Source organism: Rousettus aegyptiacus, unplaced genomic scaffold (genome assembly GCF_014176215.1).
Source record: "Rousettus aegyptiacus isolate mRouAeg1 unplaced genomic scaffold, mRouAeg1.p scaffold_m13_p_12, whole genome shotgun sequence".
NCBI classification, from domain to species: Eukaryota; Metazoa; Chordata; class Mammalia; order Chiroptera; family Pteropodidae; genus Rousettus; species Rousettus aegyptiacus.
The window spans coordinates 24,725,766-24,852,460 of record NW_023416287.1 but is presented as its reverse complement, the minus strand read 5'-3'; the positions used below and the strand labels follow the sequence as shown (position 1 = coordinate 24,852,460).

The 126,695-nt window shown below is 40.0% G+C and overlaps 2 protein-coding genes and 2 pseudogenes across 10 annotated transcripts; 2 read left to right on the top strand and 2 right to left on the bottom strand.

The window, feature by feature from the left end:
- Positions 1–11,132: 11,132 nt before the first annotated feature.
- On the bottom strand, positions 11,133–23,018 carry CHGB (chromogranin B). Its single transcript, XM_016161922.2, has 5 exons — positions 22,794–23,018; positions 18,566–18,612; positions 17,978–18,071; positions 12,376–14,111; positions 11,133–11,525 (listed from the first exon to the last, which is right to left on the bottom strand). Exons 1-5 carry the CDS (start codon positions 22,840–22,842, stop codon positions 11,442–11,444), a joined length of 2,010 nt encoding a protein of 669 aa, XP_016017408.2. The 5' UTR covers positions 22,843–23,018; the 3' UTR covers positions 11,133–11,441.
- Positions 23,019–34,412: 11,394 nt separating this feature from the next.
- On the top strand, positions 34,413–34,531 carry LOC118610361 (annotated as a pseudogene).
- An 8,632-nt stretch (positions 34,532–43,163) lies between these two features.
- SHLD1 (shieldin complex subunit 1) lies at positions 43,164–110,106 on the bottom strand. Of its 9 annotated transcripts, none has more exons than XM_016163997.2 (4): positions 109,640–109,895; positions 103,420–103,498; positions 102,552–102,733; positions 43,164–44,360 (listed from the first exon to the last, which is right to left on the bottom strand). In XM_016163997.2, exons 2-4 carry the CDS (start codon positions 103,488–103,490, stop codon positions 43,924–43,926), a joined length of 690 nt encoding a protein of 229 aa, XP_016019483.2. In that variant the 5' UTR covers positions 103,491–103,498; positions 109,640–109,895; the 3' UTR covers positions 43,164–43,923. The 9 variants fall into 9 exon arrangements, 8 of the variants coding, with proteins under 8 accessions (XP_016019483.2, XP_015974617.2, XP_016021822.2 ...); XR_004953646.1 differs by lacking the exon at positions 109,640–109,895 and adding an exon at positions 47,084–47,193 and having other exon boundaries at positions 44,250–44,360; positions 103,420–106,237; XM_016119131.2 differs by lacking the exons at positions 103,420–103,498; positions 109,640–109,895 and adding an exon at positions 109,982–110,106.
- On the top strand, positions 102,005–102,123 carry LOC118610215 (annotated as a pseudogene).
- Positions 110,107–126,695: the final 16,589 nt, after the last annotated feature.

The window sequence follows — 126,695 nt, the reverse complement described above, 5'->3', positions numbered from 1 at the left end:
TTATAACGATGTTTATGCCCTTTGACCAACATCTGCCCCACTCCTTCCACACACACACACTCTACCCAACCCCAGGCCCTGGCAACCAACATTCTACTCTGGATTTTTTAGGTTCTACATGTGACATCGTACAGTATTTGTCTTTCTCTGGCTTATTTCACTTGGCATAATGCCTTCAGTATCCATCCTTGTCAAAAATGGCAGGATTTCTTGTGGCCGAATAATCCACTGTATATATGGAATATTATATATCTATTATATTTATTGAATATTATATATGTCTATCCATTCATCAATCAATGGACATTTTAGTTGTTTCTGTATTTTGGCTATTTTGAATAATACTGCAATGAACATGGAAGTGCAGATATCTTTGAGACACCGACTTTATTTCCTTCAGATGTATATCCGCATACAAAAGCTCTACATGTTTACACTTCTCCTTACCTTTTGTGTTTTTATTGTCACAATTTACATCTTTTTTATATTGCATATCCATTAGTAAATTATTGTAGTCACAGTTATTTTTAATACTTTTGCCTTAACCTTTATACTAGAATTATAGATGATTTACCCACCATCATTATAATAGTAGAGTATTCTGAATTTATATATTTATCATTATCAGATAGTTTTATGATTTCATGTTACTAATTAGTTGATTAGTAGTTTTCATTTCAGCTTGAAGAACAGCCTTTAACATTTGTAAGGCTGGTCTACTGGTGACGACCTTCTTCGGTTTTAGTTTGTATGGAAAACTCTTTATCTCTCCTTCAATTCTGAAGAACAACTTGCCAAATAGAGTATTATGCTTGGTTGGCAGCTTTTTTTTTTTTCAACACTTTGACTATATCATTCCACTTCTTTCTGGCCTGCAATGTTTCTGCTAACCTTCCCCCCCTCCCCGCCCCTCGCCCCGCTTGCCCCCACCCCGCTCCCTGCCCTTGGAATCTTATGGAGGTTCCCTTGTAGGGACCAAGTTGCTTTTTTTCTGGCTGCTTTTAAGAGTCTCTCGTCGTTGACTCTTGACAATTTAGTTATAATGTGTCTTGGTATAGGTTCACCTTATTCGGTACTCTCTGGATTTCTTGGATATGGATATTTGCTTTTTCTCCAGGACAGGAAAGTTTTCAACCACTTTTTCTTTGAATAAGCTTTCTGCCCCATCTTCTCCCTTCTTCTGGGACCCCTATAATGTGTATATTGGTCCATTTGATGGTGTTTCTTAAGTCCCTTCACTCTTTATTCTTTTTTCTTTTTGCCTCTCAGATTGGATGACCTCCAGTGCCCGTCTTTGAGTTTGTTGATCCTTTTTTCTGTTTAATCTAGCCTGTTGAACTTTTTCAATTCAGTTATTATATTATTTCACTCTACGATTTTCATTTGATGCTTTAGATTTTATATTTGTTAAAATTCTCACTTTGGCTGTGTTTGTTTTGTTTTGGGGTTTTTTTGTTTTTGTTTTTGTTTTGTCCTTTTGTGTCTGTTTTTGCCCTTTTGTTGTGGTTATTACAGCATTCTGTTGCAGATCTCAGCACATGTGCCTCTTTAGGGCATTATTTGTCTTTCTAAAATATACTTTTAATAAATTTTTTCTAAATCTCACTGACTTGTGATTCTTTCCTGCATCAAAGAGGAAGAACCAAGGACTTCTTTGCTTACTTTTTAACTGCCATTAGCCTGAGAAAGGAAATTTTACGTACAATCAAGCTAAAACTTAAGTGTCAACAGTAAACTAATACAAAATTAGACTTGTACTTTTTTCTCTCTGCTGAATAAGACAATGTTTCTGAAAACTTCAGATTGCTACTGATACTATGAAAAAGTTTTCTAAGTAGAAAAAAAATTCTATACTTCATCAAAATAATCTGTGTTTTAAATCAACAGCTGGATACTTTTGTCTCGAATTAAATCAATGTCTACGAGCCTCCACAAGTTCCTCCAACAATGAACCAGAAGCTATGAAGTATTCCTGTAACCAGAAAATGGATAAATCTATAAACTGAATTCCCCAAACACTTGGGGTCCCTCTCTTTCTCTTGGTCTTTCTCAGGGACTTTACACTGTCCCCATCTTTCTATTGTCTCTGTCGCTCTGAGTCTCTCTTAGACTCACTTGTACCTTTGATTCTTTCTTATACTTTACCAAGAATCCCATTCTCTCAATGCAAGGCTTTGAGTTCTCCCCCTATGCTGAGAATTTGCCCTGTCTTACCTTACTATTACTCTATAGCCACTCTGCTCCCTCCCTAATTAGTCTCACCATCTACCATTTTAATCACCTCTTCTACACCAGAGATCCACACTACAGACCTTATCAAACCAAGCATTAGAGGCCAGGCTCATGAGAAGGAAAGGATAGAAGTTAGGATTGCCTAAATACTAGCAGCCTTTCGAGGCCAATTATAGCCCAGCTGTGGGTACCCAGCTCCCAACAGCTAGAACTCATCAACCTCTCACCAAACTGGACACTGGGCCAAAAAGTGTCCCAACAAGGACAAGCCTCCCAAATCTGCTTGCTCCGAGTGTCGGCAGTTGGGTCACTGGGATTCCCTCTGCCCCAAGTTGAAAGACCCCTGGGTCAGAGCCAACCACGGGCTTCCAAATAGTTGCACTGGACTGAAGAGGCCCCCTCCAGTTGGCAGAATATCTATATTTGTCTACACACTGGACTGGAGCCAAGGGAATCAATGGTCACAGCAGGTAAGACAATTACTTTCCAAAAGCAGGGGCCACCTGCTTTTGTCCTTCCTTCTTTGGACCCTTCTCTTGAACCTGCACCTTTCTGGGAGTCCCCAGTAAGCCAATTTCTCTATTTTACTCCATCTTTATATTACCTATTGGATAAGTATCCATTTACCCATATACCACAAGTCACTAATCCATATATTCTCCTGGAAAACATACCTCCTGAGACTGTTTTACTACGTTGGACTTAAATGATGCATTCTTTTCCATCCCTCTGAGTCCACAGTCACAATTTCTATTTGCCTTCAAATGAGAATGAGTCCATTAGCAACTGACTTGGACAGTACTTCCTCAGGGATTCCTGGATAGCCCCCACCTTTTTGGTCAAGCATTAGCTCATGATTTACAAGATTTACAACTTGAGGGGGGGCCCAATTTACAATAAATACATAATCTCCTTCTTTGTTTTCCTACCACACTGACTCTATGACCCAAGACTCTTATGTCAGGTCACTCGACCACTTTATTAATCAAGGTGTACAGAGTAATTCTCCAGTCTCTCAGTTAAGGCCAATTTGGAAAGAACCTTACCCTGTACCCCAGAATTTCCAGTTAGATTTATCACTCACAAGTACCTGAGGTTTCTCTTCAAGAAGGGGAAAAAAACCAGGATGAGTTTATTTTGACTTTCTCATTTTTGTGCATTGTTACCATGGCTATTCTGATTCCACCTACTCCTTATCAATTAACCAAACGAAATGTCTCACTCAAGTTTTCTCAGCCCTGCTGGCTCTGCCTATCCACTCAGAGCTGGGAGTGGGTTACTTCAACCCCTCACTATTTGTAGGCCACCACTTCAAAACCACCGTGTTCATTTATTTCTTCCAGGGTCTAGGCAATTCATCTACGAATGGTTCTTCAAGGAAACTGTCACTCACTCCAGTCAATGGATCCTGTACCACACTGCAGTCCCCTAGACAAGCATCAACAGCTGTTGCCCTCTGTTGACAGAGAGCAAGTATAAGGGACCCAATCCTCCACCTTCGTCTCTTCTCAGCCTAAAGTAGCCAGAGTGTTCATTGCCCCCAAAGCCCAAAGATTCAGATCTCTAATACTTGAGGGGGGAATGTTAGGTAGCTAGTCAGACATGAGCGACAGGGGGAACAAAGGAGTAGGGGCTCAACCTAGAGACCACCCAAAGAACACCCCAATGGTAATAGAATTCTGGGTATGCACATGCGCACTAGGTAAAGTGTTATATAGCAGCAAAGTGTCAATCAAAATGACTCACTTGCCAATCACCTGAGAATGCCTTTGGAACCACCCATCATTGCCCAGATATAATGCAGACATTTCCACTTCTGGGCCTCTTTTTGTGGCCTTTTTGTGGCCCTTTCATGTTGGTTATTGTGGTTACAGGGCTAGGACCATGTGCCTCCTTGAAGCATGTTTGTTTTTCTCTATGTGCCTCTTTGGGGCATTCTTTGTCTTTCTAAAATATACTTTAAATAAATCTTTTCTAAATTTCAAAAAAAAATTCTCACTCTGTTCATGTGCTGCTCTCCTGACATTGCTGAGTACTTTTATGACCATTATTTTGAACTCTCTATCAGGTAGATCATTCATCTCTGTTTTAGTAAGATCTATTCCCGGAGATTTATCTTGTTCTTTTGTTTGGGACATATTCCTTTGTTTCTTCACTTTCCTTCACTCTCTATGTTGGTGCCTAAGAATTTGATATAACAGCCACCTCTCCCAGTCTGAACAGATTGGTCTCATGTAGGAGATGAACTTCGTCAATCAGCACAGTCTGAGCTCCTGGTTGTCTCTCAAACCTCTGTGATTGTCCAAGCTGCCATCTTTGTTCTTAGTGGCTCCCAGTTATTGAGGGTGTGCCAAGACCAGTAAACATCCCAAAGGCGAGAATTGATGTCAGCACCTAGAAGGAGCCTGATTATAAGTCAGATCCTCAGGCAGCAGCTGGGAAAGTATGCAGTTCAGCCTCTTCCAGGGAGAAACTGGAAAATGGGCATTTTTGCCTGCTCCCTCTACCTGAGCTTCGGGGAGAGATCTGTGGTGGTGGGTGCTTATCCACTGTTAAGAACTGCTTCTTTGTTTGCTATAGTCCTGTGAGTCTAATAGACCCAAACCTCATTGGGTTTCAGAGGTAAGTGTTTGGGAACCCATTCCTCAAGTGGGAAGTCTTAAAAGTTGGGTTGCTATATGTGTGATCCAAGCCCTTTGCTCCTCAGGGAGAAGCTGGGAGTTGGGGGTTCCCTCTCAACTGTATGGCAATGTGTTTAGGGAGTGGCGTTTATGCCAAGCTATATCTCAGCTTTTCCTACCCACTTTGATAATGGGCACTTTCCCATTCATCTGATGTGTAGGTGTCACTTAGTTTCCAAATTCCTCCCGGAAAGAGTTGTTCCGTGTGTAGCTGTTCACTTGGTGCATCCGTGGGAGGAGGGATGTTCTATGTCACCATCTTGGTTCCCTCTCTTGTATGAAGCAAATCTTAATGCGCAATCATTCATTCTTGGTTGTACATGGAAAAGCCAAGGAATAAATTCGTTTTTAATATGTACAAATTTTTGAAAAAGATTAGGGCGTTTGCATTTTGTTTTAAAGCATTGGTTGTAAATATTGCAAGAGCAACACTGAATACTGAAAAGTATTCCCTGAAAATCTGATCATTAAGATTGATGTTGCTTTCCTGATTTTGGTATGTATTTCAGTGCAGTGCTAGAAAGGACCCAAATATATTTAATGTCTTTACTTGAAATATAATGTTGCCTCTAGGTTAGTATTAATTTTTGCAAAATAGATTAATAGATTTTTTAATGGACTTACCTATGTAGCATAGATCAGATGGCAGGAACTGTAAGTTCCTGAATAGCTACTTAAAGAGCAACTGATAAGCTGCTAATTACCCCAATTAATATTTATTAGGGACCTACTGTTCTTTGACCTTTTGTGAGAAAGGAAATTTGAAGCATAGGAAGTTAATATCGTATTACTCCCTCCACCTTTTTTTGCCTTTTTACAGTTCCATTAAAATTTGGGCTTTTGGTATTTATCTGAGATATTAAAACTGGAAAGATTTGACATTTCAATTTTACATTGACTGAAAGGTAGCAGGGCAATAAACAAATTTCATTTCAAAATGTGAGTGGGCTCAATCTGTTTTAGGGTTATCATTCTAAACCAACAAACCTTAAAAAGTAGAGAAATTAATCAGAGAGTAGAGGAGAGTGGAAGTTCCCTTGCCTTTTATGCAAACAAGTAAGTGGATAAAGTGGTCTCTCATAATTCTTTTCTGTCACCTGTGAGTGACACGAAGTAGCTAAAGCCGGATGGTGACAGACTCAAGGAAGAGAGTAGGCAAAAATAAAGAATATGGTTGATTTCTATGAGGGGTCAACAAACTGCAGCCCACAGGCCCAGTCTGGCACACTTCCAGTTTTTTGTATGGTCTGTGAACTAAAAATGTTTTTGTTTTTTTTTTTAAATGGTTGGCCAGAGGTGTGTGTGGTGGGAGAGAAACAAAAGAAGAATAGTTTTGTGATGTGTAAATTACATGGCATTCAAATTACAATGCCCATAAATGAAGTCTTATTGCAACACAGCCATGCTAATTGTTTATGTATTGTCCATGACTGGCTGCTTTCAATCTATAGCAGAATTGAATAGTTGTGACAGAGACCATATGATATGACCATGAGGTGGCAGTAGCACACATGTTTTTTTGTATACGGGGGTGACACTGACAGGTTCAGAAGGGGAGAGAGGATGTCTCTCACAGCACGAATCCGTTCAGAAGCTATACCATGGGGGTTGCTACTCAGAGGTGGAGGAGGGCAAGGGAACTCCCACGGAGAGGGGAAGCAGAGAGGTGCCCTTTGTGTCTGGGTGATGTCGCTCAGCAGTGTGGCAGGGAGTTGCTGGGTCTGAGAGCTCTGAGGGGCATAACTCTTATTATTTCTAAGGCCTGAAGTCTTGTAACCTCAGGACTCTATCTTGTCAATGGCTAGCAGATGCTGGGTGTAGTTTGGAGGAGGTATGTGAAGCAGATGGGTACTAAATGTCTAAACATTTGCTATTTGGGAAAAGTTTAAAATAAATGAATTTGTAAAATTTATGTGTGGCACTGGCAGACTTTTGAGCTAACAGTTCTCATCCTACAGTGAAGAAATAACCAACTTAGGGGCCAATGCACAGAGGCTATCTTTGGATCATATATATCAGCAGTCCCCAACCTTTTGGGTACCAGGGACTGGTGCTCCTATGAGAACCTAATGCCTAATGATCTGAGGCAGAGCTGAGGCGGTGATGCTAGCGCTGGGGAGCAGCTGCAAATACAGATAAAGCTTCACTTGCTCGCCTGCCACTCACCTCCTCCTCCTGGTTCCTAACAGGCCATTGACAGGTGTCGGTCTATGACTCGGGGATTGGGGACCCCTGGTTTATATAACATGAGGTGATCTTACCTAGTTTTTAGGCTTTAAATCTCATCTCTACGATGATGACTCTCACATTAAGTCTTTAGCACAGACCTTTCCTTAAGCTCCAGGCCAATAAACACAAGTCAACACTTCTACTTGGTGTCTAGTCAAATCTTGAACTTAACTTATCCCAACCTTAGCTCCCTCTATCTCCCCTCCCAAAGCAGTCCCTCCTGCAGTCTTCTCTACCTCTGTTCTTCCTAGTTGCTCAGACATAAAACCTTGGTATCATCCTTAATACCTCTCTTTCCCTCATGCCACCCCAAATCCATCAGCATGACCTGTCACATCTCTCTAAAATAGATCCAGCACAACCTGTCACATCTCTCTAAAATAGTTTGCCAACTTCTTTCCTCTCCCAGCGCCACCATGCTGGTCCAAGTCATCACGATGACCTGCCAAGATTATTGCAGTGGCCTCCTTACTGGCTTCTGCATTTTTGCCCTCACTTCCTCACTTCCCCTACAGCCTTCTGTCATTCCTGCCGCCAGTGATATTGCCACATAACGCAAATCATGTCAGTCCTTTGCTGAGAACTGTCCAGTTGCAAGGGCAAAAGTCCTTATCCAGGACCTAAAAAGACCTTTGCAATCTGGACCCTGCCACCTCTCTCACCTCATCCTCTATGACTGTTCCCCATGCTGGCCTCCTTGTTCTTTTTCAAACGTGCCAGGCACATTCCTGCCTCGGGGCCTTCGCGCTATACGTTAAATGGTATGTCGTGTATTTTCATATTGTAGTGATAGAACAGAACCCTTTCTCCCCTTCTGTTCTATCGCTTGATAGAATATGAGAGACCGTAACAATTAAAACACTCAAATAAGAAAAAAAAATCTCTAAATAACTACAGGTGGCAACATTTGCAGAAGGTTTTGGGAAGAGAGGGGCAGAATCCCTTGTTTCTCATTGTATTAAGTACCTAGGACTGCTGCAACAAGGTGCCACAAACTAAGTAGCTTAAAACAACAAAAATTTATTCTCTCACAGTTCTAGAGACCAGAAGTCCCAAGTCAAAGTGCCAGCTGATGAATTCTCTTTCTGACAGCTCTGGGGGAGAATCTTTCTTTGCCTCTTCCAGCTTCTTGGCCAGTGGCAGCAAAACTCTGATCTCTGCCACCGTCTTCACATGGCTGTCTTTCCTCTGTGTCTATGTCTTCGCACGGCCTGCTCCTCTGTGAATCCAAATTTCTCTTTTCTTATAAGGACACCGGTCGTGTTGGATACGGGCTATCCCTAGTGACCTCATCATGACTTGGCACCTATAGAGACTCTTTCCTAACGAGGTCACTTTCACAGGTGCCAGGGGTCAGAACTTCAATATATCATTTGGGGGCACACATTTCAACCAGTTAACACTCATGATAAACTCTTCAGGACTACTTGGCGTTTTTACCATCAACACATTATTTTAATTAAAAGAGGAAAAAATGGCAGCCCCAGGTAATCCTTGAATTCTTAAAGAAATGATGGCATTCTCAGAGATCCTAACTGCACTCTGTTGGGCACCACTGTTCAATGGGATTCTCTTGGATGTCTCCTGCATCCTTGATCGGTCATCCATGCCTGCACAATCCCCCACCTAAAGTGTCTGCAAACTAAGATAAAATGATGTGCTAGAGCACATGGGCATCAACAAGGCAGTGGGCCAGGAGGAAGCCCTATGAACCATCTCCAGGCTTGGGCACCATTCAGTGCTGTGCTGTGCTCTATCTGCCAGCACCTCCTCCTCATGAACAGTGCTCACTCTTGCTTTCTCTCTCTCTCTCTCTCTCTCTCTCTCTCTCTCTCTCTCTCTCTCTCTGTGATTTGCCAGGCTGGCATTTGGTGCATCTCAGTGTCTTGCCTTCTCTCATCCAGTGAATAAACCGCTTTTCATCTTGGGCACCTTGAATTCTCTTTATTTAGGAAATGATTTTGTTTTTTACTGGACTGCAATAGAGAAAAAGGAGAGAAATATTGCATTGTGTATATGGCAGTGTGTTGAGCATTTCATAGTATTTAGTATCAAAATGTAGTAACAAAAGGGGTTACAACTGTGCTATATTACAACTGTAATTGTATTATTTGCCATAATACAAGCTTGGCTTTAATGGTTTCTCAGGATCGGATCCCCCAGAAGCAAAACCCAAGATAAGAAATTGAGGACAAGCAATTTATTTGGGAGATGATTCTAGGAAACACCAGTAAATTCACTAGTAGGAAGTGGGAAAGAGTGGTAAAGACAGCCTATAACGGGTTTATTACCAAGCTCAATCCCTTGAGGACTTCTGGGAACCATAGACTGTGACTCAGAGTTATGCCACCTGAGGGGCATGGGAGCTTGCCTGCCTTGTTACAGGTTGAATTTCACCCCCAGAAAAAGATATGTTGAAGTCCTAACCTCTAGTAAATCAAAAATGTGACTCTTATCTGGAAATAGGGTCATGTAGGCTAGTTAGTTAAGATAAGGCCATACTAGAGTAGAGTGGGTCCTTAATCCAATATAACTGGCATCCTTATAAAAGGAACATCATGTGAACAGACTCATAGGAGAAGGATGGCCATGTGAGGATGGAGGCAGAGATTGGAGTTATGCTACCACAAGCCAAGGAATGCCTGGGGTCACCAAAAGCTGGAAGAGGCAGAGAGAGATCTTCCTCTACAGGCGTTAGAGGAAACATAGCCTTGCCAATACCTTAATTTTGGACTTTTGGCTTCCAGAACTGTGAGAGAGCAAATTACTGTTGTTTTAAAACCCCCCAGTTTGTGGTACTTTGTTATGGCAGCCCCAGGAAACTAGTTCAATATTTATATACCAACTCCATCCACCATGAGGACTACCCCAGCGGCCATTATACCCCAGCACTTTTCACTTGCCTTTGCAAACATCCCAGCATGATCTTATGGGCAGGGGGAAAAAAGGCCCCAGACAGAGAGATAACAAGCAGCCTTCAGGAAGTATGTGCCTAGATTTAGAACAACTTGCTGTCAAATTCATAGCACTAATTGGCTTGCTCCCCATATGATAAAGCTGAAACTCTCCTGGAAAAGTAGGTCACATAACGTTAATCTGAAAAGAATCTGGTTAAATTAGCATAGGCAATCCTCAACTTTGTCAAGAGGAGGAGAATCAGGCCTTCCTAGATGAATAAAAGCCATATGTGATCCCCAGACTTATTTTTCCCACTTCTCAGAGCACGGCTCTGTACCTGAACTGTTAAAACAGTAGAAATCGATCAAATAGAAGCCACTATTGGTGAAGAATAAAAAGACAGGTAAAAGGAGGGAAAAGGGGAAATTATCCAACTGTCTTACTTTAAGAAGCTACAGGCATAATAATGACAAGCAGCCAACATTTCCTGCACCATTGCCACATGCCAGGCATATATTCTGAGTCTTTTAAATAAATTCATATACCCATTACAACCCGATGAGACAGATAGCCTTATTTTACTGATGAACCCAAGGTTCAGAGAAGGACAGTAGCTTGTCCAAAGTCACACAGCTACTTAATATGATAACAGAGTCAGAGCCCTGTCTTCTTACAGAGTAGAAATCAGTCGGGCCCTGAGGGTCCATCTGTCTGGACCAGGCCAGATATTGTGATTCCCAATCCAGAGTTCTTCCCATTATCCAAGCTTTCTCCTCAGCCCTGAAAATTGACCCTTGGCTAGCTATTCCTAGGGCTCTCTAGATAATAGGATTTTAAAAGTAATGTCTTATGCTCATTTTTGGAAACAGGTTATCCAAGCCTATTTAATCTCTCTCTAGCCTGAGGAAGCAGCTGTCTTTTCCTGATCTCTTTCTCTTTACATTCTTCAAGGTTTTTTTCTTTTTTCTTTTTTTCTTTTTCTATTTTGCATCCAAGACCATTAAATCCTAGTGCTGTCTATTAAAATTTAAAGAATGGATTTGAAAATCAATCTCCTCTTTATTAGCCCAAAAGACACTGAGAACATGAAGCTTTTGGCCTCAAGTGAATCTTTTATTATTTAAGTGGAGACAGACATATATTTTCAAGGATGGTAGCACAGTCATTGTCACAAGCATGATAATATGTCAATTTCACAAGAAAGAATATGCTACAAGTCATGCTATTCTCATTATCAATAGCATTCTGGCAAAAATTAAAGACATTTCCAATTGTGTCAAGCACTTAATGAATAGTAAATTCTACTTTCTGCCTTTGGGTAAATAAATGGTGTCTTTCAGTGAAGTGGTAGAAAATAGTGTGAGGACTGCTTCTTAAAATGGCCCTCTGCTCCAAGGACCATCAGCCCCTTCGGTTACCGCTGAACTTCTCAGCTATTTTCTGTAGTTCCAAATCCATCGCAGCTAGGTTTTCAAGCTCTTTTTCCTAGAAAACACGGAAAAATGGAAGCATAAGGTCCCAGATCAATTTATTTTGTTGTAGTTTAGGGCAGTATGAAAAGAAAAAAGAATTTTCGATGTGTTAGAGGCTATACAAGGCTCTCGACACTAGCGGTTCTCCCAGTGTAGTCCCCGGATCAGCAGCACCAGCAGTGTTGCTGGGGCATTTATCAGAAATGCAGATCCTCGGGCTCCACCTGGGACTAACTGAATCACGAACTCTGAAGGCAGGAATCCCTCATGGTGTTGATGCACATTCAAGTTTGAGAAGCAGTGACCTACATAATCAATATCAGGGCAAAGCATTGTTTAGACAGGTACAGTTCTGATAATGTTACCTCTCCCAGATGCAAATTTCTGATTTGTTACAGCTGTAAGCTGACAAAGATAGATCAAAGCCACGAATTTCTGTATCATCTGTTCTTTTCTACCCTGAGAAATTATGATGTAAAGTCAAATAACCCAGAGAAGACACTAGAGGAGTGGTTTGTTGTCAACCTTTGAACATTGAAACCACCTGGGAACTTTAAAACAAATTCTGGTACCCAATACTAGATAGGCAGAATCTCTTGGGGTGGGTCTCGGACACCAGGTATTTTTCTGGTGATCGCACTGTGCGGCCAAGGCTGAGAAGCACTGCAACAGGAGGAGGTGGGCAGGGATATGGACAATGGCTAGATGTCGGGTGGAAATCAAACCCAGAAGTTGTCTCCACTGTTATGAGGGGTACATTATCATGGTGATAATTCCCACCAATTTCTCCCCATTAATATCCGATAGTCTCGAACATATTAACATTAACCATCTTAAGTTTATACTAAAGCCCCACAGCATACCTCTTCCTCTGTCAGAACTCTCGGGCCAGCCCTGTCCTTTGCATTTTCTGCTGCGTGGCGTGGGCTCATCTGATCCTCAGAGTCATAGAAGTCCGGAAATTCGGCTGACTTCTTCCTGTAGTGAAGGAGCTGGTCCAGTTCGGCCACTCTATCATACTGCCTTTTCAGATCCAGTTTGGGGGCGAGGTTCCTCTTCTCATATCCCCAATTCACATCCTCCTCAAAGGGCTTTTTCTCCCACCAGTCATAGTTGTATTCCGGGAAGAAATTCTTCTCATTCAAGGTCAGGCCATTTTCCTCTTCACCCTCAAGAAAATTGTCATTCGGGTTGTCTTTTCTCTCAAAATAGCTGCTCTTCCACAGGGAAGGGTCATAGTATTGGTTGAGCAGTTCCCCTAGTCTCTTCCTCTTTTCACTGGTGTGATACAGAGCATATTGTTTGCCTTGAAGCCTAGCTTCTTCCCTGTTCTCGTCAGAGTCTTGCAGATCCTCCTGCTGCTGCCACTTCCCTTGGTCTCCTTCCTCACCCTTTTCCTCGCCATAATTGAGGTAATTTTTGTCCTGCTCTTTCCACTCGCCTTGTGGATGCCTCATTGCCTTGTCCATGTGGTTTTCTTGAAGACGGTAGTGTCCTTCACCCAAGAATTGTTTCTCTTCTTTGTCTGGAGTGGAATAGGCACCAGGCTCCCTGGCCCTGGCTCTGTGGTGGTACCCCCATGCAGGGCCCTTCTCTTCCTCGCCTCCTTCACTATATCCATGTGCCACGTTGTCAAGCTCTGAGTTGGGGCGATTTCTCTTGTCCTCCTTTTCCTGGCTCTCATCACTAGGAGGCCTTGGAGCCCTGTACTCCTCACTTCCTCTGCCCCCATATCGTTCCCCCTCCAGATTCTCTGGAGTGTGGACCCCTGGGTAACTCCTCACTTCTCCATATTCATGTTCTTCCTCTGAAGCCCTATGGTAGGTTGGATGACGGTTCCTCTTGTCACCTAAGCTGGCCATGCCCACATTTGACTCCTCAGATTCCTCATGGGGGTGTCCCTTTTCCTCAGAGGGAGGATTCCCTTCTTGAGAGGACCTATCGGGCCTACTCTGCCCATGACGATGTCTTGGCCTTGAGCGTCGCTTGTCCACATTGAGGCTGGCATCTTCCTCACTTTCCTCAGATTCTTCCTGGCTCCTGGGTTGGCTTTTAGACTCTTGGAGGAGTTTCTCCTGGTTCCTTGTCTCTTCTCCACTCTCCTGACTATTCCTCTCCCGGCTATGTGTCTTCTCCTCAGGGAGCCTGGAAGAGTGTGTGTAGTATCTGGACACTATCTCCTTATTTTTCTTAGTTGCGACCTGGTTTCCTTCATTGAGAAAGGCATTTCTTGTCTCTCCTGGCTCTTCTAGGTGTTTTTCTTCACTGCCACCTTCCCCACGCTCTCTTCCCTGATTTTTATCTCCTTCCTCTTCCTCCCTGTCCTCTTCTTCACTCTTCTCAGAATGATGGGTCTTAGCAACTTTGGAGACTTGACTGTCAGAGAGAGAGAGGCTCCGTTGGGGCTCGCCTGCTCCCTCCTGGCTGTGCCCACCTCCCTCTGTGTTGGCCACTTGGGCATCCTCTCCTGGGACTCCTGCGTCCTCCCTATCAGAGGGCCTGTGGGCTTCTGAGGCATCAGCTGAGTCTCTTAATAATCTTACTTCAAATCTTGTGTTTTCATTTTCACTTTTCTCTTCATCTTTAACCTCTTTTGCACCTATAATGAAAATTTAAAATGAATAAGTGTAATTTCAGAATTGCTTATGGTTCAAGAAGCACCAGCCTCAGTGATCACTATAAATACTAAGCACCCTGAAAATCACTTGGATAATATTATAAGTTAATAAAAGATATACTCAGATTCCTTCTGAAAGCAAATGGTATGACAGCTCTTCGGCTGTGTTTCAATCAAATAATAAACTCTCTATATTTTTATTTTTTCATAACACTCAACTAGCATCTCTCATTGGTACTCTCAATGATCAAATTGAAATTCAAGCATAGATTTATGAAATATTAGAATTTAGAACCAGTGGAAACCTTAGAACTTGTCTAGTTTGACCTCATCTTTCTACACTACACAGCAGTGTAGAAAGACCATTGCTTCCTTCACTCAAGTCCCATCTGCCCAACACGTTCTCAAATGTCAAGGATGAAGATTAGTATACTGAGTTATCTTTGTATTTCATGACTCAACAATGGATGGTATAACTGATATTTTAATTGAATGCTGTTCTTGCTCAACTTTTCCAAATGTCAACAGCTTCTTTACTAAATCCTCCTTAACTCAAGGACGTTGCATGAAAGGAGATACACAATTAACACACTCTGAGTTGTTATCTGGGAAGTTTGTATTTCAATTTATGTCACTGAGTTCAAACAGAATGCCTGAGGCCAAAGCCATTCAGGGCTTTGGGTCGATGCCTGCACTGTCCATTGTAAGAGCCACCAGCCCTTGTGGCTACTGAGCACTTGAAACGTGCTTGGTCCAAATTGAGACATGCTGTACATTATAAGATACCCACCAGATTTGATCTGAAAAAAAAAGTAAAATATCTCAATTTTTCATGTTGATTGTATGAAAAATGATTATTTTTAAATGTATTGGATAATATATATCATAAATACATCAGATATATACAAATTATATATTGAATAAAATATATTAGATAAAATTAAATAAATTATTAAAATTAATTTCACCTGAATTTTTAATCTTTTTAATGTAGCTACTAGAAAGTTTGAAACTATATTTATGGTTCATATTATATTTTTATGAAACAGTTCCAATGAGTTATTTTGCACTGACATTTGCAAAGTAGAAAAAAATTGGTCCGTTTTACAAAAAAAAGTCCAAGAAGTAGTGGAAATCTATACCTCTCTGCTTAAAGCCCAACCTAGCATGATAACATTCTCACGTTTTATGAAATAATTGAAATGACCTTGACCTTTAACACTCAGGCTCCTGAGGGCTGGCCCCTCACCAGGTGGCGCTACTTTCAGTATTGAGGCTGGTGGGACAGGCCAGGAAGGCACAGGTAAACAGGGAGGCTTTAGCCAGATACTGACATCATGCTGAGAGTCAGCTGAAATAGCACCATTCTGAGATCTCAGCTTCCCAGGGTAGAGGCTGTGCGGCCCCTTTCCTACTGCCTGCTGGTCAGGAACAGAGGTATTTTTATTCTTTCCTAGTTAAATGTGTGCTGCCTGTAGCAGCTTGTGCCTGAGGCTTAGCACTTCCTCCTAAATTTAGCTTTAAGCCCCCGCAGGTGAGATCAGAGGAGGGCTGTGATTAGCAGCACACATTGTCAATCTGTAAAACCAAGGTGTAAAGCTCATTCTTATTTTCAAGTCAAAAGGGGAAAATGCACCTTCCATCCCTATTATGTTGCAAGGATGACTAGGTCGACCTGGTGAGAGATCCTTGTACCTGTTTAGAAACTGGACTACACATTCCCTAAGGTCTCTTCAACCCCTAAACCAATGATTCTTTTCTACCCCCCCAAATATTCATTTGCTCAGTAAGTGTATGCTGGCTCCAGAGATGTGCCAGAGAGAATGGGGATGGGGATGGGATAGGTGTGTGGGGGGAGCCCGCTTGAAGGAATTCATCCATCTAGTTGGCTGGAAGCTCCACCAGTCTTTGGATCAGCTTAAGACATATTAGCAGGAGAGAGAAAACTAGAATAAGACAACAGTCAATAAGATAAGAGGTGAGTTCTGTTTAGCCTAAATAACATTTTTAGTAAATTTGAAATCAGAGGCTTTACTAAATACTAGCAGATATGCTTTTTTTTAAAAAAAAAAAAAAATCCCAATTTTAACTTCTTTTGAAAAAAATCCCAGGATCAGAGTCTATATTTCTCCAAATAATGTTGGAGCTGAGAAATATCTGCTCCCCCTTAGAAAGGGGCCTATATCCTCCAGATTGGGAGTCTTTTCTTGTCTTGCCTTACTTTTTTGTGTTATCTATTTGTCTGACCCTGGCTGGAGTTTGAGTCTGCAACCACCAAGGAGCTCTTAAATCCTCGGGATCTCAGCATTTTGTGGCTTTCTGGATGTAGTGTCTCCAGGGTCTTTGACACAGAACATTTGTTTTTCACCTGTTCCCTGGAGCTCTCTCAACAGACATCAAATGATCCCAGGGCACAATCAATGATTAGAAGAGGCTGGAATCCTGTGACCACAGCCTAAGGGCTAAGAATCTGATCTTGGCAGACAAGCAGAATTTTATATTTAACAGCTCTTGATAAGCAGTCATGGTTCTTCAGTTACCTAGTATGACAGACCCCAAACTTTTGCATACATGTGGTAAACAAAAACAAAACAAAACAAAAAGAGAAGAGAGATAGCAAGATGGATTTGGCCAAAGGAGCAGCCTTTAGTTCCTGCCTAGAGACCAACTCTGCTCTCACTCATTCCCTGTAATGGCTGGAAGAGAAAGTTGGGGAGAAATTCAGTAAGAGGTAGGTATATAGAATAGAAATAGTAGAGAAACTTCCTTCCATTTTCCATGGGGTTCCTATAGCCTCAGGCCACCATACCTACTATGGTTACCCCAAAGCCCCTGAGTCCCTCCACTCTACTCTTTTGGTCAATTTCTAATGCTTGTTTTTACCATTTTATGCATGAGAGCTCATGTGCAGCTATAGCACAAGAGAGTATTATCTTGCAATGAGAGATTTTGAAGGTGAAAAGAAAAAAAGGCCACTTCCCATCCTGACTAAAAATTTAAAAGCAGAGAAAAGTGTTAAATGAAACAGTACTTTTTGGAATTGTTTGAATCAATTTGAGTTCATGCATAAAAGAGACTGCATAGTTTTGTAAAAATTGATCTCTGAATATCATTTTCCAATGGATACCAATGGTATGACTGTTCAAGTTTTGTTTTTCTTAGAAGCTAATTTGTGTAGAGAAAACATTGCAGTCTAGATTCAGAAGGCCATTGCTCTGACTCATTGGATGCTCTGCTTCTACCCTCACCCCTTTTCCTTCTCAGGCCCGGAACTCCAGGTACCGTTTGGTGGTACCTTCCATGCCAATAAGCTCTATGTTAAAATGGCTTAACCAATCTGTCATGTTGGCCAGAAGTTTCTGAGTCACCTTTCCAAGCTTCTAACTTCTTACTGTCAGATGAGTAGAAGCCAAAGAGAAGAATAATTTTTAAATCTTTTTGTATCCTTTCATCTTTCAACACTCATTCCCAGAACACTTAATTCACCACCACCCCTATCCAATACAAACAAGCACTCCCCACATCTTCCTCCACCCAAATGAAAGCCCATTATAAAAATCCCACTGTGGAATCAAGGAATTTAAGAACTGATAGACATCTCAAAGACTATCATTGAGTTCAACTCCCTCATTTTACTTGAGGAAATAAGCCCAGAGAGAGTGTCCCCATGGTCACATAGCTATTAAGTGGCAGAGTAGGAACTAGCCATTACTTCTATCTTCCAGACACTGATCTAGTCTGTACTCCCGCCCCTGATTCATGTGGAGGTAAAGTGGAAGGTGAAGTAGAAGGAGCAGGAGAAAGGACCAATCAAGGGACAAATATCTCCTGCAGTGCAGGAAACTTACTCTTCTTCAGGACTTGTCGACACTCTGGGGTAATGGGTGGAGTGATGGACTTCGACAGGGCATTTGAGAGGACTTCGATGATGCAGCGAGTCACCTGGGGGAAAGCCAAATGTAGGTTGGCAAACGTGGGTGTCACTGGGATGACAGACTACTCAACCAAGAACTGCTGTCCAGAGAGGATTGGCTATGTGACCTGTACTGATGCAGGATTCTTGGGGCAGGAATGTAGATTTACAGGACCATAATGAAATCTCCCAGGCCTCTCCATAGAGTAATGCAAGAATGCACTGGGTCACCCTGAGAAGAGAAATAACACCTATTTCTGAACAATTGGAAGGAAAATGATGTGATGACACAATTGTTCCCAGAGGCACTAAACACCATGAATGGGGGTGAGAGCCAGGGCTGGAGGCGCATCTCTTGCCCCTGTTACCTCAGGGATGAGAACCTGGCTTTGTAAGACTATGCTGTATTTTTGTTGTTGTTGTTGTTGTTGTTGTTGTTGTTTTTGTTTGTTTGGTTGGTTGGTTTGGCATAATAAGGAGTGGGAAAATGTAGAGTCTAGTTATAAGTCTAGATTCAACTTACCATTTCTTCATTGTGCTTCCTGTTATCCACTGGCATAGAACTGACAGCTTTGAATGAGAAAAAGAATAGGAAATGAGTTAATTTTGGAAACTGTCTAAACTCAAACTCACAAAATCATCCCCTACTCTCACCACCCACATCACTTGGAAAGAGGGCCAGAGTCAGAGCTGAGCAGAGTAGAGATAGTTGGGGATGATTGCCCCAGGAGCCATGACTGCCCCAGCTCTGCAAATGCCCACCCCTCTGCACACACACAGCTGTTTTCCCTAGCACTGTCTTAAACATGATTTGGAAATGAATGCTATCTGATATCCAGTATAAATCAAGTCCAGACGGATAAAGGGAGATTTTGGGATACTAGTAATGTTCTGCTTCTTAATATGGGTGCTGATCACACAGGTATGCTCAATGTGTGAAAAATTATACTTATGATTTTTGCAAGTTTTCTATATTTTATACTTTGACGAAAAGCTTAAAATAAGCCTAGTTTAAATGAAACTTTCTCAACCCTTCTGCCCATCCAAAATGGTAAAGATCTGTGATTCCCTCTGACTATTCCTGTGCTCAAGAAAATGTCCTCCCTCACACTCACTTCCTTTACCCAAACATAGTTGTAACTATCTTACATAGTTAATTACCTTGTTTTTACCCCTAAGCCTTTTCCTGAACAAGCTTGCTTATGCATCTGTATCAGTCAATGCTGTATAATCCCCCATGTTGTCTGCAGCCATAAAAGAATATGGGAGGTATCTAATTCTGTTAGTAGGTCATCAAGTCCATAATATCATATGCAAATAGGTATTTAACAACTATTTATGGTTCAAAAACCATTTATGAGTACAGTTTAAAAGATAAATTTTAATTTATTTAAGTCAAATTTCATGAGATACCACTCATTTTAAACCAGCAATGGAAGTGCATTTGTTGTCTTAGGAAATGCTCCAGGTGATTTTAATTTTCCAGTGCCTTCTTTTATTCTTTCCAAGCTGCTTTGATCCTTTTATATTTCACTTTGACTTTGTTCTGTCTAAACCTTTTCCACTGGAGAAGCGCAAAGCATTTATGTACATATAGGTCCATCTCCACAGTTTTCCTGGCACTTTCTGGAGGAGAAACTGCTATTATGGCTGAAGAAGCTCAATGCAGAAAATTCTTCTAGGTTCTTGAAACAAGAGAAAATCTAGCTGGAGCAGGAGCAAAACTCTCGCACATTAGAGAAGGAAGTTACTCAAATGTGGTTTATTTATATCCAGCAACCTGACCTTTCCTCCCAAAATGTTTGCTCCCCAAGCCTCTTTAACTTACCCGCCTCCAATCAATTACATATCATAGGACTCAATCTAGAAATAAAATGCCTATTCCATTTACTCATGTTTCTGAATTTTCCTTTTCAAAGCATAGCCTGGGATCGGTTTCAACAGTTTCAAGAGGCCCAAAGTTACTCGGAGCATTAAAATCATTTTTAAAATGTTTAAGAAGTGTCTTACAAGGTATGAAGACCCCCATGTTCTTCCTGAAATGTAGTTCAGACAAGATCCAGATGGCTCACCTTTGGCACCCAGGGTCCAATATGCTGGGCCATTATTTTATCCCCCAAATGGCTGTTATTTGGGAACATTCCTACTTTGGTACTTATTGAAATCTATAAAATACTCTGGAAAGAAATAAATGAGAGAATTCCTCTAATAAACTAAAAGTTGCATTTCTAAAATCCAGCTTTACAAACCTTCTTTGGTATTACAGTTTCTTGCTAATCCCTTTCTCCTCCACCTCACGAGTGTGAAATATTTGTTTTTATTAACTACCAATCATGCCAAAGTATTAACAGTCATCAGATTTGGGCGGAGAGAAATATTTTTTCTTTTTTAGCTCATGTTTATTATTACAGAGCAGTCCTATTTCTCTGATTGAGGCTCTTCAGAAATCTTTTTGATGGAAAGGAGCTAGGACTCCCTTTCGAAAGTGTATTATGCATCTTGATGAGACATCTAAGTGCTATTGTATTTCTTTCAATAGAATCTGTGACAACATAATAATAACCAAGACATGTTGATTCCCCTACAGCAGCTTACCTTATTTTTGTATAAAGTAAGATTCAGGGGGCACAAAAGAAAACCCAATGATTATTAAGTAGTCAAATGATAGCAAATTTTTCAAATAATATTTTATGATAAAACTGAGAATAACATCAAAAGTATTAATATCTCATACAACTATTAAGGTTTGATCCCAGATTAAAAATATAGTAATAAAATAAGAAGTTAAGCAAGCCCCTCTGAATACAGAAATCATCTGGCCTGGTATAATATGGCTATCATGTAGCTACTTCACTCATATTAATTTTTAGAGTGCACAGAAGCTACTGTAGAAAGGTGTGGATCTCCCTCCAGAAGCTCTTAAGGGTAGAAAATGAAACATATGGTTTCCTGAGGTTCCCCCAGCAACTGTGATTTTGCTAAATAATAAACTCTGCTTGAAGGTTATCATGTCTCATTTCTGGGTGTTGGGTGAAGTAGAAATGGAAAAGGACTGCTAATGAATATGAGATTTCTTTCTGGAGTGATAAATATGTTCTAAACATTACAAATAATGAATATACTAAAAATCACCAAATTACGCATGTGAAAAGGGTGGGTTTTATGGTGTGTGAATTATAGCTCAATAACAAAAATTAAGAGTATAATGTCTAAGCTAAAAGCTCAGTATAAAATATGAACTGTTCTTAAAATATTCTCTTACATAAGAGAGCTATGAGTATTTTATCACTATAGTTAAATAACCTTCACAAATGTCACTGTTTTGTGGTCCATAGCACAGTTTAGCCTCTCAAGCAATTCCTTTATGAAGATATTTTTGACCAGAAAGACTCTAAATTACTCATTTGGGTTTCTTTAATTAGTAGGCAATATGTAAGTATGACAAGCATTTAAGAAAATTCTGAATGTATGTAGCTTGCTATAAAGTAAATTACCACTGGCTTTTCTTTTCTTTTGTCTCTCTACATTTTGGACCCAATTGCTGTCAATGAAAGCTTTATTTTATGGATGGCAATCCGCAATTCTAGTTGGGAATTTCAATTTCAGATTTAAAAAATGTTTCTATGAAGTCATTAAAACAGCCAGAGAAAATCTCCAGTTTAATCTTGTGGTAGCACATTTACTTCTCAGTGTTCTCAAACTCATAGTGACTGTACTTCAACACACACACACACACACACACACACACACACACACACACACACAGTTTTTCAAATCTCCAGAGATCATTTCTTTGAGATTCAGAGTAGTTTAAAAGATTAATCCCACATTCTTCCACACATAAAGAGACATTGTCAAATATCTACTACTTAAAATTCTGTCCTATCATTTGTCAATTGTACCTCAATAAAAAAGGCAAAAAAAATTCATTCCTCCTAAAGTGACTAAAACATTTTTTTTTTTTACTAATCCAAGGATATTTTTGTAGTTATTTTATACTCTATTATTTTTCTGGAATACAAAACTCAAAATTTCTACTACGATTTTCATTCATAACTTAAAAATGCATTAATCTGAGTGTGAAATTACCTCTCTCTAGAGACGGAAATACAAAATACAGAAAAATATTACATTAATCCTGTACACACATATACATGAACACATATATACATATGTTATATATGAACATATTAAGAAAAAATATATGATATCATATACATATAAGACTTACTTTTAACTCATCGTGTTTATATAATAATAATAATAATAATAACAAAGAGAAATATGCAGGTGGCAATTAACATATTCTATGCACTCCTATCTCTCCTTCCTTGTCTGGCTTTAAAAAGCCAAGAAAAATACTTAAATGTAGATACAGAATAAGACTGTAACAGCGTTTCTCTAGATGAATAAAGAGAGAATGACAATTTAGAAGTGAGCACAAAATGTGGGGTTTCCTTGAAGGCACGGGCACATTTTTTCCCTATCCACAGGAAAACTCAGATATTAAAAGACAGACTCTTCTGGTTGGGCTAAGAAGCCCTCTGGTTTTTTCTAAGTCAGACGGTGGGGCGGGGAGTTGACGGGAAACACTCAGGGAAGAGAAGACATTAAGAATCTCATGCAAAAGGGAGAAACCTTCTACCTAACCCGCCCTCTCTCCCAGTATCCACCAGCCAAGATGCCTGGACGTGGGGAAGACTGAGGCTGGCTCTGTCCGCGGTGCTGAACGGCCCACCGCACCCACTCACCGGCCACCATCGTGGCTCCTAGGAGGCCGATAAGCACGGCCGGCTGCATGGCCCCGCTCTCCCGAATCTGCTCGGAGAAGAGAACGGTGGCTGAACCAGTGCAGCGAGATGCGGACGAAAGGCGAGATGAAGATGCTCCGGAAAAGCAGCCGTGCGTCTTGATGCCCGCGGTGTGGCGCGGTTGGCGCAGGCCCCCGCTCTTTTAAAGGGCAAGTCCGGGACGCAGGGCCGGGAGGGGCGGGCACCCTACAGGCGGCGCCCCCTCGCTCAGCCTTGACGTCACGAGGCGGCCCCGGGGGTGGCGGCGCAAGTAGGCAGCAGTTTGCGCCAGTCCAGTCGCCTGGGTGCTCCGGGTCTGGAGCCGAGGGTGGGGATTGAGGCGGTCGAAAGATTGGAAGGGTGAGGGGAGGCAGTGCCATTCTGTGAACTGGGGAGAGGCGGGAGGTCTGCTTAGATTACCCAAGTTTGCTCTTCATCTCCCCGACACATATCTCCAAGTCTAAAAACGTGTATTGGAGGCTCTGTATGGTGTGCAGTTCTGTCGAGAATGTGTACATCCATGACTAAGTCTGTTTTGTGTATCCACTACCCGGCGGAAGATAAGACTCCTGCTAAATAGAGAAGACTAGATAGTGGGGAGAATGGAAAAGGTAGTGATGGCTTTAAAAACAAAAGGTGCAGCTGGAGAATATGGAATCTGCTGTTTTTGAAACTTTTGGTCTTAAATCTACCTACCCATGATTCATCTATTTCTAATATCTATCTGTCTATATGCCTGCCTACCTACCTACCTACCTTCTATTTATAACTCCCTCCCAACAATAACATTTACACATGGTAAATATTTAAAAATTAGATGCTAAAAATCAGAACATCCCAAGTTCCCCAATTCCCCTCTGCAGAGTCAACAAGATTCAACTACTTTCCATCGTAGGCTTAATTTATTTTGCAACACATATAGCCGGATCTTATTTTGAATGGCTGCACAGTATTACATTGATTGTATACACTAGAATTTGTTTAACCAGTCCCCTTTTGTCAGGCATTTATTTAGATTGTTATCCTGTGGCATCTTACTACTCTTTTACTACAGAGCCATAGTCTCAGAGGTGGGGAGTGGAATAACCTGCTTGTAGAAACTACTACATCCCACAAGCCCTGAGCATCCCCCTTATGGACATGGGCTATAGGCTAGTGGTTACCAGAGGACTAGAGATTAGTGGTTACTAGGGGTAGAGGTGAAGCAGGGAGGTAGATGAGGTAAAGGGAGTCAAATATAGGGTTTAGGGGAAGGGTAAAGTGAGTAAAGGGGTCAAACACATGGTAACTGAAGGAAACTGGACTTTGGGTGGTAAACACACAATAGAATATACAGATGTCAAATGATAATGAACACCTGAAAATTATATAATTGTATTAATCAATATGACCCTAATAAACTTAACTAATTTTTTTAAAAAATTTTTTAAAAATTGAAATAGGAAAGTATTCGTTATTATGTGTGAGAGGAAGGTGAAAATATCTTCCAAGATATTTTCGACATAGGTTCTCTCAGTCTAATGAGAAATCAGGAAAGCGGCAGGCAAATGCCCCAAACCAAAGAGAAATAATTTAAAATCTTCTTTGAGGCTTTGAGGAATAGAGTGAGTTTTTATTTAGATTTGGATTTGTGATTGCTGATAATATTCTGAATATAATCTTCTCTCAAGTAGTACAAAATAATGTTATCATCGGAAAAGACAAAAAGCCATAGGAAAGATCATGTCTCAGGAGTGCTCTCAAAGAATAAAGGAAGAAAGCATTCTTCCTTTTGGAATGAGGGTTTTGATTAAACCATAGTTTTGTACATGGCTCCCGAAATAGGTTATTCATCACGGTCCAGCCAGGAAAATGAAACCACTAGAAGGAATTTAACACAGGAAATAATACACAGGGGTTAGTGAAGCTGAAAGAGCAAATAGAGGAAGATGAGGAAACCCAGAGATTAGTAACTGCAGGCAGCTGCTATGGCCCTGGGAAATGGGAGGATAAAGCAGGTATGTGTCCTTACTGGAGCCCAGGAACATGGGCCACTTAGTAGGAGTGGGAACCTCTGCAGGCTGGAAAGTGGGGTTTGGGGTCATACAAAAAGGGCTGTCTGGTGGGAGCTGAAATCACAGAAGAGAAACAGCCACCGCTAGAGACATATCCCCTCCTCCCAAGAAGAGAAAGAGAGGAAATGATACCCTGGCTTTTCCTTTCTTTCAGTGCTAGTGCCTCTTAGTGGCTGAACATACCTGGGAATGACTTCTAGGGAAGCCTGGGGAACACAGTTTGTGAAGGTCAGTCCCTCCAGTGATACAGAAAAGGGGAAGGAATCAGAAAGCAAACAGACAAACAAATAGCATATAGGTACTGGTAGTGAATTCAGATTTTCTCTCAAAATTCGTTAATTCATTTCACTTGCATATATAAATTCTTACTATGTGTCAAGCACTTTGGTAGATGCATAGTCTTTTAGCTATAGCAAATTACAGAGTCAATCCCAACATTAATGACAAAAAGAAACACACTCTACCTACTTTGGCAGAGTTCACTAGCCAGTCAGGAAGTAAAAGTGGGAGAGATGTAGGGAAGACTCGTCTACAGAGTAGAGTGAGAGAGCATAGCATGCCAGAAAAATGGCACTACCATAGAAACTACTGCCCTGAAAATGTACATCTACAGAATTGTCTGTGTTTGTGGCCAACAGGGCAGACACTTGCCTTTTGTGACTTCAAGGTCTTTTCCTAATAAAGAGCACCACATCAACAAGTAGTTTTCCTTAAGTAGTTTGGACCTGGAATACGTCTAGTACCTGGTTTCTGATGTCAGGTCAGATTTCTACTACACTTTGACATAATTAAGAAATCACAAACCAAATCTTCATCTTTAGAGAAAATAGAAACTACTTTTTCTAATCCACTAAGTTGTAAGTAATATAACTCCACATAACTTGCATGTAGATACATATTAATAAAAATTAACGTTTTCTCAAAAGAAGTTGAGAGATAGAGCTACAACCATTTAGGTGTGACAAAGCAGGCAATATTCCTCTTCAATTCAGAGTTTGTGTAAAATTGATGTATTAGATAAACAGATTCACTTATTTGTTTATGTACTGAAAAGAAAGCAAGAAACAATTATTGAAAACTAGGTAGGTAACTTTGGTTAGGTCTGATGAGTTGATAAGACCACCAGGCTCCTGACAAAGCATATTCTAGTTAGCAACATACCACATAGTAAGGATCCAGAATGGATACATAGTGCTATCCTATCTGCTGGTTTTCTGCCTAACTTTCCCATATCCCTCATCCTTACCACTTCAGAGCACACTGGATTGATTTCCAAACACCAAGACCTACATTTACTTGCCAGATGGCTTTCTCTGGTTACCAGAGTCAAGAGTGCTATGCAAATGGCAAGCTGGAAGTGCTGAGGAAGTAAGGCCCCCAGGAGCAGCTCTTGCCCAAAAACTGACAAAAGTTGATGTGTAAACACCCCAGATTCCCAGATCCCTCTGAGGTGGGTGCTCTAGGCTCTGAGAGTTTCCCAGTGGCTCTCACTCACAACATCTGTGTAAGGTAAAGTAGAAATGCAAACGGGACTGATTAGGGAGTTCATAGGGAGCTCTGTACTGTTTCATAATGCTTCTTCCTAACTTTGCCAAGTGAGGGGCCCTAGAGAACAGCTCATAAAAAAGTAGAGTCATCTGCAGGAAGGAAGACTGATATCTCATTTCCTGGCTAGGTGCTTACTGAGCTGCTGAAACCCAAAGACTCCTTAAAATGCTACTAGAGGAGAGTGGGAAAGAGACCATAAGGCAATTTAATTTGTATCCTCAAGAGTTTGAGAATTAAGTAAAGAAAGTGGAGGTCGGAAAGAGGTCAGCTGGAGCAGCCTACAATGGCAAGTTGGGCAGAGAGGACAGTGGCTGGTATGTTTGCATGTTCTGAGTCTTTCCCTGGGCCAAGTGGACTCTATGGAATGTTACTGGTCTCAAGTCAGCCCAAAAGGTCCCTGCTTGATGGAGCAAGGAGACCCCTTGGCTGTATAGGTGATGTTAGCTGAGAGTCATCGAGAGAAGTGAGACAGAGACTAACAACTTTGTCAGAGATCAATGGAATGAGAAGTTTGCCATAGAAGACTCTGAAGAATTGACAAAGGTCACCTGCGAAAGGGTAAACTAGCATCTAGAGGGATTTCACAACAGAAGACATAAAGTATCAAAGAGAGAACTAGAGAGGACACTAAATATGGTGATTTCTGATTCATCTTTTATCTTCTCTGATCCTTAACCTTATTTCAAACTAGAAGGAACTGGGGGTGGGAGTAAGGGATGGTGGGGAGGGGAAGGTAGGTGGGAATGAATGAAACAAGGAAATAAAAGAACGAGCCACTCTTTCTGTCTTCTCCACAGCTGGTTCAAGGTCATGCAGCAGCTGGAAGCTGGAGGAGCTTTGAATTGAGTGAAAAAAAAGTTTGAACTGTTGTAATGGTCCAGAGTTAATGAAAAGCTGTTGTTTCTGCCTGAGATACTGTTTAAAGATCAGGGAAATGTGAAAGCACATGCTTGAAGGCAGTTGTGAGAGAAGATTGAAGCTGTTTCCTGAGTGTAACTTCCAAGTTTAGCATGTTTGAAATGATACGTGTAACATGGGATTGAAAAATGCATATGCACTGTTCACACGTGAGTGCTGTAACATAAGAGGGAATGCTCCAATGGAAACAGAAATCATGAGGAAGCCTCAAAAGGTAAAAGCAGGTGGGTTCAGAGTGAAGGAGAAGAACCATATCTCCTAAGATAGGACTAATGAAAAATATTGGGGGAGCTTTGGGCTTCCTCCAAGCCCAGAAGCAGGAGGGAACCTGGGGGTAACCTGAGGAGTTTGAGTGGCTATCTGGTGGAGGCACATGAGTGGCATGACCCTTACCTCCTCCGGCACTTGTGCCAAGCAGTGGGTGGCAGAGATGTCAGGAACCGCATCTTCTTCTGTTAGGTTCTTTCTGCCTCTTAGAAACTCCTCTCCATCTCTGATGCCTTGATGCCCATGGCCTTTTTCTCCTCTTCCCCTGAAAACAAAAACAAAAACAAAAACATCCTCTCGGTGCCACTCATCATAGAAATTTTTGAAATTTGGTCTCATTCTAAAATATGTATTTCTGTTGAATCGTACACTTGAAACTTATTGGATTTTGTTCATCTATGTCACCACAATACATTTAAAAATTTACAACTTTAATAAATAAATAAAATACATATTTCAATTTGTGGAATTTCCAGCACCAAGCCGGAAATGATGGTCATGACCTTGAAATCACAGCCCACTCAGGCCAACATGGCTGAAACTGGAAACCAGAAACAATTTTGAAGCCTCCTGTGTTCTGCCTGCTGAATTCCCCTGGCTTTTCTGTGCTCATCCCCAAGAGTCATAAAATTTAAGTTGGGTCTGCCTCTGTGATTCTGAGAGATCTGGCAGACTTAATAAACACTCTTTGCTCTGAGAGGAGGCATTCTTCTGATGCCAAATTTTTAATTATTTATATGAACATTAGAGCATATCAACTTCTAGGCAAGCCTCTTCTCAACAAAAATGTGTTCTGTAGATGAAAACTCCAGGAAAACTCCATGTAGGCTAATTTCAGTTTCACATTTATTAATATTTTATTTCCCAATAATTCATAATGGTCCACAAGGAGCCATTATTGTTAAGTAAATATGCAGAATGTGAAACCTCCCAAGATGTAATTGCTGCCCATATTTTTGATGTGGGTAACAAAGATAGGTATGAATAGCAGGAAAGGGGTCCATAGAGGGGTATGTAAGACTCAGAGCAACTCAGAAGCTAAGCAGGGTCAAGCCTGGTTAGTACTTGGATGGGAGACCACCTGGGAAGACCAGGTGCTGTAGGCATAAAAAATAAAATAAAAATTAATAGATTGTAAGCTGACAAGTTCTTTGTAATCTGTGAGGTCAACCAAGTGTTGCCTCACCTAAAAAATAGATTAAAAAAAAAAAAAGACTCAGAGCAAGCATTGCAATGCCAAGTCAGTTGAGGCCCCTAGTCCTCTCCTTTTAAAAATCACTTTTCCATTTTTCTTGGTCCCTTCAGATGAAAGGGAGACACAAAGAAAACTGAGAAGTAAAGAGAAAGTCCCTTGGGGACCATGCTCTGTCTCCTCGTCATTCTGCTCTAGAGCAAGCATCCAAATGACCCACTTCCATTAATCTGATTAATGCCCACCATACCAGATCCAAAAGTGAAGAGGTAATTTGCACAAAATGTGCTATTACAAAATGCTAATGAATGCTGGGAAACTCCAAGCCAGTATTACCCCTGGAGTCATTTTAAAACAACTCGTTTCTAAAGACATCCAAGAGGATGGAGTTCCTGAATGAAATTTCAGACACAGCACAGAGATTCCCCCAGGGACCCACTGCAGTTAAGAACCTTCTTAGGATACCACAGCTCATAAACTGTGGGTCCTGGACCACTCAGTGGACCAAATCTACTCTTGCTCCACATGGAAACAATAGCTCCCATAATAACATCCTTGGTCGGGGTGGGGGGCTGCTGAAGTTGACATTTCTATGAGTACTGCAAAGTGGATGGTGGTCAGAGACCTTCCAGAACTCCTAGGAGGAGGATGCAGGTCTTATTATTATTATTTTTTAAATTTCTGTACCCTAACAGTACTTGACCCAAACTGGGTAGGTTAAGGAAGTGTTGATCTGGAGCTGTCACTTAACTGTCTCTGTTGTTCTCATCTGTCCACAACTCACACACTTTACCCTATGCCTATAGGCTCACACTTGCTTGAGTCTTAGGACCTCCCTGAGCCTCTGTTAGGAAAGATGCACAGAGTTCATCATCGGACCACATTTCTAGGTGGTCTGGCCCAATCTGGAGTCTGACTTCTTATAACAAGTCTTGTTTCTTCAACTGTGACCTGTCCTCAGCCATCTCTACTATAGCCCAAGATCATGTGATATATGATTAAAGGTTTGGGACCTCATCCCAGTAAGTGGTGTCCCCCCTCACACTTTGAGGTGCTCAGGCACAAACCTTGGAGTCATCCTTACATCTCTATCCTCTCACATCCAATAGTTAATCTTTTAGAAAATCCTAAGACTCAAACTTTACTCAGGCCATGTCACTCCTCTGTTCCAAATGTTCCAATGGCTCCCATGTTACACACAAAGCCAGAATCCTTACATTGGTCACCAGCTCTTTATGATTTGGCTGCTCTCTCACTTATGTCACTCCTCATCCACTCTGCTCCAGCCACACTGGCCACTGTGCTGTTCTTAAAACATGCCAAGCATCCTTCTGCCTCGGGTCCTTTGCACTTATTGTGTCTTCAAACAGAGCCAGAGTTCTACATACTCACTCTCCCTCCTTCAGGGCTTTGATTCAGTGCTATTGTAATTGACATACAGTATTATATCAGTTTCTGGATTACAATGTAGTGATTCAACATTTATATACCTTAGAAAGAAAATTATCATCACAATAAGTCTAGTAACTGTACATAATTATGTCACTGTACATAATTATTATGATATATTGACTCTGTTCCCTGTGCTGTACATTATGCTTTTCAATGAGGTCTTCTCAGACCTTCTCCCTTCCCATTTGCCAGAATTTTCCATCCTTTCTTTGGCTTTGTTGTTCACCAAAGCACTTATCATCACTAGTAAAACAATGTATGTGTTTTACTTATTTGTATGCTGCTTACCTCTCCCAGTAGAGTGCGAGTTCCATGAGGGCAGGAGTTTGTGCCTGTTTCATTCTGTACTCTCTTCCTGGCACATAGAATAGGGCCTTGCACTTAGAGGCTGCTCAGTGCATATCGTTGAATGAACGAATGATGCACAACCAGATATGGGAACTATTATTAGGCAGGGCGCTCCACCAGCAGGAGGGTGGGTGGCCTACTTTTGGGGACATTAAAACAATGATATTGGGTGGTTCTGGGAAGAGTATACTGTGAACATGGTGCTGTGGAAGACAAAACAAGATATGGGCCCTGACTCTTTCCCTCAATTCAATTTGACAACTGAGGACTTGATGGGTCTGAATTGTGTGAGGTTTCATGATTGAAGGACAGTTAGGAAACGCACCATAACTGCTCTCAAAGAGCATATTGGTAATTGAGAGGCACAAATAAATAATTATAACACAGGATTCTGAGTGCTTTCTTAGAGGAAGTAGGGCTTACATAGAATTCCAAAGGTTTGCAGGAGGGCCCTCAAGGCTTCCCTGGGGCTGATTTTGAGCTCGCTCTTAAGTGAACATATATCAGAGAAGCTTATTATTTCATAGGATCATGAATAACATTAAAAACAAAATAGCAGTTACGAGGCAGCATGCCAGTAATGCTAGAGCAGGCTTGTACCAGTTCGTAAGAGCTGATCATTAAATTTTCAGGAATTTCAAGAGTTGGTTGACATCATATTGATAGCCTGAACTCTGTTCTGGTGGGAGTACTTACAGCACAGAAACCAGCTACAGGTATCCCCCGCTTTTTGAAAGTTTATGTTAGGCCACTTTACTTTTATGAAAGACCTCCTTTAGTACCTGTTTTCGATAACCAAAAGAAATGTGAAGAGGATTTTCGCTTTTATGAAAAAAGACACAAAGCAGGGCTTGGCGTTTTGCAGAGAGCTGTAACAGAAGCAGGGTATCCTGAGCAGTGAGAGTGGCCCCAGGAAGCTCCTTCCCCAGGAACCACACTCAGCATCTCAGCATCAAACTCCATATCTTTGACCTGTATCTGTGAGCATCTGTGCTTTATCTCCATTTATTCTGTGCATCTGTTAGCAAGATGTGTCCTAAGGTATCAGAGAAGCCCAACAGAGCATGTAAGGGTATTATGCTTAGCATAAAACTGATCGTAATTGAATGTATTTGGTATGATTTAGTAGCTTATTTTTTGAATCTGGGAACACTCAAAATTCTTTCCATATAAATTAATAGAGATGGCTTCTTTGCCTTAGGCCATTTAGATATACAAAAGGGTTCATAGGAACGCTCTACTTTAGGATAGTAGTGGAAACGTGTGTGTGTGTGTGTGTGTGTGTGTGTGTGTGTGTGTGTGTGTGTGTTTACACAGACTAACCCCACTAAAACATCAATACAGAGATCCCAAACTGGCCAAACCTGGCCCTCAGGTGGGTTATCTTTGCCTTGTACTGCTTGGTTGTTTTAAACATTTGAATTTAAATGCCTTTAGCTGAGGCTTGCCAGCTCCTGTTTGGCCACACTCAGTCTCCACCAGCTTTATCATCTTAACATCTAGCCCAATTCCCATCGTTTATCCCTATGTGGTCCTTGGAAGCTTTTGCTGCAGTGATCTTTGGAATGAATACCTTGGACTGTTTTCCTCATACTTTCAGGAATGCATCAATTGCCTTGAATATGCTTCTAATCCCCATGGGAGACATGTTGGTTCTTTACAACTCTCCAGCCTAAAGTCAACTCTGAGAGGACTGGAGTTTTGCCAGTGGGGCCTGTGCTTCATGGAAGCTCAAATGAAGTAGGGAAAAGGGCAGGTTTAGTGGGACCAGGTAGAAAAGACTTCGGGCAGTCAGAGGGCAGGGCCTGGGGGAGGCAGTATGGGTTGAGCTGCTGCTAAGCAGTATTCCATGAGGAAATTCCTCTAGTGTTTCTTGGGCAATTTGTATACTTCCAAAATCTTGCATTTCGAGAAAAATCAATGGAGAAATTGGGGAGACAGGGAAAAGTGTTATTCCCCAGTGAGACACTACTGCTTTAAAGGGAATCATTGAGGGATCCACTGAAAATAGGATCAAGAAATCCTAATACTGGAGTTGGGTTAGATTTAGATAGGTTATTCAAAAACTACTGAATAATGTTCCTGGGCATTTTACAATGTTTGGGTATTTGCTATAGGCTTCAGTTCTTTTTTTTTTTTTTAATTTTTTAATTTAGTTTCAAGTATACAGTACATTTGTTAGACATCTATATAGTTCATAGAACGATCCCCCCAAAAGCACCCTCCCTCCCCTGACCCTCCACCTAGCCAACATATTAATGCTAACTGCATTCCCTATGCCATGCCCCCCATCCCTGTGACCATCCATCAGCTACTAATTTGTACTTGTTTAGCTCTTCACCCAATTCTCCCAGCCCCCAAAATCCCCTCCTCTCTGTCTGACACCAAATCGTCCACTATATTTGTGAGTCTGTTTTTGATTAGTTTTGTTCTTTTTATTCCTTAGATTCCTCATATAAGTGAAATCATATAGTGTTTATATTTCTCTGTCTGACTTAAATACCTTCGAGGTCCATCAAAGCAATATCTTTTTCTATCCCTTTCCTTTTAGTCTGTGGGTCTCTTTTAATCTGAAGTGAGCCTCTTGTAGGCAGCATTTGTAGGGGTCTTGTTTTCTTATCCTTTCAGCTATATTCTATCTTTTGGTTGGAGCACTTAATTCTTTTCCATTTAAGGTACTTATTGATGGGAATGTGGTTGTTACTATTCTTTATTCCTGTTTTTGATACATATTTTTTCTTCTTAAAGAAGTCCCTCCAACATTTCCTGTAATACTGGCTTGGTGGTAAAAAATTCCTTTAGCTTATTTTTATTTGGGAAGCTCTTTCTCTGTCCTTCAACTCTAAATGATAGCTTTGCTGGATAAAGTATTCTTGGTTGTAAATCCTGGGTCTTCAACCTGTTGAATCTTTTTTGCTAAGCCCCTCTGTCCTGCATAGTTTCTTTTGAGAAATCAGCTGTCAATTTTATGGGTTTTCTCTTATGTGTAATTATCTGTTTTTCTCTTGCTGCTTTTAATATTCTTTCTTTGTATTTAACCTTTGGCATTTTAATTATGATGTGTCTTGGTGTGGGCTTCTTTGGATCCCTGATTTTTGGAATTGTCTAAGCTTCTTGGGGTTTTATGTCCATTTCTTTCATCAGGTTAGGGAAGTTTTCCATCATCATTTCTTTAAACAGCTCTTCGACATCTTGATTTTCTTCAGTTACGCCAATCAGATGAATATTCAGAGCCTTAATAGCGTCCCATATCCTCCTTAAATTATTTTTATAGTTTTGGCATCCTTTTTCTTGCCATTCTGATTGAGTGTCCTGATTGGCTTTCCTGTGCTCTGGATAGGGCATTTGATCCTCTTCTTATTCACTTTGTTTATTCCTTTGTTTATTCCATTTAAGATTCTTCTCATTTCAGATAACATGTTCTCCGTTTCAGACTGATTTCCTTTTATAATCTCCATCTCCGTTTTTATCTCTTTGTTGGAGTTCTCTACATTTTTCAAAAGTTCATCGAGCTTCTTTATAACCAGTGTTTTGAACTCTGCATCTGTTAGATTACTTGACTCCATTGTATCTGGATCTCTGTTCTGTTCACTCATATGGTTTCTGCTTCTTTGTCTTCCCCTTTTGGCTGCCGTACTGTGTCTGTTTCTATGTACTAAGCTAAGCTCCTAAGTCTCCTGGTCATATTAGTGTGGATTTATGAAGTAGGTGTCCAGTGGCACAGCCCTGAGAGAGGTTCAGCTGCAGGCCAAACTTAGCACAAGCCTCTACCCCTCTGAGACCACCTGTTAAGATTCAACAAGCAACAGCCATACTACCCTGAACAAGCCCAATCCCATCTGATCTCGGAAGCTAAGCAGGGTCGGGCCTGGTTAGTACTTGGGTAGGAGACAACCTAGGAAGACCAGGTGCTATAGGCATAAAAAATAAAAAAAATAAGGGATTGTAAACTGACAAGGTCTTTGCAATCTGTGAGGTCAACCAAGTGTTGCCTTGCCTAAAAATAAATATATAATAAGATTCAGCAAGCAATCCACAGATGCTGTGCTTTTACTTGCTTCAAAAGGCCACACAGAAACCGAGGCCTGCTGCCTTCAGTGTGAGTCTAGGCTCTGCTCAGCAAGGAGCACCTGACTCCCTGAGGATATACCAGAATGTGGCTTGAGGCGGGGCGGTGAGTTGGGGGAGGCAGGGTTTCAGGGAATCCTCTGGGCAGAGTGACCTCTGTTATCTAGTTTGATGATGTCACGTCCTGGCTATGGCAGTGTTGTGTCCATGCACTGGGATGGGGGAGGGCTCAACAGAGAACAATGTATACCGCCGGCACTTCTGTACAGAGCGAATCTCACCTCAGCCCTCACTCTGACAATGCCGCCCTGTAAGTCCCTGGTGCCTCCTACATGCAGCCGAATGGGCACTGGTGCTCAGAATGAGCATGTCTATAACCATGAAAATCCACTCTCGGATGCAGCCCCTTTAAGAGGCTTCTGCCGCTACTGCAGCCTCCATCTCACTGAGCCTTTTTGAGACTGGGGAGCTCCGCGTCCTCGCCCCATCCTACCTTCTGCCATTGCAGGGTATTTTCTTGGACTTCTCCCTAGCTGTATGGCTTGTTCCTCTAGATCATGGGAGATTGTTCTTTGTTGCTACTCCTTGTTTTCATCACAATTTTGATTTGGTCACCAGAGAGATGAACAGAGCCTCTATGATTTATGCCATTTTTTTCCTCTCTGCTAGGCTTCGCTTCTTTATAAATACTACTAAGCTGTGTATTTTTTATTTATTAAAATGTTTTAATAAATCCAGACTAATGAGTAAATAACTTCTGATGTTTTACTTCCAAGTCCTAAAGATTCATCTTTTTTTTTTTTTTTTTTTTTTTTTTTTGAGAATTTAGAGACATTACAATGAGTCAGAATATAAAAAGGTGAGTGAGAGTCTGTTTTGAAACTTTGCCTATGGCTCATCTTGTTCCTGGAGGAAAAATAATGGTCTCCAAAAGGCGCAGGTTTCTACAGGGAAACAAAAGTTATTTAGTAACTGTCATAGGCTAAAGAAATGACAGAGATTTGCTCTTGTTTTTTCTTATCTCCCATGTTCTCAATTTTATCTAGAAACATCACTGTCCTTTGTCTTGGCTGACAAGCCAGCTAGTAAGCCTAAGGAAGCTTAAACAAATGTGGCAACCTGAGCTGCAATTTTTTTGCGTGTGGATTCAGAGGTCTTTTAACTATTGTGGGTCCCAAAGAAACTAGGCCAAAATAGCAGCATCTGTGGTTACCCATGTTCCGACTACATGTTTTCCAGCCCAGACCAGTTCCAAAGGAACAAGATGTGATCAAACCATATCAAGTTCTCAAAGTGCAGTGATTGCTCTTTTGAGAAATTGTTCTTTATCACCATATTAGAAATAATTATGTCTGCACTAGATGCCCTCTGGTTCTGGGAGGCTGGCAAGCAAAGGTAGGGCGTGAACGAAATTCATCAGGCATGTGTTTAACTTCTCACTTCAATCCATGTCCTTTGAAGTCAGGACAAAGCCAGTAAAGAACTCACACTTCTTAAACTTTAATGAGTGGTATCAATGGTCAACCAATGTTCTATTCATATTCATATTTCTGTATGTGGCCAGAAGAAGGGAGAATTAAAATTAAATTTTAGTTTTAGATTAAATGGACCACTCATTCGGATGTAACAAACTTGTTACAGCTCTGTGACACTGTGATTTATAATAAATACATTTTTGGTCTTTGCCCCTGTTTTTTGGCACAGAGCTCCTAAAACCCTTGGAATTCCTAGGTAAGAGTGATACAGGTGTCTTGATATTCACAACAAACCCCTTTCAATCACACCTGAGTTTATGTTAGGGAAGTGACTATTAGAAAGCAGATAAGGGTGGGGGCTGGTTGTCAAGGGAACCAGTCCATGTGATTGGAAAGTTGGAACTTTCAGTTCCACTCCACTGACATCCCAGGAGGTGAGAGGGGCTGGAAGTTGAATTGATCACCAACCACCAATGATTTAATCAATCATGCTGAAGCCTCCATAAAAAAAATAAATAAATAAAAGGAAGGGGTTTGGAGAGCTTCTTTTTTGGTGAATAAGAATGTTTCCACATGTCACTATGCTGGGTCCCAAGCTCTATGAAGACAGAAGCTCCTTTGTTTGGGACCTCGCCTATATATCTCTTCATCTGGCTGTTGAGTCATATCCTTTAATATCCTTTGTAATAAGCCAGTAATCTAGTGAGTAAACTAGTTTCCTGAGTTCTGTGAGCTGCTCTAGCAAATTAATCAAACCCACGATGGGGGTTGTGGAAACATTTGATTTATAGCCAGTCGGTCTGAAGCACAGGTTAACAACCTGGACTTGTGATTGGCTTCTGAAGTAGAGGGCAGTCTTGTGGGACTGAGCTCTCAGTCTGTGGAATCTGATGCTATCTCCAGGTGAATAGTGTCAGAATTGAGTTGAATTATAGGATATACCCTGATGTCCAAGAATTGCTTGGACACACACACACTGAAGTTGGGTGATCAGAGTTGTGATGGCCGGAGGAGAGAGAACTAAAATTAAACTTTTAGTTTAGGTTAAATGGACCATTCATTCTGATGTTACAAACATGCTCTATGATGCCATTAGATATAAAGTCGGATGTAAATGTCAAGGATGTGGATCACGTAGATGTAGATAATGATGTAGATGATGGAGATGTTGAAGTAGATGATGTGGTTGATGTAGATGTTGCTGCCAGTACATAGATGTACACTCACAAGTATATGATGTAAATCTAAATATAGTTGTAGGTAGAGTATATGTCAATATAGATGCAGATGTGCATGGTATAGCTGTAAACATGGATATAGATGATGTAGATTAGGATTTCTCAATCTTACAGTATTGATATTTGGGGTTGGATAATTCTTTGTTGTTAGGGGCTGTCCCGTACATTGTCCTAGATACCAGGGGCACTCTCTCCTCTACCCCCAAGTTGTGACAATCAAAAATGTTTCTGGATATTGCTAATGTTCCTAGGGTGGAAAGTTGGCCTGGTTGAGAACCACTGATGTAGATGATGTAGATACTGATGTAGGCAGAAGTGTAGGCATAAGTGATACAGATAATGAACAGGAAAAGGTAGCTGCGTTAGCAATCCCCAACCTTTTTGGCATCAGAGACCAGTGCTCCAATGAGAATCTAATGCCTGATGATCTGAGGTGGAGCTGAGGCAGTGACACTAGCGCTGGGGAGTGGCCACAACTACAGATGAAGCTTCGCTTACTTGCCCACCACTCACCTCTTGCTGTGCAGCCTGGTTCCTAACATGCCATGGAAAAGGTGCCGGTCCAAGGCCTAGGGCTTAGGAATCCCTTCTGTAGATGATATGAGTGTAAACACAGGTGTAGGTAAAACAAATCTGAATATAAATGTAGATGATAATGTAAGAGTAGATATAAATGATAGAGCTTTAAACATAGATGTAGATGACATATTTGATATAGATAATGTAGATGATATGGATAATGTACATGAATTTATAATCTGGGCAGGAAATGTAGGTGTTAATGATACAGATGATAGAGATTAGGTAAAGGTGATGAAATAGATATCTAGATAGATCAATATGGAAATAATTTTCCCAACTTTAATTTCTTTGAAGGTACGGACCAAGCCTATATATTCATATCTCCTAGAGCAATTTGGAAGTATTCATTATGATCTGTTGATTGTTTAATTAGTTATACCACTTAAGAGTCACTAAAGTTACTTTTCATACTTCGAGTATGTTTCAATAAAAAAAAAAAGACTGTCTTCAGGAAATCTGAAACTCCAAATTATAAATAAATGCATATGGGTAGATATTTAATACACTTTAAACATATCCCACACATATTTTCCCAATGTTTTATTATAAAAAACTTCAAACATGCAGAAAACATGATAAAAATGTGTAAATAAGACCTGTAAACCTACCACTTAGATTTTACCATTAGCATTTACTGTACTTGCTTATTTCTTGTCTATCCATCTATCCACCATCTAGCTATTCATCACTCAATCTTTTGTTGATGTATTTCAAGCAAATCCTACACATATTTTTTATTCATTTCCTGGGTGTCATTGTACTTGCATGGTGACTTGCATGTGGCATGGCACGAGCTGTGTGCTGGCATTGGTCTAGAACAGGTTAGAAATCAAAAAAGTTTCCTTCATCACTGATAGCTTAAGAAGCAATGATTTAGCACACAAAAAGGAAGGAGGAGGATGATAAAGAAGAATGGCAGAAAGTCAATGGCTATTGCAGTTGGATGATGGGAACATAGCACAATTCTCTCTACTTTTGTAAAGTTTGAAAATCTGCATCTTTTGGTGTATTAAAAAAGTTTTTTTTAAACTCAGCCTGTAAATGAAGATATTTTAAACATATACATTTTCAATTCATATATTTATATCTAAACATACAGTATACATATATATAAATACACACATATATATATATAATATATATGCATTTCAAATAAAATAACATAGAAATGACACACGGGATAACTAGTCCACATAGGGAGCATATTTAATGGTTCAAGTAAACTTTACACAAGTTTTAGGTAAACAAAGTAATTTGCTGGAGCTTGGCGAGTTTTTATTATATAATAAATTCTGATTATGTAATAAACTCCTTGAGGCCAAGGATCCTGTGAGATACCACTTTGTGTCTCCACAGCACTTAATCGAGGGTACTGCAGAGTAAATGGTGCTTAATAAACATTGGCTGATAGGCTAAACTCAGGAAATGAATTGTGATGAAGAGTAGTTTAATTCTCTATGCAATAATGCCACACAGCTCAATCAATCTGAAAATCACTTTCCTGAATCCACCCTCACAGAGATTTGCACAGAATGTTTGCGCCTGAGGGGGAACTTGGAGCTTTGTTAATGTCCTCATTTAGCAGACGGAAATGAGGCCCGGAGGAGTTATATGAGCCTCACTGAACATCCCAACTGTTAATAGCAGTGTCGTTGCCTCTGACGCCTACAACTGGACTCTTCCTTTTGCCATGATGTTTCTCAGAAGGTACAAACCCACCTCCCACCCCGACCCTGGCTCCTGGTTTAAAATTATATGGTTTCAGTTGTAGGAAAGAGAAAGAAGTTGTCAAGCTGGATCCACCAGGAGGCCAAATAGGAAATGTGAATGCAGAACAAGTTTGTGTCATAATCAGTATTTACTTAGCGCTGTTCTGTGCCTAGCTTGGGTAAAATAAACTCTCCGGCCTTTGGGAGCTTTCTGTCTGCTGAGGGAAGGAAGATGTAGACATGTTAGCAGTTAGAGAATGGTACTGTAGTGTAGGATTAAAGCATAAATGAGTAGTTGGGTAGAGCCGTAGGAGCTGGAGAAGGGATAGGATGTTGTGGAGGCCATGGAGGTAGGCCAAGGTTCAAGGACTGAGAAAAAGGCAAAACACCCAGGTTGAAATAACATGGACCTAAGTTTGTGCTTCACCCTATCGATATTAAGAAGCTTGGGAGGTTTCTGTGGGGGACAGCATGGGATCCAGTACTGACTGGATTTAGGAAGACCAATATGGTAGCGATGGTATCTGGAAGAGGCTGGCAGCAGGGAGAATCTTGAGGGCCTTCAGGAGATGAAAGCTTGGAGCAGGTGATGGCAGTGGGAGTTTGTTGAGGAGTCTAGCTTTTTCACTATTCTCCTCCAGTCTGGGGAGCAAATTACTCTAAGAGCATTTGCTAAAACTCCACCTTTTTTCCCTGCATTTGAAATGCTACCTTCATCATATACTTAATTTCCACATGCATTCATATCTATTTATGGTCTGAATTCTTTTTCTTTGATTTGTCTACTTCCGTTTTATTGCTGCTTTAATTACTGTGGAATTAAAATGTTTTCATATTTGATAAGGCTAGACCCTGCCCTTAAATTTGCTGGCTATTCATGTATGTTTTGCTTTTTAAAAGAATGTGCCCTATGGCTACGAGGTAAAGAGAGGCAAAGGTAGATGTGGGTTAACCTGATGCAAGTTTCTCTCAGTATTCCAGGGGAGAGAGGGTGGGAAACTACAAGGTAGAACCGATGACCTATCCCATTGTATTCCAAATTTCAGTCCTTTCCCAGTATACCACTTTCATAATTTTTGACATATCTATGTGACCCACCTGTGCTACTAGTAATTTAATGATTTCGCTTATTCAATTTGCTTTTAATTTTTAACATTTATATTAGGCTTATCCTATGTAATATCTGTAAAAACACAGATTAGACATAGTATTTACATTTTTCTAACACGTTAAACTAAATTGAAAACAATGAGAATAAATATTATTTGTCCTTGCAGCACCTAAAATTACTTTGTGTACTACCAGCAGTTTGAGAAACAATGGTCTGAGCAAACCCTTCTTTTCAGTTCTCCATATGAAAATCTCCACTCAGAAGGGGGCTGCCTTGGCTGGCTGGTCATATTTGTTGCTTGAGCTGGATGATGATTGCACAGGTGGATTCAGTTTCAGGTTGTGAAAATCATCGCAATGTTCACTTACAATCCAATAAAGCGTTTTAAAAGTAAGCTTTAAAGTTTTAAAGGTATCACTGTACCATCATATGCTAATTACTGGTAATAAGATCTATTACATGTGCCCTCACATAGGTCACGCAAAAAAAAAAAATAAACTCATGAAGTAAATAATATTTACACAAACTTAAAACACTCGGAGCAGTTTTCTTTGAAGTTTTGATGTTCCTGCAAGCAAATCCATCCTCCCAAGACCCGCAAAAGGGCAACAAGGGATATCATAAGTCAGTCAGAACATTCATAGGATGATAATTTGTCAGTGAAGAGATCTGTAGGGCAGATTAGACAATAATGCCAAAGGCTGGAACCTCAATATCCTTACCTCTTAGTCTTTATTAAAGGTAAACAGAATGCCACCCTGACCCCACGAAGATCAAATTAAGATGTGAGATTGCAGAGAATCAAATATCATGTACTGACCTGTCACAAGCACTTAGTCAGATACAAGCAAGCACACACCGCACTCTTTTTTTTACCCTCAGGTGATTCTGGCTTTTTGACTTCTAAATTCTCTGTTTTCAGAGTCTAGCCTCTGGCTTAGTGCCCACAGCACTGATATTAATCAAGGCTACAAAATCACTAATACTAAAATCTCACTTCCAAATAGAAGCTGCTGCTTTCTGGCATGGAGATTCATTTAGCTTGTATCTTTTCCTTTAAAAACAGTATAAAATAATCCAGTTTCCTTCCGTTGGTAGCCATGGAAACTAATCTCCAATATTTCGGTGATGGAATAATACTAAGAACTACGGAGTTTTTCAAGGACATTTATTAATTTGCTTCACGTTAAAAAAAAAAAAATAAAGCTACAGACCTTAAAATTCAACCTGTAGATTTTCAATTATAAGTCTATATTTCACAACTATTTGGGGGCCAATTGAATAGGAGAAGCCCATGGAGAAAGATTGCTTCTCAGATGAAAATCTGGAGGCTTGTTTTCTCGAGTACCTCTCAGAGGCCTATTCATTTACTATTTCCTACCATTTAGGTCTTGTCTCTCCTTCTAGTGGTGCCTCTGCCTTTCAATGTGGAACTCTTTCTTATGTCTGATCTTCCCAGAACTGGAAGCCTTCATATGCAATTCTTGACCTTTAAAAGGCTCAAGAATCTCCATCCGGGAGTCCCCAAAGACCTGCTTGAGAGGGCGCACTCACTCTTAAAGTACATATTTAAGCTGATCTATTTGCATAACCCAATTTCCAATTTCTGGAAAACTTAGGGTGTCTTCTGCCAACTAAATTTCACCTAAAGTTTCTTCAAATCTAACTGTACAGTGTTGCCAGCTTCTCTTGCTGTCTGTCTGCCTCCCAACAAGTGATATAACCCTTTCGATCAATGTAATTTGGAGAACTGTTGAGGTAGGGATTAGTGTGAGGTTTCCACTGACAGTTTCAGGTTGCTTGGTGCCAGTGATGTCATTCTACCAACAGAGTCACAAATAGGGGTTCAGGACACAGCTGCAGAACAGAGCATACGCTAGTGCAAGTTTGCACTGCCAATTTAAAGCCGCAGGAAATGTAGTCAATAATATTGTAATAACTATGTATGGTGTCAGATGGGTACTAGTATTATTGGGGTGATCACCTTGTGAGTTATACAGATGTCTAATCGCTATGTTGTATACTTGAAACTGATGTAATATCGCATGTTAACTATAACTGAAAAATAAATTTTTAAAAAAAGATACAGATATTTTTGGCGAAATCAGGACAGGACAGGTGTGAGAGGCCAACTGTTCAGAGGGTGACAAAAGGTGCTGGCTGCAGGCAGACAGAAGGCAAGAATAAGGAGCGTAAGGAGTCCGCTTGAGCAAAGGATTCTCTTTTCTCTTCTGACACAAACCAACGGGGCCACATGGCATCCATCTAGCTTATCACAACTGAGCTTATGCATACTTTGGCGGATGGAGCATATTTGTTTTTTCCTCACCTTTCACATTTGCTATCTGGTGGAAACAGGAGACTTTCTCTTTTTTTTAATTTGTAAATTTTAGTTATTATTTTAGATGCTCCAAATGTTCCTTCCACATTCATTCAGAGGCAAGGATATCATTAAGATGTGATGCACTTTTTGGAATCATATTTAAATTTTTGTATTATTCTGGGACATATGTTTTTCGATTACATAGCACAGTTTTACAACGTGATATATTTCTTGGTTTAGCATAGAGCTTTGTTCCCTAAAAAAACTCATCTGATGGAAGTCTGTTCTCTTAGGTTGGGTTCTCCTAGAAGTGGATTCTGGGTCAAGGATTCAGGCACAAGGGATTTATTAAGGAAAGCCTCCTAGGGGACACCGGCAAGGAAATGGGAGGAGGCCAGGGAAAGGGAGGGAGGGAGCAAGTGTGACTTCATGTGAAGTCCCAGCCTCGGTGAGATCTGGAGAGGAGCTTTGGAGTATAAACTATGCCTGAGAGCAAGTCTTTCCTTGAGGTAAGGAAGTTGGGCTTTTGGGCTCCTGAATCAGTCAGCCACTGGCCTCAGGGCAAAGGAAACGGTAGTGGGGTGGGAGGGAGTATGGCCATGGGGACTATAAAATTCCCAGACACCGATAGCTCTCTATATGGGCTGAACCCTCTCCAGTACTTGGTCACAGATGCAGAGCTCTTAGCTGGGGGCTGGACACACAGAACTGGCAAAAGAGACCTGAGGGGATCTGAGGGGGGCGGCACAAACAGCATTGGTCACAGGCCTACCCCCATACGGCCTGCTGTCACCATCAGGCACCAGTTATTGGTCTTTCATCACGTTCTGCTGCAAGAGGAAATTAATAATATCTTTGGAAAGTCCTGGAGTCGGTGTGTCATTATCCAAAAAAACACTTCTTTCTAGTGGGTAGAAGCGGGCATCCCTGGAATGCCTCTGTAAGACTGAGCAGCCATCCCGGTTGAAGATGACCCGGGCCATTTGAAAACTACGAAGGACGTACTTTTGGCTCTCCTGGCCCTTTAGTTCATCGATTTTCTGAGACAGGCACTGGCAGACAGATGCTGAGAGTAGATTTCCTGAGGCTGGCTGTGGATGGCCAAACGTTTCATAGAATTTATCCAGGGATTTCCGAAGTTCGTCATCCTCTGTCTCAGTCTCTGGTTGGCCTTTCACAGAAGGGCCAAGCCAGAAATTCTCGGAGTTCCAGGAATCATGTGCAGTATTTAGGTTACTGGTGTCTGCAAGACAAAACACATCCCGATACTCAGACACACATTAAAAAATACCAGAAAGCCAGCCAAGAGCAGAAGATGTTTCTTTTCAGTTCAACACACTTACAGCTCCTAGGTAATGGGCAATTGACAGAATCGAGTGATTTCAGAATTTGTTACTACCATCCTGGGGTTATGCCATTTGTTTGCTCTTAACAAGAACATTTTATTTGCCTGTTCCCGGGGTTCTTAACCTGGGGTCCTTGTATAGAAGTTTCAGGGTGGCTGTGAACTTGGATGGGAAAGAAAATTCATATATTTATTTTCACTAACCTCTACCTGAAATTAAGCATTTCCTTTCATGATGAATATAGGCAATAAACCCATTAGCAGCAGTACTCTTGATTTTTCACCAATAGATCACAGCTGTTTTCATATCTCATTATATTTTGTTGAAGATATTTTGAAATATTATCTATACCTATCATTATGCTATGGACTGAATTGTGTTCCTCTGAAATTCATATGTTGAAGCTCTAACCTCTAATGTGACTAAATTTGGAGATGGGACTTTTAGGGGGTTAAGGTTAAATAAGGTCATAAAGGTGGGGCCCTAACTGATAGGATTGGTGGCCTTAAAGAAGAGGAAGATCTCTCTCTCTCTGCACACACACCAAGGAAAGACCATGTGAGGACACAGAGAGAAGCCAGCTATCTGCAAGACAGGAAGAGACCTCACCAGAACCTGACCATGCTGACAGTCTGAACTTCCTGCCTCCACAACTATGAGAACATAAATTTCTGTTATTTAAGCCACCCAGTTTATGGTATTTCGTTACGGCAGCCCAAAGGGACTACGACACCCTACTTTTAAATCACCATAGTTATTAGTCCTGACACTGGACCTTATTATTTAAACATTAACTCAAAAAACACATGTTCATTACAATATCACACATTTGTTCTTAAAGTATTTTAATAGGTAGATTTCAATTTTTTCCCTTGCTATTAAAGCTTTATTCTGACAAAGGGTTAATGGGCTTCACCAGACGTCAAAGGGATCTGCTGCACAAACATGATAAAGACTCCTAATGCGGAGAGTTCTGGGCATTTATACAGTTCAGACATTTCTTTTCCTACCCTCTACAATAATCCCACAGACTCTTTATCTCTACATTGAAACCACAACATTTGTGTTTTTTAAAGAAGAAGTAACAAGTAAGCTAAGTGATTTAATTGTAGACGATAAGAAACCAGAATTGGAGCCAAATCCTAGTTTTGGATCTAACTTTCTGTACTTTCTGGGCACTGTAATTCTCAATACGGAAATCTCTAAGATCCTTTGAAATAAAGAACTTTCCTATCATGTGTTTTAGACAAGATTTTACACAAATAACTAATTCGTAACTTGCTGAATTCCTTATATAGCCACCAGTTTTATGATTTAAACATTTATACTTTAAATCAAAATAGTATATTTTCCTTTTTTCACTCTAATATCAACTTTAATAAATTACTAGTTTTAATTCCACATACCCACTCCCCACCTCCACTGACTCAATTAGTAGTTACAGTAAAAATATATGCACTTGCTAATGATGAAGAAAGTTGCTTGATGCAATGGCTGGAGTTTTAGAGAAGGAGCTGAAATTTGGCTTTTTGGCTCTAGTTTTGCTACCAGCTAGATGTCACCTCGAACAAACCATATCGCCTTTCTGAGCGTCAGCTTTCTCATCTGTAAAACAAAAGTTCTACTAAACAATCTGTCTTCTAGAATTTCTATGGCAACATAGAAAACAGCAAAGTATATAATCCAAAGCATTAGAGCATCTCAAAAGAATGCGGATACATACTCTGTGAGATACATGCAGACCCACAGAAGGACAAGCATTCATTAATCCAATACACAATTAGCCCAATAACCAAGCCTGGTGATAGGAAAGCACAAGATGTGCCTGGAACATCTAAAATGTTCCAAGAATGATAGGGGCATGTCCAGCAGGAAAGTGGGCAGGCACAGAGGCCAGTTCCCAAGGGATCCTAGTGGTCAAATCCGGAACAACTTGAGCATCAAAATAAATCATGAGAATAACAAATGACCTAGGTGAGCACCGCCAGTAATAGGACAACACCAAATCGTGTGCCACCTGACTGGATGCAATGGGAAGACCCAGCATCGCTTCTTTGGTAGTCCTGCCAAAGGTGCATCACCTGAACCCAACTATGAGGAAGTGTCAGACAAAATCAAATTGAGGGACATTTTACAAAAGGACTGGCCTGTAGTCTTCAGAAGTGCCAAGGTCATGAAAACAAAGGAAAGACTGAGCAACTGCTCTATACTGAAGGAGACTAAAGAGACATGACAACTAAAGGCAACACATGATTTTCAACAGGATCTTTTTGTTATAAAGACCATTTTGGGGACCACCTGAACAGAGGCTGAGGATTAGATGGTTATAATGTTATAACTGTTAATATCCTGATCTTGACCAGTGCATTGGTGTTGTGTAATAGAATATCCTTGTTTGTGGGAAAATCAGGGGCGGTGGGCATCAGGTTGGCACTTATTTTCAAATAATTAATGGAGAAAAAGGTGTCTATATTGTACTTGCAAGGTTTCTATGAGTTTGAGATTGTTTCAAGAAGAAAATTAAACATTTGGAGAAAGAATTGTTAAAATTTCCTTTGGTGGCCTGCTTTAATATTAAAACAAACAAACAAACCTTAGCCCAGGGTTTGGCAAATATTACCTTTCTAACAAATCATACTGTTCTTAGAGAGCTGAGAGGGGAAGATGAAGGGTCTTCCAATGGCAAGATGAGTGTCTCTTTGCACCTTCTTCACCACAGATGATCTGGAACTAGGGTCATAAGGCAGGAAGATAGGGGCTTAGAAAAGTCAATGAGAAGAGTAAAAGAGAGACGGGAGATGCTTGGCAGTAACACTGGGAAAGCTGCAGAGTTGTTGAAACTACCCACCCAAGACAGCCATTTATGCAGAACACTCCAAGTAGCATAGCATGTACTTATTATGTAACTAGTCAATAACTTCGATCTGCAGCATTTTTAATTTTCATCTGAATTTCATTTTTATACTTAATTTTAATTTTTGAAATTCAGTGTCCTAAATGCAGTGTCCAAAAGAACCTAAAAAAATAATGTCTCCACTATTTCGCATGCAAATGTCAAGCAGACTGCAACTGTCTTCAAAGTCACCCTCCTTCCTTTTTCTAGAAGCGCAGTAACAATATGGATTGAGTCATTCGCTCCGTCAGTTCTTTTGAACATTGCCTTCAGTTCATTTCAGTCTTTGAATTCCTTTTAAAATTTGCTTTTCTACTAACTACAAAGCCATCTCTCTAATCATGTGGCTGGTGTGGCCTTTTGGACATCACTATTTCTTCACCAACAAATAAAGCTAATTGCTTCTTTTTTTTTTTTTTTTTTTTTTTTTTTGCCCTGATGCACTTACATGTGGGCAGCAAAATGGATCTTTGACGACTCATTCCATTCCTGCTCAGTGGTACATTTTCACAGCTATGTTCAAACACCACCTTATTCTATCTGTTTCTATAGCCTGCACTTGTAGGGCTCAGCTGAGTACAATAATGTCTACTCTAGGAAGAGACTGGGGATGTTTTCATGTCAGTGATTGGAAAGTGTTACTTGCATTTAGTGAGCAGGGTCAAGGATGTAAATATCCTACAATGTACAGGATAGTCCCATATAACAAAGAATCATCCTGCTCCTAAATGCCAGTAGTGCCTCTTCCTCCCTCGAGAACTCCTCCGGCTGGAAGGATGGATTCTGGAAGGAGTGGGAAGTGAATGCAGAATCCCACTGCATTGTCATACATTGTCATATATTGCCTTGAGCTCCCCTTTGCTACTGATCCCTGCACAATGCCATTCTTTATGGCACCCATATGTACTCTGCATTCCTCATTTCTCAGACATTGAGATGTTTTCTGGTTTTTTGTTTTGCTTTGTTTTGTTTTCTCAGCAAGGGCCCCAGTCCCAATCACAAATCTGGCACTATAGAAATTGGGTGGAAATTCCCTTTCCATTTCAATATGCTTTGTATCATTAATAAAATTTCTTTAGGAATTAACAATAAGAAAAGAAGGACAGGCCTTCCTATGGCAATGCATTTGCATGTATTACTTCAAGGTCACCTATCTATCAGAACATCCCTTTGTTAAATTTTCTTTTGACCAGAGAGAAAACATATAGATGTCTGAGATTCTTATAAACCTAAAAATATATTTTTTTTTCTTTAGGAGGTATAGATGATAATTTGAGTTCAGTAATCTGAGATAACCAAGTAGCACTTTGCCTTTGAGATTAATGGCTGGGTTCTGTGAGAGATGCTATTAGCCTTTAGAAACCCAGGTGTTTAATAGGGGTTTCTTCCAGAGAATCTTCATGGCACTTCTGTGGTTGATAAATGCGCAGCAGGACTCTATCTCTGTGAAGTATTTTGGCTTCAACTATAACAAGTTTTCTCTAAATGGATTTGATATTTAGAATTCTGTCTCCTTCATGCATCAGCAACAATCACTGCCCACTCTGCCTTATTTGTCCTGAGTTTCTTTTACTAGCAACTAATTGGGAGGATCTGGGGTATCAGAGCTGCACAGAGCTGAAAGAAATCTAAGACTTAATAAAAATAATATAATTATCAGGATTTAAGGAAGGAAGGAATATGTGGGTTCTACAGTCGTCTTCTATGTTGCTCAGAGGGGAAGCTGCCCCTTTATCTGGGCACTGCAAGGCACACTCCTATGCGTGGCCCTGCTGTCTTGGTTTGTCTGTTGGAGGCTGCCTGGGTTACATGTGGCTCTAAAAAGTTGTAGGCATGAGAAGAACGAGGTGAATAGGGTTGGGGTCACATCCTGGTCCACGTCCTGGTCACTTATTAGCACACTTTGGATGCACTCACTCATCTCTTCAGAGACCGCACATGTTCTCTGCGTGGGCAACACTACCATGAGGGGCAACGGCCCATGGATCTGGGGGCCCTGTTCTACTTTGCATCTTTCTGCTCCAGATCTTACTTTCTTTTCCTTCTTATCCTCTGCTATTCTTCTCACTTCTGTCACCCTACTCCATACTCTGGGGAGAAAAAGGAGTGAATAGGATCATTGGATGATTAGATTAAGCCCTACGTCCAGCCCTATAGACTGTGTGAAAGTCTGACTGATGCTAATGCCTCTGCATCACTGCCTTGAAAAATCCATCTTCTTCTGATCCTTGAATGCGTCAAGAAAGCTCCTTCCTCAGAACCTTTGCATTTGCTGTTCCTCTGAGTAGAACATGATTTTCCACATATCTGCATGGTTGGTTCCCTCCCCTCCTTCAGGTCTCTGCTCAGATAATACCTTTCAGTGAGCCCTTCTGTACTTACCAATATGGGTTAGGTTATGTTACATAAGCAAGCCCCAAACCTCAGGGGGCATAAAACAACAAAGGATTATTTCCTATTACTTCTGGCTCTGCGTTACATTACAAGTAGATCTCTTCCATCCTTGTCCTTACCCTGATTCCCAGGCCAGTGAGGCAGCCACTATCTCAACATTGCTTAGCGACTGCAGCAGAGGGAAAAGAGCATGGCGAAGCAGGCAGTGACTGGGAAAGCACTGTCAATGCTGTTCACATATCATTAGTCAATGTTAAATCATAGAGCCAAGCCTACTTTCAAAAGAATGAGGATGCAAAATTCACCTGTAGGACGAGGCAGAGAGTATTGGTGAACGATAATTTAGTCTACCATACCTTCCTTGAGCACAGTGTTTTAAATTGCATTTCTCTCACTCCCCGAGGCCCTGGCTGTCCCTTGCCAGCCTTATATTTCTGTATAAACCTAAGAGCCTCTAGTAATATATATGATTTGTTTGTTTATTATCTATCTCTTCCTACTCAAGGATTTTTGTCTTTCTTGTTACCTATTGTATCCCCAGGGCCTACAACAGTGCCTAGCACATAGTAGATAAATTTTTAAAATTTTGATGTTTTGTTTTATTTGATGAGCTTCAGTTTCAAAGGCATAATAAGTCTTTAATATACAAAGACCTCCTTATTGTATGTTTAATAAATCCAGAACCCCATGCATTCAATCCATTTATGGAATGAATAATTAAGTAAGTGAAATCAAGGCTAATAAGCTTTTGAATGAGACATGTAAAAACAAAAGTAGCCAAGTACCTATCTACTCCTAACACCCAAAACTGACAACGTTTAAGGACAGATAAAAAAAACTTTAAGATAGCAATAAAAAGGAAGGAACTTCACACAATATAAAGAAAGTTGATTTGAGCAACATATACATCTAGATCTGTACTGTCCAATATGGGAGCCACATGTAGCTACTGAGCACTTGAAATGTGGTTAGTCTGAATGGATATAATAGGCATAAAATCACACCAGATTGCAAAGACCTCGTATGAAAAAATAATATATACTTCACTAATATTTTTTAAATATTGACTAGAGGTTGAAATTATAATATGTTAGATATGTTGGATATATAAGATTAAATAAAATATATTGTTAAAATTAAGTTTTTTATGTCTTTAAATGTAGCTACTAGACAATTTAAAATGACCCATGTGACTCACATTACAATTCTATTGGACAGCAACTGGTGTGCGCAGTCTTTACATTTGTGATTTAAGAAAGATTTGGCTCTACAGTTATCTTCCTGAAGGCTTATGTGGAAGCTCCTGGAGGTCAGATGGCATTCCTAAGGCAGCCAGGATGAAGCTTTGCTGTACTGTGGTGTCCTACACTGGTTAGAGAAGCAAGAGATGTCCGAATCTGGTTGGTCAGTGCTCTGTTGTCCCACTTCTGTCATATACCCCTGGGGACCAGTCCTACAAGGAAATGAGGACTAGCCTTCTACAGTGGCCCAGTCATCTCTACCTTCAGATGAAATCAATAATTATGAACTATCTACCCCAGGCACAGCGCTCAGTCTAGTGATAGATGGCCATGGTCCAGGAAGCAAAAGCCAAGTAAAGCTGGGATGATGAGTGATGCCAGAACTGGGAAGATGAGTCATTTCCAGATAGTTGAAGCAAAGGGAAAAAGCTATACCAGTAGGGGAAGGCACGGAGGCAGGAATGCCTTTGAGGGTACTGTGGGGAGGTCCAAGGGCAGAGAATTCTTTCAAGAGAAGACAGGCCAGGCTAGGCTGTGTAGGACTTGAGTTTCTCATGGAGAAGCCAGACAAACCCTTCTGATAACCTCCAGCTTCGGACATTCCTTACTGTAAATGTGCGCTGTTACTAGGGTGACCAGTACTAGCTAGGGTGACTGGAAGGTTTGCCCAGGAAACCCTAGTTTATGCCTGTCGTGTCAATTAATAGCACCCTCTTTCACAATTAAAAGAGCCCCGGATCACAGGATTCATTATGTGTATACATATATTATGATATGTTACACGTACAACCTGATGTTGGAGGAGTGGGGCAGATATACCTGGGTCAACAGTGAGGATTTCCTACCATACATCCCTCTGTCCTGGGGGCCTGAGTTTTGATGTCCAAAACAATCTTCATTCTGTAGTTTAAATAATAAGGTGTCTACAGTCTTGTTTGTTTTGTTTTGTTTGTTGAAACTTCCATAGATTTGCTCCATACTCCCAGACGATCCTCTTTTCCTGTCCCCTCTTTTACATATAAAGGTACTTCTCCTACCCCTTGCAGTCCAAGAATCTTCTGCAGTGCAAGTAAAGGGCCTTAATTCACTCTATCCTGACAGCAATTTGCTTTGATTCCACCCCCGCAGCCAGCCAGCCTGCCCGCCCCTGTGTAATCACACCAGCATTGGAGTTCTAAGGCACCTTGCTTCCTATCTTATTAATACCATAAAATTAATGAACAACAATAAAAGAATCAATAAGCTTAAGCCTCCTTTTGCCTGATAGCAGCCCAACTGGTTTATACATTTTAGAATTTGCAACTGTTCCTTTAAGGAACAAAGTCCACATATTTACAAAGGGGGTTGGGCTAGGGTGTGGATATCAAGATATTTAATCCAATTAACACTTCGAAGAAAAGATGGACGATCTGGGTCAGGTACTTTTGAAACCACAGTCTCTTCTGTACTTGTTTACATCTGAAGCTAAAACTGATGAATCACCCCAAGGGGAGGTGGCATATGCTATCACTTTCATCCTAATAACAAACAGGTGTAATGGGCAGAGGACAGGGTCCTCTAAAAGGCAACTGCTGAGAAATACAATGAATGCTGAGAAAAAACCAAAGACATGTATGATCAGTAAATAGCCCTAAAATTAGTTGCCTCGGGCAATTATATAAGGCCAATCTCTACTATCTTATCAATCTCTAAGCTATCTTACTTGGCATTTCATATTTTTCTTAAGGAATTAAAATTTTCTGAAATTTAAATATCCATGTTCATATTACTCCAAATCAATGATTAACCTATTATTATATTTGCTCCAAGTCTTTTCTTGCTAAAAAATTAAACATTTCAATTAAAGTTGACCACTTCTACATAGAAATTTATTCCTTCCAGTCTATTTTTATACCTTCTCTATTCATGTACCCATAAGCCATAGTGTTGCTTTGTGTGTGGTGGTCATGTTAATTTTAATTTCAATATTCAAACTCTTGTTTTTTTTCACTCGACTTTATGATTTTTTCCTTTAAGCCATTGCTGGTATATATGAATCTGCTTCATAGTATTCTAATATAGAAACATACTGCATTGTTTTTCATTCATTCTCTTGCAGGTAGGTCATATCTAATTTTTCACTATCACAAACAGAGCCTCTGTGAGCCCTCTGGTACATGTCTCTTTGCGCACTTGTGCAAGACTTTTCTCTGGAAATACATCCAGAAGTAAAATTGCTGAGTTGAAGGGAACGTGCATTTTCAATTTCACTAGATCCTGACAAATTCCTCTCCAAAGTGGTTGTAGCATTTATATTCCCTCCAATGTCTGGGTTTTCCTGTTTCTCCACAGCTTTGCCAAACCCTGATAATGTCAGAATAGCTTCTTATCTGGTTTCTCATTTCCCTGATTACTTGTATGGATGAGCTGTTTTCATACACTTATCAGCCATTTGGGTTTCTTGTGAACTGTGAATTGTCTATTCATGTTCTTTACCATTTTTCTACTGGGTTTCATCTCTTTTCCTTCTCCTTTTGAATGGCATACAAAATAAATTACAAAGAAAACAATATCTTTTCTAACTTTTCTTCACTTCATCTTAGTCTGAAGGGGATTTAAAAGAATGTGAGAGTGAAAAAAAGACTTCATGAGAAGCCTCAAGGTTTGTTTTGTTTTAATGGCAAATGTTCTCAAGCAAAAGAACTCTCAGTGTCAGCTTATCACTTCCAAAAGGTGATACTGTATTCCTTCTCCATTTAGTAAAAACATCATGTACCAAGCCAGGTGCAAGGGTGGGGAAAACCCCCTGGCCTCATCCAGATAAGAAAATTGAAAAAAAAAAAAAATCAAATCACCAGAATCACCTGATAAAGGGGTCAGCAGCTAAGAACCGGAAAAGGCTAATCTGCTCATTAATTTTCTTAATTAAAATGATCTTCGTCTGGCTATCATTTCCCATAATTAGAACCAGTGATAGCTTTGCATGTTGGCAATGATGAGCTAGACAGGGCCTCCCTAGACAATTCAGATAATGAAAGTTTAAGAAACACAGGCTTGAATCCTAAAAATGCATTAAGAATTGTTAAAATTCTTTTCTAATGCGAGATTGAGGCTTAGCCTGGGGCTTGATTTAAAACAGCTTGGTTTTGCATTTTGTTAAGTAGCAACCAGTTAAAGAATCAGAACCTGACCCTTTTACAGCTGGGAAAGCCACAGGGAATTACCTGCTTCCGCTCTCTCACTTTCTGGACCAGAACTTTACAGCTAGAACTGGAACGATAACTCGGATTCTCCTGAACCCATCAAGCCCTGAGAGGGGACAATAAGGTGAGGCTGTCAAACACGGGAACCCTTCAGCAGTCCCCTTCAGAGGCCATTTGGAATTGGGAGCTTTGCTGTGACACTTGAAGCAATCGTTTAAAATGTTTTTCCTCTCAAATGGTTTTTTACATTTCATTTTACATGGTAGGTCTCAGCAGATTTGTTTCATATCCTGGCCTAGATAGTAAGGAACACTTGAGAGCAGAAAGAAAAAGCACATTATTCGGGATCTAGGTTGCTATGGCAACGTTGCTATTTTTGAATACAACTGTTTACTTCAGCAGAGTTAAGTTAAATGTGAGCAGCTAATAAAGATGATGCTTGAAACTTTAACCTTAACCTTCGCTATAAGAAAAAAGTAAGCACTTAAAAATGCTGCTTGAAGTGTTGCTGGAGACATAGGTAGCAGGGAGATCATCTCCTTTGCTGGAAAAACAGAAACCTCATCCTTTTTCCTTGAAGAGAAATGGGGGCCTACTCACAATCTGGTCACATCCACAAGTCAGTATTTCTTAATTTTAAGATTTAAAGAGAAATGGAACAGAATTTCTTTCAAAACAGAGCTTGTTCCAGTGTTGACATCGGCGGTAAGACTTTCTTTTCTGAAACTGTGATAGACAAGGAAACTCTGACGTTTTTCTATACACAGTAGAATTTTTGTTAGATGCTTATTCGTATAAACAGATTTCACTCCACATCAAATCGACGTTAAACACATCTATGAAGTAACAGATTGAATTGTAAACCAATACACCAGAATGTAAACATATAGCTCAGTGCTCCCTTTTCAGAATAATCACATGGGGGCCAACCTCTTATTTTAAAAAGTTGCCATTGTTGAGAATATGTCTAAGCCCTTTAGGAAGTGTTGTCACTCCCTCTGGAAGCATCTTCTGGATGTCCTCACTGGTGGCAAATCTCCATCCTCAGAGGGAAGAATTACCTTTTTGGAAACTGTCAAGACGTATTTGGAGTAAAATCTGATAAATAATGTAGGTGATCAAGCAGGGTAACATGACATGGGATAAAAAGCAAAGTTTGGATATAACTGTCTAACCACTATGCTGTACACCTGAAACTAATATTGAATATCATCTGCGATTATAAAATTAAAAAATTATATATGTATACAATTAAAGTTTAATCCAAAAGGAAATTGCTATTCTTGTTTCACAAGCTGGTGCTGAAAGCAGTTCTCACAAGTTCTAAAGCCGGTTCTGTGCAATGGCAGGAAGCATGGTTTCGATGTGTGCATATTTTCAAATTTGTTACCTTGACGGACAGAACTAACATGGATTTAAGTTCTGGTCTTTGTTAAATAGCTCACAGCCATAGATCAGAAAGCTGAACATGTCTGTCCTAACAAATGAGCCGAATGCAAGCATGGAATTTGCCTTTTGAAGTCTTGAGTTTGAATCCTAGCTTGGCCACCTACTGGTTTTGTGACCTTAAGCAAGTTACTTAGAATCTCCATGTCCTCACCTGTAAGTGGATAATAACAGCTCTACTTCATAGGATTTATGTTAGAATTAAACAGTTTATTAGCATAAAGCCTAGCACATTGTAAGTGCTCCATAAATCAAAGCTACTTTATAATTATTATCACAAGAGTAGTATCAGCAGCAAAGTTATTTCACATAAGTATTAAAGTATTTGTCATTTAATATCTGGGATTTTAAAAAGTGAATTGTAAATGCTCCTACATGTCTACTATACAGTGATAGATGCATGTCATAAGGAAAGTTGAGATGAACAAGCATTCATTCCCGACTACAAGGAACATCACCTTTACCAATAGCTACTGCCCCCATCCTGGCATCAGAGTTGATAGGATGAATCATAGTGAGCTTTACCCACCTCACAGCAGTATGGCTGTGACTACAGAGAGGTCCCAAGTGCACGCTCTGCAAAGCAAACATGATCCCAGTGTGGGTGGAAACAGCAGGTGCCTCGGTGTGTGGGTGTGTCAAACACAGAAGCCCAGGCTGATGGAGCCCTCCAGCTGTCCCCCAACACATCTCCCCAAGGGAGACCAGCACCAGAGTGTAGGTGGGACTGAAATGACTCAGTCTCCATGGAGCCTGATAGCAGCGGTGGTTTTCGGAAGTTGATGGAAATTATAAATCAAGAAAAGAGCTTCAGAGAAAAGTTAAGGTGAACCAATACACTGACAAAGAAGAAACAGGTTGCATTAAACAAAACATTGGGAAATTAGGCGGAAAAGATCTAGGGTTCACAAAATGACTCCTGGGTAAGTCAGAATTATGGTGTTGAGTTAAATTTTAAAAAGGAAAGATGAGACCAGGAAATGAGAACAGTTATAGGAGATAATTTTCAATCTCCTTCCCTCTCCCTCTCTTCCCCCATTTACAGTTGAATCTGAAGAAAAACGAAGCTTTGCACCTTATCTTCTATAGCAAAAAAACTTGGGAGAACATGGAAAACTCAGAGAAATTGGAAAAAAAATCTACAAATGAAATTTAAAATAGCATAATATGAAGAAAAAGCCTATAACTAGCAGAGAAGTGAAAGCCGGGGCTGACTGAATGACAGAAAATATGGGACATGAGGGTTTTAGGATGCATTTGTGTTGAAAATATTTCTAAAATGGATTCTTAAGGGCAAGAAGTAGGTATAAATATGGAATTGAATTTCTACCTTTACAAAGATACCTCTAATAGGACTGCAGATATAGTTATATTGTTTTAACAAGAGAAAATGATGGAAAAGAGATTATGAAAATCTTCCTTGTTACCAAACACCTAAAAATTCTGGGTAAAATATTCTTTAAAATTCCTAGAGACTAAAAGCAAAATGAGAGTAGAAATTCCAAGAGATACATGAATTCCGAGCTGCCGTCTAGACCTAGCCCATCAGCTTCAATGGCCACACAGGGTTCAGGACACAAAGCCTAGGGTCATGGCAGGATGAAATTGAAAAGAGATCACTGCATAAAGCTGAGATCCCTAAAGTTATACCCTCAGAGTAAAGATGAACTGGAAAGAAAAATGCCTTCCAAAGAGTCACAGTGGGAAAACGTGTTTGTCTTGGCTTTGGTTCTGCATGAAGAGAGAAAAAAATCTCTGTAGAGATTTAACCATGAGCCAAACCTCGCATATGTTCGTGGCCTGAGTTCAGACTATTTTTGTGGCCTAAAAACCTCTGAGCCATGTATTTATTATAATACGGGTCCAGACTGATCTGCCTTCCTATGTTTAGAGAAACCAAATGTAAATCCTATTTAGAAAAAGTGTACCCTCGATCCAAACATAATAAAAAATAAACACTACACATAAAGTTCCATTGAGCATGAACTCACAATAAAAACAATATTCACAAAATGCACACTGAAGAAAGATACCTTTATTGAAAGGGAGTAAACAAAAAGAGCTATCACCAGAATGAGACTCACAGAAACATTAAATATTGGAGTCAAAGGACACAGAATATAAAACAAATGTGCTTAATATGTTAAAAAATAAAATAGGAAATAGAAATTTTAAGTATGAATAAGAGACTTGGAAAAATGAACAGGTAAATTAGAAAAAGAAACAAAAATTACTGGAAAAAAATTATAGTAATAGATGGATAAAACAGAAGATTAGACACCACTGGAAAGAGAATTAGAAAACAGAAATCAGATTTAAAGATGTACTCAGAATTTAGCACGGAGATACAAAGAGATGAAGAAAAACAAAACAAAAAAATTAAGAGATGTAAGTCAAAGTGAGATCATCTAATATGCATCTAACTGGACTTTCACAAAGAGCTAACAGAAAGGGAAAAGACAATGCACGATGAGTTAATGAGTAAGAATTTCCTAGAACTGAGGAAAGCATGAATTCTCAAATTTAGCAATCACAGTGTTTTAGAAGCAGGATAAATAAAAATTACTCTATAGCTATCACAAGATAAAACTGCAGACTATCAAAGCAAAAATAAAAATCCTAAAACCACCCAAAAGGAAAATACAGATTAACTATAAATAATGATTAAGTTGACTGTTGATGTCTTAATAGCAGCAATGAAAGCAAAAAGGAGGTTAAATAGTCTCTTTAAATTTCTAAGAGAAGAAAGCTACCAACATAGGGCCACTTAGCCGATGGTGAGGAAATTAAGACAGAAGTCTCTTAACTGGCCATATCAACAAAATAATAAATGTCATAGCCAAATTGCTCTCATACTTAAAACTCATTCTCTAAGAGTGCTTAAAATGAACAATATTTATATCACCTACATTGATTTATGGAGATTTTGCCTGAGGGCAGAGGAATAAGCTACATAAAATTTTTATGTTTTCTATCCCTCTGAGGACATGAGTCTGTTTGATTTATTAACATGGTCCAACTATCCTTGAAACAGTATTCCAATGCTAGACTTTGATCCTAAATCACCTGTGATCATCTTAAAAGTATAGTTCCTGTCCATCCTGCATTTTGCTTCTGAAAGTTTCATTCCATAATAAGCAATTATAGAAAATCATTCTACATCAAAGTTGTTCTAGTTGGTTTTATAAAAAATGCAGATGCTTTTAACTTTTTACAGATGCCATTTTCTTTCTCTGTCATCAACCATTTCTATATACTTTTCAAATAATTTCAAACTTTATCATCTTAATTCAGCTCATGCCTGCTGCTCCAGCAGCCTCAACATTGCGGTACTAATTGTGCAACCAATGGTCCACAGACCAAGATATCCACTCAAAACTCTCTTTTGGAAAAAAGAATATAATTATTTTTACTCTTATAATATTCAGTCTCTTTGAAGAGAGCACACAAAAGCTGTATAGCTTAGTTTTAAGAAGTTAACTACTTAGTTTTAAGCAGTTAAACTCTCTTTTAAGCAAATAAACTATGCTCATCGTAGGAAGAAAAACAGAGTGAAAGATATGACTCGCAAAGTTATTACTGGGAATATTTACTACCTTATTGACATTTTGGAACTTTTTGTTACCTAAGATCTTCCTTAAATTCATTTCATTTCACATATAAATGAAACAGCTTTCTTGCATAAACCTAGAAAAAATATAAATTTTTAGGGGACTATGAAAGAGGAGAAGGAGGAGGAGGAGGAGGAGAAGGAGGAGGAGGAGGAGGAGGAGGAGGAGGAGGCTTCCCGATCAAGAAGCTGCCTGCTGAATCAGGAAGCTATCACAAGAGTTGCTAGTTCCAGAACCATATTATCTCTGCTGTTATCCGCACCCACTAAAATTGAATGTACCATGCCCCAAATCTCTTCCCAAATAATCTAGGTCAGAATTCAAAGGTTTATGGGAGCACATTTGATTAGCAGATCTAACTTACATCCTGAACACTAGCTGCAAGGGATTCTAGAAATGGAAACTTCCACCCTCTAAAACAAGAAATCATGGTAGGAGGGAGTTAGAATAGGCATTGAGTGGGCTAAATGACAGACTAACAGATAATAAAACTGAGGAACGGAGATTAAGAAACTTGGTCAAAGACACACCGCTAGCACATGGCAGAGCCAGGATTCAAACTCAGGAAGTATGTCCTAAAGACTCTACGGCATGTTAGAGAACAATAACACAATGCACAGGCAAACTTGTGGTATGGGGTCTGCAGTCCTGACATACAAATTTTTATGCTCACAAAGGCTACCTCCAATTTACTGTACTTATTAATTCTGACATCACCTCTAGAATTTCAAGTCTCATATTTTCTTATCTTTGAAATTAAAAAAGATATCATTAATTTACTTGATCATTTAATTTTTAGTCAGAAAGTATTCTCAAGTGTTTTGGGTGGTGAAGGATCAAAAAGATTCAATCACTAGATAGTCACTGAAGACATCCATACCTAGGCTTTGATAACTACCTCCAGCTCCAGCTCCTCTCATTCTTCCCGTGGTACGAATTACAAGAATATTTAAAAGTATCCTGAGGTTATTTTAAGACTTTCTTATGAACGTCTTCCTGATCCCACTTTCATCAAAGAGTTTGGGAAACTATGTTGGATGCAATAGAATAATGGCTATTTCACTTCCGCTTGAAAAACTAAAACTTGTATGTATTCTCTGTTATATGAAATGTTATTTCCACATATTCTTAGCATAGCTTGGTTCATCAGTCAGTCTCTCTCTCTCTATCTCTTTCTCCCATCTCTCCAGTCATCCATCTTTCTATGAGAATGACCTACATAGCAGAATAAAAACATTAACTGTATCTAAAAGAATTATATCAATAAACACAGATTAAGGTTGACTTGAGTGAAAAGGGTCAGTTCCAAATCATAGGATGGAAAGATTGACATTTCCCTACAAAGAGAGTGTGTCAGCTATTTTAAAAAGACTATAATTTTAAACAAAGATCTTTCTGGGGGCAGGGAAAAGAGAAAATGCTTCATTTGACATGACAAATTATGAATTGCAAATCTGCCAGTTTGGGAGGGGTAAATATTTGCTGAAGATTAAGTACATGGCAAAGGTACATCATTAAATCTAAAGTAATTAAAAAGCTCAATTTGGTGTCACGAGTATCTGCTCCATTTTGAATGAGCACACAGTGTCAACAACCACAAGCCATAGTTCAATCTGTCTCCATGGTGTAGAAGGAAATGATAAATGTCTTCAGCATGACTTCCGACAAAGTGAGTCTGACTTAATTACTCCATGTGCAAGTGAAAATGAATTTGGTTAAACAAATGAGCCTCCCAGCCAAGGACATCAGTCACATGCTGGACTAAATTTCGTATTAATTTAATGTACATCAGACTGTATCAGTGACATGTGCAAAGAAGTGACATGTGCTTAAAACATATTTTAATTCCTAACTACTTTTCGTTTATCAAAGTAATGTATGCTCTTAGCTTTTAAAAGTCAGATGAAACCAGAAATCTTACAATGAACAATGGTCCCCTGCCTCCTCCATCGTCCTTCCCATTCCTGAGTCTACATTTCAACTTGCTGTTCCTTCTGGTTTTTAAAATCCTCGATGTCTAATTAACATAATCACATATGATAATTTATCGGTTTTGACATTATATGTTGATATCTTTAGACCTCAGGCACACACACTCAAGCTTATTTCTACCCACTCTCTAAACACAGGTTATGTCAATTTTTTATTAAATTAATATTTAGTGTTTATATTATTGTAACTATATAAGTTTGGTCACTGCTAAACATACTGACAACATGTTTCCTTTATTATGTGATATCATTGTTTTTATGGTTAATAGTTATTTCTGTTTGCTTTGCTTTGTAACTCTCTTTAACTGTACCCACACCCTCCAGGAGTATCTCAATAAAATGACAGAATAATCTCTCAATTCACAGCCCTCCTGGTCATTGCCCTCTGAGAGCCCTTCCCCCTCTGCTCCAGTCAGCCTGGCTACTCTTCATGCCTGCTCTTGACCCAGGTCTCCCCTCTGTCGCTCTCCTAAATGTCTTGTATTAATTCTATGGTGATTTCCTCTGCCTCATCTTCTGTTTTAGATTTCTTCTGCTCCATCATTGTCTCTGCTGCTTTCAAGTTCTTTAGTTTTTATTAGTCTTGGTCTCTACATTTTGTGATGTAGAATTTCCACAAATATCTGATGATTGTTGGCTGTGAGTTCATAATTTAAGGGTGAGGCATTAAAGAGCCAATTGTAAACTCTTGCCATGGGTAGGACTTATACAGTGGTTGACTTCACATAGGGTGACTGATAATCATTCAGGTTTTCCAGAGATGGCTCCTCTCATCTTTGAAATGGCCACAGCTCAATGGATGAGGATGCTATCTTAGGCAGAAAGGTCGAGAAAGTCCTCTTTGAGGAGCTGGTATTTAACTGGAGCTTTAAATGCAACGATAGAGAAAGCAATGCAAGCATCTGGGGCAGGTGGGTTCCAGACAGAGGAAAATGGCAAATGCAGAGTCCTTGAATGCCTGACAATGGAGCCAAGATCCAGTGGCCACTGAACCGTGAAGGTATCTTGAGACCAAAAAATGATGCAGGTAACTCCATAGATTAAACCAAATTTATTGTAGGATAAATTACTTACAAGGTATAAGACTTGAACAGACAGGCACTTCAGTAGTCTGAGTCTACGCAGCTAATTGCTCCCACTGGATAGGTGTTACAGTAAATGTTTTATAGCATAGCTAAAGAACTAAGTGATTGACATGACAAAGAATGTAGTAATATCCAAGAACCATACCTCCTGGTGGTCTTATGATGCGTAATTGCTTACAATTGACACTAACACCTAGTTTGATATTTATCTTGGTTGCTGTATCATTCTGGCCAGTTACTGACAGGAATCTCTATGGTTACATGGTGTAAGCTTACACATCACAGCTAATCATTAACTACAAGGCTTTGATATGCTTGCTGGGAATAGTTATGTTAGTCAGAGTTCCCAGCATGAAAACTTAAATAGAAAAGAAATCAATAAGGTACGAAATTGGAATCAGTCTCATTTACATCTACATCTATACACAGAGATGTGTACAGATTTAGTGAGAGTGAAGACCAGCCAGGAGGCCATTATGACTAGAGCGGAGTAAGCAAGGAGGAGACAGAAGGGACAATGTGTATTTATTTTTTGTGGAAACAATTTTCACATAGATCTTGTCAGAAACATTAAAAAGCCTAATAGTTAAATATTTAGACATATTTTATAAAAAGGAATCTAAATCATTTCTGTGGTATTTAATATCAGACAAAAATAAATCACTATGACTCGCCTTTGTTAATCAGGCGGGCTAACAGGTATGTGAAATTATCTCTGTTCAACCTTGTGAAGAGTCTGAAAAATAAAAAATCTACACCTCATAAACACATTAGAGACTCTCTGAGTAAGATAGAGAGCTATACGTACATCTGAGATAAATGAAAAGGAAGCAGTTCATTTTGTTGAGAAAAATCAAAAGCTTAAAGAAAAAGCCAGTTGCCAAGGCAACAAGAAAAAAAATTATACAGAAAATAGAGTTCCATCCCCAGCACTATCACAATCATAAGCTGAGCATATTCTGGCCCTGCTTTAGAAGTTGTCATTTCTGAAGATGGGGCAAGAATTGAGAATCCACAGCACAGGGTCTTTGTCAAAGCTGGGCAGTGGGGCAATTCGCTAAGAAAAAAACCCTTTAGAAGAGTGAAAGTAAACCCTTTGCTTCACAGGCTAATGCATAAGAACCATTTTCTTTACTTGATATTATTCTGCAACTTATTCTGTATGACAGTTTTACCGAGAACTTACAGTTATGAGCTGGATACCAAGTGGTTACTGAGAGATTAGCAGGTCAAATGACTTGCTGGAGGGTTTCCAAACCCTTCTCCTTGAATTTCTGTGATTTCAAAGAGTGACTCAGAACTGACTTTAAACACCATCTGTGCTCCTACACCAGCCACCTGCAAAAAGCCGGGTCATTCGTACACTGCCAAACATGTTCCGGCCTCTCTTCTTGTTGGCTTCCTCCAAGTGGAGACTCCACTGCCCCTTGGAGACCCTGTGCCCATGCCTCTCTCTGTGAATCTCCTCAGTTTGCCAGGTAGAGATGGCTGTCCCCTACCCCAGTCCTGCAGCACTCCCACTCAGACGTATATAGTATTTAGCAGCATTTCTATCCTACTTAAAGCTTGTGGCTGTTTTCTTATCCAGCTGTAACTTCCTTAAGGCAGGGACCCTGTTCTATCTATAGTGGGACACAGTGCTTGGTACAGTGCTGAGGTAACTGGTTTTACTGAATGAATTAATGTACTGCTCTAGCTTTTAATGCTGAAGGACAGTCCCAAGTAACCATCAACACAACTATGGGAAGAATCTGAAAGCTGGTGGTGGGCTGAGAGAGGCGACTGCGTCTGGTCCTAGCTCAGGCCCTAGATGGCTGTGAGATGACTAAACTCCCTCATTTTCCAGAGTGTGTCTGCAGAATACCACCCGTTTCCTGCAGATGGTAGCAGGTATTCCCTGAAAAAGGGAACCGATTTTCCAGTAAGTTCAAGATGGTGGGTTAAAAACATTAACCAAGTCTTTTTACCATTGACCTTTGCACTGTAGTATCTCACCCACAGAATTGGAGGAGGATAGGATGAAGTAATTCAGGCGAAGTGCTACTTAATGCCTGAGAAATGCTAATGGCTGTTTTCGTTATAGTTAATCTTCTCATCCATCTATACTCTGTGAGTTTTTTTCATAACGACTATAGGTTACTTTATTTTTTAAAGAAACAAAGCTATTTTACTAAAAGATTTAGTCATATTAGAATGCAACCCAATTGGATGAGTTTGCAATATTTTTTCATATATTATTATAGAAAAAAATCCCTTTTCTAGTTCTTCCTCTGCATAAGTTAAACACTATTAATTTCTCTATTAAAAAAAATTTAACTTCGGAAAATTATATTTGAAGAAAAGGACTCACAGGATAAAAGAACCAATCACCCAGAGGGCAGAAAAGCTCCACCATAAACCTTCTCTTTGGCAGGCAGCTCAGTTTCTGGCCTCTGGGAGAATGCTCAGACATCATTGGTGGTTCCCCATCTGCTTTCACCAAAATTGAGCATTGCCTTCCTGACAATGATAATGGAAACATCACATCCATAAACTCACTCTTAAGCAGATATCTGCATTCCAAGGGTTACAACGTTGAACAGAATAAAATGTAAATGCGCATTAAGTTTTGTCTCCTCAATGCCAAGGACAGCATTAGATGAATGGGGTTCCAGGAGAGAGGGTTATAGGGCCACTTTACATAACTGAACATAGGCCAAGTGTTATACAAAATGGAAATGATGAAGATGTAGATCCAAACTGTATCTCTTTTCTCTTTTCTGGATATCTATTCTCTATGTGTGTCTCTCTCCCTGTCTCTGCCTCTCTCTGTCTCTGTCTGTCTGTCTGCCTCTCTCTCTCTTTCTCTCTCTCTCTCACTCTCTGTCATTCTCTCTCTCTCTCTCTCTCTCTCTCTCTCTCTCTCTCTCTCTCTCTCTCACACACACACACACACACACACACACACACACACACACACACACACACCACAGCAGGGTACTCACTTTAGATGGGCTCTGTTCAAGACAAACAATCATTTATAGCAAAATGGTTAAACAGAGGCCTAGAGATTATGCAAATGTCACAGGGCTCCCAACCGGAGTAGAGCTGAACAGTGTACCCATTAAGGTATTTTAAAGGTCAAGAGAAAGTCTGTGTTACAAGGATGATTTTTCTTCTTACCAGTGAATAATCTCATTTAAATAAATATTTAAATACTTCAGGAGTCTAAAGAAAAACTAGGAACACAGTTCAAAGTAGTCCGGAGGGGGAAAAAAACTGAAAAACGTCAAGGAGAAAAGCAGAGGAATCTACTTTAGGACTATTTCAGGAGGAAAAGAAGAGTACAAACACCATATAGTGTGTGCATCAGGGAGCACAACAGACCAGGTCATGACGAGGAAAACAGACATAAGAGCCACACCACTCTGGTGTAGGGAAAGTGATTATCGTATGGTTCCAGAAACATAAAGAAAACCATATCCTTGGACAACTGCCCAGAAATCTCTGCCTGGAGAGGCAAATCTTCTGTTAAAATTCTCAGGCACGGAACTAGGATTAATGGGATTTTAAGGTTTAAAAGATAGTAACATCTAAGAGATCAAAAAAGATCACATCTTGCTTTCAGGATGAGGTTGAGGACAACAATATTACTAAACGGAATGGTTTTATCCTCGAAGAACTCTTGATTTTATCCTAGAAGAACTCTTAAGTCTTTTTTTAGTAATTTGGAGTATACACCAGCCAAGTTAATTTAAAACTTTTAAGCAATTTTTAAGCAGTGGACCAGAGAAACTTGAGTTAAATATCTCGCCATACTATTCTATAACAAGGCACGAAAGCCTAGCTCTTAATCTAAGTTATACCTTCGCATATGGAGAGTACAGAAAACCAAGGCAGTAATATGTTTTCTACTCTACCCAAGAATCCTTTAAAAACATGGAGAAGTTTCTCTCCTACACTCATTTCTATTATTCTTAAGACATGATACAAACAAGGGAGCAGAGAAAAGAGGACAGGAAGCATGAAAGCAATAGCGTTATAGAAAAAGCAGAAGAAAATATAGCAAAATAGTAAAAGAGTTTCTCTCTGAGAGGAAAAACTATGGGTGTTTATCTTTCACTTCTTGTGCCTTTTCTTAACCTTCTACAATAAACACGTAAACAAGAAAATTGCTAGAGTGAGGTGGTGGGGTGGGGAGAGATACCAAAGAAATTAGAGAAATCAAACAGAGACAACTCAAAAGAAATAACGCAAGTACTGCCAGTTAAAAGCAAAAGCTTGCTCTGCCTCAGGCAGAGCGTATGTTCATTTCCTGTTTCTTTAAGGGTAGGAGTCATTTGTCAAATATTTATTAAATGTCCAACAAATGCCTAATCGTGGATGGAGAAATCAAAGGTGGTGCTGTTGGCCTTGATAAACTTGCAATCAAGAAAGAATCAAAAGAAATAAAACTTCTAGAGCACTATTAACTGCTAAACCATGTTCTTGTGACAGTGGCTGAAATCAGAGCTTAGAGAGAACAGAGGTCAGAGGTGCCATGGAGGGTTCACTGAACTGGGAAACCAGAGCTGGCACTTAAGGGAAATGGGGATTTGAATGAGCTTCCTTGGTTTTTCACAAAAAGATGATAGCTAAGTTGATGGATCTCAGTGGTTTCTTTCAATAGATAATACGGTCTGCTTAAAAATGCACTACTTGTGTGCCCTTTAACCTTTGGTCAAAGTGTCACTGTAAATTTCTGCCTTTTCTAATGAATCCTGCTTGAAAATATGCCAATGTCCAGTTTTTAAATTGATATTTTAAAAACTTTTATTAAATTAGAATATACATGTATGAAAGTGCCTAAATCATAGCTCTATTAATTTTCATAAACTGAACATACTCAGTATAACCAGCATCCAGATCAAGAAACAGAACAGCACCAGAACCACGGAGACTACCATTCCAAGGGATATGATCATTTTGAATTCTAACACCTAGATTGCTTTGTCATTTTTGTGCTGAATACAAATGGAATTATACAGTAGGTACTCTTCTATATCTGACTTCTTTCACTCGACCTTATGAGACTCATCCATTTTGTTGTGTAGGGCAGCAACATGTTGTTCATCTTCAATGATGTATAGAATTCTGCAGTATGAACACACAATCATTTGTCTATTCTACTGATGATGGGCATTTAGGTTGTTTCTAGTTATGGCTGTTATAATTGGTGCTGCCATGACTATTTCATTGCATGTCTTTCCATGAAAATATGGGTGCATTTCTCTTAGGTATGGACCTGAGAGTGGAACTGCTGGGTTGCAGGGTATACAAATGTTCAGCTTTTAGAGATACTGCAAATAGTATAATAGCTTATCTGAGAAAGAAGAGCCCAACTTTGGTCTTGCACGTTCCTAGCTGTAATGATGGTGTCCTATATCACACCCGGCCCAAATCTGTTGTGTTACCCAAGTTTTAGAGCCCCAAGCCATTCTATTCTTATCTACTTTAAAATATTATCTTTATAGATATTGCCTATACTTGTTTTTTTTTCTAAAGAAGAGGTCATTAACCAGAAAGACAGAAGAAATTATACTGTAGTTAAAGGCAAATTATATTATAAAGGACAAGATGTCTAGTAAAACACACTTATCATTATAATTATCTTCAAAATAAATCAAATTATCCATATAAACCCAACCACTCACTGGTAAATTAACAAAAAATATGACAGTGTTGAGCTTTGAACTGCTTCTATTGCAAAACCCCCAAACTTAAACTTCAGTTAACAGGCAGAAAAGAGGCAATTAGTTTGCAACAGATGTGTCAATAAAAACCTGTCATAACATGGGACCAGAGTTAATATTCTCTGAATCTATGAAGTCCATCTGTCCAATTTTTTCAAGTTTTTACTTTAGACAATCCTACTTAGTCTCTCCAAACTAATTGCTTTTTGTTGTTTGGGGGGTTTCGTTGTTGTTGGGTTTTATTTTTGTTTGTTTGTCTGTTTGTTTGTTTAGTCAGGATCTCTTTCTAATCTCTTCAGTATAGAAGCATCATAGGAGCCCTGTTATCACAAACCCAAGTTTAATTTCCTTTCCAGACATTTTTTTCCAGGATATTAAAACTCAGAAAAATGGCAGATGAAAAGATGACTGAGCAATGGTAGGGCTTGAATAAATTAAGGCTTCCAGGCTGTGTTGCTACTTCCTGTTTCCAAAAAGTAAAATCTCTTTTGAGGATATTAAACATCATTTGTGACCTTTAAAAAGAACTCTCTGAAGTCATTCATTCATAATAAAATCTAGTTAGACTATCACAATAGTGAATAATATAAAATGATGCCCATTTTCCTTTATAAGAACTGATACTACCTATTATACATTATCGAAATTATAGAATAGGTTTGAAATGGGCCAAATAACAATCAGATTTTGCTTGGCACCATCAGATAAAGAAACTACAAATAAACACAGGTGGCAAAAGAGAAATGAGAAATAGAAAAATTTCAGAAAAATAATTACCCAAATATTATATTCCCTATGGAAATAGAAAAGGGAATTTGTTCTTGGTACATGACCTGGTCTCCCATAAGTGGAAAGGGGTCCTGTTATGATGAGAGAGAAGGGTCATAAAGAAATGGCCTCTTTAAGCAGTAAGGAATGACTTGCGGGTCATGGCAAGGAACTTCATGGGCCCTTTTCTGGCACCGAGGATCCCCACTCTACTGGCCTCCTGAGGTTATGACATATCATGTAGTATTGTGATCAATGTATTTATTCATTCAACAAATATTTCTGAAGAATCTGTTATGTACTACACACTGTTCTAAGGTCTGGAGACTGTGATGAACATCACAGATATGGTTTCTCTTTTCACGGAGCTAAACTTTAGAAGAGAAGGTAAAACAAGGGATAAATAACTATGCAGATAAATTCTAATAAGTGACAACATAGGGTGCCCCTAGAGAATACGACAGCAAGTAAATCTGGATGGGGGACAGTGTCAGGAGTGGATTTGGTTATATACAATATGCAATATAGTGAACCAGTGTTAAATCTGCAGAATCCATTATTTGTAGCTAATACCATCTTTAGCCAGGTAAGTGATATTTATTGCATCTTTCCATTAATCATTTCAATACAACTAATTTTTTTGAGTACTCATTTTTATTTCACCCACTAGGAGGTGCCACAAAAAAATGCAGAGATGAGTATGGCATGGTCGGTCCTCAAAGAGTGGATGGTCTGGTCTTCAGAGAAGTAGTCCCACAAGTAACCCTCTAGACCACAACATGAAATGCAGCTTAATGAAGTACATATAGAGTCAGCTGTAATGGAATCTAACTGGAGGCAAGAAAGACTGCAGAGAACAAGGGTATTTGGGCTGGATCATATGAATATCAGCATTTCTCTGGGCCGAGAAGGAAGGAAGGGAACTCCTTGGTAAAGAAATAGCCATGAACAGTTGAAAAGAGGTACAAAAATCATGGGGTCTTTGATGAGCAGCTTGAAGACTGGCCAGCCAAGTGGCAGGGAGGAGACCAGAGCAGTGGGTATGGGAGCAGAGACAGAGGGGGCCTGTGTGTGGAGAGATGGGCGTGGATCCCAGTGCAAGGGGACACAACTCAAGGCTTCAGTGGGGACTGCAGACAAGTACCAAGGGGCACTGTGCAGTTATTTTCCACCTATTCTCTGGTCTAGATCCACCTGGCTTGACCCTGCTCTGCCCTGTAAGGCTGACTACATGGACTGCAAAGGTGGGCACCCTGGCCCTCTGTCTTGGAGTTGGTGACCATGGGGAAGCACGGCAGGAGATGCAAGGAGGGAGAAAGGTGGGGTTGTACGATTTACTTCCCTGGCTCCCTTCCTGGGTGGTTGCCGTGAGCTGGCTGCATCCCTCCACAAGCTGGTAGCTCCCATCAGGCAGCCCACTCGACACAGCTCCTGAGAGCAGACACTCTCAGGGTTGCTAAGCCCAGGTACTGTGCTTCCTCTTGTGGTTTCCTCACAGCTGCTCACATCTTTGTACATAATCTCTTTATTAAGCTTTCCTCAAATTACCTGGTTGGACTGTGTTATTCTTCTCCAACAGGACCTGAATTAATTCAGTCATGCGGCAAGGACATTGGGGGCCTGATGAAGGCATTAGAGGCAAATGCAGAGAGGGAGATGCCCATGGGAGAGGACTGGGGGTGGGGGGTGCGTGGAACGTCATGATGAGGGTGAAGAGCGTAGGGTGATGGGGGAGGTGGAGTGACAGACTCGCTAAAGACCACAGCACTTATGTGAAACCTACCATGTGCCAGGCATTATTCCACAGGCTTTAGCATAACTCATTTAACTCTTACACCTTCCTTATGAGGCACCCCATTTAACAGATGATGAAACTTAGGCACAGAGAGATCAAGTGACTTCTTCAAGGTCCCCAGCTAGTAAGCGATGAAGCTCAGATTCAAATCCAGGGAAGTCTAGTCCCAGAGTCATGTTCTCAGCCTCTGTGCTAGACTGACCCCTCTGGATGGGGCAAACAAGGGGACTCTAGCATTCAAGATCTTGTAGGTGCCAAGGCACTGAAGATGACAATTCTTGGGAAAGCTGTTAGTGTAGATTGCTAAAGTAAGGCTGCTTGAAGAAAATCTTGTTACTTCATACAAACTCTGCCTCATAACAATGCAGAATTTTGTGCAGGTATGGTAGAAATCCTCAAACAAAAAAAAAAAAAAAAGAAAGAAAGAAAAAGAAAAAAAGATCGTGTCCAAATAAATTATAGTCGGTTCTGCTATAAAACTGTAATTATATTCCCAAGAAACCTCATATCACCAAATATATATATATATGTATACATATGTATATTGTATATATATATGTAAATAGTTATTTAAATATGGGAAAAGGAGGATTGTGGTTACAAATAGTTGATAAACCCTGATAATGTTTCCTGTGGAAGCTTAGAGAGTAAAGAATTTAATTATAATTTGTTACCATCTAAATGTAATAAATTACTTGATCACAGACCAACAAAGGATAACCAAAAGCAAAATCTGAACAGCACAAAAATATAACCTGCAGCCAAGTCCTTATTTACCGATGGTAAAAAAAAAAAAAAAAAAAAAAAAAAGCCCTTGATGCCAGCTGGACCCATAGCAATCACTGTCTTCTGCCAGGCCCAGGGCTCCCTCCGATGGTACTTACGTTGCAACCCCCAGTGATACAGAAAATGCCAACTGTGCTTCCCATATAGTCAGATGCATAATAGCATTTGTTTAAGGTCTCTTACAGCAGATAAGATCATGAAAACAACAGTGCTCTGAAAATGAGGAGTACTAGAGATGTGGAAAAACAGCGTGGCACACCTCCTTTTAGTTATTTTAAATGGCATCTCACCATTTTAACTCAGGCTGTCTTCCTCTGACCAGCAAAGTCCAACTAACACATTCCTATTAATATCAGAAATAACTTCCACAGCAATCACTTTCTTTCCTTAAGGACAAAGAGAGGAAGGTAAAATCCTCCCTAGTCAGACTTATGTATTTTTCATTTGCACTGTGGGCTGCCGAGCGTGCCAGCCCAGCTGAGGATATAATGAGGAATCCAATAATGAGCTTTTAGACACGTCGGCCGGGGGCTTGCAGCCACGTGGTGGGTGTTCTGTAAGAGCTACTGACAGTATCGACTGGCCTCTGCCTTATTCTGTTCATGTTCTCATGCTGGGTCCCATGCACAGTTAAAGATGAGAATACAGGAAGTGGTCCATTTCTACAGTCCTTCAAAGGCAGGTTGCCATGATTATATGTACACTCTGCTTTCCTATGCAAGAGGAGGTGGCTGGCCTATGACGCGGGTTAATCAGTGATATTCTACACATTAATGTTAACAGGAGACAAAAAAAGCTGACACTATTGTGAATTCTTTCAGGTTCAAACTGCTAATTTGTTTTAAAGGAGTACACCCTCTCTCTGGGTACAGTGGAAGGAGAGGGCCCATAATGTATTTTGGAAGGGATGTGGTTAGCTAGGTATATTGTCAATCTTTAAAACTTCAGATTTTCCTGGTGCCTCGACATCTTCACAAACAGCCTGTGAGCAACTGCCAGGTGACCAGGTTTACCAGTGTCATAAAGCTAGTCCCTGCTACAATTTCTCTCCTTGCCCTCCCTTATGACCAAGTGACATTTGAACACACCAAAAGAAAAAAAATCCCCTCGCAACTTGGGCAAGTGCTTGTGGCTGCTGTCTCCTGGCTCCCACTTGCTTGGTTGAGTCTGCTCTCAGGTGTTCCTCCCATGTGACCCCTTGTATGGTCTGCCGTTCCTCCCTCCTGAAAAGTCCTTTCATTTCACATGCCTCCCCGAGTGTAATTTCTGCAGTTGTGCTGGAATCATCCTTAAATCCTCCACAAGAGGAACTTACTCTCCATTTATAACAGCCTAAGCTATCCAGTAGTTTCCAAAAGGAAACTAAGGCCTCTGATGACCACGAAGGCCAAGGTATGTATATGGATCACAATATGTTAATTGACCCACAACTTTAGATTTGAAAAATGCAATGCGAACATTAGGATTTCAAAAGGCAATCTAAATTTTAGGATCTTCAAATAAAACTGGGAAGACTCAAACTTCAATCTACATTGAAAATTAGAAAGTTTATCATAAAATTGCTCCATATGTACATTTTTCCCTTAAAAATGCAAACTCATGACATCTAATGAACCAGCCACATGAACCAGCATTTTAGTTGCAAGTTCTAAAGCAAAGTATCTGTGTATTCTGCTTGGTTAACAAATGTATATTTGTACCCCTTTCCTGCAACAGAATTCAAGTTCTTATTTATTTAAAAAAAAAAAAAATCATGTTATAGGAGAAAACTCCCTTCCTGGATAGAAATATAGAATAGCAACATTTATGGATATCACTAATAAAGAACTCAATTGTTTACATTACAAAAAAGCAACCTTCATCTTCTAAAGTCAAGGTTAGGAGCTGGCTGCCTACCTACAGGAAGCATGGTTTCTGGTCTGTTTCTCTAGGCTCTGACTATACAAAAAGCAGCACTGCCCCTGTGGGCAGGGCCTATGTTATTCAAAATCACCTTTGGTTCTTGAAATTCTTCAGTTAAGGTTGACATGGAGGAAACAGTACATTACATCATGCTCCCTTCTACTTCAGTAGTAACTCTGAAAGAGTTCCCCTTTTCTCCATGCTACCTGTCCCCCAAATCTGATTTCTCCTTCCATGAGCTCACATCTAGGTGGCATTTGCCAGCCACCTTGGTTGCCAAGTGTGGCCATATGACCAAGTCCATAACAACAGCAGTGGTCGAGTGCATGGAGTGGGTGGATGGAGGGGTGGGTGGGACGAGAGGCAAAAAGTTGCAGTCAGCTGGAGAGAAACTGGGAAGGGAAGAATGGAGAGAGTGGGCATTGACAAATTAGACTCATCTTTCAAAGTCCTTTGCTATAAAAAAAAGGAACAGAAAAATGGAGCAACAGCCGAAGAGCAAACCAGGGTCAAGGGAGGATTTCTTTTCTTTTTCTTAAGATGGGAGATTATTACAGCATGTTTTATGTTACTAAAATGTGCCAGTCAAGAGGGGAAAATCAATAATTCAGGAGAGAAGAGGTAATCGAAGGCATGATATCTGTGACTAGGAGAGAGGAGTTGGGTGTTGCATCCAAGTGACGGGATCGGCGTTAAGTAGAAGCACAGACAATTCACCCACTGTGACAGGTGAGGGCACCCAGGGGCCAGGCAGGAGTGTTCAGATGTTCTCAGTAAAATAAGAAGCAAGAAACAAGGTTATGAGCTCATAGGGTGATCCTTAGAAGAGGCAGAAACAGCAAGGCTTCCTATAGACCCAGACATCAACCAGCCTCAGGCTGGACCCGTGGAGGCACCAAAGACCCCTGGAGCCCAGCTCCCTGCCTGAGAAGAGCCAGTCAAGCCCATTTATTTTATTTCTTTCTCTCTCTCTCTCTCTCTCTCTCTTTTTTTTTTTTTGTGATTGATTGTTTGATTGTCATTTTGGGGTCATATTCATGTTGTATGCTGCATTTTATTTTCGGCAAAACAATATACTGTATAACATTAAATTATTGCTGTTAATTCATTAGTTTTGTTGTTTATGGCTTTGGTTTTATCATTGTATAAGTGCTGTAAGCCTAAGGCATTTTTTTGATCTTTAAGCATTCTTATCATACACACACACACACACACACACACACACATTAACAATGTGAGTAATGGATGTGTTATTTATTTTGATCTTGGTAATCATTTTACAGTATATATCTATATCAAATCATCATGTTATATACTCTAAGTATATACAATATTTTATATCACTTATTCCTCAATAAAGCTGAAAATAAATGCCAAGCCCATTATAAAGGAGAGGAAATGTTTGAGAGAATCTGATTTAGCATCCAGGAAGGGGCAAAGAAGGCAAATTTCTCAAAAGTCAAGAGCAGACAGAAAAACCACTAATCTTTTAACAATGCCTAAAAAACTAAAAATCCTTGATCCATTCACCCTCAGTTTTCCTGCTGTAGTCTTCCTACTCAGTGAGAAAAATACTGATGTCCCAACAGAGAAAACAGGCTAAGGATATTTTCAAAGACTTCATAAGTAAAGAAATATGAATGGCCAATACATATGAAAAAAACATATTGCATTTCATCCACAGAGGCAGAAAGTGGAATGGCGGTTGCCAGAGGCTGAGGGAATAGGGGAGTGGGGAGTTATGTGTTTAATAGGTACAGATTTTCAGTTTGGGAAGATGAAAAAGTTCTGATAATGGCTACACAACAATGTGAATGTATTTAATGCCACTGAACTATTAACTTTAAAATGGTTAAAATGATAACTTTTATGTTAAGTGTATTTTACCAAAAAAAAAAAAAAATTATTTCATTGGCAAAGAAACACAAGTGAAAACGACGAGATGGCACTTTGTGCCCATTCTGTTGCCTCATTGAGGACACACAGTGAGCATAATAATAACCCGTGAGATGAGTGGATGTTACCAGTCTCACGACTCACTCTGAGGAAAGTCAACTGCCACATCTTGAGGACAGTCAGTGGCCCTACGAAGAGGCCTATGTGGAGAAGAACTGAAGACTCCAGCCAAGAGTCAATGAGTGAATCTTCTTGATCTGTTAGCTCTAGTCAAGGCTTCAACTTGACTAGAACCTCATTAGAGATCCTGTTCCAGAAACCCCCCGCTAAGCCATTCCCAGATTCCTGACCCCCAGAAATTATAAGATAATGAATATTTGTTGTTTTAAGCTACTGAGTTTTGGGGTAATTTGTTGTTACTCCTGATAAATAATTAAACTCCCTATCCCTCGATATCCAGTATGCTATAACAAAGTTCTTGCCAAATTACATTTTAGAGGTTAAAAAAAGTCAGTCACAGACCCTTACATAATTTTAAAGCCCTTTATTTAACATATTAATAACTGATGGATCTATAATTTTTTATTTTCTCTGTTGATTAAACTCAGACAGAAAAAGGTTTTTCAAAGGACTACAAGTTGCTATCATGACATTCAACACTCAAGCAAGCTGTGTATTTCAAAGAAGAATTGGGAAACTCTTTGTTGTATGGGGCTTCAGGGAAGAAGCCTTTCCAGCAGGCTCTCCCTGTGTAGCTCTAAGTCATCTCTGGATCTAGGATAACATGTCAGGGTCTTAGTTACAGCCTGGCTGGTTTTTGTCATCCCTGGCCTCTTTCTCCAGAACAGTGTGAATCAAAGGCCCAGGTTAAAGCTTAAACATCAAACCTAGAGACGAAAAGATGAGACCAAAGGAGACATAAATAAAACCTTTGTCTAGTGAGACGATATGGCAGCAGGCTAAGCTATCATCTAATATCAGCCTGAAGTAACATTTTCCCTTCTTTATTTTGTGAACTTTACCTCATCTTTCACAACCATTTTTTTTTTTTTAAACCTCCCATGACAATCAGCCTGAGTTTGCCTGGTAAAAAGATCACTGTGGGAGACTATCTTCTAATTTGAACATTTCAGAGGCCAGTTTCTTGGTTTTTTCTATCACTAGATGGTAAATTCCAAGAAGGCAGAGATTGCACCTAGCTCACACTTCACCCTAAGAGCTAGTACACTACCTGGCACATAGTACATACTTACTGAGTAGTCTATGAATAACTGCATTGAATTTACTTTCCGTCTCTGAAGGTCTATCAATTGAAGGGCTTCTGCTGAGTGCATATGGGTATAACATGGTGCAAGGAGTTGGAAGGGCTATGAAACTTAACATGGCATATACCTGAAGCACTTAAAAAAGACTATTGAGTCCTCATGTGTTTCCACTGGAATCCAGTAGTTCTTTAGGCATAAACACAAAGGTGTGACTGTTCTAGCAAGTTATGTGATTTTAAATATTCTATATAGTTTCTATGGTACCTGAAATCAATTAGCATGCATTGAGTACTTACTATATGTGATGAAGGCAAAGCAGTTATTAAGGTGAGCATTACCATTAATAAGCAAAGTTTAGAATTGAAAAGAACAGATAAGGGTAAGGGTACAGATGATTTTTTTTCTTTCTAATGTTCTGTATTTCCAAATTCTCCAATTAGCATGTATTGGTTTTAAAGTCATAAGAAAATAAATGGTACTCCTGAAGGGGAGGAATGAGGTGGGGAAAGCATTAGGCAGGTCAACAAAAATGAGGCAGGAAGAAGTACGCCCTGATGGGAAATCATAATGAAAGAACACAAGCTTTGGAGTCTACAGATCTAGGTCAAATCTCAGCACTGCTGCACATTCGCTGTGTCTCTGGGCAGATAGCTTTGCCTCTCTCGGTTTCCTGATTTGTAAAGTAGGGATAATGGTGTCTTCTTTAGGTAGAGAATGAAGATTAAATGAGATAATACACTGAGGCTCTCAGCACAGTGGTAAGAGCAGAGGAAATGGTGGCTATTATTTTGCTACCATTATGAGTGACAGAGAATGATATCTGATGCAACTCCTGGGGTCATAACAGCTGTCCCGAATTTCTCTCCTAATATACAGCTATAGAGCTTTCCCCTCCTCCTTTCTTCTATCGCCTTTTTAATAGCCTTTTCTTCTATTCCACTGCTTTTGTCTCTGTCACTGGTAACCAGTAATATCCAGTTGTGTGCTTAGGGCTAGGAGTGGGATCTAGTTTAATAAGGCAAGGGCCAGGTCCTGTGATCCATGATTCTAGCCATCCTACCAACTCAGTATGTCATTTCAAGTCTCTTACTTACTCTTGGAAACTCCGTGTCATCTAACCTATAAAATGTGGACAAGATCCCTACCTTTACTTACTACAGAAAAATATTGGGAGGAAAAAAATATCTAAATAAATAGTCCCTGGCGATGACAAAGTAACTGGTACTAGACTTGTCCTTCTGTTGTAAACAACTAGAAAACTAGACAAAATATACGAAAAAACTGGCTTCATATATTGGACACAGGTAGCATAGGATTTTGATCTGGAATAAGGGAAATGAGATATTTATGACTGCCCCAGCTTTCTGTCTGGAGATACTTTCTGGTCCACAGTGTAAAGAGTGAGAATCCAAGTAGAGGACAGCAGTGTCCTACTGAGATGACAGAGACTGGAGTTTGAGGTGCCAGGAATTTGTGAGACAGAGTCCTGGAGAGGAGAAAGAGCTCCTGAAATTGGCATAGGGGCAAACGAGGGGCTGTTTTGTGCATCATAGGAAGCTTAGTGGCATCCTTGGCCTCCACCTCCTAGATGCCAGTAGTACATCCATGGTTGTGACAACCAAAAACATCTCCAAACATTGCCAAATATCGCTGGGGGCGGGGGGGGGGGGCAAAACCACCCCTGGTTGAGAACCACTGGTGTAGAGTAAATATTGCGTTATCTACACAAATGAGGAAGGAGAGAAGCAACTGTAATAACATATAGGGTAATAGTAGTTAGAAGAAAACTAGTCCTGGGCTGGAGCTGGAGCTGCGGAGGTCCAGCTGTACTGGCTCATTCTTGGTGGCAGAGCAGCAGTCCTCTCAGGAATAGCTGGGCTGTGGCACCTGGGACCATCTCATGTGAGACAGCAGCTTTTCCTAAATGAACTCTGCTACCTAGGCATAGAGATATACCCATTGAAGGAAATAAAGATTTAACTGTTTACTTCAAGCAAATGAATCTAGTTCTAAGGATCTATTTAAGGAGAGCTATATCTGTTAATGCTATCGAGATTTACTCTAAACAGTAACTATTAATTTCACGGAATTAAAATGGATTGTCTATTTTATGCAAACATGTTCTTTCAGATCTTTTCTATTATTCAGTCATACATCTAGTTCTTCGGTGATTTTTTTTAAAAAAATCTGTCATTTTAATTACTTATCAACACAGTTTTAGAAGAAAAAAAAATCTGCCCCCAACATTTCTCACCTCCTCTTATGAGAAATTATTATTTTAGTTCCACCTCTGGAAGTACATTCTAACGATCTATGTGCCACAACTCTGCATCTGCAACTATGACAACTCATTAAAAATGCCACCCCCTTAAATTCCTTTATGGTGTATAAATTTGATGTTCAAAAACAAATATTTTGCCATGAATTAACCTATTGAATAATATTAACCTAACTTAAATTGGCTTCTATAGCACTTCTACCATCTGTAAATATATTTATTGTACACAAAAGTGTACAAGAAAATCTTTTGTTAGCTAGTCATTAGGCTTCATTATAAATATTCTCTAATATTTAAAATATAGCAATATAGTTCTCAAGCTATGATTCAATAATGAGAATATTCACTCACCAAACACACTGGGTAAGATATGTACAAGGCGATCCACTACAAGATTGTTTGTGGGAGTAAAAAAGTCTCAACAACTTAAACATCCATCAAGAGACATCATGTTAAATAAATTATAGTTCAACCATATACTGGATCACTCTGCAGCCACTAAAAATATGAGATCTACATGTACTAACTTGGCAAGATACCTTGATATAGCATTAAGTGAAAAAAGGAAGATAAAAAATGGTATCTATGGTAAAATTCCATTTGTATTTCTAAAAAATAGATATGTGTGCTGTTTGTGTGTAATATGCATGTATCTGTATGTATGTGTGTGTTTGTAATTGCAGAGACAATATCTGGAAAGATACACAAAAGTTATTTACAATGATTACCTCTAAGAAGAACTATTAAGGAGACCCAGAGCTTCTACATTTCACTCCATATTCTGTACTATTTATTTTTATGGCTATTTTTTTTTAAAGAAATGGATAACAAATGTCTTTATCACAAGCATCGTAAATATCATACATATGCTGAAGTGAGACTTCTCCCAAGGACTAGTAGCAGTAAGTCTACAACAAGAACAAAGACATACTCTGAGCTATTCTGCAGAGCTCATTGTCTGAAATCACCAATGACTTCTAGGAGAGTGAATTCTGAGGCTGAACAAAGAAAGGCTATACCCTCAAAAAGGAAATCTAAGAAGTAACTCTTTTCCAGCAATGTTAAAATAATTCTAGGGTTTTTGCAATGTGCCAAATCAGGAACATTCTACAGAAATAGAACTCTGTTACTTATGAAATTGCTTTGAATAACTGGGATGGGTACTATTTTCAGAAGTTAGAAGTTTACACTGTATTTCTGGATTTTGATATATTTTTTAAACCAAAGTGATATCATTGTGCCAATTTTGAATCGCAATTCAAGCACAATCAAACGTGGCCAAGAGCTGCCCTATGCCCAGCATAGGAGAGAGACACAAGGCAAAGGCTGGCCGGGGAAAGGCACGGCTCTGCAGGGCTCCAGCTGAAAGCAGTGGGCACTGTCTGAGTCCATGCATATAGCAACCAGTTTCTAAGGCAGTGTGTTCATGAACAAAATGAGAATCCAAGGCAGAAAATTACAGGTAATGGTTATAAGCCCACTCACTCTTGGATTCTAAAAGCAAGTCTTGTAGTGGAAAGGTACAATATGTGGCATTCTAATGGAGAAGGTGGTGACCATTATTGCCACCACTCTGCACCTTCCCCCACCCCAGGTTACTCAGCTCACATTCTCTGGGGGCACAGAATCAAACACATGGGATTAAATAAGGAGTATTGGTATTTTAACTGATCAGCATATCACGGGCAGGCAAGATGGCTAGGAAAGCCAACTCTCCCATCATTCTGCATTGACATGGTGATGCTAAAACTGTCCATGACCAGAAGCAGATTTCGCTAACCTCACCAGCACCTGGGACAACACCACGGCCCTCTGTTCCATTTCTACCAAAATTCAATTGTTCGGTTTCTTCTAGGAAGTAGTTTGTCAAAACTCTGTGCCTGACTGGTTAGAATGAAAATGAACACAAGGCATTTATTGCAGATAATCCACTTCCCCACAGTAATACAAGGAAATGGTTAGTGCTTCTAACCCACCACAATGGATAGGGTATATGAGAGAAAAAAGATGAGTAAATGTTCTAATTTTCAATAAGGAGGAGAGAGGTACATTTCATAAACCTATACGTCATGGACAACTGAATCTGATACTTAAACAGGTGGTAAAGTGTGGGGGTGGAGACTGTCATTTGTGACACCTATTACGTATCCAATTCCGCTGGGCAAGTATTATTATCCCCATAAAACATACGAAAAAACTGAGGCTCAGAGAATTTCTTTAACTTTTCTAAGGACACCAAGTAAAAAAAGTGATAAAGCCCCTCAAGCCCGAAACCCTGTACTTTCTCCCCATTCAACAGAGAAACTGAGGCCACCAAGCTCAGCCGTCAGCCACCATGTTTGGCCCACCTCTGTCTGATCACAAATTTAGCAGAGTTCAAGCATTTACATTCCCATATTGCTGTCTGCCCCTAAATAATCAACTTTTTACCTTTTTGAAGAAATTGAAAAAATGGACCTCTTATTAAGGCCTAATTTCTTAATTTAGAGAAAGCAAAAGAGGGACTGGGGCACCGGTTATAAAGAAGAGCGAGAAATAGAAAAGCAGTCACGTTACTGCAGCTTCATAAGTTGGGCATGAAGGTACACCTTCCCTGGTTTAAGACAATACTACCTTCTGGGAGGGAAAAAGGCCATTTGCGGTTAGTGTTATAGGATTTTTGTTTTTCCCTCAGCTGATCACTGTGGCATGGTGCCAGGGTTCCTGCTGCCTGGACTCCACCAAAATTTCCTGGACAGTTGAGGCAAAGGCTTTATTTCACAACTAGCATACAACCCGCTTTCCAGTAAAACTGCCAAGGCATCTTTGAACATATCGCTTCTCTTGGGTTATTTTTCTCTACCCTTGCCTTCAAATACTTCAAGTTTTCCAAGTCAACAGGAAACATCTCGTGCAAAATCGAACAAGATCCTGCTTCTGAGTGCAAGTTCCTATTTGATGCACCAACACGTGTTTCCATGCCAGTCACAAAATGTAAAGTGGCACTGGTACACAAAAGTAGGTGACAAAAACCGCTGATGGATGCATACATCAAGTGCGACTTCTGCAACAGAATTCCTGGGGTACACCTTGTGTTAGGCCATAAATGGAACGTTCTTGTACTGTCACAGATCACCCTAAGAAAGTGAAAGGTTACAGGATGTGGCAGATGCTGAACAAACCAAGCTGGCCTGCAGGTTTAAAGTCTTGTAATAGACAGACTAAGTGGAAGCTAGATTATTTTTTTTCTTGCTCTTTACTAATGTTTCGTGTTAATTTTATTGATCCAGCTGTAGGAACAGGCAGCTTCCTGTTTTGACTGAGGAGGCAAGAGACAGGCTTCCAGCCCCACAAAAGCAAGCCCACAATTGCCTCCTCTTGTTTTTTTTACTTTGTTCCTTTAAAAGTTAAATTTGAGGTCCAGGAGTCTGTGAGGTCCCATGAAAACACATGCCACATTTGAAGCTCGTCTTTTTTTCCTGGGGAAAGCTTTCATTCTTTCTATTAGATTCTCAAAGAGATCTGCAATCCAGCAAGGTGAAGAACAAATATCTTAAAGCCTTCAAGAATGTCCTGTTGAAATTCTCATCCATAAAAAAAAAGATGAAATATTGCTGTTTGTGACAACATTGGTGGATTTTGACGGTATTATGCGAAGTGAAATAAATCAGACAGAAAAGGACAAAAACCATATGATTCATTCATGTGGAATACAAAACAAAAAAGTAACAAACAAAACAAAACAAACATATACAAACTCATACATACAAACAGCGTGATGGTTACAAAAGAGAAAGAGGATTGGGGGAGGGCAAATGGGTCAAGGGGTGATGGAAGGAAACTAGACATTGGGTGGTGAGCACACAACAGAGTATGCAGATATCAAAGTATAGTGCTGTACATCTGAAATTTATACTATGTCATTAACCATTGTAACTTCAATAAGAAAAAGTATCACCAATCCTCCCCACCCCCATCCCTCCAAAAAACCCATGTCCTATTGCAATATAGTCCCTTTTGAGTTGCAAGTGTTATAGGCTTACTGAGTATATGGCAGAGAATGAGAATAAGCCCAGGACAGGGAAGAGGGAAGGCCAGGGCTGGCAATGAAGCCAGATGTGAGCCAGAGCAAAATGTAACCCATTTCACTTTGTCCTGGCACTGGCCCTAGCCCTGAAGCGTGTGTGACAGAGAATTCTACAGTGTAACCATTAGAAGAAACCTTGAAAAGTATTGCTGCATTACAAGGGTGCGTCTTGAAGGGCCCATTTGGTTAAGGGATAGTAATGCATATGGTGACCGAGCTCTGGAGTTAGGCTGCCTTGCTCCACCACAGCCTTTGGTTAAGTAACCAAGCTGGGCCTGTTTTCTCAATGGTAAAGCGGAGATTAAAACAGTATCCTTCTCTTTGCTTATTCAAGGATACCTCAAGTAAACAGTCAGTAAAGGTCAGCCATCATGATTACTATTTGCATGTGACTTTATACTCCCTTTGTATTCATCTTTGTGTGTGACTCGTGCAGTGAGCACTTCCTGAGACTGAGAGATTTATTACAATCTCTATGCTAATTCTTCCATTTAAGAACTTGTGGCCACATGTATTAAAAGAATATTCTTAGCTTTGCTACTTAACTATTTTAGAATTTCTATATTCAAAGGACCAAAGCAAGATTATTTCCTTCACATTTTCCCTACATCTTTTTTTCTGAAGATATCACACAAAGCCTAAAATGATCTGAATACTCCTAAGCTTAACAGACATGATGACAAGATGAATTTTCCAACATTTGTCACTGATAACACTTACTGGCTAAAAATGTCTTGTATATATATGAGGCTTTGAGATTCTTTGTCCTGTTTTCATAACTATTCTATTTTATGTATGTGTTTATTTATTTATACCCCTCCCTTTCCTCACCAAGGACTGCAAGTAGCTTTAAGGACACACAAAAATTGACAAGTTAGCATAAAATAGAGCCAAGGAAGAAAAACAAAGAAGAAAGAAAACCAAAATCCCCGGGAATTGGGAAGGAAAAGGTATTATTCTTATTTCACAGAGAAGCACACCAGAGCACAGAGCTGGTAAACGACTTTTTGAAGATATGTGGGTTAAAAGCTAGAAATAACTTGAGACAAAGCCAGCTTTGTCTCGTAGGACTCTGGAGTCTGAGAAATTTACTTAAAACAAACTAACATGAAAGAGATCACCGTCCAGGTTGGCAAAGCTGGGCAGACCCGTTGAGCCTCCTGCATGAGAGTCCGGAGCTGCATGTGGGTGGAGCTTGGCGGAGAGGTAGTGCTGACCGCCATGGCGATAAGGGATATCATGGATCAGTTACTTGCAAAGTGCCAGGTTCCATTCTAAAAACGTTCTAAGCATCGCCTCATTTAATACTCTCCCCAGTACCTTGTGAAGTAGGTACTAGTATTCAAATTTTTCAAATGAGGAAAAGGAGGCCCAGGAAGATGGAATAACTTGCCCAAAGTCAGGAACTGCGTGGCAGATTTGGACCCAGGGAGTCAGACTCCGAGCCTGTTTGTAACCTTCAGCGTCTCCCAGGACCCTATGCAATCAAAGGCCGCCGACAGCCAAGCTGACAGCGTGAGAAGAGCAGGCATGGTGGGTGTGTTAAGGAAGTTGCAAGGCAAAACACGGACTCAGAAAACAAGAGAACCCAAGATGTAAACCTCCAGGCTTTTTATGGGGATGCTGGCAGCTTTCTAGGCAGGACAAGTTCCTTAAAGTGACTTTATAAGGAGTCAGGACACTGTTGTTTCCAAAACCAACCTGAACTGTGAGATAACAGGGTGATGATGATGATAATGATGGTGGTGGTGATAATTAAGGTTAGAGCCATCATTCAACTCTGTGAATACTTACCAAGCCTATACTATGTACCAGGCTCTGTACTAGGCACAATGATTTTGAACACAGGACTTTATAGAGAAGACTTTATATAACTTCCACAGCACATTAAATATTTTTAAACATTCAAAATTTTCTAAATTTTAAAATACAGCACCGCTAATTCTTCCATCTGAGAGGGGTATCAACTTCTCAGGCTATTCCTATTATGGTACTCTAAAAATTTATTATTTTTTTGTACAGGATCCCCTCCTACTCCTTAAGTCTTCAGAGGCTGCCCCCACCTTCCTCAGTTCTACCCAGTAATCACTTAGAGCTGAGCTCACTTCCTTCCATCAGATCCCCTCTACCTGGGCCTTTGATGGAGTCAGTAAAGCTATATGACAAAGACTTCCAATCCTCCCCTCTTCAGGCCACTGAGAGGATTGCACCTCCTGGCTCTTTTATGGAAATGGGTCATGTAAAGAGTCCTGGGCAAGAGTTGTGAGTAGAAGTGATGTTTGATGCTTGTCTCTTCCAGGATGAGTCATTTTACTGCCAGTGAGAGGTCCTCTGGAACTCTCTTTTTTCCTCAACATGGCCATGGCTATATTTCAGATGGTCCTTGGGTAACCAGCCATCCTGACAGCCCAAAATGAACATGAAGGACAAGTGAAAAATAAACTGTATAGTTTTAAATCACTTAGATTTGGGAGTTGTTACCCTGGTCCAACTTAGCCTCTTCTGACTAACGCAGCCTTTCACTGAGACTCAAAATTTCTGATTCTTAGTGATCGCCCCTTCTTTTTTTTCCAGGAGGTAGAACAGAGATGGAAATAGAAACAGCAGAGACAGAGACAGACAGAAATACAGATAGAGTTATAGGGATAGAGATGGAGATGGGGGATAGAGAATAGACATATGTAGATTAGATACAGATAAATTTTTCTAGTTTGAGGTGGGAGGAAGAGGGTGGGATGTGTGCTCTACCAGCCACCTTGCCAGTGTATGTATCTAAATTATTTAAATACAAAAGTAAATAGAAATTACAGCCTTAAGAACCCTTAGAGAAATCTTAAAATTTGAATCTAGAAATATAGGAATAAAAAAATTTTAATCAATAAGATAAAAGATACAAATGTCGTGCTGGAGTATAAAAAGCAATGTGCTTTGAATGAACTCACAAGACAGCACAGGAAGAATCTGTGCCAGCTCAGGGTTTCTCAACCTCAGAACTGTTGACATTTTGGGATAGAACATTTTTTGTTGTGGGAAAGGGCTGTCCTTCCATTGTAGAATGTTTAGCATCATCTCTGCCCTCTACCCACTAGATAACAGTAGCACTACCTCCAACCCAAAATGCCTCTGAGCGTTGCCAAACATCCCCTGGGGGACAAAATCACCTTCAGTTGAGAACTGCTGCACTAGCTATAATGACAACTAGATTTAAACCTTTTCCTACAGAATTGGGTAACGATTTTCTTTTATAAGCTTGGTCGGTCTCTTACTGAAAGGAATTCTATAAAGAAGAAGTGGAAGTCGAGAAGCAGCTCCGTCAGCAGCATTGTTAGCAGCAGTCGTGGGAATGACAGCTAGCCTTTACTGAGTGCACTAAGCTTTGGACGCCTCCCTCAATCCTCGTGACAACCTAGGAGCCCGCAGGATTGTCATTCTCAGTCTACAGATGAGGAAACTGAGCAAAGTGAAGTGTAGCAACTTGCCCAAGGTCAGAAAGCTGGTAGGTATAAAAAAAAAAACGTGCAAGAAAACACAAGTTTTTTTTCACTATAATTGGAGAAATATAAATTGAAACAAAAATGATTTTATTCTGCCTATATCATTAGAAAAGTTTCTAAAAATTACAAATACTAGTGTAGATAAGAACCTTGGAAAAAGTGATTTTCATCCCTTTTCTGGAGGACAAACTAGAATATGGACAAAAAATTATTTGTATATAAATGTCTAATCACTATTTTATATACCTGAAACTAATATGTTTTATGCCAACCATAACTGAAAAATAAATTTAAAAAAATTTTTAAAGGAAATACTTTTCATGAAAAAAAAAATCTGTTTTAATGTGATAAAGCAATTTCTCTTATAGGAATTTAGCTTGAAGAATAATTTAAGTTACACACAAGATTTTAACTAGAAGGGCATTGAACACAGATCTTTATAATAGCAAACATTAGAAACAATGAAAATTGATCAAAGAAAGGGCACTGTTTATTTTTATAATGAATTTTTAAAGTTGTTTCAGAGAAAAATAAAACTACTTCAGAAAAACACAAAGAACAGGAAAAAATAATCTGACAAGGATCTTAAAAGTAAAAGGGCCATTATTTCTTGATGCCCAGCAGATTTTTTAATTGAAAGTATTATTGAAATATTAAAATTCCCATACAGTGCTAAGAAATAACACAGGCAGATCACATGAACCTTCACCCACTTTCCCCCAATGTACTTCAAACTATAGTATATTGACACTGATACAATCTAACAATCTTAGATTTCTTCAGTTTTACTGTACTCATTCATTCGTGTCTATACATTTTATCACATGTATAGTTTCATGTACCCATGACCACAGTTAAGATACAGAATATTTCCATCACTATAGCCTCTCTTGTGTTGCCCTTAATAACTATACCCATCTCCCTCCTGCCCACCCCGAACACAGACCCTGGTATCCACTTATCTGTTCTCCAATTTCTAAACATTTTGTAATTTCAAAAATAATACATAAATGGAGTCATACAGTAGTTCTTTTGGAATCGGCTTTTTACCCTCATGCAGCATAATTTCCTGGAGATTCATCCAAGTGTTGCATGTATCACTAGACTAGTTCATTCCTTTTTATTACTGAGTGGTATTCCCTGGTATAAATGCACTACAATTTGTTTAATCATTTTACAGCTGGAGGATATCTTTTGGGCTCTTACGAATACATCTGCTATGACACTCATGTACAGATTTTTGCATGGACATAAGTTTTCATTTCTCTCAGATAAATGTCCAAGAATGTAATTGCTGGGTCATATGAAAGTTATATGTTTAGTTTTATATGAAACTGCCAAAATGTTTTCAAGAGCGGCTGTTTTATATTCCCACCAACAATGTATAAATGATCTGGTTTCTCTACCTCCAGTATTTGGTGTTGTCAGTATTTTTTATTTTAGCATTCTGATAGGTATCATTATAGTTTTAATTTGTATTTCTGTAATGGCTAATGATATTGAACATTTTGTGGATATCTTCTTCAGAGAAATGTCTCTTCATGTCTTTTGCCCATTTTCTAATAGGATATTTTTACTGTTGAGTTTTTTGAGTTCTTTATATACTCTAAACATTAGTTCTTTATCAGATATCAAATTTGCAAATATTTTCTCCTGGTGTGTACCTTGTCTTTGCATCTTCTTCATGTGGGCTTTCAGAGAGAAAATGTTTTTAATTTTGATGAGGTCCAATTTATCAATTTTTTTCTATTCTATCATCTCCATTTGCTTCTTTTTATAACTTAGATTTCTTCACTGAGATTTTGTTTTTTCATTTGTTTTTAAGAGAATATGTAAATGATTGTTGAAGCATTTTCATGGTTGTTGCTTTAAAATCCTTGTCAGATAATTCTAACATTTGATTCGTCTCAGTGTTAGTGTCTGTGACTGCTTTTACATTTAAGTTGTGATTTTCAGTTTTTGGTATCAAGACAGGTGATCTTTGGTTATATACTGAGCATTTTGTTTATTATATTTAGAGACTCTTGGTCCTATTTAAATTCTTTACTTTAGTATGCAGCCGCTCTGTTTAGGTTTACCACACAGACCATGGCCTACTTTTGTGAGCTGTGGTTCCAGTGACAGTTTAATTTTCAGGGGCTTTGCTGTTTGTTTTGGTCTACGTGGTTGATCTGGTACTGCTCCACAGGTCCCTGTTGGAGCTGCCTGAGGGACTGGCCTGGCCTATGGTGTCTCTTGGTGGAGGAGGGGGATCTCAGACCCCCTGGGAGGAGGCCTCCCAGGCAGGGCTACTTGTTTAGGTGGGATTTCCTTTTCCAGTGTTGCCAGCTGTTCTCCAGCTACCCCACTGAATGTGCGTAAGGGAGAAGAGTCTCAGGCCCATGGCGACAAAGGTGCCTCCTAGGCTCAGATCACTTGCTGTATTGGCAGAATCCCCTTGTTTGTGCCTCCTGACCACCTAAGTCAGGCTGAGCAGGGGAGAGAAGTCTCAGATGCAATGGAGGAGAGCGCTTCCCATGACCACATACCATTATGGGTCTCCTATCAATCCCCTTTCTGGATGCTGGGTTAGACTGATGCTGTTAGATGAACAACTGGTCAATCCTGGGGAGAAATGAGCCTATCTGGGCCCCTTCTTGTTGCTAGGTTGCAAGTCAGGATGCATGGGGTCCTGGTCACCTTATTCTGCTGTGTAGGCAGACATAAGACACCCTGCTTCTGTGTTGCTCCTTCAGTCCTGGGGCCCCAAAACAACTTACTTTCCTCTTACCACTTTCCTTTGGAAATTTCTCCAAACTTTGGTTGCCTCTTATGTTTCCAGGTTTATAGTTGTACTTAACAGGAAGAAGCAGGGAGAAATGACTCTATGCCACCTTGTCAGATTAGAAATCCCAAAAGATTTTAAAAATTTCATTACTCATTAAGGCTACTATAATTTCATCAAATAAAGAAAAATGTAAATCTTTTGGTCTTATTTCATTAAACAAAAAAAGTGCAACTTTTACTAGAGAAAAATCAAACATCATTCTCTAGCCTGCATCAATCAAGCAAGGTAATTAAAAGGGGTCCTCAAGTTTTAGGACATATGAGCAGTAACTAGACCTGACATTGCTGGCCTTAAGACAAATTAGCTTCTCCAATTTCAAATGGGTAAAATAATTTCTAATAGTTTTAAGTCTGATGTCTAGTAGGCACAAAACTCTGCAAGAATAAATGACATCTTTTATACATCTGTTACATTTAAACTCAATTCTTAGCAAGGCCCAGAAATATGTAAAAAGTAGTCACTAGGGGGCAGTAGATTCACACACAGCCCCGCAGCAAGCACGTGCAGGCACCTCTCAGACTCTAGACACAAAGCTCCAGTATAGGTATCATTGACTAAAAACAAAGCATAGTATCTTAATCCATTCTCTCCCAAACTCTGCTTCTAAAATGGCATTTGCCCATGGGTAACTTCCTCATCTTTTTATTTACACCGTGCCTAAGATTCCCTAATATTTTCCAAGAGCTCTTTGTAAAAGAAAATTCTGCACATAACTGCTGAATATATAGTAAAGAAATGGAACTAAACCTCTTTGCTTGTTTGTTTTTAAATGTTATAAAATGTGATCGGAATACAGTTTCTTAAGACCATTGCTTTAAAAATCAGTCTTTAGGGGTATCCTTATAGCCATAATCTCACACAGCATAGAGAAATATTTGCTGAACAAATAAAGAAACAACTTCACTAGAAACATGCTTTCTTCATGATGGAGAAATGTAGTGATAATTTTCTACTCCAAGTAGCATCATATCTCCTCACAGATGTTCATTTCTCTACTGTTTTTTTTATAAAGAAAAAAAGCCAGGGGCTTTAGAGAGAGGCCAGTTTAAGACTACCCTAAAGACTTTCCCAGTGAGAGTTGAGCAAATCCTCTGGGTTTATGTAAACATATATACGTATTTAACTTAGAAATTATCTTATCCTAAAGTATACATAAGATCAACCACAGCTTAAATGTGATGATAAAGTTAAAACTCATAATCAGGGTACTATGATACTTTATATCTATTTTTAATCTTATCAAATTACACTTATTGTGTTTTTCATTTATTCATTCAACCAGCCTTTACTGGGCGTGCACCTACTGTGTGCCAGGCACTGCACTCCTATTCTCTACTCACATATAAGGGTCTAGGTTTAGAAGGCAAGAGTTGCAAGCACTGCAATTAGACAAAGTAGAGAACAAAACATGAATCCTGACAGGCAAACAGAAGGGGCCCAGTAATGAATTAAAAAGGATTTACACTTAAAAGTTATGTTTCCATAACAGGGAGCTTGCTGGTCTGCAAAAGGCAGCCACTCGGCAGACGAAAATCATAATTTATGACTTCAAAGGGCAAAGAACCAAGAATTAGAAGAGTTCCCGGTCTAAATGAGAAAATATTTTTTTCTGGACAGGAAAAGTTATTAAGGATTCCATTCATTCCAGCAAACAGTTAAAATTCCTAGCTTGTTTTCTTCCCTTGGTTTTAACACAAGAAGTTGGATCCTACCTGGTGTGGGAAATTTAACTGAGAAGGCAAGGCCCTCTCTCCGAATAGAGCTTCTTCAACAACGGGGTTGAGAGGGGAACTCAATGGGCAGTGGACAGACACAATACTGGTCAAATGAACCAGAGTCCTGGTCATTCCTGAGAGGGTGCTGATATTGACGATATTCTGAGTTAGCAGAAAGAATGTAGCAGAGACTGAAAGAGGTAACTAAATATTTGACTTCAACTTACTACTTAGTACTGACTCATACCTGGATGTGTGTATTTCTTTTAAAGCTTTGCCTTTGAAGTCAGCCTGACCCAGATCTGAGTCTCAGCTTACTACCATTCTTTGGGTAACATATTAATATGTAACCTCTCCAAGGCTCTATTTCCTCTTGGGTAACACAGAAATTATAATAGTATTCATTCCTTGCAGGTGAATGTGAGAATCAGAAGGAAGGGTACATATAAAATGCATAGCACAATGGCTGGAATGTAAGTGTACAATAAATGATACACTATTAATCTGTCTTCTCTTAATTGTGTATAGCCTTCTTTGTCCTACAAATATATAACAGCAAATGATAGTAGTGATGATATATGTTTGACTATTTTAATCAAGCTGTTTTCTTATATTTTAAGAAGACACAGCTGAGTGACAAGCATGAATAAATGTTCACTTGGAGAAGCCCTGGAGGAAAGCTATAGGGTCAAACCATGTGGTCACTACTATTCACCTGGATTGAAAAGATAAATGCCTGTAGGTGTGGCTCTCAAACTGGAATACAGCCTGTTTTTCAACTGTGTCGGGATTTTTTTTTTTTTTAAACTGTAACTGCAGGCAAAGTACGCAGAAGTAAACAAGTCTTCTCCCACAGCAGGTACCCTTGAAACTCAAAAGTAAGGAGTGATGGATGAGAGATGTCACAGATGGCAAATAGCATCCTTGAGCCTTTAAAAATAAGTCTATGCTTAAACTATTATCATCACTAATGACTATTTCCAGTTATCTACAATTTAGCAGTCTAAAATAGAGACTTTTTTTTTAAGGGACAAAAATATCACGATTAGTAGTAGTCTGTACAGAGGGACAACTAGGAAACAGGAATTACCAGGCCATCCCATGCATGACCTTGGTGATTTTCTTCATAATCTTGGGGTTCAACCTGCCATTGTAGAAAATGAGACAACTAGGGGAGCTTGGTGGTTTTCAAACTCTTTTTGCCCCTGACATCCTTTTTTCTAATAAATGCTTATCTGGCAGCCCATGAGGTAAATAAGCTGATATGGGTGAGCAAAAGTAGAGAGTCCGTGGTCTCCATAAGCTCAGTACTTCTCCCAACCTTGAACCTAGAGCTCCTAAAGGGCTGCCTGGAGCACAGTTTGAAAACCACTGTTCCAGAAGCTACGACATTCACTAACTCTGTGGGCCTTAATCATATATTCTTATGGTTTATCCTTCACTGCTTGGGCCACATGATTAGGACACGCTGCTGCTTTCCAACAGTAGCAAGCAAAAGTTCAAAATCCCATTCTAGAACTGAAAATTAAGTCTAGATGGCTGACTCAAAATAAAATCGAACCTGCATAACTCCATCCAGGAAGTGGTAACAAGTACAGAGATGCACTGCTATGCAGAATACTCAAACTTTCCAAATAAAATCCATCAAGCTGATATGTGATAGGAAGTACCAGATTTTGTTGAATGATTTCTCAGAGAATTGGTTCATCGGTCTCCTCCTCTCCCTCCCTCAGAATCTTAGATCCAGTTTAGAGGGTGCTAGGTCATTAGGCACAAGGTTTAATATCACTTAAGGCACCTATAAAGAAATCAACTTTAAAATTATTTACATATCTAAAATATACCCTTACTCTTCTTTAAAACAATGACACATCCAGAATTACATAAATTCTATTTTGCAAGTTTGGATTTAACAGCTTATCATTTCTTCTGAAAATAAAATTTTCTAGATTTACAAACAGATACTGTGCTTGCTGGAAAATTACTGCTTGGCTATGTCCATGGGAACATAGGCTGTCACCCATAGGAACGTAACATTCTAAGCAAACTTTCTGCTCCTGTAAACCCACTTATGCACCTGACCTGTGAGTTGACAGGCAGTGAATAGAAAAAGATAGCCCTTTGTGTTTAGACGGAATGAAGAATGGGATTTGGGGCTTAAAACCTTGTACCTCTACATTTCAGGGCTGCTTAATTTGGGGTCTGAGTACCTCTGGCAGACCCAGCTGGCTGAAAAAAGAGTGTGTTTCCTATAACTCACTGAGTTCTGGTGGCCTGTGTGTCTTTCAGGGGCTGGTGGCTACAACATTTGGAGGCCCCAGCGAGATCTCAGGGAGTGGCCCTGAGATCTAAGACCAGTCTGGCCTCCGAAGAGGTTGCTGTCTCTGTTACGGATTCAAAGGGGTGGCCAACCTGAGACGTTCCAGGGCCTTTGAATACCGTGACAGGGTTAATGCAATCATCAAGGACACAACTTTCGGGACACACTTTGTTCCTAGTCCCACCGGGAATCTGGAATCTCCGAGGCCTCGCCATCCGGATAAAAGGTACCTTCCTGGTTCTGTTGACCAGTCATTGGGGGTCTGTGGAGAGACTGGACGCAGTCATATCTTCTGGACTGTGGCCAGGCCACGGGACGCTGCCTCCTGTGCCCTGTTGTCAGGTTCTGTTTATTGTCTCCGGTCCTGTCTAGGTTGTAGGTGGCAGACTTCTCTGTGTCCACCTGCACCTCAGTAATTGTTCTCATCTGAGTGTGTTTTGTGTTTTCTGTGCAAGCGATGGGGGGAAGCCAGAGTTCACAGAAGACACCCTTGGAGGGTCTCCTGCAACATTTCAAAGAAGGGTTTGTAGAGGGAGCTGACTATGGCATAAAGTTTTCTCCAGATAGACTAAGAACATTGTGTGAAGTTGAGTGGCTGTCTTTTGATGTAAACTGGCCTCCAGAGCGCTCTTTTGACAAGGGTTTGGTGAGAAATGTTTGGAAGGTTGTCATGGGAGACCCAGAACATCCTGATCAGTTTCCCTACATTGATCAATGGTTAAACCTTGTTCAGAACTTCCCTCCTTGGCTTCGCCAGTGTGCCCTTTCTCTAGGGGCACGAGTTTTAATTATGGGTACCCCGAAACATGCAGCAACTGAATCTCCAAGACAGCCCAGTCCCCCAGTCCTCCAATCTCCACCGGAGGATAGTGACCTTCCCCCACCCTATAATCCAGGACAACCAAGGCCCAATAGCACCACCTCACCTCCTTGGACAGCCAGCAGGTAACCCCTATGGGCCTCCTGCTCCCTCTCCGGGTGGGGCGCCAGCTCCGGGTGGGGCACCAGCCAATACCACCACCCTTGCCATTCTCCCCTTGCAAAAAGCACCACTCCATGGGCAGCATACTGACAGGGCCTTTATGGTTTACGTGCCTTTCTCGACTAGTGCCCTGTACAACTGGAAGGCACAGAATACACCTTTCTCCGAGAAACCCCAGGCATAAGTGGGACACTTAGAAAGTGTCTTTCAGACTCACTGCCCCACCTGGGATGATTGCCAACAGCTTTTAATTACCCCCTTGACTCCTCAGAAGAACTCGGGTGCATTCAGACTGAAACACAAAAGATAGCTGTGGGAAGGAGGAAAGTTGAGAACATAGGGGAACAGATTGAAGAAGAATTTCCCTCCACCCGCCCAGACTGGGGACACAATTCTCAGGCAGGGAGAATGGCATTAGATAGGTACTACCAGATTCTAATTGGGGGAATTAAGATGGCTGCTTGCCAGCCAACTAACCTTTCTAAGGTAACTGAAGTTATACAAGGAGGGACCTCAGGAATCCCCTGGAGTGTCTCTTGAACGAGGCGTACCGGGTATACACCCCCATTGATCCTGAGGCCCCTGAGAACCAGCAGGCAATTAATGTAGCCTTTGCTACTCAGGCAGCCCCTGATATCCAGTGTAAATTGGAAAAATTAGAAGGTTTTGCAGGGATGAACCTGTCCCAACTTGTTGAGATAGCCCAGAAGGTGTTCAACAACAAGGAAGCACTGAATGACCCCAAATGTATGGCTAAAATCCAAAGCTACTGTCATCAACCCAGCCAATCTGTTGCCAGACTCAGACCCCTAGACCCCTGTTCATGACTGCACAGATTTCTCTGACACTCTGTGTTCCTCACGGCCAGACCTCAAAGACTCCCCTCTGCCTGAGGCTGATGAAGTTCCATTCATGGATAGGAGCAACTTCATGCAGGAAGGAAGGAGGTATGCTGGGGCAGCGATCGTAGCTCTAACTGGCACCATCTGGTCACAAGCTCTTCCCCATAGCACTTCTGCTCAAAAGGCAGAACTCATCGCCCTCACTGAGGCACTAAGATGGGGAAAGGATAAGGCAGTCACAATATACACAGACAGCCGATATACCTTTGCCACGGCACATGTACACGAAGCCATCTACAAGGAAAGAGGGGTTCTGACTTTAGCTGAGAAGGACATTAAGAACAAATTGGAGATCTTAGCCTTACTTGAAGCCATATGGATGCCTAAGGCTCTGGCTATTATTCATTGTAAAGGCCATCAAAAAGGGAATAGTGCTGAGGCTAAGGAAAACTGAAGGAGCCAATGCAGAGGCAAGAACAGCGGCCACAAGGCCAGTAGGGCCCCCACCACATAACCAACGGGAGTGGTACACGACTCCAGATAGAAAAATTGGGCTCTCACGGGCCCTTGAAAGGACTCTCCTCCACCAGCTACACCAGACCATGCACTTAGGGTGGACTAAGATGCTCCAAGCTTTAGACCTTCACTTTCACTTGTTAGAAGGAAGAAAAACCACAAAGGAGATTGCCTCACGATGCTCAGCTTGTGCCCAAGTTAAACCAAAGAATAGGAAGATAAAAGAACCTAGGCATAGGGAAAGAGGAACTTATCTGGGAGACCACTGGGAAGTCGATTTCACTGAGGTAACCCCGACTGTGGGGGGCTACAAATATTTACTTGTTTTTATAGACACCTTTTCAGGATGGGTAGAGGCCTTCCCCACCAGGAAAGAGACTGCTTTAGTAGTTACTAAGAAACTACTACAAGAAATCCTCCCTCAATTTGGTCTCCCTGGAACTTTAGGGTCGGGTAATGGGCCAGCCTTCGTAGCAAAGGTATCACACCAATTGGCTAGCTACCTAAATTTGCAATGGAAACTCCACTGCGCCTACCGGCCCCAAAGTTCGGGCCAAGTAGAGCAAATAAATCAGACCCTAAAAGAGACATTAGTCAAGTTAGGATTAGAAACTGGGGTGACCTGGGTAGAACTTCTCCCCTTTGCTCTTCTCTGAGCCAGGTGTACTCTGTATATTAATGGATTCACCCCATTTGAAATTTCCTTTGGAAAACTTCCACCTTTAGTACCTAGAATAGAAGATGAGAAAAAGGCAGAACTGCGTAACCTTGTCTTACTTAAGTCTTTACAGGCTCTTCAAAGTGTATAGAAGGAGATTTGGTCCCAGGTTCCTGCTGCCCACATAGCCCCAGGGGACGAACTTCCCCACCAGTTTCAGACTGGGGACTCTGTGTGGATCCAGAAGTTCACTTCCAAGGGACTAGAACCCAAATGGAAAGGACCCTTCACTGTCTACCTGACGATGCCCACTGCAGTTAAAGTAGACAGCATCCCATCATGGATTCATCACTCCCACGTGAAGGCAGCACGAGAGTGGACAGCTCAGGAAGACAAGCCCTTAAGACTAAGACTCAAGTGTACATAAGTATAACCCTCTGTTTCTTCCTTTTTCCCTCTTTAGCCCAGGCATTCAACCAGCCACAACCAGAACCAGAAGGAACATTAATAACTTTGCTAATGACAATACACAAGGTCTTAAATAAGATCACGCCAGACATAGGACAAGATTGCTGGTTGTGTCTAAACCCAAAACTCCCTTATTATGTCAGGGTAGGAACTCCCCTAAACTTAACCGAGTTCAGCAGGCTGGAACTTCAAGTTGATTCACTCGCGGAAGTAGTCCTTCAGAATAGAAGAGGGTTAAATGTATTATTCATAGAACAAGATGGATTATGTATGGCTCTAGGTAAAACCTGTTGCTTCTATGCCAATAACTCTGGAGTAATTAGAGTAAGCTTACTACTAGTACAGAGAAATTTAGACACCAGGGAAAAACAGAGATTAGAATCAAATAACCGGTTTCATACGACGTTCAATTGGTCACCATGGCTAACAACACTTCTATCTGCTGTAGCTAACCTTTAATCCTCCTCCTCTTCTTGTTAACTTTTGGCTCATGTTTTCTCAATTTCTTGTTTGCATATATAAGAAAGAGTTAATTCTATTAGACTTTTAGTATTATAGAATAGAGGCTATGAGTGAATTCTGCATGAAGAATCAAAGATTTGATTTTCTGCTAAGGCCAGTGGGGAATGTGCTGGCTGGAAAATTACTGCTTGGCTATGTCCATGGGAACATAGGCTGTCACCCATAGGAACATAACATTCTAAACAAACTTTCTGCTTCTGTAACCCCGCTTACGCACCTGACCTGTGAGTTGAAAGGCAGTTAATAGAAGAAAGATAGCCCTTTGTGTTTAGACAGAATTAAGAAAGGGATTTTAGGCTGCTTAATTTGGGGTTTGCGTACCCCTGTCAGACCCAGCTGGCTAAATAAAGAGTGTGTTTCCTGTAACTCACTAAGTTCTGGTGGTCCGTGTGTCTTTCGGGGACTGGCGGCTATAACAATACCACATGCATCACTGAAAGGAAAAAAAGACATATTTATCTACTCTTAACTATCAAATTCCTTGTATGAGGTGCTTTAACATGCAGATTTTAAAATGCCTTTAAGGATGTAATGTTGACAGATTCCAAAAGAGTAAGGGGGCATTAAAGCGCTATTTACTCTATACTTATATCTGTCTATTAGCTAAGGTCTTTTATCATCAAAGACTCATTGTGTTTAACACTCAAATGGCTGCATACATTCAACCAATTTCTCTAACAACCAATCTTAGAAGTTCAAGTTTGAGGAAAAGGCTAAAATTTCCCACCTCCACATTGTAATATCTAAGCAACTTGAGAGAAACTCTGTGTCCTGTATTAGACTGTATCTTGGGTGCTGTCCAGGACAAATATCTCAGAAAGTCCTGATGAGGTATGCCACATGAGCTGCCCAGAGTTTATCAAGCTATAGTAACGCACACAGAACTGAACCTCCAAGAAGCCTTTGTGACATGGCTTCTAAGAGGTTTAATCCAGGACCATTTCCCACTTCACTTGACACTGCCGTTGTTTACTCTATGCTTTCCTTGAGGCCAGCAACAAAAGAGAAAGGAAAAACATCTCTCAGAAGCAGAAGGTTCAAGTCCATCAACAAATATGTATTCAGAACTAAAGGACGGATTCAATTCAGCAGTCTCTAGAGTGGGCTGGAGCTGACTAGGGAGAAGGGAGTACATTTTAAATTGGGAAACAGTGCAGCTCAGCTGAGGTATTAAGGTCTGACTCAGCATAAAAACAGGCCTAGCAGGAGCAGCAGGCCTGTGTTAATGAGTAGTTAGATACCGGCAGGGGCCTCTATACAGTTAGTGTGCACCTGGACAGTCTTGCCAGTTATTAAAATATTGCAATACAGCTGAATTGGTTGTTAAATATTTTGAACAAATACCCCAGACACCAGATAACAGAGTTCTGAAAATGAGGCACAGGACCTCTGACTGGAGTTGGCAGGAAAGTGGAAGCATACAATGAAATCTCAAAGGCCCTTAGGGAAATGGGATGGAAACAGTGTTTTGGGAAGACCTTTCTGGGATGAGGGTCTCTTGTCTTATGTCTTCAGGATGGGTGGAGGGAGGGAGGTTCGTAATCCCATGCCTGGCTTAGGTGACAAGTTGCTTACTCCAGCAGCACTTCGTAAGAAATGGCTAGTTGGTCATTTCAGGACAGCGGATTTGTTTATTTAGACAAACATAGCCTGGCCTCACCTACCTTTGAGTACCCAGATTGAGATGACAGGTTTCTGAGCTTTTTCAGACTAATACTCTCACATTCTTATGAACCCATTGGTTTCTTAGAAATACTGTTAAGTCTCACATCCCTTGCCACTAATGTCCTCCAGGGCACAAACAGTGATATGGCAGTGAGCATATAAGGGCAGAGGAGTACCCATTAGGTTTAGCCCTGGGGGAAGGTCACTGGCACCCGAGCAGGAGAAGGCTTAGACCAGTGGGCAGTGGGGCTGGTGGTCATGTGCCCAAGAATAAGGAACAACTGTGAGATGAAGGGGTGTGTAGGCAACCACTTGACAAAACATGGCTGGGAAGAGCAGGTCAGTGATAGGCCCATAGCCATAGGCAACTACAAGGTGAAATGGGGAATCCTTTACAGGTTAGGTTTAAGGCTAGGCTCATGGTCCCTGCCACCACAATCAAATACACAGGGTGTCCAATGGCACTGGTTCTGTGGTGAAGAATAAAGCTGGGAAAGGATACAATGAAGGAGCGTCAGCAGGAGCTGGCTCTTACACATGGGAGGTGGGTAGGCCTCCCTGAAGGGTGAGCACACAGGCCTAAGGGACATGGTTGGTGTGGCAGAGGCCCTGCCCAGTGAGGGTGGAAAGAACAGTAGGAGATGAGATCAGAGAGGTGGCAGGCCCAGGGCCTAGAGGGCATGGGTGCCAGGTAAGCATTTTTGCTTTTGCTCTGAGTCAGAGAAGAAGCCACAGGGAATTTTGTACCAATGACTAGCATGATCTGATTTATATTTTAGAAGGATCCTTGCTGTGCTGAGAAAGGATTGTAGGAGGTTGAGGACAGGTGTGGAAAAAGTTAGTTAGGAGAATGTAACAATAATCCAGAAGACAGATGATAGTGACTTGGGCCAGGGTGGTAGCAGAGAAGATGGCAAAAACTGTTTAGATTCTAGATTTATTCTGAAGGTAGAGCTGACAGAATTTGCTGATAAACCAGACGTGAGGTTCAAGAGAAAGAAAGAAGTTGAGGATGACTCCTAGTTTTTTGCCTAAGTGAACAGTGGATACAAGTGCTTTTTTGAGATGACAGAGCCTTGAATAACAGGTGTGATGGTGTATATGACAGCAAAAGGACTGGGGGATGAGGTGAAGATATTAGGAATTTAGATTAGGATATGTCAGACTTAAGAAGTCTAAAAGGAATCTAAGTGATGATGTCAAGTATACAGATGGTCTAATTGCCAACCTAGAAATCCAAGCTAGAGAGAGAAATATGGGATTCAGCAGGGTCCTGAGGGCATTTAAGGCCTCTGGACTGCATAAGACCCTTTAGGAAGTGAGTGATAATACAGAAGAGATCTGAGGACTCAGCACTGGGGCTCTCCAATAATAAAAAGGCTGAAGAGACAAGAAGAAATCACCAGCGAAGGAGACAGAACACATTGACAGCAAAGTAAGAACAGAACCTTGAGAGGTTGCCTCCCAGAAAGCCCAGTGAGGAAAGAGTTCAAGGAGAAAAAGTCAACTGTGTAAATGTTCCTGATAGATCAAAAAGGAGAAGGCTTAAGGAGTGCCCATCGGATTTGACAATGTGGAGGTCATCAGTGGCCTTGACAGGAGCTATTTCCATGGCGTGATGGTAATAGAAGCCTGGCTGGAAGGGTTTAGGAGGAACTGGGAGGAGAGAAATTGGAGAAAGCAGGTGTAGGTGACTCTTTTAAGGGTTTTTCTATAGGAAAGAACAGAGAAACAAGACTGTAACTAGAGGAGAACTTGGGGTCTACGGTGGACATTTTTTTTTTTTTTAAGATGGGAGATATTAAAGCATGTTTTTATGATCATGGGAATGACCAGTAGATGCAGGAGATTGCCATGACCTTGAGTAGGTAAGAGAGGACAGGATCTAGTGCAGAAGTGAAGGATAAGAGAGGGATGGGAGAGAAAGAAGCTGATGGATGTGGAGTGTGAGTGGGTGATTCTCTTCTGATCGATTCTGTTTTCTTATGAAAGAGGAAGTCATCTCACGAGGTCATCAGCTAATCAGGCATCAGCTGAGAGAGAGGCTAAAGGAGGAGGTAATGGAGGTTTGCAAGAGAGGAGAAGATATGAAACAGTCATCCAGGAGGACAGGAGAGTAAACACGCTAGGAAAATGGTGAGTGATGGGTGGGCAACACGAAGGGTCCACTGAGGTGAGAGGTCATGAGTGCTAAGGGAGCCTTGTCAGTACAGTGGTGTGTTGAGTGGCTCAGGTACTGAACTCACAAAGAGTTGGATTCCTATGAGCTCACCGTGTTGCAGGCACTGTATATTACTCACATTCAACCTCATTATGCCTCTCCACAACGAGGTAGGTGTTATTATTTCTTGCAAATGACGAAACCAACACACAGAGATAAAGTGACTTGCCCAAGGTCAAACTACAAGAAGAAGCAGAACCAGAATTCAAGCCAGACAGTCTGACCCAGCACCATCATGACCGACGCTATGTAAAATTGTTGTCTTAGCATTTGAGTGTGCCTTCCCATGTTTAGACCTTTATAAGGATTTAGGAAAAAACCTTTTTCTCCTTTTTTGCATAAAATGTCTAGATTTTTAACAAATACTCCAATATAAATATTTCGATATGCTTCTTGTTTTAGAACTGCCAACCAAATTCAAAATAATAACAATTGCTTTCACCCAATGAGCAATAAAAATTAAGGCATACATTTTTTAGGACCCAAGTTAAAAATATATATTTAGGTTTCTTGACATTAATAACAATAACAACAATAATTATAATAAATAATAATAATTGAGTGCCAATAGATGGCAAACACCATGACAGGTACTGTACATTGTTCCCAGAGTCAGCGTAACTCCACTGGGCACGCACCCAATCACCATTTTACAGATGATTTGGGAGCTCAGAGGGGTTGAGAAACATGCCTCAAGTCACACAGCCAGTAAGTGGCAGAGCTTTGAATCCAAGTCTGTGGACCTCCAGGTCTGGATTGGGTAATGAATGGGGAAGAGATGGGCTTTACAACTGGATATGGTCACCAACTATGTCAAGGAATTATCACTACAGTTAAATAACAGATTCTGTGGTAATTTAGTAAGGGAAATTTGTAGACAAGTTGTTACCTAAATAAAGAATAAGAGGAATACTAAAGTCTCTATTACTATTACTATTACTATTATCTATAACACCTAACTGGCCCACATTGCTATTTTCTGAAGTTTTAAAAGAACAAAACACTATGGCCATGCCACCCTGAACAAGCCCGATCCTGTCTGATCTCGGAAGCTAAGCAGGGTTGGGCCTGGTTAGTACTTGGATGGGAGACCACCTCGGAAATCCATGTGCTGTAGGTGTAAAAAATGAAAAAATAAGGGATTGTAAACTGACAAGGTCCTTACAATCTGTGAGGTCAACCAAGGGTTGCCTCGCCTAAAAAAAAAAGAACAAAACAAAAACCAATTCTACTCTATTCCTATAGAACCAAGTGTTCCCCTGCCTCTGAATGCATTTGGATGGATATTAGAAAGGAATGCAAATCAAATAAAGGTCTCTAGGAAACAGCTTCTTGTGGTAGTTACTTGGGGAGCCCTGTCCTCTTAAGTCTCTCCCCACAGTTTTGTTTAGATGAAATGTTTTTCTACCTAAGACAATGAATCATTCCGCAGAGATCTACTATTAGAAGAGAAACAAACTATCACATACCCGTATATGCTAAGGTTTTTCTTTTCTTTCTTTTTTTTTTTTTTTTTTATGGTAGTTTGTTTTAAACTCTGCCTCTTACCTGGATCCACATCAGAAGAGGCAGGAATAGAAAGGGACTCCACAGAAAGAAAAGCCTCGCTGTGGGCCTCCTGGCTGGGTCTCTGAAGCATGTAGTTTCTTATGTCACAAGCTGATGGCAGGTCCAAAGCATTGCTCTCCTCTGACTGGGTGCCTGGAGTGACTTCCTGGGTCGCCATAGTCCTGTCACGGAAAAAATAAAACAATTCAACGCAAAAGGCATTGCATAAGAGAAGCCTCATGTACAGTAGCTGCTGGCTTGCAGGACTGAAGCCCCAGAACCTTAAAGGCCAAACCACAGTAGAACCAGGATAATTTACTTTCCTTTTATTAATAGTCTTCCTTGTCTTTACTTTAGACCCAGGTTTGTTTACCATGTTTTCTTCATCATGAGAAACAAACACTATTATTACAGAAAGAAATCATTAAGAACTTCAGCTGGAAAATAAGCTGCATTTCTTATAAAGATGAAATACTGTGCAGCACTATAATTCAAAGGCTACAGAAGTGTTTAATGAGAAGGGAAACTGTTCATGGAGGTACTCAATGGAAAAAGATTTTAAAACAATTAGTAGGGTTTGAGCCAGATAAAATAAAATATCATGTGTGGGATGTGTGTATGTATGAAATGTATAGATCTACAGCTAGAAAGACAAAATCTGGAAGAGTATATCTTAAATTAATTTCAGTGGTAATTAATTCAGTAGTTTAATTTCTGCATAGAGATTATAGGTGATTGGCATTTTCCTCTGTGGCCTACTCGAACATGAGCTCAGCCAATTATTTAACATGCCAGGCTGGTGCCAGGCCCTGAGGATACACAGTCAGACCCAGACACAAAAAGGAGTAACTTGCCCAAGGAAATCCACCTGTAAAATATCAAGCTAGGATGAGCCCAGCTCCACGGCCTCCCTGCCTCCTGTGTCTGCACAGTCTCCATGCTGTGACCTGATCAGGCAAAGATAAGAGGTGGATAAAAACAAATCAAAAGAGAGGCCTGGCAAGATTCTTCTTGTTTGAGGACACCCAGTCACATGCTGTTGTGAACATTCACTTGGACAGAGAGTGAGCCAAGACATCAGCTGATTGCTTCTGAAAGAAGTGGCATGATCTAGGTTCCCAAAGAAAGAACACCCTGTTTTTTCACATGTGCTGTATTAGCCAACCAAGCCTGAAGTTTCAGCAAACACCTCTGCTGGCTCCTCTCATGCTACCAAACACTGCTCTGGTGGCTTCTGGTAGGGAACAAACAGGTCAATGAATGACATCCAGGTTGTCCTGCAAAGGTGCCTTGAAAACAATAATCCACCATTAAGGATATGAAACAAAAAAACAAATAGCACATTGATGTGTTAGCTACTGTTTCTTTTAAAATCACTTATATTAAATGTGAAATACATTCCAAACTGGGCGTTTGAACAACAAAAAAAAAGAAAACAAATGGCTACTGAAAGACAGAATCTTTTTACTATAAGTATCTGTGCATGTTAAACACATCATTTGGGACTCAGTGAATTTATACAGGAGAAAGCAAGTAATAAGGACAGATGAGACCCTTCTTATGGTCTGAAACCACCTATGCTGACAAGTAAAATACAATGATTATCTTTTGCCCTAAAACTTTCTATATGGTTCAACTTCCTTCTCCAGAAGTGCATATTTTCCTCTCAAAGGTGCTTTGACTATATGATGTATTCTCTTCCAATACTGGAGAGTATAGGACGTCTGGGATTGCAGGCACAAGAAGTCTCTTGGTACATAAAAACCTGCTCGCTGAGAGAAGATAGCCATTCCTCCATTACTCCACAGATTCTTACAGACCTAAAATACAGGTCAATCAGGGTCCACAAAGAAATGATTTAACTTCATTTACTTTTTTTTTAATTAAGGCTCTTCCCTCCCAATATTTTACATGAAAGTTTTCCAGCATTAAGTGGAAAGAATTGTCCAATGAACATCCCTAAAGCTACGGCCTAGATTTCACAATTAACATTTTATTATGATTTTCCTTATCATATAACTACCCATCTATCCCACTCTCTATTCATCCATCAATTTGTCTTATTTTCACACATATTTCCATTTAAATGTCAATATAATAAAAGCTTTTGAGCTGGTGTACGGCACAACCAATTTGTATTTTCATTGTTAGCTGAGTGAAGCAGGGAACACAGCTGAGAAGCTCTGCAGAAATGTCCAGACATGTGCAGGGTCACTGGAGTTGGAGAGACTCAGGTTTGAACCCTGCTGTCACTTTTTAGCTGTGTCACCTTGAGTAATTCACTGAACCTGTTTCCCATCTATAAAAATGGATTGATGACTATGCTTGTTTACCTTATAGAGTTCTCCTAAGAATTATATAAAATTAATGCATGTAAACTACTTATTAAAGTATATGTGTTCTGATGGCTGGCTTCAATAAGCGAAAGAGTAATAATCAAAAAACGAATTACAGGGTCCTGTTTTCCCAGACTACCTCCGGTACATCTGCCCTTCTATTTCCCATCCAGTAGTTATCTTGCTTCTTTCACCTTTATTCAATATCTTTTATGATCTGTAATCTGGTTAATACCCTAAATTTCCTTTCTCTGCCCATTCTGTCTTTTCATCATACCCTTTTGGCAAAACTGCAGACTAGATGAATTCAACTATCTACATACTCCCCATGTGCTGGTTATAAGAGTCACTGAATAGAGTAGAACTGGCTTGCTCTTAATGAATGAGCACGAACCTGGAATAAAGTATCTGGCCAAATGAATCCTGAGATGTTGATCTCATAACTCCCTCTCCCACAATTCTTGATTCTTTCATGTTTTCTCCAGTCTTCTTCAATTCAGACTTTCCCCATCCCACACCTTCCTCCTCTTTTAATAGAATGTCTCACTTCCTAATTGACAGAGAAAACATAACCCAGCAAAGAGGAACTTCTTCAACTTCCCTATCGAGCATAACAAGGCTCCCATATCTGCACACTGTGTCACCTCTCTTCACCTCTCCTTACAACAGGAAGCTGTCCCTCTTCTGGTAAAGGCCAACCTCTCCACCTCGGCCTTAGATTCTACTCTCTGGACCTATCTACAAGCCTTCAGCATGACAATCCCCTCTTTCACTTCTGTTCCACTGGATCTTCACTTAAATTTTTCAACATGCCCAAATTGCTTCCAGTTTTACCAAAACTGGGTGCCTAAGGAAATGTCCTTATTTTTTGGCAATGCTCCTCAATTTTACATTGGTAGGGGGACATGATGTCTGCAGCATACTCTCAAATGGTTCTAAAAATGTGTGTGAGTGTGTGTATACATAAATAAAGAAGAAGAGAAAATCTTGAGCTAAGCCTCAAGGAAGTCCACCTGGAGATGGAGGATGAGCTGCAGAGCCCATATACTTATATACATTAGCAATATAAAAATTACATTGAAATTAAAAGAACACAAATTCCATTACAATAGCATCAAAAAATAAAATATTTAGAAATATATTTAATAAAAAATGTGTAAAGTATGTACACTGAAAGTACGAAATAAATGTTGAAAGAAACTGAAGATCTAAGTGACTGGAAAGATACCCTATGTTCATGGAATAGAAGACAATATATTATAATGAAAATACTGCCCAAATTGATCTATAGATCAATGTAATTCTTATCAAAATCTTTTCTTTTTCTTTTTTTTTTTTTTGCAGAAATGGTTTCAAAAAATATATATGGAAATGCAAGAGACCCAGAATAGCCAAAACAATCTTGAAAAGGAACAAAGTTAGAAGACTCATATTTCCAATTTCAAAACTTACTGAAAAGCCATAGTAATCAAAACTGTGCAGAACTGGCAAAAAGTTGGACATATGGGTCGATGGAATAGAATGGGGAGTCCAGATGGAAAATCTTATATCTATGCTCAATTGATTTTGTTTAATGGAAGTATAGTCGACATACAGTATTATATGAGTTTCAAGTATACAACACAGTGATTCACTATTTATATACCTTATGAAATAATCACCATAAGTCTAGTAACCATCTGTCACTATACAAAGTTATTACAATATTATTGACTATATTCCATATACTTTACATTACATCCCTGTGACTTATTTTATAACACAAAGTTTATATCTCTTAATCCCTTTCACCTACTTTTCCATCCCCCGCCCCCCTCTCCTTTGGTAACCATCAGTTTGTTCGTTTAAGAGTTCGTTTCTGTTTTGTCTTATTTGTTTTGTCTTTTAGATTCCACATGTAAGTGAAATCATAGTAATTGTCTTTCTCTTACTCATTTTACTTAACATAATACCCTCTAGGTCCATCCATGTTGCCACAATGGCAAGATTTCACTCTTTTTTATGGCTGAGTAGTATTTCATTCTATATATATACCACATGTTCTTTATCCATTCATCTTTCAATGGAAACTTAGGTTGCTCTCATATCTTGACAATTGTAAATAATGTTGCAATGAATATAGAGTATATCTTTTTCAAATTAGCGTCTTCGTTTTCTTCAGATAAATATCCAGAAGTGGAATTGCTGGATTGTATGGTAGTTCTATTTTTAATTTTTTGACAACACTCCATACAGTTTTCCATAGTGGCTGCACCATTTAACATTCCCACCAACAGTGCACATGAGTTCCCTTTTCTCCACATACTCACCAACACTTGCTATTTAGTGTCTTTTTGGTAATAGTCATTCTGATAGGTTTGAAGTGATATCTCATTGTGATTTTAACTTGCATTTTTCTGATGATAGTAATGTTGAGCATCTTTTTGTGTGTCTGTTGGCCATTTGAATGTCTTCTGTGGAAAATTTTCTGTTTATCAATTGATTTCCACAAGGTGCCGAGACGATTCTATGGGGAAAAGATTGTCTTTCAACACTGAAATAACTGGATATCCACATACAAAAAAGTAAAATGGTGCAGGGACTTTGGAAAACAGTTTGGCAGTGTCTCAAAGGTTAAATAAAGTTATACTTTGTCCAGGCAATTCCACTCTTAGGAATATGCCCAAGAAATAAAAACATATGCTCGCACAAACCTTACACAAAAGTTCATAACAGCTTTATTCATACAGGCAAGTGAAACAATCCAAATGCCCATCAACTAATGAATGGATGAATAATATGTGGTATATGCACACATAGAATATTTTTTAGCATTGAAGGAATGAAATTCTGATACATGATAGAAAGACAAACTTTGAAAACATCACAGTTAATGAAAGAGGCTAGTGTTAAACAAGACGACATAAGATGCTCAACATTGCTAGCTGTTAGGGAAATGCAAATCAAAACCACAATGAGATACCATCTCACACCTGTTAGAATAGCTATAATCAACAAGACAAGTAATAACAAATGTTGGAGAGGGTGTGGAGAAAAAGGAACACTCATACACTGCTGGTGAGACTGCAAACTGGTACAGCCACAATGGAAAATAGGATGGAGGTTCCTCAAAAAACTAAGAGTTGATCTACCATATGATCCAGCAAACACTCTACCGGGTATTTACCCCAAAAACTTGAAAACCCCTATCTAAAGATATTTGCACACCAATGTTCATAACAACATTATTCACAGGGACCAGGACAGGGAAGCAACTCAAGTGTACTACAATAGATGACTGGATAAAGAGTCTGTGGTACACATATACAATGAAATATTACCCAGCCATAAGAGATGAAATACTGTAATTTGTGACAACATGGACAGATCTCGAGATAATCATGCAAAGCAAATAAGCCAGACATAAAAAGTTAAAAATCACATGATATCACCTATACGTGGGATATAAACCTAAAAGCAACAGATGAACAGGACAAACAAACAGAGACTGACGCACATGGACTATAGACTAGTGGTTACCAGAGAGTAGGGAGTGGGGGAAGGGAGGAGATAGACTGGGTAAAAGGGGTCAAATATGTGGTGACAGAAAGAAATCTAACTATGGGTGAACACTGTGTAAATATACATATATATATGTATATATGTATATATATGTATATATATACACACACCTTATTATCAAAGTGTACAGCTGAAACTTATTGAATTTCATTAACCAATGTCAAATGCCACCATAAAAATAAATAAATAAACAAGACAACATGCCCCAAATGAGGCCATCTCTATCCTAAGCCCTACGTCATTAAACCTTTAAAAAGGTGAATTTTATTGTACGTGAATTACATCTCAAAAGCTATTTTTTAAAAAATAAAAGAAGCAGGAGCTAAGCTCATCCACACAAACTGCCTGCAAATTCTGGGGGTTCCCCAAAGCCGAGGCTGCAGAAGCTGCAGAGATCACATGTTGGGGTGGAGGAAGGGAAGGGGTGGGTGGGCAGGAAACTGAAAGTGTGCCAGAGGAAGCGGCCATAACTCCCCAACTGTGAGAGAACGACCTGAAGCGTTGTGAGATCCCTCTCCCAGCTCCCAATCCCAAGGCATTTCTGAGTGACAGAGACAACCTTCCCAGAAAAGTCACCACTTAATACTCACCGCCCTGAAACAGCAGCACGCCGGAATACGGAAGTCGAGGCGCCATATTTGTTATGGGAAAAGAGGTTCGAAAGGAAGTCACTGGCACCATCTTTGCTGAAGGCAAGCAAGGGCAATAGATGATAGAGTAGCCATCTTTACTGAGGGCATGCGCCCAGCCATTAAAGCTTTCTGCAGGAACACGGTTGGTTTGAACAATTTCTAGAGAGGGATTACTGTTAGCATATAACCTATCATCCCCCTAAGCTCCGACAACACTAAATAAAGTAAAAGCCATTCTCACCAGCCCTGGCACAAAGAAGTTTTCATACAGAAAACTGTTAATGCATATTTAATCTACAAACTTCATGGGACTGGGGGGCGGGGCGGAGCGGGGCAAGGAAGGTACTAGCAAATTGCAAAATCTTAGATGTCTACCACACCCACAGTCAGTCAGTTGAGAGGCAGACATGCCCTTGTACCAGCCCTTCCAAGAATCATCTCAGAAATTAATAGCATTAGGAAGCATTAGGACTTCGAGCTCTGAGCAAGGGTTTACTAGCTAGCCACGTTGCAAAAGGCAGCGAGAGTATGTGCTGAATTAAGGTGATAAGAAACTTACCACAAGCCTTCTCCTAACAGGTGTCTCTAAAATGCCTCCGCATCTTCTGAGTTTCTCTTTCTCTGTGTCTAACATTGTCCATCCGTTTTCCTTGAGAAACTTAGAGTTGGATATAATATTTTTTAATAAAAATTAAACTATTTCTTGCTGACCATTCCTTCATTTCCTCCCTCCTCTTGGACCCGTAAGAAAAAAGTTCCCACAAAGTAAAGTCAAATTAAAAGGAACTTCTCCACGCCCTCTTTCTCCAAGAAGACAATAGAGAGTCAGGCAACTCAGTTTTCAAGGACTGCCAAGGAGGCAGGCACTCACAGAGCCACAGTGGCTCTTTTGTAAATTTACCTTCACCAACTACACTTGCTCAACAGGGTCTGGTCTTCTGGTGGCATTTCTCTGGTCAGCACAGGCTCCTCAGTCACCTCTGTCATGATTGTTGCAAATTTTCCTCCTCACCCTCTTGGCTGCTAACTTGTTTCCTAATGCTGTCAAATATCCAACCCCATCCACATCCAAACCACTAGCTCTTCTTTCACTTCATTTAACACAGAAATTGCTGACAGTTCCTTTTTGTCTTTCTATGCCATGTCCTCTGTCCCAGCATGTTCACAGGACAGTCACACTATTGACTTTCCCTTTCCTTCCTTTCCTGTCTCAAGTCAATGTTCCTTCTCAACTGATTCTTTATATCTATATCCATACATGCATTCCTTTGCCTGTCATACACGTAATATATAATACAAGTTATAAATGTTTCCAAGTTTGTCATTTGTCTTTTGACTTTGTTTATAATTTTTTGTTTGCTTGTTTGTTGTGTTTTTAGCTATCCAAAAGTTTCTTCTTTTTAAATAATTACATTTATCAATCTTCAATTGCATCTAGTTTTGATTTAGAACTACCTTTCCTCGCTCTCAAGAAATGAAGCAATTTATACATTTTCCTTTAGAACTTGTATGGTTTCATTTTTATATTTAGATAGCCAATCCATTTGGCATTTAATCTTTTATATAATGTGAGGTATGGACCCAATTTAATAATTCCTACATGGCTATTAAGTATCCCAATACCATTTATTAAGAGGTCTTAGCCCCAGAGATTTTAGATGCCACCTTTATCATATTCTAAACTTCCATGTGTATTTGAGTTTATGAATTTTTTGTTTCCTCTGTCTATTCGTTTGTCTGCCATTAAAAACAAAAAACAAAACAGAACCTCTCTCAATCCTACATCCTTCTCTAGCTTTTGCCCTAACAGTCCCCTCTCCTACATAAACTTTTCAAAAGCATTTTCTACACTCTGCTTCCATTTTCTTACAATTTACTCTTTAACTTCCTGTAATCTGGCTTTCACCCTGATTGTTCCATCAAACCATGACACTAGATTCCATGGACAGTTTTCAGGCCTCATCTTATATGTTCCCTCAGCAGCTTTTGATATTGTTAAATGTTCTTTCTTTGAAAGCTCTCTGGTTTGGCTTTCAGGTCACTACCATCTCCTGGTTTTCTTACTTCTTCCTTAGCAAGTCTAGCCCACTTTTCTATGCAGACTCATGCTACTATACCTACCATTCAGCACTGGTGATTCTCAGGATTACTTCCTCTTCCTCTCTACACACTCTCTCTGGGTGATCTCATCCCTGCCTATAGCTTCAGTTCTAACCAACTCACAGATAACTCACAGACACCTATCTTCCACCCAGTTCTCACTTGTAAGTGAATCTAGCCTCATTTTTCCAACCCCTTTTTTGACATGTTCACTTGGATACTTCAAAAGCATCTCAAAGTCCGCATATTCAAAACTGGGACATAAGAAAGATCAATTCCACCTTACTCTCATCCCCAAATCTGGTTGACTTTGTGCTATCTTATTTAATAATATTATAATTTATCAGGTGAAGAAAGCCAGAAACCCAAGTGTTATCTTTGGCATCTCTTTCCTCACATCCCAGATCTGAACCATTGCCAATTCCTCCTAAAGACTTCTCCCATCAGCCTATTTCTGCCCACAACACCCCCAATCTGTGCTCTCCTTATCTTATAGCTAGATTTCTGTCTCAGCCACAAGACTGGTCTTCCTGCTTCCCACTCTTACCTCCACCCCTTATTTCCACTCTTCACTCAGCAGCCAGAGGAACCTACTTGAAATCAAACTACTTCACTTGCTTTCCATTACTCTAAAGATAAGCCAAAACTGTAACATGGTGTAGCCCCTACTTACCTCTCCTATCTCCTCTTACACCATAATCCTTTCCCTTCACTCTCTGAGCTCCATTGAACAAGCCGACTGTCAATGTCTCTAGTAGTATCCGCTGTTGAAGAACCTCTTCTGTATTACCCTCCACCTCTTATCCCCAGCGCAGCCCCTTCTGTGCTCTTTCTAACTTGGACAAATATTCCCGTTATATTCTCTCTAGTTACTGTGTACCTTTCCTTGGAATTGTTTTAATCTCAGTTAGCATTTTATTTAGCATTTACATAGGAGATTTATTTTTGATATCTGTGAGGACAGGATCATATCAGTCATTTGTTTCCATTTATCCCAACATGTACCTCTGGGCCTGATACATAGAAAACAACTGAATAAACTTAAATCATCTTCTTCTTTTCAAAGTTCTAATTTTCCACACTTTAAACTTTTAAATAAATAAGATTTTGTTTTTCAATATGTTTTTTATAAAGATCATGACCAGAATATTTAGAATCATGAAACTCTAGTTCTATTTCATTATAAATTCAGAAAAAGATTTTAGACATTGGTGAATTCAGAAAAAGATTTTAGACATTGCACAATTTTCCAAAGCCTACAAAATATGCCTGCCTCACTTCTATTTTGATTGTTAGTAGCTTTCATATACTTCTCTTCTGCTGGATTGTCAAATTCTTGACAGAATACTCCATGTTTTATTGACTTCTGTGTCTCCATGGGGTCCATCACTTCGAAGCATATAGAAGGTATTCAAACAATGTCAAACAAGTGAATTAATAAATGTAACATATTATGGCATGTTTATTAACAAAACTGTAAAAATAAAGTATTACTAAAAATGGTTTAGGAAGAATTGAGGAGATTTTCACTGCAATTTAATCAGAATTATAATACAAGCAGAAGTAACCAGCATGATATACCTTTAGGCAGAGATTTGAACAGGCAGAGTTGATGTCAAGTCAAACCATGAGGTAAGCATTCAAAAAGAAGCTAGAGGATACTTAAGCAGGCAGTTGAGAAGGGCATGGGCATCTGGAATTGACAGATTATCAGTGTAGGTGAGGCTCTGCAAGAGAGCAGTGAATATAGAAACCTTAAAATTAGCTTCAGTTATATACAACAGAAATTTTACTTAAACATGATGGAAGATTTTTCTTTATGTAAATAAATTCCAGAGGCAGCCGGTCCACTGTTGATATGTTATCTCCAAGGGAATAAGACACCTTCTATCCTGTTGCTTTGCCATTTAAACATGTAGCTTTTCCCTCATTATCCAAAATAGTTGCTTGGTTTCTAGCCATCGTATTTGCATTCCAGCCTGGGAGTGACAGGAAGAGGGAAAGATGGCCATATCCAGTCTTTTAAGGACATTTACTGGCCAAAAGACAGTCCCATCTCAGGTATTTGTTAAAAGTCTGGTCCATCAGGGACACTATACCAATTGTCCCAGAGAGGAAATTGAAAGAGGTTTTCTTTTACGAAGATAAGGTGAAGGATGATGTTGGATTCCCTATCTCGGCCACATCCACTTCACCCTCCCACTGGGAGAAGAAGAGGAGGTGGACTCAGCCCCTGCCCCTCAAACTTCCTAGGAAGAGGCAGGGCCTCTGTGGAAGAGGGCTGCAAATAGACATCTATGGACATTGAAGTGGCAGTGAGGATCTCAGTGACCAAGTCTGAGATCATTGAGCTGCTCTGTGGTCCACCCAAAATGGCAGAGCCCAATCAGTTATAACTGTTTCCAGTCTTTTTTCTGTAATTTTATAGCACATCTGTGCTTTTGCAGTGACATTCTGGAAATTATATCTTAACTGAAAGCACAACTCAATCATGAGAATTTTATGAATTGTGGCAGGCTAGTAGAAAAGATATTTTTGGTCAGGTTACTGCTGCTCCCCGGGAACAGCATTACATGAGAAACTGCCTATGAACACCCACATATTCGGATGGCCTAATTATAAAGACAGGGAAGCTGAGGACCCAGAACCCTGAAAAACAGCATGTAGGAGTTGAGGAGCTTGCAGAAGCAGTTGTCACAGTCTGTTCCTGCTCATGCATATCTGACTTCCTCCAACTCCCTCCTACTGCCACATATCTCTAAATCTGGGGCAGTTTAGTGACCTTGCACTACTCCAGCTAGAGTAATTACAGAATAAATTGTTCCATTCCCGGTTATCTTGGACCACAAACACCTTGCTCTATGTGGCAGCCAAGTCTTCAGGCCAGGTTTTGTGAATGCCGGAGGGTAGTAGAAGACTTGCTCATTCACCTGTGGGGAAATTAACCACCATTATGCTTCCAGGGCTGCAAGAAGGAAATTCTCATAGGGAGTGTAGTAGAGCAAAACTTTTCTGGCTCACTGAGAGTGTGAGTGTAATTTTATGACGCTTTTCTGGAATAATTGACTCCTTGATAGTATGCCATAGAAATTACTTGAGCTCGTCTGAGAGACTAGGGGGAATGTACACCTATATTATGTCTATATTGGCAAAATTCACAGACCAGGGGCCAGATGTAGGAAGGCTTTAGGAAGGGAGGGAGCCTGGAACAGGAAGACACCTCTCTGATCCTCTCGCCCCATCCTCGTCTCCTCTGTCACTCTCCCTGTGTGTTTCCCCTGCCCTACTCCCACCCCATCCTGCAGACTGGCCTTCTGTGCTTCTACACATGTGATATACTATGACACACTGATCAATATCCTCTCTGTTTCAATACAAAATTTCAGGGAAAGAGGATCTGATGGGTATAGTTTGAGTCCAGTCAATGAAAATTGGTAAAGCAAGGCTGTGGGAGCCCATCCTGAAGATAGGTGCAGTTCCCAGATACCACACTGTCTTATATTGGATTCCCCCAGAACAGACCCTGGGTCAAAGATTTGAGTACTAGCTTATTTAGGGAAAAGGTGGAAGAACATATACTCCCACCTCACTCTTCTTACTCCTGTTGGTCACCTGCTTGGCCTCTCTGTTTGCCAAACACTCAAGACAGAAAGCCAGGAAGCCCAGGGAGCCGATTATATCAGGCCAGCCTCCCAGGGAACAGAGGAGGGTGGAGAAGGACAGCAAGTAAATCTGAAGGGGCAAATGAAGACATGATTGAGACATTTCTCAAGAGAATCTTGTTATCTGTACACCCTAAAATAAATATGAAAAAATAAATTATTCTGTGTTTTAGTTCCAGGTATTTGTAATATTTACATGTGCCCAACTCCACAATATTACTCATGAGATTTGAATAGTCTATCAACACTTGACATTCATCAAACAACCTGGGGTCAGGTGAGTTCATAAATTCCTGGACACATTTTAAGCATGTTTTGATTGACATAAATACAATCTAGGCCCATCACAACAAACGTAACCAATTCAAGTGTCAAATGCAATATGTCTGTTATACTCCATATGAACAGTTATGTCCTAAGCAGAAAGAAATTTGAATTTAGAACAGTGACCTCAAATTTTGTTCTCCATAGTTCCATGTGTTGCTCCAGAAGTCACTGTCCAGGGCTTCCTTCAAACTCCTGTCACATCGATCCAGTCTCAATCCATAAAGATTTGTAGAAATTCTTCCCTAAATAGCTTTCACCAAAAGCCTCGTGTATCCTCTGAAACAAACAACAAAAAAATGAGTTGTTTGTATTAATTTCCAATTGCTGCTGTAACAAATTACCAGAAATTTAGTAGCTTAAAGAAACAGGAATTTATTCTTATAGTTTGTGATGTCAGAAATCTAAAATGGGTCTGCAGGACTCATCTCCTTCTGGAGGCTCTAATGAGAAATCTGTTTCCTTGACTTTTTCAGCTACGAGTGGCTGCCTATATTCCCTGACTTGTGGCCCCGTCCTCCTTCTTCAAAGCTTCCAAATCCATCAGCATAGCATTTTCGTCTTTCTTTCTCTCTCTTCCTCTCCTCTTCTTCCATCATTACATCTCCTCTGACTCTGACCCTCCTACCCTTTTATAATGACCCTTGTGATTTCATTCCTACCACTCAGATAAACCAGAATAATCTTTCTATTTCAATATCTTTCATTTAATCATTTCTGCAAAGTCTTTTTTTGCCATGTGAGGTAAGGTATTTAGAGATCCCAAGGATAAAGACATAGATATCTTTGAGGGGCCATAATTCTGCCCACCATATTGTTATTAGAGTCATTCCCTTGATATAACAATTTATAAACACCCCAAACTAATTAAGAAGGAGGATATTTATTATTCTACACATTTTCATGGTAGGAACCTTCTATAGTGTTCAAGCGAGAATCTCAAGTCTACCAGCAGAAACTTATAGAGGAAAGAGTGGGATGGAAGAGCACTCCCCACCCCACCCCCAGGAATCCACAAGAGGTACTTGCCCTTTTGGAGTTGAAACTTGGGATAGAGTTGGGTGCCAGAGAATGCAGGAGAAGGAAAAGGAGGAGAAGAAATTGGGACAGAGAAATCTCTTTGGGTTAGTGGCAAAAAGCGGTTGCACTGAGCCTTCGAAACACAAAATTTTGTTCTGGGACAAGCAAGGGAAAAAAAAAAGATTTTAGGCATTAGTGCTACATTTAAACTCAAGGATTCATTTGTTAGTTTGGAGCTGATTCTTCAAAGAGACTTTCTTCTTCACTGATACTTGGCTTTGCCAAATTTTGTTTTTCCCCAACTTTTCCAAAGGCTGCTGTTGATCTAATCGAGCATCTTCTTTCACTCACTCTAAACCCTCTTTGTTTAGATTTAATGTATTCTTGAGGTTTCAAGGAGGATTCATTATCAAAGTATGAATAGTTACCCATCTTTATTTTGGGTCAGCATTAATAAGCAATGGGTTGTTTTTCCTCCTTACCAATCTATAGAAAAAAGATATGAATTAATGTTCTAACTAAGGAGATAATTTTATCCTTTACACTACCATATGAGAAAAATAAAAATGTATTTTATACTCAATGTGGTACTTTGTATTTTTCAAAGATGGTCACAATAATATATCATTTCTCTTTCTCTCTCTCTTTCCCTCTCTCTTTCTATAAATATATATGTGCGTATATGTGTACACACATATATATGTATATATACACATATATGTATATGTATATATGTATATATATCACATACATATACATATATAATTTATTACATATTATATATATGCAACTGATACTCGATATAACTGACATGGAGACCTGTAGCCTGTGTTTCCTTCCCTTTAGTCTAGGTGGGATTGCGGCTATGGTGTAAATGACACTATATGACATCTAAGGCTAGATTATAAAAGATAGCACAGCTTCACCCAGGTTTTCTTGGGATACTCACTCTTAGAACCCAACCACCTTGCTGTGAGAAGCAAAAGCAGAAACATAAAGAGGCCACGTACTGGTGTTCCAGCCGACAGCCAGCAAGCACTGCCAGACCGTGAGTAAGCCAGCCTTCAGATGAAGTCAGCCTCAAGCTGTCAAGTCACTCCCTGCTGTTTGAGTCTTCCCAGATGAGTCCCTAGACAGTGTGGTGCAGAAACAAGATGTCCTCACTGGCATATTTTCTAAATTCCTGACCCACAGGATCCATAAACATAAAATGGTTGTTGTTTTATGTCACTAAGCTTGGCGCAGTTAGTGTTGCAACAATCGAAACCAGAATACTCAGGTAGATATAAATGTGGAAAAACACAGGCATTCTTACCAGCAAACTCAATAACCTTAAGAAGGCATCTGAATCTTACCATTTTTTTTTCTCAGATTGTTTCTTTAAAATAACAATGTCTCAGCCCCATGAATCTAATCCAGATCTGGTCTTTCTTTCCTCAGCCAATGCAATTTATCTTTTCTAAGCAATTTATGTGGCCGAAGCTCAGTGCTCTAGAGATTTCATGAAACTTCATGGAACCCAGAAATAAATCTGATTTAAAAGGATAGGCTTAGTCTTTTTCTCAAAATTTCTTTTTGTAAAATATGGTCAATGAAGAAACAAAAGGAAGAAAACTCCGTTTGGAACGTGAGGTGAGGGTGGGAAATGAGGGGCAGAACCAGATGACAAAGGTTGAGAGAGGTTGCAAATGATGATGCCCATTCAGTAGAAAAAAAATAAACCTTATATTCACTTCTCCTACGTTTTCCCATCCTTAGAATGTTGGTGATGATAGCTCCTTTGGAATGGAGCCCTTTTCTGATCTATTTTGCTAGGTTACATTCCTCTTCAACTCTGCCCATCCTTTAAAAATACCTACAGACTCTGAGCTCAGAGAGAAATTTTTTCCTTCAGTGAATGGGAGTAACAATAAGGAGAGATTATAGTTTAGATGGACATATGGGCGGCGGGGTTGGGGGGGGAGGGAATGAATGATTTAATCATTCTAAAAATAAAGCCTGTGTGATTTAATTAAGTGTCCAATGCTGACACTAAGAAATTTGCTCCTTCCTCTGTAGGTAGAGTCATTTAAAGAATGGAAAGTAGAGAATTGACTTATTTTATAATATTTCTTGAATAACTATATTAGATACTTATCCTTTTAAATGTCAGTTACTTACTCTTTTGAATGTCATTACTATTTTGATGAATGGCTCAAGAAAACTAAGGCTGGTTTGTATGTGTGGATTGATAGGTTACAGGCTATGATTTTCATAACACTTTATTAACACTTAACTTCACTTATAAATACAAGTTATAGAAAAAGGAGACTGAGAAAGCATAGATGATTGAAATCCTCTGACCTTATCTAAACCACAGTTTGCTACTGCCCACCTCTCCCCCAGCCTTATATGACAGGAAGCAGTCTGCAAATAGATTTACTACTGTTTATCTACCGTCCTCTCCCTGAGCTGGTGCTGCTGTTAAAGAGCAAGAAAAAGGTAGAGGCCTTTTCAATGATGACTCAGGACAGAAATAATCATCCTCATAACACACTGACATATCTAAGAATGCTTCAGATTGTGTCTCCTTGGATCTATCCCAAGCAGTGGTCTGGACTTCAGAATTATTAACTCATCTAGTCCTTGTAACAGTTCTTAAGGGTAGATATTGCTATTAAATCCCCATTTTAAAGATAAGAAAACTGAGGCACAGATAGGTTAAGTAACTTGTCTAATATCACAGTGAAGAAAGTCAGAATCTGAACCCTTAATTCTGGCTCCAGAGTCCATGCTCTTAGCATTAGAAAATAATGCTTTATTTCTTTTTCTTGATTATTTAAAAAAATTTTTTTAAATTTAGTTTCAAATATACAGTACATTGGTTAAACAACTATATAGTTCATAAACAATCCCTCCGAATGCACCTTGCCTCCCCTCACCCTCCACCTAGCCAACGTCTTAATGCTAACTGCATTCCCTATGCCATGCTCCCCATTCCCGTGACCATCCATCGGCTACTAATTTGTACTTCTTTAGCCCTTCATCTTATTAACCCAGCCCCACCAATCCCCCTCCCCTCTGTCCATCACCAAATTGCCTACTATATTTGTGAATCTGTTTTTGATTAGTTTGTTCTTTTCATTCACTAGATTCTGCATATAAGTGAAATCACATAGTGTTTATCTTTCTCTGTCTGACTTAAACATCTAGGCCCATCAAAGCAATATCTTTTTCCATTCATTTCCTTTTCATATGTAGGAGCCTTGTTTTCTATCTTTTTGTTGGAGCACTTAATTCTTTACCATTTAAGGTACTTATTGTTACCATTCTTTATTCCTGTTTTTGACAAGTTTTTCTTCTTAAAGAAGTCCCTCCAGCATTTCCTATAATTCTGGCTTGGTGGTGATAGATTCCTTTAGTTTATTTTTGTCTGGGAAGCACTTTTTCTGTCCTTCTACTCTAAATGGTAGCTTTGCTGGATAAATTAAGACATCCCAGGTCTTCATTCTTTCGAATATTTTTTGCCAAGCCCATCTGTCCTGCATGGTCTCTCTTGAGAAATCAGCTTCCAGTTGTATGGGTGTTCCTTTATACATAATTATTTGTTTTTCTCTTGCTGCTTTTAATATTCTTTCTTTGTATTTAACCTTTAGCATTTTAATTATGATGTATCTTAGTGTGGGCCTCTTTGGATCCCTGATCTTTGGAATCCTCTGAGCTTCCTGGAGTTCTATGTCCATTTCTTTCACCAGGTTAAGGAAGTTTTTCAGCATTATTTCTTCAAACTGTTGTTGAATATTTTGATTTTCTTCACTTATGCCGATCAGACAAATATTTGGAACCTTCATAGTGCCCCATATCCTCCTTAAATCATCTTTATAGTCTTGGCATCTTATCTTTTGCCATTCTGATTGAGTGTCCTGATTGGCTTTCCTGTCCTCTACATAGGGCATGAGATCATCTTCTTATTCACTTTGTTTATTCATTTAAGATACTTCTCATCTCAGATAATGTGTTCTTTATTTCAGACTGGTTCCCTTTTATAATTTCCATTTCCAATTTTATGTTTTTTATCTCTTTGTGGAAGTTCTCACTGAATTTATCCACACTTCCCAATAGTTCATCGAGCATCTCTATAACTAGTGTTTTGAACTCTGCATCTGTTAGATTACTTGACTCCATTATACCTGGATCTCTGTTCTATTCTCTCATATGGTTTCTGCTTCTTTGTCTTTCCATTTTGGCTGCCTTTCTGTGTCTGTTTCCATGTGCTAAGAAAAGCTCCTAAGTCTTCCAGTTTTATTAGTGTGGATTTGTGAAGTAGGTGTCCAGTGGCACAGCCCTGAGAGGGGTTCAGCTGCAGGCCAAACCTAATCCAAGCCTCTACCTCTCTGGGGCCACTTGTTAAGATTCAGCAAGGAATCCACAGATGCTGTGCTTATAGTTGCCTCAAAAGGCCACACCAGAAACCAAGGCTGCCTCCAAGTGTGAGTCTCAGCAAAGAACACCTGACTCGCTGAGGATACAAATGGATGTGTGTTGGGTGGGGCCATGAGTTGGGGGAGACAGAGTTTCAGGGAATCTTCTGGGTGGAGCAACCTCTGTTATTCAGTTTGATGACATCAAGGCTATGGTGGTGCTTGTGTCCCTGCCCTGGGAGGGGAAGGGCTCAACAGGAAACAATGGGTACTGCCAGCACTTCTGTACAGAACGAGTCTCGCCTTGGCCCTCACTCCAACACTGTCTCCCTGTAAGTCCCTGGTGTCTCCTGCCTGCAGTCATATCAGCCCCGGTGCTCTGAGCGAGCAGGTCCGTCACTGCGAAAATCCACTCATAGTTGCTGCCCCTTTGAGAGGCTTCTGCCGCTGCTAATGCCACAGCCTCTGTCTCACTCAGCTGCTCTGGACCGGGCACCTCAGCATCCTCACCCCATCCTACCTTCTGCCATTGCAGGGTGCTTTCTTGGATTTCTCTGTAGTTGTATGGCTTATTCATCTAGATCCCAGGAGATGTTTCCTTGCTGCTGCTCTTTGTTTCCGTCACAACTTTGGTTCCCAGAGGGATGAACAGAGCCTCTATCATCTATGCCATTTTTTCTCACTAATCATTTATTTCTTAAAAAAAGAAACTACCCCAAAACAGAAATTCTAAGAGGCCAACTTGCTGGTGCATTTTATACTCACCTACTCACTAATCGATAGTTAGAAACAATTCTAGTCTTTTGTAGTTAATTTTGACCCAAAAAAGCATTAGGACATATTGTTTTAGAGAGCCTATGATTAGAAGGGAAATGTTTATGACTGGCAGACCACCAGATCTGTTTCACATAACATTTTCCAGTGAAGTAGCTGGTTTTCAAAAGCAGCGAAGGCTTCTAAAACAAAACCTGGGACAATGTTCATACCTGAAATATGCAGATGGCAGAAATGTCTACCTTCTCACAATCATCTGAGACAAACTAGGAGGGCTTAACTGGTCACTAACATGCATTCTGTCCTTCCATTATATCTCTGCTTATAACTACATATCACCATCTTTGTTGTTGTGCATTTATTGCTAAGGCCATGTGGAAGGTTTAAAATACTTGTAGGGAATTCAGTTCATTTATATTGCCAACATTGGTTGGATTGTCTGTAGCATTTCCCTTTAAAATTTCTATCACCTCACCCTACACATACACACATACACGCACAATGTGATAGATTGAGGGAAAGAACAATCTCTCTCACTATATTGCAACTTCTTCCATTAAGAAATAGAGTCTACAAACATGGTACCCTGGATAGCTCGATCCCATCTGATCTGAGAAGCTAAGCAGGGTCAGGCCTGGTTAGTACTTGGATGGGAGACCACCCAGGAAAACCAGGCCCTATAGACATAAAAAAATAAGGGATTGTAAACTGACAAGGTCTTTGCAATCTGTGAGGTCAACCAAGGGTTGCCTCACCTAAAAAATAAAAATAATAATAATAATGATAAAAATATATGGAGTCAATTTCTTGTTTGTCTGGTTTTTTTTTTTTTTTTGTAATTTAAATAAGAATGAAGCTATGTAACTTGCTTGTCCAATGGGACATTAGCAAATGAGATTCGTTTGAAAACTACATTGCTTTGGGGCTTTCCTCTGGTGCTGGGAGATCTTCTGCCATCCCATGAACAAGCCCAGGATCACCTGCTGGATGACAAATGACATGTGACCACATCATCCTGTCACCCCAACTGATGTCAAACCAAGTGCCAGACATGTGAGTGAACTGCCTCCCCCTCCTCTTCACCCCCGCCCACAAACCAATCAACCTATCAGCCACCAGACAACTGAGTGAGGCCATCCTCGACTATTCAGCCCCCAGCTTATCAAACCATTCAGACAAAATGCCAATTGACCAGCAGAATTGTGAGCAAATAAAGTGGCTGCTGTTTAAGGGTGATTTACAATATAGCAAAACTTAACCAATATCCATCCTTACCTACCTACATGGCTATTTAGGAACCTGCCTTTTTATATAATTCTCCTCTCCTCCATCCCTTCCTCATTAAGTCACAGGGATTGGCTCAGGGATAGTAATTAACCCAAGCTTGGCCAATCAGATTCTATCCCTGGGATTTTTTAAACTGTACCTAAGAAAAAGAAGTATGTAGGCTCCGCAATAGTAGAATTTGTAAGATGTGAAGGTGGGAACCTTCCACGTGGCCTTAGCAATAAATGCACAACCACAAAGATGGTGGTATTCAAAGTTAAAAATGAAGATATGATGACATGACACAATGTATGTAAGTGACCAGATAGACAAGCTAGTCTGTAGTGAACAGGAATGAAGTGAGCACAGAGAAGAAAGTAGAAATGACAGAAAGAAAATGCTCATTGTGGCATTTAAATACTTAAACCTCATCCCTGATACCTCGGCAGTTGGATGAGTTAACTCTTCCTAGGCTTTTATGGGCCAAAAATTTCCCTAAGCAGTTTGAATTGAGTTTCTATCACTAGCTCCCAAAAGAATCCCGATTGATATTTTTATAGATTTGCATATATAACTATTATTTATACAATAAACAGATCAGTGATTATTTTCATCCTTATGTTCAGTAGGATGTTAGGGACTATTTTGGTTATCTATTTCCATAAAGCAAATCACCCTGAAATTAGCAGCTGAAAACAACCATTTTATTATCTCCCATGGATTTAGTTGACTGGATCAGCTGTGTGATTCTTCTGCTTGTTTCATTTGGGGATGCTCGTGTGACCATAGTCAGATGGTGATTGGAGCAGAGTCATCTGGAGGCTGAAGGCGCAATTAGCTGGAATGCCCAAAATGGCTTTTTTCGTTACATATCTTGTCCTTTGGGGCTCTTCCACATAGTCTTTATCTCCACATGGCAGCTCATCATCCAGGGCATGTCCATGTTTTCTCTCTTTCTAGCAGGATAGCTTATCTGGAAGCCCAGGGCTCCCCGAGCTTGTTCTCAAGATTAAATCTCCTTACGACCCAGGCTTGAGAAGCCACACAAGATCACTGCCACTGCATTCTATTGGTCACGCCAAGCACAAGGTCATTCCAGTCCCCACGAGAGGGAATGAGACTCTGCTGCTTGATGATAAATGGCAAAGAAAACATAGCCATTTTAACCTACCAGAATAACTTTCCGATTTTAACAGATGTTACTTAAATTTCAGTTTCAAGGTGTGTCATGTTTGGAGATTTAAGGTATAAAAAAAGCTAAACTTTAAAAAAAATGTTAAAAGCCAATAAAAATAATTCTCCCTACAGCCTAGTGTTTCCATGTCTATGGGTTTTATTCTAGAACTGGCACCTGCTCAAAAAGGTAATTCAGAGACATTAAATACAACTTTCCAAAAAAAGCGAGTTATTTGTGTAATCATATGTTTAAAATGTTGGCCTTCCTCATTCAATTAGGAAGTTTGAGAAAGTAGATACCACAACCATCAGCACACAGTGTCTCCTCCGCCCCATGAGGCAACGCATGATATCCGCACTTGAGGAATACTCCTTAAATATTTCTTGAATGAATAAACACAGCGATTCTTAACCAAAGATGATTTTGCCCTGGGAGAACAGGTTAAAAGGCCTTGGAGACATTTTTGGTTGTCACAACCGAATGAGTTATTACGACTGGCATCTTGAGGGTGGAGGCCAGAGGATGCTGCTAAATATCCTGCAATGCACAGGACCGCCCCCCATAACAAAGAATTTTCTGGACCAAAATGTCGGTAGTACTGAATTTACGAAACTCCGAATGAATGAATGAATGAATGAATGAATATGATGTGAAACTGTGTAGTCATAAACAAATCATAAATTTCCCATTCTTGTCTATATTATCCTAGTTGATTACCCCTGGTTTTTAGGCAATAACATTGATTCGACAGTGGGAGAGGAGCCAAGACTAGAAGTCCATGCCTAGGACTTACCAGCTAGCTCACCCAAAGGTCCTCACTATGCTCCCTCTGCACCAGCCTCAGAGTATTATTCTGAATTGTTTGCACAGATGACATGATATACTGGGTATCTGCCATTTGCCCCTGTAGGTCCATTCTTGACCTTTTTTCATTCTGTTCTGTGCCCTAGAAGGTTGGCCTTTGTGGACAGCTTCAGTGGGCCCCTTCCCTCTGGCTTTCCTTTGGATTCGGCCAAGAAGGATGATGGCAGAAGGAGAATAAGACTGGAGAATGTATTCTCCTGGATTCCTCTCTGATGGTTGCTGTAGGTTGACTGCATCTTTCTGCTGAAAGCCAGAACTTCTACCAAAAGGCTTCTGCTCTCTTTAACTATAGCTGCTACTGCCTCTTTACCTTCAGGCCTACGGATATAAATGGTTTCCTACTCTTGCTAGCTTCATTTCACTGCACCATCCAATTTGGTTTCTCTTAATCTGCCTACAACTTTGTAAATAGTCTATGAAATTTTTCTCAATTACCCCATTAGCATGTGACATTAGTTTTTTTCTGGGAAACACACTAGGAATTACAATACTATCTTATGCTTTACTTCAAGGAAGATTTGCCATATGTGAAGACCTACTGCCTTGTCTTATCCATTGATTGAATCATCTTGAATACATACAACCCTAAGCAAGCTGAGTCCACCACGCTCCTTTGGATAATGATTAGTCTATGGTGTTACTTCATCTTGAGTTGAATCCTACAATCAATCCTCTTTCCTTTTCTTAATACCTACTATTGTATCTCAATACTTTAAGTCCCAGGATTAACCAAAACTAGGTCCTCCCCTCTTCCTAAGCATATCATGGGATTGGTTCTCTGCTGAGTTGTGGCATGTTGACCCTTAATGACCTATGCTTTCCTGATCCTTTGCTCAGCTCTGAACTCGGGACACCTGCCTGTTGATATCAACTCTGCTACAGCATTGCCAGCAATGACTGTCTATCTGGCCTTTACTCCCTTGCCTCTCTCTGCAGCATATATATAATATAATATTTGTTATAGTTACTTTCAAATTTGTTGTCCTAATAGGTCCCTAACATTATCAGATCCTTCTCTGGCACTTTAATGAGTTATTCAGAGTAATCAAAGAAAGGAAAGAGGAAAAGAATTAATTTCTTTAGTTATGTGTCATATCTTGCTTTAGCAATAACTATTGCTGCATTAAAAAACAGTACCCAAAATTTAGCAGTTTAAAACAACCATTTTATTCTGTTTGCAGATCCCATGGGTCAGGATTTCAGGTAGAATGGGAGTGATTTGTCTCTGCTTTGTAATGTTTGGAGTCTCAGCTGGGAAAACTTGAAAGCTGATGATGACTTAACAGCCGTCTGACTTCCAGACTGGGATTGCCAACTGGAGGGCTTACACGGGGCCCCACTACATGCTACGCATGGTGGCCTCAGCATTGCCATTTCTTACATAATAGCACAGAGCTCCAAGAGCGAATGCTCCAGTCAACAAGGCAGAAACTACATGGTCTTTAATGAATCAGCCTCAGAAGCCAAACGGCATCTTTTTGGTAATATGCCATTGGTTAAAGCTGTCATAAACCCACCCAGATTCACAGGGATTAGACTGTATCTCTTAATAAGGGAGTGATGACATCACATCTAGAGAAATAAGTGAGAAGAAGTGAAAGATAACAGAGAAAACAGGATTTAAGGAGCTGTGCCTGCATTCATTTCCCATAGAAATCTGAATTTCTGATAATGTTTAAATATATGAAAAGTCATATTTCATCACGTGGTATATCCTATTTAGATTACTTATATTTCTCTTCTTGATGTGAGAGAGATGAAAAGAACAAAATCATCAAGAGTTTGCCTTTATAATCAATTTTGTATTAATTTTAGTAGGCTATTTACAGTCAGTATACCTACGACAACGTGGATAAATCTTGCAGCATCACTTTGAGTGAAAGAAGCCAGGTACAAAATGATGACATATTGAATTATTTCATAGAATTTTAGAACAGGTACTATTAATCAATGGTGATAAAAACCATAATAGCCTTGTAATTCTCTAAAACTAACTTTCCAATAACAATTTTCCAAGGAGAACGTATT

Coding starts and splice junctions, on each gene's coding strand:
- CHGB (XM_016161922.2), bottom strand. CDS start 22,842: ATGCAGCCGGCCGTGCTTATCGGCCTCCTAGGAGCCACGATGGTGGCC. Junction 18,072..18,565: donor GGAAGCACAATGAAGAAATG/GTAAGTTGAATC, acceptor GCTTTCCCCCAG/GTGACTCGCTGCATCATCGA. Junction 11,526..12,375: donor GAGTTCTGACAGAGGAAGAG/GTATGCTGTGGG, acceptor CGTGTTTTCTAG/GAAAAAGAGCTTGAAAACCT.
- SHLD1 (XM_016163160.2), bottom strand. CDS start 102,927: ATGGTAAACAAACCTGGGTCTAAAGTAAAGACAAGGAAGACTATTAAT. Junction 44,361..102,551: donor CTCTTCTGATGTGGATCCAG/GTAAGAGGCAGA, acceptor TTTGTCTTGCAG/ACACCAGTAACCTAAATACT.